The following is a 132,580-nucleotide window of genomic DNA, read 5'->3' on the forward strand; positions in this document are numbered from 1 at the left end:
CTTTAAAAGGGTGGGGGTGGGGAGTAGGTAGCAAAAAACAAAACAAAGCAAAACAAAACACCTAGCTCTTGATGTGCATTCCATCCTAGAATTGTAAAGGAGATTCACCTGTTTTTAAACCAACCTTCCTGCAGGAAGACTACCGGTATATAACAAGATTTACTGAATGCCATTTGCTCATTCATTATTATTTTTTGTCTTTTCTAATTCCCTAGATAACCTGCTTTATCATGGAACCTCACTTGCTCATTGTGTGGATTATATTCTACTAAATTATACTCAGAATAGACCCACTGAAATGAATTAATTCTCTACTCCGAGTATGACTAACAATGGCAATAGCCACATACATTTTTGAAAATGTGGGTCTGCACAGTAGAACAAAAACAAAACAAAAAGCCCTCCTGTTTATCTCCATCATGGAGATAATTGAATCGGAGCCTCTATTCCAAGTTGTGTATCTCTGAACAGCTGTCATTTCCTCCCTCTTGGCTGCACACATGAAAGGATGGCTGATAACTGAGGCAGCATCCCTCTCTTCCAGCACAGCAGCCAAATGTGTGGGATTGTTTGATGCTGTTAATGAGATCCTCACATCCTGAAGGGAACAGACACCAGTAAACATGGAACAATTTCTTATTGTGCCATCCTTTGTCTTGGTATGTTAAAGAACGCCCACTCGGAAGTGCTGAGGTCTATAAACACCCCCTAGTCTTATTTAGTCCAAGGCAGGCAGTGGCTTTTGTATGTGTGTGTTTCACATTCGGCAACAATGTTCTTCCCAGCAGGACTGGTGGTTCACACTATTGTGTGAGGCCTGGTCGGCTGCAGGAAGGAGCAAGATCCTTATCAGCTTGAGGGAGTTTGCTGAGCAAGTGAGATCATGCTGTCCCCATAAAAACACAGAGTTGCCTTTTCCAGCCAAAACTGCTGCCGGCTGCAACAGGATTTGATTCCTTCTCCAGGCTGTGCTGCAGAAATCCCTTATACATCTCTGCTCCAATCTGCCACACACAGGGCTGAGAGGTCATGTCTGTGTGCATACAGGCATTTCTACCCCAAGGAGCTCATCGTCCCGCCACAATTTATCCTCATAGCCATTCTGTGAGGTACATTATTCTGAGAGTGTGTGACTGATCTAAGGTCACCCTACAAGCTTCGTGGTTGTGTGAGGATTAGCAACTTGCAGCACTCTACTGAATTGTGGTGTGGCCCCCTTCTTCTCTCTTCTTTGAGCTTCACAGAGAGGTCAGTTGGAGGTCTGAGAGGTGAGTGGCCTTGGAGTAAAATCTGCAAGGCCCACCTCCTGACCCTGTCCTCCTGCTCCCAATTTTAGTCAAAGCATGGTTTCACCCAACACGTTCTAAGAACAGTGGCCGAGAGAGTCTTGTCGCAAAACGTGAAGGGGAGTCTGGGTCTCTTTTGATCTCCCTGTAATTCAAACACTGACCCTATGCGGCCCAATCGGTTCTCTTCCACCTGTACTGGGGCAGGGAGTATTGTTTAGCAAAAGGGAGAGGAGGATTTCCACCACATGCTGTGGCCCTCACGTATGACCAAAGCTTCCCCCAATATAATTGACTGTAGACTACTGAAACCAAACAGTTTTTCAGGGAGGCTTTGAAACCTACAGAGAGAAGAGACTGCACACACCCTACTATTGCATCTCTATCACAAGAGTGGGCTCATGAATGACTTCAGTATCATCATCCTCGCCACCCCTTCAGGATTCAGTGATGTGCTTAAATGTACAAAGCAAGGATGTTAAGGTCCTCTTAGGTATAAGTAATCTGAGGCACATGTTACTGAATATGCTGAATATTTATCCAGTTAAAACATAAAGATCTAGTCCAGTTTTCTTTGTAAAATAAAATAAAAATTAATAAAATAATAAAATAAAATCCAGCAGGCAGGTGGGTGGCCTACGAGAGATCAAGATCAGGGTTCAGTGGTGGGCTAGTTTTATCCTCTAACCATCCCTGCTCTACCACACTTATCTTGCTAGATGCCAACAGTGGTACCTCTGGTTAAGAACTTAATTCATTCCGGAGGTTCATTCTTAACCTGAAACTGTTCTTAACCTGAAGCACCACTTTAGCTAATGGGGCCCCCTGCTGCTGCTGCGCCGCCGGAGCACGATTTCTGTTCTCATCCTGAAGCAAAGTTCTTAACCCGAGGTACTATTTCTGGGTTAGCGGAGTCTGTAACCTGAAGCGTTTGTAACCTGAGGTACCACTGTAATCTTGTTCAGTGCACTTAATCATGTGTGACTTTCAGGAGCTAGCATTTGAAAAATCTTCCACCTGGAAGAGCCCTTGAAAGTAGAGACTATGAGACCCACAAAATGAGTTGAAATATTGAGTGAGGAAAAGGAAATTGAGAAGAATGATGAAAATCATTCCACCCTCTTGGAATCCATGTCTGAAAGGGTTCCAGCATCTCTTCCTGTCTCCACCAGGTCCCTGTTAAGGAATCTCCTAATGACATTTTTCCGTCTTTGTGGTTTTGCGTAGTGCTAATTGAATATTGAACACAGATTCATTCTAACCGCAACCTGGCTTCTGGCAATTGCCTTCCAACTTACAAAGAAAAAGAAACTGATACTGGAGTGTTTAGTGTGAGAGTAATCCTATCATTCAGTGTAGCCCTCAAGGAACTTGCCTTATATTGACTCAGATCTTTGGTCTATCTAGTGTGACCACCCTGAGATTGGCCATGCAGACTGCCTGCACAATGCCCTCCTCCAGGATGCTTGCTTGGCACCAAATCAAATGCCTTTATGGCACAAGGATCTTGTTATTCACTCAGACCTCTCAGCCAGTTTCTGATACTTAAGCTGATCCTAGCGGCTGGTTTTAAATCCTTGTTACTGCTGCTCTTAATCCTTTGGTGGTTGTTTTATTGGGTATATTAACTGTAATTTATCTCAGTGGGTTTTAAAAATTGACGGAACCCACCCTGGAAATCTATTATCTGACTTCTATTTCAGTGTATCTGAAGAAGTGTGCATGCACACGAAAGCTCATACCAAAATAAAAAAACTTATTAAGGTGCTGCTGGAAGGAATTTTTTTATTTTGTTTCGACTACCGTACGTCAGACCAACACGGCTACCTACCTGTATCTGAAAAGATTGTGCAGCTAATAACACACAGTGGACTAAAAAGAAGTTATTTCTGGCAACCTGGCCCTAAGCCCATTTCCCCGGAAGGAAGTCTCACTAAGTTTAATGGGGCTTACTTTGGGGGAAAGCAAGCTTCAGGATGCGGGTGGCGCTGTGGGTTAAACCACAGAGCCTAGGGCTTACTGATCAGAAGGTCGGCGGTTCGAATCCCTGTGAGACGGGGTGAGCTCCCGTTGCTCAGTCCCTGCTCCTGCCAACCTAGCAGTTCGAAAGCACTGCAAGTGCAAGTAAATAGGAACCGCTCCGGCGGGAATGTAAACGGCATTTCCATGCACTGCTCTAGTTCATCAGAAGTGGCTTAGTCATGCTGGCCACATGACCCAGAAGCTGTACACTGGCTCCATCGGCCAGTAAAGTGAGATGAGCGCCACAACCCCAGTCGTTCACGACTGGACCTAATGGTCAGGGGTCCCTTTCCTTCACCTTTAAGCTTCAGGCAGAAGATCCTAAATGTACTTTGTACCCACTTACACATTCCAGTGAAATCAATAGAATTTGACACCAAATAGGTGCTTAGGATCATGTTGTTAGGTTTCTTGAGAAACTTGGTGCCCTTTAACACTTAGAAGCACTGAGCAATAATTTAGTCTGGTGTGGTAGGATTCAGTACTCTTGTGTGAAGCATCTGAAAGATGGGATTTTATCCTGCTTTGTTCACTGAGGTGAGTGACCGCACACAAGTTTGAGAAGTCAAGGCAAATGGGGAGACCCGAGTTTAGTTCACAAGAAAGGTCTAAATCATGTTCATACACAGGCTGTGAAATCCACTCTCTGCGATCTCCCAGTATTTGTTATTTTACCTCATGTCATGCTCACTTTCCACTTTGTAGGCCTTTTGCAAAAATAAACTCTATGTAATTATACTCCAGCAGATGCAGGAAAGAAGTTCATTGTCTGCCTGTCTTCTCCCTTCACACACCCGGCTTCAAAGACCTGCTGGCACATTAGCTCATGGGACTGTAGCTGGAGAAGGCAAAGATCATAAAGGCTGTCTGCTTTCTGAGAGAGTTTTCTTGACAGAGGATGTATCAGATGTCAAGTATATGCTCTACACACAAGGCTTAAAAACTCCGATCTCCGTCCCCCCCCCAAACACATAATAATAGTATTGCCTATGTCACTTTAGTGCCTTGCGAATCTTTACATGCTTAATAATTTAGCTTTCCATATCCCCTCAATATGCTCCAATCAAAAGATAATTTGCCTTAAATTGCTCTGAGGCAAAAGGGTGGGGGGAATTGTTTTTTTCCTAAAGTCTCACAACAAATCCAAAGTTGTGCAAGACATAGGGTCCCATTCACATTAAAAGTGAGCCAAAATATTATTAAACCATCCACTTGAGTGTGTAATTGTTAGTAACTACAGCAATCATGAATGGACGGATGAATAAATGGACAGATCTCATATGAAGGGGCAATGGAAATTGTTAAATTCTCCAGAACAGTTTGGAAGACAAAATATGAAGCACATATAGTCCAATACACTCTTATTACTAATAATGTCTGAAAAGTAACGCATTATTATCTCTCTCCCTTGACAGCTACCTCACAAGAGTCACAGCAGTAGGAAATCAAATATAAACCCCAAAGCTGGTCTGCAAAAGTTCCAACTTCATACATATTATTAATCCTCAGACACAGGAAAGGTAATTAAAGTGCCAATCCCTGTGCTTGCAGAAAGCAAGATGCATTTGTTAAAGCTATTATCCCCAATCACTTTTCACACCACCGGGTTGTAGTCAACTTTTACCCAGTCGACCCTCGGCCATGGAGAGACAGCTGCCAGTGTTGTTTTGTTTACACCAACCAATATCCCACCCTGCTTTGTATGCACTTAGAACTAGTTTGTTGACATCCCCCCTCCTGTGGCATTCACAGGGTCCGTATGTGTCCTCATTGAACCGCACCTCCTCCTGCGACCAAATGCTGTATTTCCAAAGATGAACCACAGTTACTTCCCTCCATTTAATTAGGATCCCTGCATGCCATTTCCACGCTGCTCTGAATGGGTCATATGGACTGAAAGGACTGTTTGACCCTAATATTTATCCCTAAACCAGGCTTAGAAAACAGACCTTTCCTCCTGTCCTGACACAAAAGATGGGGCTCAAGGAAGTATGAGCTTTGCCTCATGACATGCACAGATACAATGGCATTCCTGGAAGGAACATTTTTCTCTTCCCGTGTCCAAGCTAGGAATACCAACGCCACCCTTTCACCAATAAGTCTTTGCTGCACAGAAAGTTAAGAGACGTCTTTTGAATGGGACTCTGGTGATGCATGAAAACTGTTTTGAACACAGAACAAAGCACACACTCAGTTTGCAATGGGCAGTTAGAGGACACTCGAGGAGTTACTCAATGCCATTCTGTTATCCTATCCTTCATCCCACCATTAATCCTGGGACACGTAAGACACATCAGTGACAATTCCACTGACTTCAGAACCAAACATTATTAAGGGAGGGACTCAACTGCTGCACCATAACAGTACAAGCTGCATTAGGAAATACTTGTATTATGTTCAAGTATACTTACCTTTTCCAGGAAAAAAAAAGGTAAGTATACTTGAACGTAATACAAGTATTTCCTAATGCAGCTTGGAAAAGACCCTGATGTTGGGAAAGATGGAGGGCACTAGGAGAAGGGGACGACAGAGGATGAGATGGCTGGACAGTGTTCTTGAAGCTACGAACATGAGTTTGACCAAACTGTGGGAGGCAGTGGAAGACAGGAGTGCCTGGCGTGCTCTGGTCCATGGGGTCACGAAGAGTCTGACATGACTAAACAACAACAACACTTACCTTTATTTACCTTTATCGCATATATTTTCTCTTTTTTATTCATCAGTAACTGCTCTCTAATCCTTCCTAATAATGCTTCCCATGTCTTATTTGCTACTAGTTGTATTATCAACCCATCTCTTTATCCCTAACTTGACCTATCTGAATTTAACAGGCTTCAATGTGCACAAGGGTATTACAGCTCTGAGTACTTTTAAACTCCAGTCACAAAGGAGAGGTAGAACCTGGGCTTGGTAGACAGAACTTCTTGTTACTCCCTGCCTTGATGGGCATCTTTTGGCATGAAAGGTTGATGCAATTGTTCTACCGGTACCTGCCAAATTCTGATGGATCCCTTTGATGTAAATGACATCTTTTAAAACCAACATGCACTATACCAAATATTCATTTGCTGTACTGGAAACTGATGGAAGTGGATTTCAAACTGAGAATGTGTTTACCATTTTTATTGGTGTTTTGCCATTTTTATTGTTTTTGAGAAGCGTGTGTTTATCCGTTTTGTATGCTGAAACAACATGACATCAGCAAGTCACAAGGAGAGTGTGCCAGTCCCTGAGCTGATCTATCACGAGTCCAGGTGGGCAGAGATGACACAGTAACTCTGAATGTTTGCCCAGAGACCGCTACACAAACCCTGACTTACACCTCTTCAGGGCAAGAGGTGGGCACTGCTTCCTAGGAAAGTTCATCCAGTCCAGTGTTAAACTGCACACTGTCTGGAGACAGCCAGAAAGGCATGTGGTGGTAGGACAGATGACATTGGGTGGTATTCAACTAAGTTTTACTGAATACCCCCCAATGGTCTTTATCTGCCCATTTACTACCAAACTGACTGTGTCAATAGTGCTTTCTCCAGAAACTGGTCATTGAGAGGACATCTTATTTCAGGAGGCGTCTGTGCACTGCTAACCTTTCTAATTTCTTCACAAAACCATAGATAGTTAAGCTTTATTTTCTGGCCCCTCGACACATGCATTGTTCGATAAGTGTTTGGAGAACTTTTGACTGTACAATGAGTGACATTGTAGGAAGAAGTTTCAGCAATAAACTTCAGTCCTGGGCACAGCTTGCTATGAGACCCATTCATTGTGCAGCTGAACACTGAATCACTGAAAACAAAAGAAGAAAGACTTGCCCCCAAGCCTGAGTTTGCTGCATAAGGGTTTAATTTATTTGTTGAACTAACTGGTGGTTTTGATTCAGCTGTTGGCGTTTAATCAGTTTCATCTAGGGGATCAACACAGCCTCAGAGATACAGGAATGAAAGACGGAGAGCACTTAAAGCCAAAGTTCTGACACGGGCTTGAAGAGATGTTGCATGGCCCAGCGAATGCAGCTAAGAATGCTCAAAAGACACAGGCGGGAAAGATATAAGTCTGCTCTGGGTGGTATGAGGCAGCCTGCAAAATTCACATATGTACAACTGAGGGCCAAGCTATATGTTACATGGCTGCAGCCACGTATAATTATTAGCCTGGTGGCTTCTCCTCAGCTCCAACACACCCCTGGAAGGGGACACATAGTGTCAGGAAGGGGGCAGGTGGAAGGATGTGCTTAACTCCTCTCCTGCCACTCACTTCCCGCCCTGAAAGCCAGCCTTGTAACGGAGTAGTAGCAGGCTAATGTTGTAGTGCAGCTGCATCGTAACGTTTTCTTTGGCCTATAAATTCCCGTTGAGCCTCTTTTTGCACTATTAGTGTTAACATCAATACTGTTGCTCAAGCAAAAGAGAGCCACTGGCAAGTCGAATTAGCATTCTGGTCAATGTAGGCTTTGCATTCACAAATGACCACATTAAGCTGCCTCAGTGAAAATGCCCTAAAAGTTTTAGACTGCTTCCTGCCTCCGGGCAGATGAAACCCCTAAGATTGACAAACAGAATTTGCCTCACTACCACCAAAGGATAATTACAACCCATAGCTCATTGATCACATTCCTTCCTTATCGATTTTTGCTGGGGGTAGGTGGGATCCCACTGGAATCGGCATCCGCTCTCTTCAGAGAGGCGTTTTTTGTCACATGTTGCGTGCAGCTGAATGTGCCTGTCACTTGTCACCTGCAGGAGAGACCTGCCTACCTCCATCCTGCCCATTCCCAGCAGGAACTCACCATATTCCCACCCAGACTTCTAAGCAGAGTGCTGTTGGCTTGTCTTCTGGTACTTCTGCTGGTGGTTTTCCTTTGCCACGTGGTTAGATCCTCAACCCTTATGTCTCTGCATTTTGTGGCTCAGTCATATTGAACATCGGGGGCAGCAACTGAATACACACAACAACTGCATGGAGAGAGTAGTGTCTTCAAGCCAACCCACACCTTCCCAGATACCAACCAACCAACCCCCCAAGGTGCAAGTGAAATACATCAAGACAGGATAGGAAGGAAATAGGTCTGGTGTTTGAGTCCTTGTCTCCAATGCAATTGACAGAAGGATGTGCTTCCAGCAAGGAATGTCTCCAGGCTCAGCTGATCAGCAAGGCGGCCCCTTCCAAAAGGACAAGATCCTATCATAAGGACAGTTCCTAGAGGGGCTGATTTTCATTCTCGAGGAGGAAGGTTGGTCCATGCCGACTTTCCTCCTCTCATGTTCTCCTGCTATGTGTTGGCTCCTGTTCCACTTATGTGGCAGCCGCCTGCCTAGGGACCCGGTTCCTCTCTCCGTGCTGCTTGCCCCTCCCCTTTTTGCCACCATCCAGCATGTTCTTGCTCTTGGGGGGCCTGCCTTTGTGCCGCAGCTGGCGGTCTCCGCACCACACACGCTCACAGTACTCCTCTACCCGGTGCAAGTTGGAATAGCCAATGAGGTGCATGATGTCTTTGAACCACATCCTTTGCCCATGCAGCATGCGGGGATCAGGCACCCGGCACAGCGGGCGAGGCGGCTCCTCCTCCTGCTCCCGCTGAAAGACCTGCTCCAGCTGCTCACTCTCAATCACCTCCAACATGATTTTGGTGACGGTCTGAGTGAAGCCATGCTCCTGAGCCTTGCAGTAATAGGTTCCCGCATCCTGGCGGAAAAGCTTCCGGAAGAGCAGTCCTTGCTCTGTCCTCATGATCCTATCATCTGTTTTCACCTGGAGAAAAAGGGTTAAGGGAAAAGAAATTGAGCAGGAGGTTAGATTCTGCGTGGTGGTGCCCTGTAACTTACTAAAGAAGGGGTGCCATCCTGGCAGGACTTCAGGGTCCCCTCAGTAGAATGAGCAGGAGGGCACATTTTGAAGCAATACACAACACTATGGAAAGGAGTCTAAAATTACAGATCTGCACCTCTGTATTCAAGGCATTTCAGGGAATCACGAGAATGGGTTGCCAGTATTTTTTCTGAAGTTCGTAGTGGCACTGCTGTCATCAAGTAGATCCCTGCAGTAATGGGTGCAAAATTACAGCACCCCAAAAATTCCATGATTCACAGAGATGCTGTGGAGACATGTTTGAAATTATATAACCAATGCCTTGTGAAGATTCAGAGGGTGTAAGTGTGTGAGGAATTTCCAGTGGCCAGAAATACATCATGCCTCTTCCTCTTAACTAGAAGAGATGGAATAAATTGTGCTGGGTAGTTGTCTCATTCACATGATTTATTCAGGACAATGAATCCAGGGTTTCTTGATGCAGAATTTTTTTTTTACTGTGTACACACAATCCCTGATACTGATACATTGCTGAAGAATGAGCCAAGGCTTAGTGGCAGTTGGGGGAGTTGGTGTGAAACCCAAAGGAGGAGAGTCAGTAAGATTCTGATGTTTGCTTCCATTGCTCTTTGAGCTAAAGTTCATTTACTTCTGTATTATTATCTCCTGAGACAGCATATCAAGCTGCAAGTCTCCTTTCATATGGAGCAGGCAGGATTGTCCCAGCCTGGAGTCCTGCCTCCTGCTAAAGAATACAAGTCCCAGCTGTTCTCCTGCCATTGTCTCAAGCTTGTACAGCATTGCACTTGTCAGATTCCCTCAACACGGGCTGAGATTGGACGTCCAACCATTTTCTGTAAAGAAACCAACTCTTCTCATCTTATCACTTTCCCCATCCAAACAGCCTCCCTGTCCCTGCCTATCCCTTCTTGGCAATTAAGCTGTGACTGCCTCTGGGGGTCTCATTCCTATGGTATAAGCAACCAACACCCTTTTTAGGGAAGCAGCACTTGCCTGAGCCAATTCCTCCACCCAGGAGGACCACCTAAACTACTACCGGTAGATGGATGAGCTTCATTTGCTTTTTTTAAAAAAAAGTGCATGAAGAATAACATAGCGGGCTCAGTCTTGATGGAACCTTTGTTCTCCTCTGAACACCCTTCACCTGTAAAACCATTCCAGGCTGGTCCTATGACACTAGCCTTGCCTCCGAATGCTGCTGCATTCAAAGTCTACACTGAAAAAATAGGGTGGAGGCACATAAGAATCCATTTAATGTCCCCCCCCTTTACAATGGAATGATTTGTATTTATTTGTCTTACATACAGAACAAGGAACCAAGCAGGAACGACGCATTCCAATGCTCTGTGTGGTCCTTTAACAAAGCTATGCGGTTTGGAGGGAGGCAGGAGAGAGTCTTGACACCACTTTGCTCTCTTTATGACACCAGAACTGTGCTTATTAGCAATTGCCAGTCTTGGACTGGAACTTACCAGCTGTGTTTACTGGCCAGCCCAGCCTTCAACTGCCCCTTTTGCTCCAGAGAATTCCCCTTCAGAAACCTCACACTATTATCACATCTTTCTCAGCCCAGCTTCCTGGGAATTAGACTAGCCTGCTAACTCTGGGAAGAGAGAGGCGAGACCTCACACAGTAGGAGCGTGGGCTTCTCCATTTTCAGTTAAATTCAATAATTCCTAGTGGAGATCCATGCAGCAGGCAAGGCTAAGAAACCAAATGAGGAAAGGTTAAAGAAGTGGGGCAAGGGTCTAGAGAGGGGAAAGCACGTGAGATGACAGGGACCAGATGGAAGTACAAAGAAAAGGCCCTAAAGAATCTGTTGACATCTGAGCAGGAGTTATCTGTATTAACCGGACGTGGCACAAGCCAGCTCCTCCTTGGTGGCACTCCCAATTGAATATCCATGGTCATCTGTATTCTGTGGAACTAACCAGGTGTACTTCCCTTCCGCTCCTCCCAGCCATGAGTTTGACCAAGCTGCAGGAGGCAGTGGAAGACAGGAGTGCCTGGCGTGCTCTGGTCCATGGGGTCACGAAGAGTCGGACATGACTAAGTGACTAAACAACAACAACAGCGCTGGGGTCGGCAAGGTGTACTGGGCATGGGCTGGATCACTCCTATGGAGATTGTCCGTGGGCCAGACTGGCGCAGCACGACACCAGAAATCGCGTCTGCACACACCTGCAGCGCCGGAAATCGCTTCTGCACATGCCCAGATGCTGAAAACCACTCCTGTGCAGAAGCAATTTTCGGCATCTGGACATGTGCAGAGGCAATTTCTGGTATCTGCACGTTCGCAGACGCAATTTTCGGCGCCACCCACAGCGCGTGGGGGACTCGCCGAGCGGGTGGCTCAGTTCGGGGGCAGCTCATGGGCCGGTAAAACGGTCTTCGTGGGCTGCATCTGGCCCATGGGCCGCATGTTGCCGACCCCTGATTTGGCGAAAGAGGTTTATTTTATTTTTAAAATCCTATTGAAAAGGAAGCAAGAGTATTGAGAAAGTGGAGAACGGGACTGGCCTCACCTCATCTCTTAACTCTTCTGGAGACCGGTGTACAAACCATTGCACGGCAGCCTGTGGTGACTTTGGGATGCACTCCAAGAAGGTGCTGTTGTGTTCCGTCCCATAGACCACCTTCTCCTCTGTGCTGTCAAAATCATCCACTATGGAAACAGGAGGGTACCCATATCAGAGACTGCTAGCTGAGCAGAAAGAGCCCATCTCCTTGCAGAGGGCCACAGCTTGCATAACAGGGCAGAATACTGCAGCTGAATGTGGGGAGGGGCTAAGGGCTGGGTTTAAAGCCTTGCTGAGCTAGGGAGTTGCTGTGTGACTCTTTGGGCACAGAGAGGTCTGTCACGTGTCACATCCATAGCTCCAAGCAAAAGCTTGACCTGTACACCTGGGGACACTAAAATAATTATTTTTTTCTATGTGCATGAAGGCTCCTCTGAGGCACATCTGTGATAATGTAATGGAAGCCTCAGCTAATGCTAGCTGCGCAAACTGTTGCCGTTTTCACCACCACCCCGTATTTTCAAGGGCTGTGGATAAGGCTTATGACAATGCCTTAAGAATCCTTGAGACTGGCAAGCCTGGTGTTTTAAAACTTCCCTGTGTCTGGAATAGTAGATATCATATCAGAATGCCCTGCCAGCCATGTCCCACACCAGCACCTTTTTTTCCTGTCTGGCAATAAAATATTCCACCAGACTTCTCACCTATTAGAGGTGACTGTCTTCTGCATTCCCTACCTACAGGAACTCTTACTCATTGGCCCCTCTGGTTTTTAGTTGCAAATAAGAATCACCCAAATGAAACATCATATAACACGACCTGACATAGTTTCTTCTCATAATTTTTTTTTTGCTACAGTTGCAGTTTTAAAAATAAAAATCTTGCCCATAGTCCAGGGGTCTCCAAACTTACCCGGCTTCGGGCCAGCTCCTCCGGTGCCGTTCGCGCAGTGGGCTGGAGGGCGGGGGAACACGCTCCCATACGCGTGCACACTTGCTTTTTCTGGCTTTTGCTAGCTTGTGCGCATGCGTATGGTGGGAGCGTGTTCCCCCACCCTATGGCCCGCACGTGCGCACAAGCTATTTCTGGTGCCGCGCCAACCTGGAGAGCGGGCGGGGGGGGTCATCAGGGGCTGCACAATTGGCTCGCGTGGGCCACATCTGACCCCCGGGCCGTATTTTGGGGACCCCTGCCATAGTGATTCATCATTTGATCATCACAAGAGGCTAGCAACTGCAAACGGTATAGGTTTTGCTACGTTAGTTTCAACAATCTGGTTTAGTGTTTTAATTTTCTGTCCTGGCACATATTTAATGTTTATCCTACTCCCTGCCCCCCGCAAGGGACACGGGTGGCGCTGTGGTCTAAACCACTGAGCCTAGGGCTTGCCGATCAGAAGGTTGCCGGTTCAAATTCCCACGACGGTGTCAGCTCCCCTTGTTCAGTCGCAGCTCCTGCCCACCTAGCAGTTCGAAAGCACATCAAAGTGCAAGTAGATAAATAGGTACCGCTCTGGCGGGAAGGTAAACGGTGTTTCCATGTGCTGCTCTGGTTTCGCCAGAAGCGGCCTAGTCATGCTGGCCACATGACCCGGAAAAACTCTGCGGACAAACATTGGCTCCCTCGACCAGTAAAGCGAGATGTGCGCCGCAACCCCAGAGTCATTTGCGACTGGACTTAACTGTCAGGGGTCCATTACCTTTTACTGGCCCCCACACAGCCCCACCTTTTTACACTTCTCTTGAACAAGCCTCTTAACTGGATTCCTGTGCTGTAGTGCTTTCTTGTAACACTCAAGCAATGCTTGCCTCCGCCCCCACCAGTTTGCTTAGAACACCTGCCTACATTATTAGATTCTAGGCCATGGGAAATTGGGAGGGTGGTGGGGCTGAAGCTACCTGAAGTAGAGGACTGGGAGATTGGCTGGAAGAGAGGCAGTGTTCTATAGTGGTTAGAGTTTTTGACTAACACCTGGGAGACCCCAGGGCTTAAATCCCCACTCAGCCATGAAATTCACTAGGTGACCTTGGGCCAATCACTTGCTCTCAGCCTAACCTACCTCACATGGTTTTTGCGGGGATTAAATGAGGAGAGCTCCCTGGAGAAAAAGGTGGGATATAAATGCAAAAATGCAAAATAAATGAAATGAATAAGTATACCTCCTCCCAAACAAATAGGCCGTAATTTTGTGAGACTCTCATGGCCTCTGATCTAATGAGCATGCTGTGGCAAAAAAAGAGAGCAACACAACAGCAAACACATTGCCACTGGGCTACCCTACTGAGCCTGCACTGCAACAGAGTGTATTACGTATGCAGCTGCCCCATCCTCGGCATAGCTCACAGCTACTGGTCTGGGTATGTACTTCACATGTTTCCTCACCTGTCAAGTTTTGATCCAGGCACTGGTGCATGGGGTTCCCATTCCGGATGTCCTGCCGGCGAAAACGACGCTTGCCTGATGCCTGGTACCTGGTGCAGGTGAGGCCATCCCAGGCACAGTAAGGGTCCCGTGCTAGGCAGCACTCTGCACAGGCTGTCCCATACGTCTCACACTGATGCAGTTTCACTTGGGCAACTCCCACCCGGGAGCCTACATACAACATTTGCTGTTGAAACAAGGAGGCTAGGTGAGTTGGAGTAGTAATAAACTGCAGAGTCCATACTCTCCAACCAACATTTTCAACAGCATTCCTATGAGAGCTAAGGGAGCTAATCCTTGCAGTGTAGCTTTAATGCACTCCTTTCTCTCTAGAAGAAGATTATTATATAATAATAATAATAATAATAATAATAATAATAATAATTCATTATTTCTACCCCACCCATCTGGCTGGGTTTCCCCAGCCACTCTGTGCGGCTTCCAACAAAAGATTAAAAATACATTAAAACATCAGTCATTAAAAACTTCCCAGATGTCTTCTAAAACTCAGATAGTTGTTTATTTCTTTGACATTTGGTGGGAGGGCGTTCCACAGGGCTGGTTCCTTGTAACCTTGCTTCTTGCAGAGAGGGAACCGCCAGAAAGCCCTTGGTGCTGGACCTGTGTCTGGGCTGAACGATGGGGGTGGAGTCTTTAATAGATAGGGTTTTATTTTGATAACAGTGCTGTATTGCCGCCACCAGAGCCTGAGGTAGCCAGTGGCTTGGCCAGCATTTCTAAGGCATTCCTGCACAGTGGCTTCTCCACCACCACACCTGTATTTTAAAGAAGTAATTATTTACTCACTCGCTTGACAGATATTTCCATCTCCGTAATAGGGACTGGTGCCTGAAGGGATTAAAAGAAATGGCCTCTCAGGTAAACATGCCACAAAACTGATCCTTGCCCCAATCCCCCACAAGTGCACATTTCTGTCCTGCTTTTCCTACAGAGATAAAGGGTCATTCAGCTCCCCCCTGTTCTCACACAAAAGCAAAGGCACAAGAACATGCATACAGAGAGAGACAAAGAAATTGTTCAGGATTAGAGCTTTAGTAATGCCATGTCCTATGACATATGGCATAAGATAAAAGGGACAGTCTGTGTGGAAACTGCACTATAACAAATATACTTCTTCTGGGACATGAGCACAAAATTTGACAGGTAATATCTGCTAGTACACAAATATGCATCCATGCTGCAAGAATGTGCAAGAGAGATATATCCAGTGCTATTTTTCTAGCAAAAGAGGTGCCAGAAGTCACCATGAACACCTCTTTTGTTCTCTTAGAATGGCAATAGCGCCCACCTGAGAGGTGCTGAAACTGAGTTTCCCTGAGTTCCCACTAAAAAAACAGCCCTGGATACATCCAATCTACATGTGAGCAAAGAAGAATACTTAGTAATTACATGTCTGTGTAATACAGTCTTGATCTGTTCCTGGATCAGGTTGTACACATGTTGCCTTTTTTTTTTTAACCTCACCTTAAATACTTGAAGCTCCTCCAAAATGACTTCTTCGGCTGCTGCAAAGTTCCCTCTCTGAAGGGCTATAACCTTCAGTACAGAGCCAGCATCTAGGAAGCAGGAAAGGGAGAACCGTGAAACAAAGCCAACTACTGTACCTCTGTGGCCACCAGGCATTCTGTCAGAGGCAAAAGCTGCTCCTCTTTGACAACTGATCTCTACCATGGACAAAAACTTGCAAAGAAAGACAGCTTGTCCTTGGGGACCATGTTATCCCCACAGATAAACACTTATACAGTAAAAGACACAAAGAAAGCTGCTATTGGAAGTTGTGAGAGAGTTGGGATTTGACTCCAATTTACACCACTGACTGCATGTATGTATGATTATGGATGTCTTCTTCACTTCTCCTGTCCTTGAATCCTTTTTGTTTATGAGCTATTTTGGGGGAAGCCTATGCTAGTTTAAGGAAAATTGTTTCTCAGCTGATAGAGGGGTAGCTTCATTGCTCACTGGGAGAAGATGAAAGAGAAGAGCCCCTTCAAAAGTAATTTGCCCTCTTCGTAGAATTGATGTAGGAAGAGAATTATAAGTAATTGTGAAGTTGCAGGTTTGAAAAATAAGTGAAGTTTATTTTGGATAAGGTGTAGTATGGTATAATATGATATAAATTAAGAAGTAGAAGATGCAATTAGGTTAAGGAAATTAGGATATAGAATTTGCCGAAAATGATTTGCAATGAGCCGCTGGAAGGGGGACCCGAGGAATTATTGTATTGTATTTTTTTCTTTTCTTTTTCTTTTTATCCTTTTTGTGATAATCATGTTGGGATAATTATGTTCAGATGTATGGATGTGAATTATTGTAAAATTTAATAAAAAATATTTTTTGGGGGGGGAAAGTAATTTGCCCTCTTCTCCCCCCACCTTGGTCTTTCAAGGAACTTTTCAACTTCCTGCATCTAGTCAAGTAGGTACTTTATCTCACCTAAGAATGGAGTGTATCACAACATGGATACAGAAAGGATGCTTATTTATACAGTGGCCTAGCACAGAACAATAATGGATAAATGCTAAACATAAGTTCCAAAACAGCAATCACCTACAAAGAGTAAATGTGGGTGGAAACTGAGGAAAGAGAGAAGCTGGCAAGCTTCAAGTCATTCTGTAAGACAGCAGGAAACTTTGCTGAGGCCCCCGGGATTTCAGTTCATATACAAAAAGGTTTAATTTGATCCAGGGATCACAAGTACTTAGTTGGCCCCAAACCTGATTTTCCATACCCAAGCTCAGCCTCAGAGAATGCAAAATTTCAAGAGATTGCCTCGAATATTCATTTCCACATTGACAGATGCCCACCCCTAACATCACCAAGCCCTAACGCTCCATGAGATTGCACCTGTGCCAATGAACATGACATCATACTGCCCATCCTCAGCTTCCACACGGTCCACCACTATCTGCCGCAGGCGGTGCTGCAGGTTGGTTTTCACCAGCACAGGCCGGCGATGCAGTGGGTACACAGATCTGCTCATCAGTGGGTGGGCACGGGCAAAGTGCAGGACCTCATCAGGGTAGTCCTTGGTGGAGGAGTACTGCCGGCTTGGCTGATTGGTGGTTTTGCTGGGGCACTGGAATGGAGGGAAAAGAACAGCATTTCAGCCAAATAGGGCTGTGTTCCGGCTGCTTATCCACCTCAGAGCAGGATCACAATGAAAAGCCTCCTATGATTCTTGACTTACAAGAATGATTCTGACTAGGGCAGGGGTGGGGAACCTCAGGACACACCTCTCTATCTGGCCCTTGGCCCAGGCCACACTTCTTCTCCAGCCACACCTTTCACTTGCCTCAAGTGTTTTTGCCTGGCTGGAATGTGTCTTTGAACTCTGAAAACGATTCTAGCTTGCCTGGATGGAAGTTGGGGTGGGGGGTGGGGTTGTAGGAACTAGCTTACTGAATAAAGGTCACTCACTGCTCTGCCCATGTTTGACTCTTGTCCCACTCACCACTGACATGTGGCCCTCAGAAGGTTGCCAAGAAGGAAACATGGCCCTCAGGCTGAGAAAGGTTCTCTACAGAGTTTTTGACTGCTTTAGTGAATACCATCCCTAAAAGTTCATTTAGTTCAGCTCTGCCTCCACATCCAGTACCAGACAGTAGCCCCTGGGAAATTCATTTATAAATCAGCACAGGTCTCAGTTGACCTCATTAGGAAGAGCCCACTGTTTGCTTCTGTCTTAAGTACCGTACTAGAAATATATCTAACACAAGACACAATGGTTCCGATTGGATAAAGCGGATGAAATGCTACACTGACTGGCAGAAGATCTCCAGGGTTTCAGAGACGGGAATTTCCCAGCACTACTGGAGATGCCAGGGACTGAACCTGGGACCTTTTGCACACAAAGCATGTGCTCTAACCACTGGGATACTGGCCCTTGGCTGCTCTCAGAACTTGCTCTACCTGGACTATGTGCTTATCTTCTGTAATGTCCAGGGCCGTCTCAAGCCGGTTGGGCGCCCTGGCGCGGAGATCGCTCCAACTCCCCCGCCCTGGTGGGCGGGCGCAGCGTGCAGCACGGCTTTGCCGTGCAACGCCCTCCTGCCAGCCCAGCGCCCTGGCGCCCCGCGCCACCGAGACTATCCCCTAGATGTTGCAGAGGACACTTCAGTCACTTGTGACAAAGTGTTTGTGCTACCCCTCAGAAATGTCTGCTTCCCAATCAGAACGTCACCCACTTGCAACTTTTCAACTTGGATTAATGCCTTTGCATGAGCCTTAACACTGTTCCACAAAAAGAAATTGATAGTTTTTGGGGTTTGTTTGTTTTTTAAAAAAACCCAACCAAATGCCACATTCAACAGGGGACTTTTCCCGAAAGGTCATTTGTTTTTCTTTTGCATGGAGTTGCCAGTTCACCGTAACATCTCCTACCCCATAAAATACTGCTAGACACAAACCTCAGGTATACAGCCAGGGTCTTAAAGGCACAGCCAGATAATATCTGAAATCAGCATTAGTTATTAAGTAAAAACAAACAAACTATGATTAGGAAGTTCTTTTTCTAAACAAGCTTTTTAAAGATTGTTTTCATAATTCAGGTATGAATTACTTACAACTCCTGGCCTTGGGTAAGGCACCTTGCCCTCGTAAGCTGCCCACTGATGGTCTGGGCCATCTTTATGAGCAAATGGTCCATTAAAAACCTCCCAGATGTCTGCCATACGATATACGCAGATGGCAAAGCCTTGGAAGACATTGCTGCAATGAGAGAGGTTTAGCCATAGTAAGAACCTATTTGGGGAAAGAACATTTTTTCCAAACACTGTCTTAATATTTAGTATTGTGTGTATTCAATGCTTAGGTATATTAGGAAGTGAGGTAAAATACAGCCTTACACTTCCAGTTGTAAATGCTTCAAAATCATCCAAGAGGGTTGTATATTATCAGATATTAGGAATTCCATATCAGAGCACATGGCCTCCATTCTTCAAATTAACAGTATAAGTACTGAAAAACTGGCAAGCTATAACCAGTCTTTCACTAGAGAAACACAAGACGGTTTGTGCTGATGACGATATAGGGGAAGTTATACACAATCCAGGTTTCAACACTGTGTGCACCTGCTTCATTTCTGATCAGTTTAGGGAAGCTTTTAATGTTTAATAGATTATTGTATTTTAATATTCTGTTGGAAGCCGCCCAGAGTGGCTGGGGAAACCCAGCCAGATGGGGGGGGGTATAAATAAATTATCACCATCAGTGCATGTCCTGTAACTTCCTGGTAAAATCCTGTAACGTTTCATACCACAAAAGTTCTGGCATTTTCTTTTTCTGTCCCCCCATAGTACCAGAGTGCCTCTCCAGATGGCAATAATGCAAAGAACACTGGCAAAGCATCAGAGAACAACTAACAATGAGGAATGATATGTACACAGTCCATCATAAATCCACCACTAATGCACTATTATTGCATCAACGACATGTTGGAGAATAGGCTCACAGAAATAACACCAATATGGAGAGGCCCTCAGAGAAGATTTGTATGGTTGAGAGTTGTTCAGTCAAGGTATATAGTGCTAGACATCTCAAGGTTCCCCTCAGAAGCAAAACACAAACAAACAAACAACCAAAGCAAAATAATCTCACCTGATGGTGCTAAAGAGTGCATAGATCTCAGGGCTCTTCCCATCTTTGGTCCTCAGGAGAAAGACATCCTCTGTTTAAGAGATGTTTGATTCACAGCATTTAAAGGGCTCTCCCATGCACCTAACTTTGATCACTGGCCTACCAACATACACATTCCAAGAAACTAAAATCCTGTTTTAGTCAACTGGATTGCTTAGGGTATGCAATGCTAGTAGCTGGGGGCTGATGGATGCTAGTACCAAAGAGACAGCTGAAAATATCGGTGTGTGTATGTGATGATTTGGCACTACCACTGTGATTTCCAAATATTTAACTCAGGTGAACTGTGTGACCTTGACATCCACTTCATCACACACTGCTCTCAACGCCCAACTCCTGAAATCTGGTGGTCCATCCAGAAAGCACTCACACGCTGTAACAGACTAGTAGTCCCCAACATACAATTGACAGGGCCGGCCCTACCACTAGACAGAATGAGGCAGGCAGCTCAAGCAGCAGATTTGGGGCATTACAAAAAGGCAGCCAAGTTCATTTTGTTGTTATATTGTTAGTGCTGGGGAGAAGGAAAAATGCTTGTGGAATATTTTGGCAAGCCTGGCAAGTTTTAGGTACTGGCAAGTTGACTAGTTGGGGGGGGGTGCCATTTGCTGCCCTGCCTCAGGCAACAAAACGTCTTGGGCTAGTCCTGATCTTAGTGATTTCCTAATGCAAAAGTATGTTACCTTCATCGCCTATTCATAGGCTCTCCAGACGTTGTTAGACTCCAACTCTTATTAGCTCCAGACAACATGGCCTATGTCTTGGGAGATGGGGCTTCTGGTGGTCTCCCATCCAAAACAATGCTCACTTTCATATTTCCTTAGCTTGAGCACTGCTGTGGAAGGACGTGTGGATCCAGAATTGGCCTCCACAGTCACTTACGGACCCATTGTTAAAATTGTGTTTATGGAAGACAATCTTACTCGACTACGAGTGATCGCCAAAGAAAGAAGAAGCCATGAGGAGCCCCCTGGGATGGACCCCCTCATTCTCCTCAAATTGCCAAATTAAACCCCACTTTCCAAGGCTTGGCTTCCAGCTGACAAACTGAGGAGCTAATCCTATGAAAGGCAACCAATCCTAAGCTCGTTTCTCTTACCCAGTTCATCAAAGTATGTGTCAATGCCATCTGGCCCTGGGACAGAGCACACCAGCCGGGCCTTGTTGAAGGTGCTCCACTTATGGACTAGCACTCGCTGTCCTCCAGCATCATTCTGAAAAGGAGAAGAGTAAACAAGGATCCTCAGAAGTGGAGGCAGCTGATGCTTCTGATATGAGGTCTCTTTACAAATAAACAAACAAGACATGCTTAAGCTGTGCTTTAGGAATCCTTCCAGAGGCATCAAAAGCAAAACTAAAAACTCAGAACCAAGAGAAGGACAGATATTGGCTTCTATTCAGATTGCTCTCATTTCTGCTCCGTAGATCTGTCATTTTCAAGCATTCTAGCTCAAGGGAAACCCTTTTTCCATACAGACTTGGCCTGGGCCCACACATACATTATTAGCTCAAGATACAGCTGGCCATTCTCTCTCTCAATTCAGATCAAAGGTGGTTTGGGCAAAAACACATCAAAATATAGTATTCCATAAGAAATAGCAGGACAGGTACAGAACGGATATGGATCATGGCTAACGTCGTGTGTACACCGCTTCCCAAACCAGCAGTAAGAGCACACTGAACACAGAGTAAACAGGTACACAGCCTTGGCTTCTGAGAGACAGGACTGGTCCAAGACATTTTGCCCCCTGAAGCAAAGAACCAGATTCTGCCCCTACTTCCCACAAACAGAAACAAATTGGACTTCAACATCAGTGGTGATGGGGCAGCAGGCAGGCTAGCTTAGAGGGCACAGAGCAGACTACATGGGACACCCAGCTCTGTCCTACAGCACCTCAGCATTTACTTCCCTCCAGCAGCTACTGCCTGAAAAGGCTGTGTTACTGCCTGCAGAGGTCATGCAGACCATGAAATTCTTGTGCACTGCAGAGAATTCTGGGGCATATTTTAGGATGTGCTATGAAACCTCTCTTGCATGGCTAAGTGGACTAGGACTAGCAAACAAAAATACTGCTTCTGGGTAAGGGAAAGTCAAACCTACACCTCAGTTCCCTTATTGCAAAACATGCACTGATCAGCAGTTATTTTTTATTCAATATTGCAGTTTTTTGCATGCGCTAAGTTTGGGAGAAGCCCTCTTTCATATATCATGAGCCTGCTGAGATGGGTTCTGCAGGTACACAGCAGAAAGGAGGACTGTTTCAGCAGTAAATCCCCAGTTATGAAATTCCATCTTCAAAGATACACACAGGCAGTCCCGTGTTATCAGCTTTTTGAACAAAATCTGAACTTTTATTCTAGCACACATTTCTATTATTAAATCATATGGTTCATCAACCATGTTTTCTTTTCTTTCTTTTTTAAAGTGCGTGAGGCTTTTCTGCATTTTAATTTTCAGCTTTTGTTTCTGAAACATATATGTCTGGAAGCTGAACAGTTTCCCAAGACATATGTTTTATATCTCTCCCTGCCCCCCAAGAATGTGGGTACCAAACAAGCAGAGAATTGAATGGAAAATTCCCCTCTCTCTCTTCTTTCTGAAGGGGACTGCTAGGACTTGCATTGCACTTGTTGATGAGGCTGATTTTAGGAACTGCACCTCAGGTTGCATTCTAAGACGCCTGGAATAAATTCTGTGACTGCAGCCTCACATCATCAGCTTTTGGTAGCAGCGCTTTAACCATGTTGCAGAAACGCCAGTTCAGTCCATGTAACCATCAATAAACATTTCTGTAGCCCCACTTCCCACAACTACAATTTCAGACACATACCAAAAGAAGCTTTTTTTGGCTTTTACACTCCTGAATCTCATGGTGAAGGATACTGCATTCCCATCTATTTTTGGTGCTCTGTTATTTCACAGTTATCTGCTGTCATTCCAACTCCTATACTTTTCACACAGAATAACTATTTTAGTATGCAGTGTCTTATTGCATTCATTTCAATATGCCCTGCTGCTTGAGCAATCTTTTTATCTCCACTTGCAATCCTTTCTTTACAGTCTTGGAAAGAGCACCAAAATTGCAATTCAACTTCACCTCCCCCCCCCCCCAGTTCTGGGGCTTCTCCCAAGCCAATTCTGGGGGTGCAAGGAGCACAGAAGGGGAGTAGAAAACCTTACATAAGGCTGCTGCTACTGGGACTCATTCAGGGAACCCCACCCAATGCAAACATATTAAAAACAATGCACAATTATCAGTGCAACAACTGTAAAAAAATGCACACACTAAAGCCTTGATTGAATAACTGTAAGATTCATATTATTAAAGCTGCCCACATGCCCAAGAGAATGAAAACTTTTTAATCTGGTGCTGAAATGATAGTAAAGTCAGAGCCAGGTGTGCCTCCTGGGGGAGAGTGTTCCAGGCCCATTCTCAGAACACTACCTACCCTCCCCACTGATTTTGGAATTGTGGTCTCCAGGCAGGTACATATGGGAAGAGGCAGTCCTTTAGGGACTGGGGTTCTGAGCCATATAGAGCGTAAAAGGTTGAGCCTGGAAACTAAGCAGCAGTTAGTGCGGTTGGGCCAGAACTCGCTAATTTTAGGATTATGAGAAAAAATTCTCAGAAAGACATTCATTTTCCTTACCCAAAGCCCCGCAAGCTAAACACAGCTGCTAATTTGAGCCCCGAATCCCATGGGCACAAAGTGTTAATGCTCTTGAGAGATCCAGCAGTGGTGCAGCTTAAGTAGTTTTCATTGTGTGTATTTTGTGACTGCAACAGACACCAAAGAAGATAAGACAAAAAAGTAGTGCATCTCCTTTGACTCATATGGCAATCCGCCAGCTCTGGAAGTCAGACTATATCCACGTTTCTGCGTCTCAAACAAACAAAGAATCCCTCTCTGTGTAGGGATTGATTAATCCAATAAATAACTGCTTCATCACTGTGTCTTACATGTTTATTTCTAGGATTAGGAGGAGAGCAAGGAATTCACAGCCAACAGAACTTTTCTGTTTGCGTGGAAAGCTGCCAGCTCCCCTCTCTATCCTCAGCGTACTGTTTCGTACTTGTTCCAAAGAATTTGAGTTATTACAGGCTGGTGCCTCCACGATAATTTCCATCTGATTATTTTTTTCTCCCCTATGTCTTTGCAGCAGAGGAGAGTTTACTTTTCAGTGGCAGAAGCAGGAACTGAATCCAGCTCTTAGGCCCGTCATTTCATTAGGGTGTGTCAGGAGTGAGCCAGCAGTAAATCACACGTTCATGTGGAGTTAACTCTTTATTAGCAAGAACACAATCTGCACAGACTTGGCAGAGTGTCCGGCCTAATGAGCACAGCAATTCATCCCTAGTACAGTCATACCTCGGTTTAAGTACGCTTCGGTTTGAGTATTTTCAGTTTAAGTACTCCACGGACCTGTCTGGAACGATTAATCCACTTTCCATTACTTTCAATGGGAAAGTTCACTTCAGGTTAAGTACGCATCAGGTTAAGTACAGACTTCTGGAACCAATTGTGTACTTAAACCGAGGTACCACTGTCGATCGTCCTCATGGATCAGTTGCCAAGACTGAAAGTCCCCAACTGGTCCCTCCCACCATTCCTCTGCATCCAACCAGTCCCTGACAGGGTGACTCTCAGGCTTCCCAGAAGCCAAAGGCTCAAGGCTGAAATAGCTGCAATTGAAATAAACGTAACCTTTTGGCATGTGACATCTGGCTAACATATCCATGTGGAGGTCAGGTCTAGGTGGCTTACAATAATGTTTTTACCCATCAGTATTGCAATGGAGAATCGATAGCCATGAGGCCTGATGATGTGGCACAGTGCAGTCGATTTATCTAGATGTTAATCTGGCAGTGTCCTCCCAACAGTGAATGCAGCAGCTGTGGAATCCCACGAGACAAAAGGAGGGGTGAGAGCAAATGAGCATATTGACAGAGTCCTCATCCAAAAGTACTGGAGCAATCCCAACCAAATGGCACTCTGAGAGAAGGCAAGCAAAGCAGGGGGTAGACCTTCTCTGTTCCATATGGTGTAGTTCTCATCAACATTCCTAGGGTATGATGCTGTTATGATGCATATCCAATGCACGATCAGGGACAAGGGGGCCTCTCTCAACAAGCAAGATGCATCCATAACATCCCCACTTTCTATGCATTTCCCCCTCAGTGATTACCTGTTGTTTATTCCAAAAGTTCTTTCCTGCAAGCCAGCTTTTCCCTCTTTTATCTCCACCCCCACTGCCAAAATAGATCCAATTAAGAACACTTCTCCGTAACACGAATGAAATTGGAAAGTATATCTTTCACTTTATATTTTCTCTCAGATTTAAAGAAGAAAAACTTTTCAAGCTGTTCACATTCAGTATAGCAGAATGTGAAACAGCCTTGAGTAAACAGCCTGGGTCAATGGTCAATTACCAATTATCTGGGTCGTGGAGGATAAGGTTAAAATAGGCTACTGGTCATGTTGGCTATTCTGCCTCTAAATAGGAGTTGCTGGGGATCACAAGTAGGAAAAGGCTACTGTGCTCATCTCCTGCCTGTGGCTTCCTGTAAGTCATTGGTTTGGTGCAACAGGGTTCTTTTTCTCTTCTTATCTCATAAAACAACTTTCCCCCTTTCTGCCATGACTCATAGAGACGCATTCTGCTCCTAATTCTATTGCCATGGGAGGTTCCCTCTGTTTCTGGCACCTGCTAAAAATATTCTTGTTTAGACAAGCCTATCCGGAATGAAGCAGGGCCTTCTTGGTTGCAGCATCATGCCTCTGGAGCTAGCTTCTCTAGCGATATCTGACAAATGTGCATCTCATTATTTCATCAGGCGTTTAGGGAGCGATACAAGGCATCAAAATTCTTTAATTTCGCCCTGGCCCTATTTGGTGGATCTCAGGGTTCCTGCAGTTTGGTCTCCCGCAGTTTGGTCAAACTCATGTTCGTAGCTTCGAGAACACTGTCCAACCATCTTGTCCTCTGTCGTCCCCTTCTCCTAGTGCCCTCAATCTTTCCCAATATCAGGGTCTTTTCCAGGGAGTCTTCTCTTCTCATGAGGTGGCCAAAGTATTGGAGCCTCAGCTTCAGGATCTGTACTTCCAGTGAGCACTCGGCGCTGATTTCCTTCAGAATGGATAGGTTTGATCTTCTTGCAGTCCATGGGACTCTCCAGAGTCTCCTCCAGCACCATAATTCAAAAGCATCAATTCTTCGGCGATCAACCTTCTTTATGGTCCAGCTCTCACTTCCATACATCACTACTGGGAAAACCATAGCTTTAACTATACGGACCTTTGTCGGCAAGGTGATGTCTCTGCTTTTTAAGATGCTGTCTAGGTTTGTCATTGCTTTTCTCCCAAGAAGCAGGCGTCTTTTAATTTTGTGACTGCTGTCACCATCTGCAGTGATCAAGGAGCCCAAGAAAGTAAAATCTCTCACTGCCTCCATTTCTTCCCCTTCTATTTGCCAGGAGGTTATGGGACCAGTGGCCATGATCTTGGTTTTTTTGATGTTGAGCTCAGGGTTCTAGTAAAAGACAAAGAAGAGGCATGGAGGCAGTAGTGCTTCTGAATACCAGTTGATGGAGACCATAGGAGGATAGAGTGCTCTTGTGCCCAGGTCCTGTTTGTGGTTTTACCACAGGCATCTGATTGGCCACTGGATGCTGGACTAATAGGCCATTGGCCTGACCCAGCAGGGCTCTTCTTAGCCTAAAGTCTTCCCATCCCTGTTGTGAACTTGGAAGTCCACACAATAAAAAGGCCCAAAACAACCTCAGGAGGCCCAAAACAAACAAACAAAAACAGCCCCTTAAGTGAGCTGCAAGAGAAACAGTCCCAAGCAGGGTTTTTTCCCAGAAAGGATGGTGTGTGTGTGTGTATGTGGGTAAGTCCCTTTGCAAATAGATTATCTCCAAACACATTGGGAACCAGTTCACCTCTACATGTGTTCTGTTTGTTTTTTGAATTGGGAAACTCCCAGTACTGTACAACTCTCCCTCCACGCATGATCTCAATAGGTGGCCTTGAGTCTTTTTCTTTTTCAGTCTTTCTGTTTCGTCTGCCCCACCCTCAATTTTCAATACTGGGATAACAACGCTGGCCTTAAAATGTGGTACATAATAAAGACCTCATGAAAAGCCCTAAGCAATACTAACGGGAGCCTAATGTGATTTGCAGGGTTGTTGCTTGACAACAAAATGAAACAAAACATGCTATTAAACCACATCTTTAACATCTTGCGTAGTTCAGTCCTGCATGGAAATCTGCTGGTGATTCTAGTTTAGCACCTTAAAAACCAAGGCTGCTTTAGCAAGGAGCTGCTACGGAACATAAGGCAATTTTACAGGTTGCAATGTTAAGACAAAAGGAAATGAAATGAAGAGCTCCTTCAAGCCTCTGTCCTTTCTGAAAACATTAAGTTAAATAAAGTTAGCATAATTCAAAATGATACTTATTGTTAAGCACTCCAGTTTCAGCTCAACCAACAAAAATGTCTCTATACCCATTTGGGCAAGATATGACAATTAAAACATTTGCAAAGCAATTATTTCTTTCTTATTAATGACATTTATACGCCAGAGTTCTCTGGGCAGCTTTACAATAGAAGAACTCAAATACAATCCCTCCAAACCATAATAATAAACACAGCACAAAATTAAGCAGCAGGGATAAATCAATAAAACCAGCTGAAGATTTTCAAAGCAGCATAACTCAGTCTTTAAACCCTCAGAGTTCCAGCTCCATAATGGCTCTCAAGTATAAATTATTTAACTTCAAGCCTTTAAAAATGAGGGCAGAGAAAGATACTTTCAGGAAAGGGCACAGGCTCTCTGTTCTGACATGTGCTCAGCAGAAGTCTCTGCTTCACTCTACGAGAAAGTGCCTTTATAGAAATCTCCAAGAAATGAATGCAACAACTGTTCTATAAAACAGATGGCAATGGGCACAGAGAAATTGTTTCTGCTGTTAGCCCATTTCCTTTAAATGCAAGTCTTCAGCTAAATTAAGATACAAACAGGATGGTCCATCAGACCCTTTGATGGAATCCTTTGGAGGAAAAGCAAGTGAGCACAAAGCAGCTGTGGTGCAAAAGATCTAGGAAAAAAGGAAGGTTGGAATTGGAAGTGACATGTACAGAAAATGAGGGAGTTTCCATTTGGATGAAAGGCTGAAGAATTCAAAGGCTTTGAAGGAATCTCCCCACCATGCTTTTTCCTCCATGCCTCCAACCACATTATACAGAATTACCAAAAAGAAAAAATTCCATGTTCCTAACCTTGGCTTGAAAAGAAACATTTGCAGTCACAGGAGATTTATGCAGCCCTCTCAAGCCAGGCACTGTCTTGACTGAAGTGCTTAAAAATGCTGTGCATGCCAAACAGACTTCCTATACTGTAGCTGTTGATCAGGAGCCAAAGGCAATACGGAAGCAGATCTGATTCCAGGGCTCAGCCCAAATGGGCTCAGCCCTGGTTAATAGATTTGAAAACTTGGGCCCAGAGCTTTGCAGGCAGGGAGCTATTATTGTTGTTGCTGCTGCTGCTGCTACTGTTGCTGCAGGGAGCTTCTGCACATAGAAGGCAGTGGAATCCAATCCATTATAAGTACCTTGCAGCTCCAAATGGCTGCACTTCAGTGTCCTTCTTAGTTCAGAGTGGCCCTTCTAGTACTAGGGACATTGTCATGTCACCAAATCTGACTAGTTGATCTGACATTATGATTATCATACAAAAAATGGTGATGAACCTACAATGAGCTGAAGCTGAAAGCATAAATGAATCTGTGTGGGAAATGCTGCTGAGGTGTGTGTGAATCGAGAAAGATGTTGGGTCCCCTGAAAGCCCCCATTTTAGGTACCAAAATATGTCCAAGAAGATCTCTCTCTCTCTCTCTCTCTCTCTCTCTCTCTCTCTCTCTCTCTCTCTCTCTCTCTCTCTCTCTCTCTCTCTCTCTCTCTCTCTCTCTGTATTTAAGCCCATCCAAGGCTTATGCAACCCCTTTCACTGGCTTTGAATTAGCAGTCTATGGCTAGTGCAGTCATAAGCTGTTATTTCCAGGGAGTGTGCTGGTTCTGAAACCACTGAAGCCACTGGGACATATAAAACCTGAGATTCTGAACAGGAGTGTTGAGCCAAAGTCAAATGTAGCCTTATGTTGTGGCAAAAGAATCAGGGAGCTTCTCTGGTGTTACCAGTGTATGGTCACCCTTTCTTCCGATTGTACAATATGGGGGTTGCTCCAGGCTAGTCCACCTAGGAGCAGTAGACTAGCCTTGACCTCTGACATGCAGTACATTTCAAGTGACAATGGTGGGAGGAATTCACATTCAGGCAACACAAGCACACATATATGTAAGCACATATGTCCAACAGAGGAGAGAGGCATATAGGATGAAAACAGTGGTTTGGATTCAGTAATGCACCAAGCTGTTGGTCTCCATACATTCAGTTCCTAGTGCGATGCTCATTACACTCCACAGACAAAATAGACCCCATGAACTCACCACACACACCCTCCCCACACGGCTAAAGATGGCCCGGCCTTTGCTGTCTGACTCTGCTGCTTTCTCAGTGAAGAAAAAGTAGACTTTGTCATTTTCCCGGTCATCATTGTCTGGGATCAGATAAGCAGCAACAAACTTGGGGGCTGTAATAAAAATATTGTATGGGCATGTTAGAAAGAAATCACCAGAAACAGCTCAAAGCATGGCATAGACCTTTATTTTATTTTATTTTTAAACCTTTTCAGGCTTCCTCTTGGCGTGGTTTCTTTATTTGTATTTAACGAGATTTATACTGTATACCACTGAACTGGAAAAACCTGTGAGCAGTTTACATAAAACAATATAAAATATTCCTAATTAAATACTAATAAGCTCACTTTAATAACAAGTAGTTACCAAAAGAAGCAACACACAAGGTGTCCTCTTATTAATGGGCATATATTCCAAAAAGGCTTAGTTATACAGACAACTCCCCGTCCTTATTTTCTAAGTACAAATTTATTGTAGCCTTTGGCCTCCACTCCACCTCTCATCCTGTTCTCCTACCATTAAGCAGCCGCTGATCCATCTCAGTGCGCAGAGGGGAGCGGTGTCCCATAGTTCGGAAGATCACAGAGTCCCTGCCCAAGAAATCTGCTGTTAGTCCTGTATACAAGTCTCCACCTGGGAAAGAAGCCCCACAGAAACAATCAGTCCTTGCATAACAGTCATGCACTAACAAGAAAAACAATATGTGGCATTACAAAGCACACTAGAATATTACCATCCTATATTATAACCATCATATGTACATCAGTATTTGTAGATGGGAGGCAGAGAGAGGCCAGCCTTGCCTAAAATCTCCTAATGAATTAATGGTGAGTGTTGATTTGGGCACTGGTTCTTTCAAAGGTCATAATCTTGGCAAGTCCCTTATACCAATCTTCACAGCACAGGAATTGCTTGGCTGAAAAGTCACATAAACTTGTTTTATACAATTACACCAAAAAAAGAAGATTTTGGCCTGATTCACACATTATAACACTAAGCCATGGTTGAAAAATGAGTTAACTATGAGTTGTTCCCCAAGACAGACAAAGGAACCATGGCTTGTTTCTTCAAAATTTGGTCAGTTTTCCAGCTACTTGTGCCTCGTGTCCTTTTTCTTGGTGAGTGTCTGAGGTGTCCAAACAAACTATGGTATGGTATGGAAGGATGCTGAGTTCACACATAATGCCAAGCCATAGTTAAACAACAGACTTCATATCATTGTTCACTGGCAGTAAACGAACAATAGTGAAACCACTAGTGAAAGTACAAACATAACACCAAACTATGGTTTAATAGACCATAGCTTTGAGTTATGTACAAATCCTAAGGAGGACACATCAGCACAGAGATCTTGAAAGAGTTCAGAAAATGCCTTCACAAGCATGCAAGTACAGTCACTGACAGATTACCCTCCTTTCACATGCCACGTTTCCTAGATGAAATGTTGGTATGTACCACACATGATTGGGGTATGCTGCAAGTTTGTTGGATGAAATATAGTTGAGAAGCAGGCACACTTTTTAGGGGGGGGGCATAGTCTCTATGAAAGGGACCACATCTCAACTGCTGTAACCCACCCTGCCACTTTATGGTGAAGGCAGGTAAGAAACTGAAATAATAATAATTTACAAACCATACACTGAACTGAGGAGAAGTATGGATGCCTCCAATGAACATTCAAAACCCCCCCCCAACCTATCTTTTTTGGTGGGGGTCCTATAAAGGCTTTCCTATAAAGAATTCACTACTGAATTTCATATTAACTTTAGGTTGTAGGTGCAATTTATTGGCCACTTTTAAAACTGGTTTCGACAACCTGAGTTACCTCTAGTTTTCACTTCAGAGAGCAGCTGGCTGCAGTGTGGGTTTATGAAGGTAGCTTGCTTGTAGCCTTTTTTTTCCCTGCCAGAAGCTGACAAGCAGTAAAATCTCATGATCACAGAGGCTTCCCCATCCCAAAATAGTGGTTAAAGACAATGTCCTCAGCTCTTGAGGACATGAAAGAGCCACCCCTCCACCAACTTCCCTGGGTCAACTTAGACCCATGTTCTCTGAGGAAAAGAACAGAAGAGGCAAAGACCAGGCAAGGAGCTCACACTACTAGCGTCTGGGGAAACCACCAAACGCTGAAGGCAAATCTGCTTTTTAATATTTTGTAACCTTGTTTAGTGTTTTAAACTGTAAACTGCTTTGAATGCCTTGGCAGGAGGGCAATATATAAACATAAAAATAAGGACATTAAACCCTGCTGCTAGGATACAAGAGTCACACTGATCTAGTTTAGCACCTACCAATGAAAGCACTTGCAAATGCCCTGTTGGGCTCATGAGGACATCTGCCCCGGCCACTTTCTACACTGGAAGGATCCAAGCTGAACACATGCTGGGGAGAGAAGAGCACAAATGACAAATAAGGCATCAAGGCAGCTTAATAGAACCACAGCTCTCTGAGTGGCTAGTCTGAAATTCAGAGGTGATGTGGGATTGCTCATGTGGAAGGAATGAAGAGAGCTTGGACAGATGCATCAGAAAACATCTTAGGAAGAGCATGGGATGCTAGCGTAGAGTGACCAGGATGAAGTTTTCTTTCTAACCATAAGAAAAATGAATGCTGACATTATTCAGTGAAAATTAGGGCTTTAACTACACATGACTCCAGCTGGTTATTTGCAGTTCCATTGACCCTGTTTTGTTTTTTTAATTAGAGCCCCCATGTGCAGAAAGGAGAAGTTTAATTCTTTCCCTCCCCACTGCAATCTCAACAGCAGCAGCAGCAACAACAACAACAACAACACACACACACACACACACACACACACACACACACACACACACACACACTGGTCAAAAGCCCCCATTGGGCCATTTTCTTTAACACTGGAGGGCGAAGCGATTATTTTTACCTTTCCCATACACCCCAATTTCAATTTAAAAACCAGGGGTGCATCTCTAATTAAATAATTAGATCATGGCAGCATGGTTGTAAGCAATACAATCAACACCACATGTAGTTATGCTCTCAGTGTGAACATGTTAAATTTGTGTATTTCTCAATACTGATAGCCCTTTAATTTGTTTATTATTGAAATCATTTTGGCTCTGGTGTGTTTTTACAATGAGAAATTGTACTTCAGATTTGGTTACTCAGAAAATTATTAACAGAGGCATGAGCACTATTCATCTTTCCTGTCTTCTTCTGATTAAATTTAATCAGTCATAGTTCCAGGAAACTGAGAGGCAAGCCCATGATGTTAACAGCAACAGAGAAAACTGTTAGAACAAGAGGAACCTTTTGAGTCAGTAAGGCTTTCAGAAGAGCTCAGAAGACCATCTCCTCATTTCTACAGTATGCCAGGAAATGATTTTACAATCTAGACTACAGTTATGTAACCCCTGATGGGAGCAGAGGGGCAGGGAGAGAACATTCTTACCCTGGATCCCAAATGAACAAAGAGTTCCTTCTCAAACCAACCCACTGGGTTGTCAAAAAGTTTTTGGTGAAAAGTTTTTGCTCTGTGTCAACTTTCAGATGGCAAGCAGTTATGACACTTTTGATCCAGCACCACAGACCATCTTAAGAATAAATAATTAAAGAATAAATTAAAAAGTGGCATATATGAGACAGTGGGCCTAAGGATGCTGGGAATCTGTATTATTCACCCTCCTGCTTTGCAATGCCTGGAACAGCTTGTGCTATCCTGCTTTCCTGCCAGTTATCCACTTGGCCAGACAAAGCAGCCTCTTCAAGCTGCCTAATTAAATGTCTTCATCATGCAACTGTCCACCCACACCCAAGCATAGGGTTGTTCCCCAGTGTTTGCAGGCCAATATAAGGCCAAGGCTAAGCCTTGTTAAATTTCTGACATGCTGCAGCAGCAGCAACAGCAGCACAGGACTCCGATTGTATTTTGGTACGCCTCTCAATACCATGGCTAAATCAGTGTGAGTGTTTAGCAAGGGGAGAGGCACTGCCGGATATGGTTATGGGGTGAGATGTCAGAGGGACAGTCCGATCATCCCTTTTGCTCACGATGAACAGCTGTGCTGAAAGGGTCCTTTCTCTCATGCACTCAATAAAAGCTTCTGCCGGCCGAATCCTCCCAAGCGAGAGGGGTTACAGGGTGAAGCTGAATGGCCTTCCTGCTAAGGCCAGCTTGATTTATGAGCAACGGCTCAGAGGGAAATCAAAAGCTTGGAGGGGGGGGAGAAAGGCCACCCACATATTATATATAAAATCTCAGCAGGAAGCAGGCACTGTCTAAATCCATAAGGACTGTACAACTTCAGGAATCAGTCCAGAAAATAACCACAGGGATTGAGCTAGTAAAGGAGATCCATGTCTCATGCACAATGGCCTTCCTTGCTTGGAGTCGGAAGTTTAGCAATATGGTTAAGTAGCTCCCAACACCAGACAAATAAAACCGCAGTCCAAAATTGGACTCTCCCAGTTGTGACATCAGCCAGCCATACTTGTAGTTCTCACATGAGGCAGCCAAGCATTGTTGCATAGGGAGAGAAATAGCTGGTGTTCATGTTTGTCTGTCTGCCATCCACCCACCCCAAGAGACAGGTGGTTTAATGCAAATTATTAAGAACATGCTGCTTCTCTTCTGAGCACAGTCGTTGAGATCTCAATTTCACCTGCCTCTTCCCTGGTTCTTGGCTCTGTTCCCCATTTTAAGCTCTCTCTCTCTCTCTCTCTCTCTCTCTCTCTCTCTCTCTCTCTCTCTCTCTCTTTTTACACAGTCATCTTTCTTGTTCCTTCTTCCCTTCAAATAACTAACAGAATGTGCTTGGAGTGAGCGTCCAAAAATTAAAGGGGGCGTGGATTTCTCGTTAAAAAAACAACCAGAAAGGAGAGGTCGTATGAGCTGGGGTTGGATACACAGTAGAGCATCAATCAGCCTGACAGATTAATAGACCCAAAATCCATTTCTTTCCTGGATGCTTACATGGTTGGACAAATTCCACAAGCCCAGCCACATTAACCCATAACGGCAAGAAGACTTAAGTGCATCTGATATTAGAGTCCAGTTTATTGGGCAACAATATTTTTTTTCCTGTTTAAAGAAATACAAGCACTTCAATCAGCCTCTCTGTTTAATAGGGCAATATAAATGTATGGTTGGGAAAAATTATTGAGGAAATGCAGAGCTAGAAAGTTCCTGAGCCTAGAGAACACTTCAGTCATTCAAACCTCATGCATTGAGGGAGAAAGAGAGGATGATCCCATGGCCCTGTCCTCATCCCCCTCCCACCAATTTCATTGCACTGAGCAGTTTCCATTGAGGAACTCCCTAGTGCATTTGGGGCAGGTTGTGTGTGGGTTCCTGTGATCAAAGGGCTGTCAGAAAACCCCTTTGAAGGTATGCTTTCATTGACAGTGCATCTTCAAAGGGGCTCGCTGCAAGCTGCTTTAAAGTCCATTTCCAGGCACAGTTTGGATTCAAGTGTTTTTTCCTCTGCAAAGAAAATAATGGTCATTTTCAGGCATGGTTTGAATCCAAATTCAATGCAATTACATAAACTGGGGCTTGTAGTGAGCCCTTCGAAGTTGTCCTGGCCCAGAGGCAATCAGCTGACCATAGGGGCCTACTTTCAGCGCTAATCAGTGAGTCCCTCTGAAGGTTTCACCTGACGTCATAATGACATTAGGTGACTGTCAAAAGTTTCCCGCAGGGTGGGTGGCTTAGTAAAAATCTCGGCTGTAAAAACTCCCCCCATCCCCCAACTCCTGATTTACCTAGTCCAGCATCTGTTTTACCATAAGCACCTAGTTTGACACTGGGGGGACCAAATGCTGAGCTAGATCCTGATTTCACATAGCTCTTCTTATATTCTTCTGCAGCAGTCTACCTACAGAACAGTTAAGACATCCCACAAGATATGGGCTCAGTAACGGAGCCAATTACCTATAGCACCTCATAAAACGTACACTGTATTACAGACACAAATCTACGTCTGAGTTACAGTAGACCAGGGGTTCTAACACAGAACTCATAGTGGCCAGCACACTGGAACAAAGATATAGTCAAAGGCTAAGAGATAAGCAAATAGCTCAAGGCCGCCTATGGCAGATATTTCACTTAAAACATTTACTTACCATTGTTAAACTATTGAGAGTTGCTTCTGCCCATCTACCAGCAGATCCTGATCTACCTGCCACCTGCCCTGCTCTACGTCTTCGGTGATGGGAACCACATGCCTTTGCATTCCCCTACATGCCAGACCTTCCCACATCATACACAGGGCTAACATTATCACAGGGGGGGGGGAAGGACACCCTTCCTTACCTCTCCTCGGTGTCCCACGTAGATAAGAGCACAGATTGGGTGGAAAGCCCCCGTTCCGCAGGCCAATAAGTGTGTCCGGTTTAAAGGGTAAAGCACTCTGATGTAGTTGGCACATTCTGTCTGGAAAAGAAACAACGATTTGGATTCGTGATGCTTCATGTGCATCACAGAAATTGACTTTTAGCAATGATCAAAGTTGGTTAAAGGTGGGTGGGTGTGATGACAGGATGGACATTGACATCAGAGCTTAATCAGCAGGAGAGGGAAGAGAAGGGATGCAAGGTCTCTCCATCAACACAGTTGAGAGACCATTTGGTTCTTAGAGCAACCCGTATCTAAGAACTTTAACTTGAGCTTGCTTTCTCCCTCGCAATCCACTCCCCCTTTTTTCTCATGTCTTTTTTAGATGGTAAGCCTAAGAGCAGGACTCTGTCTTCCTGCTTGCTAGTTTCCCACAAGCATCTAGTTGGACGCTGTGAAAACTGGACTAGATGGGCTATTGGCCTGATCCAGCAGGCTCTTCTTCTGTTTCTTTTTCTTTTATTTTCTTTTTTTAGTGATTTGTAAGCTGTTCTGGGAGCCTTTTTTGGCTGAAGAGTGGAATTTTAAAAAATGTTTAATTAATTGAATAAAATAATAATGACTATGGCAGAAAAGGAGGCAGTATAACCAAAACAGTACAGAATGAAAGCAGGTGTCATATTGGACTTGCCAGCATTGTCCTCTGGGTCAAAGTCAGCAACAATGCTGAGCCCTGGGATACGTCAGCTCTTTCCCCACCCTACGCCTAGGATCCAAATAGCAGGAAGGGATACATACAGATGTAAACCACCTATAGCGTTTTCCAATCCTCTAAGGACCACAATGGTGTAAAAATTCTGGTTCCACACACAAGTGCACAGAACAATGCTAAATACCTTTACAGTTACACGGTTCATTCCTCTTTCCAATCTCACATGTATTAGTCCAGCTAGGCACCAGGCCTTCCTTGTTATTGTGGAAGTGAGCAGTAAATTCCTGCTTTTAATTTAAAAATACGTTTGGCACGTATCCCACACGGTTCATTCCTCTTTCCAATCTCACATGTATTAGTCCAGCTAGGCACCAGGCCTTCCTTGTTATTGTGGAAGTGGGCAGTAAATTCCTTTTAATTAAAAAAAAAACGTTTGGCACGTATCCCACACTCCCTGCCACTCTACTCTAGCCAATGCAAGCCCTTTCCCTCATCAGACTGCCTGTGTGACCCCTCAGCCTCCATCCCATTGTATGGTCAACTCAGGCCAGGAAATGAGGTCTTCATATTGCCTTGTGCTCTGATTTCCTGTATGAGCCAAGATATATGCTATGTAACAGTGTTGTTAGGTTAGCAGAAAACAGGAAGAAACTGTCACAATAGGGCTAGAAACAGCATCTTTATTTAGAAATTCCAAGAAGTTGGCTTGACAATACTTCAACTTTTTATTAAAACAACAACAACAACCACACAGAACCTCTTTACCCCTACTTCAAACCATGAAATTGTTGAAGAATCGATCTTTAAAAGAAATCCACAAGCCTTCTCCCCCAGTTTGATTCTGAACTCCTTTGCTGTTGATCTGTATCAAAGTCATTTTAATAGCTATTTACGTTTAAGAATGCTATATACGTGATTCATGGATTAAATCATAAAATCATGATTAAAATCCCAAGAGTTGTAATAAAATTGCTGAGAGTCAGATGTCCTCCAAAGGGCAACTTGATGCAAAAGAGTTCCTCGGAAAGGACAGGGAATAATTGCCCTCTGCCTCCAAAGACAGTAACACTAAGAGGCAGTTTAAAGGAAAGCAGATTCCGTATTAATTAATGGGCCCTAGAACAAACAGTTTGGGAATGACAAATACCACTTCAGTGCCACAGGTTGTTGGCATGCACAAACATTGAGACTCCTTCCAATTCCATGAAATGTGGGAGCTTAGATCGTGAGCCAAGGTGCTGGGTTCGTTCCAGGAGACCACTAGCTGCCTCCAGACCATTGATCAGAAACCAAGATGCAGAACAGAACCCCAACTAAGCATTGCCAGTTTACACTCGCTTTGCTAGATAGCTATTTGGCCATGTCCCTGTGTCTGTTATGTGATTTTAAAGTTTGGTATGTAACAATTTTGTGTCAATGAGGATAAAACACAGAATGAAGACTGGCATGAACCATAATTTTAGCTGCAAATTCAGTCATCAGTTTGTACAACAGTCTTGGTCATTCCTCTGCTCCAAAAACTCCATGGGAATGTGGGCCATTGTCCACAACTTAGCATGAAAGGGTTAGCCAGTTTTCTAAAATAAGGGAATGTCTCTTAAATTATAAACTAACATTATATGATATGCCGTTTCACACTCAACACTGAAATGTAACGGCTCTCAATGTCTTTCATCAATCCACCATCAATTGGGCCCTGCTTAGAAGCATCCATAGGCATCTGGCTGGACCCCCTGGGAAACAGAATGCTAGACCAGAACCAGCAAGGCTCTCCTTATGTTCTGTCCCCAAGAAGGAAAGCCAACATCAGCACAGAACCTCAAATTTCTGATAGAGATATAGGGCAAAATGTAATAGTGGTGGTGGGAGGGACAATGGCAGGAAATGAAGGAGACATACAACCTTGATATGGACAAAGTAGTCATTTAAAAAGGAAGTTTAGTTAGTTACACAGCAGGAAGACAAATGACCATTCACAAGTCTGACCTGGATTAATTGCTCCCTTTTCCGGAGCAGCAAGCATTGGAAGATAAGCACAGAGAAGTCAGGGAGACTGCTGAAGGCACCTCCAGATTCCGATGGCCTCTAAAGATCTATCCATCTCACAACACACAGAAGGAACTACATCTATTGCTGCAGAAAAACAGATGCTTAGTCACTCCCACTCCTATCCTGGCCTTCTTACTCTGCATCACCCCATCAAATAGTACATGCTATATCCTATCTCTGATTATCCATCTTAGCTATACCACTTTTTTTGGTAATAAATTACATGCCTCAAGGGAATGAAATAATGGGTTACATAACCCTCTGCTTTTAGTACATGGGTTCAAAGCCAGGCCAAAGTTGGTACCCAGTTAAGACTATACAGGGATTAATAGCAAGTGAAGCACAAGTGTAATTGTGCTTCATGGCAGGGAAGTGTCACACTCACAAAAGTCAGAATCACAATCAAGGAAAAAAGGTTGAGGTCTGAATGTGTTCAAAAGAAATTCATTATTTCTCAAAACAACACCCATTTGGTGTGATGGTTCATGTTTTTAATATTCTTCCTCACATTGTGAAATTTTGCAATGTCAAGATGATCCTTCCCAATGTTTCACAAACTGTGATTTATTAAAAGCTGGCAGGTTTAGCAACATTAAAGTATTTAGATAGTGCACCTTTTGTGCAAAAACAAGTCATAAATTAACCTCTCACATCCTGACTTCTTTCTTGGATTGCCATCTTTTCTAACATATTGGAAAAAATAGGAACAACAATTGAAAATACTGTACTGGAAATGGGGTAGGATAAGAGCCCCCATGTTGTAAATATTAATAACTTGTGACATGAAAGAATAAGTGACTTTAAAAGAGTTCAAATTTTTAAGGTTAAGGTTGGAAACACTAGACTAGACCAATATTCCAATGGAGTCCGAATATACCTTTTGCTATGTTAAGCTAAACCAAAATAGAGGAGTTTAGCATCAAATTACCAAGGTCCTTAGTCCAGATAAACAACCAGAGTTCACGGCTGATAATCTAATTGCTTTCATACACCCATTTCTCCTCCCCTTATAATAAAGTTGGCTCTGAAGTTCTTGTTTCCATTTCATTTAGCATTTACTACTACTGTTTTTCTAGTGGCATGAGGAGTTCTAATGAGTCTATTTAATTCTGTCAACCATGATTAATCTCTGTTTCCATTTAGCTGAATTATGGTGCTTAGAGAAGCCTTCTGACACTCCTAGTCTTACAAGCATACTTCAGGAGCAACTGGTTTTTCTCAGGCAAGAGGGCACCAGAGTTAAATGGGGGAAATCCAAAAGTACAGTGGTACCTCTCCTTACGAATTTAATGCGTTCCGAACACACATTCGTAAGTCAAAAAAATTGTAAGTCGAATCCCATAGGAATGCATTGGGAGAAAAAATTCGTAAGTCGAAGCAACCCTATCTAAAAATTTGTAAGTAGAAAAAATCCTATCTAAACAGCATCCAAGATGGCGGACGGAGCTCCATTCGTAAGTAGAAACATTCGTAAGTAGAGTTATTTGTAAGTAGAGGTACCACTGTAGCACCTGAAAACAAGGAATACTTATTTGCCCTCCTTATCAGTCAACAGGCATGCAAAATGTTATGCCCATGATGCAGCCACTTGTGGTAACTAGCATTCACCCAGTCTGTTGGCTTGATTTCTCTATTCTACAATCCTAGAATCAAAGAATTGTAGAGCTGAAAGGTATCCCAAGGGTCATCTAGTCCAACTCCCTGCAATGCAGGACTCTCAACTAAAGCATCCATGACAGATGACCATCCAACCACTGCTTAAAAACCTCTAAGGAAGGAGAGTCCACCACCTTGTAAGGGAGTCTGCCCACTGCTGAACAGCTCTTAGTGTCAGAAAGGTCTTCCTGGTGTTTAGTCGGAATCTGCTTTCTTGTAACTTGAATCCATTGGTTTGGGTCCTACCCTCCAGAGTAGGAGAAAACAAGCTTGCTCAGCCCTTTTGATATTTGAAGATGACTGTCATATCTCCTCTCACTCTCCTCTTTTCCAGGCTAAACATGTCCAACTCCCTCAACTGTTCCTCATAATGTTTAGTTTCCACATCCTCTCAGTGTTCAATGGAGCACTGAGGAAAAAGAGTTACAATCAGTGGTTATATATGAGGGCATAATGTCTGGGTGTCAGGCACCGGCTCACAGAGGCAATAAATTATGAAAAGAAAAGGAACAGGCAGTGTTGTCAACAAAGTCACAGAGTATTATCGATTAGAAGAATAAAAGAAAGTACAGAAATCTACAGTTTACAAAACTGGGTGGATTGCTTTGTGGAAGCCACTGTCCGTCTGCTTCAATTCCCTCCTAGTAATCTTCACAGTGCAGTGAAGAGGATGAATTATGAAAATCCAGTATAACCAACAGGCAGAATGGCTGGCGGCAATGACGCTTACCTTCTAGTCGGGTGCCTTTGCGGGACGGCGCCAGCAAAGGCATTTCACTTCCGTAAGATAATTGGACCTCTGGTAGTAAATGTATTCCCAAAAGGCATTATAATTCAGGACTACTTCCATTGCTCTGTTCCCTGCAGTGTGGCATGGGTCAAGTTCCCATGTTAAGAGCCCGAATACTATAGTGGCCTTCAGTGTAGCTAAATACTTCATTTCAGAGGATTCCCTGCTTTGTTTCTGCAAAAGTTACCAACTAAAATAGCAAGAAGCCGGAATATTTAAAGGCTACCCCAAAGGCTGCAGCCATTGGTGACAGATTGCAAAATAAACATGTGCAAACCGAAGTGAGTGATGGCCACTCTTGGGAGCAATTACTTTGGGATGGACTGTCAGCAAGGGGTTCAAATCCCCTCTTAGGCCCCTCAAGGTCCCCATTGTCTCAGAGCATGTTTTCTAAGTACGGTAACTACTTGCGTGACTGTGAAGTGATATGTAGGCATAGCTGGAAAGTAAAATGTGCAAGGAACCCTGCGGGAAAAACTCCCATTAATATTTTTCCCGGGCCCTGTCCACATAAGTGGCTGCCTAGACAGACTGAGAGGTCTGGGTGCAAATCCTGAACCACAAGCTCAGTGGATTTTTGTGGGCCGTCCACTGTCTTTCAGTTCCCTCCCAGTAATCCTCACAGACCAGTGGTGAGGGTAAGCTATGCAAGGGAAGGGTGGGGGAGCCTGTGGCTCTCCAGATGCTGCTGGACTACAATGTCCAGCATCCCTCACCTGGACTTGTGTTGGCTGGGGCTGATGGGAGTTGTAATCCAATGACATCTGGAGAACCAAAAGATTTCCCACCCGCAATGTAAGGGGATGGAAAACACTGCAGCTATGAGAAAAGTAATATAAATATACCACATATGTATTTGTTTATGTATAAAACATTTATATTTCATGTTTACTCAAATAAGGTATTTGGGGTGGTTTGCAGTCAAAATATCTTAAAACAAAAGAAACACAATCCAGCAGTAAGAAAATAAACAAAAAAAGCAAGAACAATGAACAGTACCACAATATATGGTTTTTTAAAGCACACACACACACACACACACACACCTTCAAGTGGAGCTGTTTAACCTGGCACCTGAATGTTCCCAATGAGGGCAGAAGGAGATGTCCTGGCATCCCCTGATGACTATAATATGTGGGCATCTTCATGCAGGAAATGATGATCTTTCAGGTAGTGTAGTCACCATACACACCACACCTTTAAAGCACATTCAAAGCAGATTCTTTCCCTCAAAGGATTCTGGGTCTCTGTCCCCCTCTCCTCCCCCCATGAACCCCCTTTAATCCCTGGAGCTGGGTTGTGGGGTGGGAGAACACCCAGAACAAGGCATGGGGGAGGACAGGGGAGATTGTTCCATCTGGAAAGCTTATGCCGACAGAACAATCAACCTAGAGCGATGCTGAAGTAAGATGCTGGACCAGGTGAACATTCAGTCTGATTCTGCACAGATTTCCTTATGTAATCATATCTCCCTTGTAATGTCTCTTGAGGGGGAAGCAAACTTAGCCCAATAACACATTGGTCATTTTTACCCAAGTTCATATACATCTGGTACATCTATATGAACTCCCATCCCCCAAGGATTTTGGCAGCCTGTTTAACCCATCATTCTGGTAATGATGATATCAGCAGGTGGACGTTTTCTTTCTTCTGCTTTTAATAAGAACGGTTATTCCAACGAGCCTTTCCTGTAGTTTGTTAACTTTGGAGATGGGAAACTTGTCATATTATGTTTGAGTGAGATATCCTTTTGTAATATGCAACAGTGACAAAATCTGTGATATGGGGTTACACTAGACATGCTGTACAACTATTGTGTTCTCTGAATATTCTAATGCACTTGTATTTTTCTTGATATGATTATGTTTATTGCTTGAAAATTTGATAATATTTCAAAAAATGTCAGTCTCTTTCACCTTGGATAGTTCAGTGTGTGATACCCTTTGGTGCATCTCAGGTGACCCCACTTATAAGTGATACCCCAGAACTGCAGGAAGTTTACTGCTGCTTGTTTAAGATTCTTCTTTTCCTAAGAAGTCTTCCACTTCCCCCTGCCTGCGAAAACAATTGTGTCTAAAATGTAAGCTAACTGATGCATCTAGCAGTGAGCGGATATGTGAACTTGGCTTTAGCTGGGGATACTAGGATATCTAGGGGATACTATGATACTAGGAAATATATTTATTTCCTAGCATCATAAAAAAATCCCCCCCCTTTTGACTTGATAGATGAATATTGAAGTGTAGGTGGGGACCAGTTTCCAGATATATGGTATTAAGATGGGACTGGGGGCGGAGAGAGATGCTTGGGCAGTTATTCTCAAATTAGAATTGCACTTTCACACACACACACAAGATTTCAGTTCACAAAACAATGTAACAAAGAGCCTTGAAGCAAGTTCATTCCGTTATACATGTAGTCAATCGCCTTTCTATAACTCCACCCCATATATTTGAAAGCAATTTACAAGCTGCATGGATGACTCATTCCAACAAAACATATTCATGTGCACTTATCAATGGGAATGCTTCCAAAATCCAACTGGTGGGAGCTAAACATTGAACTGTCCCTCAAGCTACCCACCTTCCCATGTGATAGCTTTCTTTTCTAACAGCCAGAACAAGTAAAATCTGTAAAGATGTGATGCTTATGTATGGACACATCAAGAACATGATGCCTGAAGGACTAGTTCCCAATCTATATTCATTAAAACTGGCAAGTTTTCTTACAATTAAAATGTGATAAAGCCTTCCTAAAATGTCACATACTTAGTGAGCTTAAAACAACCTAATTCTTAACTTTTCTTTCAAGGTTATGAATACTAATCACCAGCGTCCCATTCTATTACAGTCATGAATATGTATTATGCCTCTAGTCTTCTGTTCTCCAAACTTTTATTAGTGTTATATAATAATTGCCAAGGTGACTTACTAAGAATCTTGGGAACTGACATTTGATGGGGTATTAAGAAATCTTAGTCAGCTATCCCTAGACTGACTCAGCAGAATTGCAATTCCCTGGACCCCTTGAGAAGAGTGGATTATCATCAAACCTGTTTCTAGCATGAACAAGCTAGAAGAGGGATAGAGGAGTTGCCCCAAATGGAAGCAGGATTAGCTGATTAAGATGATGTCAGCAAGGGATGCAGCCTGCCTTTCTCCAGAAGTTGCAGGTTCATTTCAAATATGTCATCAGAGTAGTGCCGAAACTCTCAGGAAATTAATCAGGATACTTTACAGGGTGACTTACCACTGGGTCTTTTCCTTTTCGAAAGCATTCTTCTTTCTGTCCAGGGAGTGGTGGCCAGTAGATCTGCAACATAAGGCAAAAACGTAAGTACAAGACATTCTGAGGACATGGCACTGGGGAGTGAGCTTCCTCAGGCCGAGAAGAAAATCCTTGGTGCAGGGTCTTCTTCCTTCCTGCTAGTTGACAAACAACTAAATTCCTTGTTATGCTTTTACTTTTTGCCAGGAATAAAATTGTCCTGTACATAGACTTTCCCTGAAGAAATGTTAACCTCTGAGAACCACTGTGGCATAGTGGTTAGAATGTTAGACTAGGAACCAGGAGACCAGAGTTCAAATCCCCCTCGGCCATGAAGCTCATTCAGTCTGTCACTTAGGGCTCGTCAACACTTCTGCTTGTCCCATGCCCAGAAAGCTCGGCTCCGATCAGTTTTCTGCTTATCCCATGCTTTCTAGGCACAGGTCCAAGTGGTTTTCTGTTTGGCCTGGTCCTTTCCCCCAGAAAACCCTCTCTTTAGTGCTCAATCAGAACAAACATCAATTGGGAGAAAACCCAATTGAGGTTTGCTCTGAATCAGTGGTAAATATCGGGTTTTCCTGGGCAAAAGTGGTGCGGCAAGCAGAATGAGCCCTTACTCTCAGCCTAACGTACCTCACAGAATTGTTGTTAGGATAAAAGTGAGATGCAAATGTAAATAGTAATAATAATCATCATCATCAACAATTCATTTTTCAAAAAGCTTTGATTATCACAGATATGTGGAACCAATACAAGTCATCACCACAGGCAGGCAGCTGCAGTGCTCATTTTCACCTCTGTTGTATTCAACAAATACTCCCCAGTATCAAGCAGTTTAAATAAGCTTCCTTTGCAGGAGACAGAGCAAACAAACGAAAACCTAAAATGAATCAGTTCACTTCCAGACCGTGGCTATTTTCAGGTGAGATTCAATCACATACTGGCAAATGCAAGTTGCACAGTTGGAAGAAGGCATCGTGCAACAAACCTGCTCCCCAAAAATATCAAAACTTTTGTGATAAGGGAAATGGCAGAGAAATGCATTGGAAAATGTGGGATAGTGCTTGCTTTGACTCCACTTCATCTAACCTCCCTGGCAAGCAAATCAGAATGAATGCTCCTTAAACAGCCATTGTTGCCCAATCTCCCTACAAACCAATCAGGATGAATGTGATTCGAAAGTGCCTTAAGATCACATGGTATTATTATTATTATTTAATTATCTCTACAATATTATTTATGACATGCCATGGCTATGTATGCTCAGATGCACAAGGCTAGGAGTAAAGATGGTAAATGAAGAAAGAATGTAGACCAGAGTAACAAGTTTGAAGCAATGATATAAAAAGTTGGGGGGGGGGGTGTAAACTGCAGAATCAGGACAAGAACAAGACAGAATGGGGGCTTAGAGAAGAGCAACATGAGAAGACAAGAAATCTATATTTACTGGTTCATACTCATGAAAAGAAAATGTCCTAACAAGAGAAGGGGTGAAATGTTAAAATCACCCAAGATAATAACTAGAGGAAGACATAAAAGAAAGAAACAAAATAAAGTGCTTTCTTAGAGAAGGAAGCTAAATCTTATTCTTTTGCCTGTAATGGATGCTTCACTCCATTTAATATGGTAATAAAGAATATAAGATGCCAGATTAATATTTCAAAAATAAAGGAGCCTCTGGAGCCTTTTATCTCAAGCAAAAGGCATCCATTATCCTACAAAGAGTTGCAGTATCATGAATTAGGAGAGAATTTAGAGAGATCTTTTCAAATAAAGGACATCAGGTTAACCCTAACCTGGCCTTACAACTTGGCTCTTTAACCATAAGCCTAGCAACTGTTTATGCAAGCCATGTACTGATTTATAAAGTTTGTTTTACAGACTAATGTGCTGGCAGAGAATTCTGGAGAGACATTCATTTTCTGCAAGATGTAGAGGAGAAGGGTCTCCTTTGACCTTCCATTTCCCTTTTGTGTGGTCTCACACCCTCAAGGACACAGCAACACACAAACAAAAGTTTGATCTTCTTGCACTTTCTAAGTAAAAGCTAAAACTTGCAGCTGGCCAATATGTCAGCTGAACACAGTGGTACTTAAAATCTTATTTCCAAAATGGCATCAAGAAGCCAAACTGTGTGATTTATTATAATAAATGCACTCTTATCCCATGGAACGTTTCATGGGCCTGCCCCCCCCATGTTTTACCAACTAGAGACTAGAATGGGTGGGGTATTACAGAGCAGGAGGATTAGTGAAACAAAAGTCTACAAAACATCTAAGAAAAAAACCAAAGTTTTGTCTTCCAGCTGCCATATTTAAAAAGTACAATGCTCAGCATTCTTTTAAAAAAAATTATAAAAAGTTAACTCTATTTAGGCACTCAAACGAAAGTCAAACTCTCCTCCTTAGGACAGTCCTCTGATTGAGTAAGTCTTCTATTTGAAGGACTGTCTGGTCAAAGCCCAGTTCCAGTTCCAGTAAGTAGGAGCAACAGGACCTTTGAAGTTGTCCATCAACAGTTAGCATATGGACAGCAGACTGAGCAGGGAAACAGGTCATGCGGATACAGTCTTCCCCACTACGATGAAAAGCAGTGTATTTCTATTTACATTACAGTAATTTTTTCTAATATTGCATATACACTTGACATATCAAAAGTAATGCAAATCTGTTTTATTTGGGGAGATGGGTCCTCGTTGTTGACAATGCATGAAGTAGATTGGTAGAGTACATATAGCCCTGCTGTGGCAGTAATGTAAGGGTAGCCAGTGCCCTTTGGATGTTGTTAGATCATAACATCAACTCCATCCTCCATGGCCAATAGTTAGAGATGACAGGCAGAGTCTTGTTTAGTTACCCCTGAGTGGTGCCAAGAAGACAGAATGCTTTGTGAAAACCAAATGTTCATAAAAGTGCCTTCACAGATAGGCTCAATGGGAAGTTCTGCCATATTACACCATCTTCTTTCAAGTGGCATTTGAGCCTATCCTATCAGTATTGGTACATAATGTAGTGAAAAAGATTGTGCTAAGGAGGAGGAGGGAAGAGAGCCGGAGGATGGCAGGGAGCAGTGGCTTGGCTTGGCTTAATCAACATCATGATCTTATGCTGATTAGCAGGAGGTACAGCCACTAGTCAGCTAAAAATCTATCAGGCCATGTGAAAAGTCTCTAGAGCCATTTAGCTCAATGGGAGTTGAAGTAATAAAGTAGCTGGTATTTTTTTAAAATTAAATGTTAGAATAAATATGTATCATGTTTTCCAATGACAAACACCAACACTTCCTAAAGAACTGTGTGTGTGTGTGTGTGTGTGTGTGTGTGTGTGTGTGTGTGTCAATCAGTTCCTCCCTGACCTTGGAGAGGAGGAAATGAGAATCAATTATATACACCTCCCAGTAGCAATTTCCTTGACGCTCCCTTACTGGAAAAAGTTGAGAAGGAGGAAAATCACTAGCAATAGGGCAGCATAGCCTGTAGCTGCTCTAGTATGGTAATGCCAATCTCAGTTTTCCAAAATTAAAGGTGGGAGGGATCAGGCATGCTATCTGCACATACAATCAGCAACACTCAGCTACAAAATCCTGGGTCTGCCACTTCATTGCTTCAGCTCAACCCACCCAAACTGGCAGTACAAAAAGGGAAACAACTGTTGGAGCTCGCTCAAGTTAAGTTCAGAACAAGTAACTGGATGTAACATCATTGGTGGAGAGATACTTTAATGACAAAAAAGAGGGGGGAAACTATGTTTAATATATTTTGGCACTGGTGATAGTAGTGCCAATGATGTTTGGGGCCTGCTTTTGAATATAAGAGCATAAAAGGGGCCCTGTGGGGTCAATCCCAAAGGCTCATCTAGTTCTGCCTCATGTTCTCACAGCAGCCAACCCAAATGCCCCATGGAACCCCACAAGCCGGACAGGAGTACCACTGCACTCTTCCCACTTGTCTTCCCCAGCAGCATGTTGCCATTGACAATGGAGGCGGTACAGGGCCATCATGGCTAGTAGCCAATGAAAACTGTTATTTGAGGGAGATAATAATGACATAACCACCTGCTCCCTGAATGTACTGTTTTTTTTAAATAAGTGGCTGCACGCCTCTCAACTGCACAAAAATGGAAAACTTTATCTGACCTCTAAGTTTCTTCTTGATTGTTTAATGTTTGGAACGTTTCTCTCTCTCTCTCTCTCTCTCTCTCTCTCTCTCTCTCTCTCTCTCTCTCTCTCTCTCTCTGTTATAGTCTTAGGCAGGGTTCAGGAAGGTTTAGCGGACGATGGGCCAGTCCACACTCCATCTGTTGGAGGATGGGCCGGAGCAGGTGTGCACGTGCACTCTTCTGGGTCAGAGGAGCGCCCATGCACATGCACACAGGCACCATCAACCCGGAAGTAGGTCCCCACACCGCACAGGTAAGAGTTGGTGTCGGCAGAGGTCGCCATGGGCCGTTTAGACGAGCCCCATGGGCCACTACCAGCCCACGGGCCTTAGGTTGCCAACCCCTGGTCTTAGGACTCAGCTAGACCGGTAAAGAAAAAGCAATTTATGTGCGTTGTATGTGCAATATAACATTGTGCCACCAGATGGCGATGTCGAGTCCCGTTTTTCTCTACCTGTTTTCCTTGCTTAAATTTACAACACTTTAAACTGAAACGCTCCCAGCCCTAGTTCTGAACCTGTAAAATGATGGTATTAAAGTGACCTGCTTCACAGAATTATTGGGAGGAGGAATAGAATGATTCCCATATAGCAATTTGCACACACAAAAAGGTACTAGAGACATCCATCATGTCAAGTATCTCATTTCCTGGCACAGTTTTGCTGGGTTTTGACTCAGCAGTTAATTTAATCATTTACCATATATAAAAAAATTCCTTCAGTAGCACCTTAAAGACCAACTAAGTTTTTATTTTGGTATGAGCTTTCGTGTGCATGCACACTTCTTCAGATACAGTGTGCATGCACACGAAAGCTCATACCAAAATAAAAACTTAGTTGGTCTTTAAGGTGCTACTGAAGGAATTTTTTTATTTTACTTCGATCCAGACCAACACGGCTACCTACCTGTAACCATTTACCATATATGACAGTCAGATCCTTCTGCAGACTTATATTAATTGCTCATAACCTGATCATATGTCTAGACTTCCCACACTTCCAATTACATATAATTGCAATATGATCTCTTTTGGACTGGAACATTCCTTACACAGGCTCCCATCCACCCCCAACCTTTGGGCTGGTGTCACATTTCTGGCTTCTATTTAATGAAGTTCTCTGCCCTGGGCAATAAGTCTGCTTAAGGCCTGGGCTTTACTGAATGCCTTCTGTTCGTCTTGAGTTTCAGCTTCTATGGAAAAACGGCTCCTCTGAGGGATGCTTTAAGTATCCTTACGGAGGCCACTGGAAAGTGCTTACCCACGAAGGCGCTCCACTTGATGGAAAGAACATTTTAAAGCCATTTAACTGCACCTCTGCATAGGTATGCAGAATCTACTCCCCCTGCACAACTGCTGGGGATATACAATGTGAGACTTCTGTGGTGTTTAAACTGACTCCAAGGTGGAAATGTACAACTAATGGTTCTAAACAGAAGCTTAGGCAGGTGGGCAAAGTTCTGGGACCACAAGAAAACACAGCAAAATCAGTTAGTCAGTACTTGTTTGCTGTCAATTATACCATTTCTGGATTGTATACAGTGCAGCCAAATCATAGGTAGAATCGTAGAATTGTAGAGTTGGAAGGGAGGGACCATGAGGGTCAAACCCCCTGCAATGCAGGGGTCTTTTGCCCAACATGGGGCTTGAACCCATGACTCTAAGATTAAGAGTCTCATATGCTCTACCAACTGAGCTATCGCAGGTAGTGCCAGCAACAGCCAGCCAATATCAATGGGCGGAGTCAACTAACCAGTCCTACCAGCAGAAGCCTATGCAAGGAATTCTTGGGGGGGGGGCTCCTGCCCCCCCTCCAATTGGCAGGAGAACCCACGGAGCAGCACACTGGGAGAGGAGAGGGCAGATTGTTCCATCAGCCAAGCAGCTCTGCTGAATTCCTCCCTCCCTAAAGCTTGTGAATGATGATAATAATGATGATGATGAATTAAATTTGTATACCACCCTTCATCAGCTATCCCAACCTTATTCAAAGAGCATAATCCCCATTTGAATCTATTCACTTACTTACTTCCCAAGGCTTGCTTCCCACCATTCAGGTTCTTGGAGTACTAGCATCCCCTACTAAGAAGAGCCTCCTATCTCGTGCATAACAAACATGTACCTAACATACTGTAAAGTAGCACAGTGCATGAGCTGGTGGCCTTCCACTACACCCTGAACTTGCTCAGGAAGCTTCAGATAAGGTATGGTAGCTCTCATCCCATAGGGATAAGAATGCCCAGCTACCTTCAGTACAGTGGTACCTTGGTTTACGAACTTAATCCGTTCTGGAAGTCTGTTCTTAAACCAAAGCGTTCTTAAACCAAGGCATGATTTCCCATAGTAGCGGGAGACTCAATTTACAAATGGAACACACTCAACAGGAAGCAGAACATGTTCTGCTTCCAAGGCAAAGTTCACAAACCAAAACACCTACTTCCGGGTTTGCAGCATTCTTAATCCAAGTTGTTCATAAACTAAGCTGTTCTTAAACCAAGGTACCACCGTATTGTAAAGATAAAAGGTAAAGGGGCCCCTGACCATCAGGTCCAGTCGTGTTTGACTCTGGGGCTGTGGCGCTCATCTCGCTCTATAGGCCGAGGGAGCCAGCGTTTGTCCGCAGACAGCTTCTGGGTCATGGGGCCAGCATGACAAAGCTGCTTCTGGCGAACCAGAGCAGCACACGGAAATGCCGTTTACCTTCCCCCGGAGCGGTCCCTATTTATCTACTTGCACTTTGATGTGCTTTCGAACTGCTAGGTGGGCAGGAGCTGGGACCGAGCAACAGGAGCTCACCCCGTTGCAGGGATTCGAACCGCCGACCTTCTGATCAGCAAGCTCTAGAGTCTGTGGTTTTAAATCACAGCGCCACCTGGGTCTTTGAGTGCTTTGGGAAAGTGCCATATAAACTTTGATTTAACATGCATGATGGTAATAAACATTAGATTTGCATTATATATCGAGAACATTACCTCCTTAGCATCCATGTTGGTTTGATCCAGCCGAAGAGAATAAAGTGTGTCTTTTCCTCCAATGAACAGGCGGTCACGGTATTCATCGAGGTACAAGGAGCGGAAGTCTAAAATTCCTCGGTGCCCAAGGAACAGGACTGAGCGGTTAGTGGCCAAAAGATCTAAAACAACATCAAACCTGTGGTTACGTAAAATACACTCAACAAACACACAAGACGTAACCGGCTGTGCTCTTACATAAATAAAATATATTATTCACTATAGCATATCAAATAACTTATAGAGTTCAACGGAGTAAACAGAAGACCCAGTAGATCAGTTCATTCACCGATCAGTTCATTCACTAGGTCCATACATGTATTAGTGTCTATTCCACCTGTTTCTTTGTATGTTCATACAGTCCAAACAATCCACATGGGAGCTTGTTACAGTTCCACAGAATCCTTTTACAGAGTCTAGACAAGGCTTTCCGGAATATTGGCCTTGTTTCGCCGTCCTGGGCTTCATCAGTTGTACAAGTTCTAAGTAATACAAATAAATATAAATATATCAAATCATCTATATACCGGCCATAAAACAAAATGTATTCACTGTTTGGGTTATTATGAACAATGTGCTCTAAATCAAAATTTCTCATAAAGATATTAGCCACACTGGGAGCACATTTGGAGCCCATGGCTACACCTTGTTTTTGAATAAAGTACTTTGAACCAAACTTGAAGAAATTGTTAGATAGAACTAGAATTAACAGGCTATTCTGTTTGCCTCAAAGTCTACCACCCTCACCAGGGCCAGCTCAAGACATTTTGGCACCTGAGGCAAACCACAAAAGGGCACCTGCCCGCTCCTTCCCACCCCCAACAGGGAAGAAAGGGTGAGTGAATAAATCAGGAAAGGGGTGGGGGATAAAAATCTACTTTGAAAATAGGGTGGAAGATCAGCAGTGCCTCCAATTCAATGGGACTTACTTCTGAGTAAACCTGCTTAGGAATGCAGCAAATGACCAGCACATTAGTTGCACCAAGATGCAAATGCCATAACTAATGTCCATTTCAGTTCCATGAACTCCCCAAACCATGAGCCAATGAAGAGGGGTTCTGAGCAAAGATATATCTAAATTCCTCTCTCATTACCAGCATAGTTTCTGCTGCTGTTGACCTACACTGGGTTCTTCTAGAGTTGAATTTCTTTGTTTTCCTTATTTAAAAAGAGAGGTCCATGAAATTGGATGCAGGAGAAACAGATTTGAACCTCAGCTCAAATTGCTGCCTTACCCTGAATCACAGCAATGTAATTTGGCTTGGGGCAGGGGAGCTCTTAAGACAAAGGCAACCTTTAGGCACACAGACCAAGCTTTTTGTGGCACTGAGGCACTGGTGGTCTGCGTATGAATCCTCTGGACTATTGGAAATTAATCTCATCAGTCTGTGAGGGCCATTTCTTTTTTTTATACCCGGACATGGAGTCCCAGGTCACCAAACAATTTCTGCAGCTAGGAACACCGGATGCTCCATCCAAAACGCTGAAGGAGGCTGTCATTAGCTGGGAGTGAAGACAGGAGGTCTCTTTACTGCTGATAAAAGGCTAAAAGATAAATGCCTTATAAAACAGTCCATCAGTGTGACAGGGATAACACCCTGACAGTTGCAGAATGGAGTTTTTATCAGTGGCTGCTGAAAGCTGGGGTGGATTTGAGGTCTCAATGCAAGAAACACTGTGGGGGAAAGGTAAGGAAAGCCATGCAATGGGGGAATAGAAGGGGAAGAGATGACTTGGGGTCTTGTGGGAAGAGGAAATGTAGAGACCAATTGCCCAGTTTAAATAATAAGCTTAAACAATTGCTTATAGAACTCTGTTTCTGCAGCTCCCATATTCTAGGATTTTTATGCTATCTAAATGCCATAATGTATGTAATGAGTTTCAGGGAAACACATAATACTGGCAGTTTAGGGAAGTTGCAGAACTTAAAATCACATACAGGTTGTGTACACATGACATTTTATTTTGGAACCAATGGAGCCTGAGTGCTTGCTTTTTCTACAAAGTCCACACACATTCTGAAACAACTACAGTACACATTTTTTTGCCCTGAAAAACACTTCTTAAGAAACTGGTTTCATTCCAAAAATTAAAGCTCATTGTAGATAGATGCAGAATCAATTTGAAAACAGATGAAAAGAGACAAAGGCAGTCCCAGTGATGGAAGGGTGCATCCACACCCATCCAATGAAGTTGTGGGTGGGCATATACAAAGACTTGAAATCACCACTTCCTTCTTCATTCACCTGGGATATGTGCAGGGAGGGTCCAAACTAGCCCATGTCATTTTGTTGCCTGGTCAGCAAATGAATCCCACCCACACATCCAGGTCAAGATATGCATCCTAAGGCCAGCTGAGTTATTATGATATCACAAGCACCTTTCATGACTAGCAATAAATAAACCACAATGAAAGTTAACTAACAAACTGCTTTCCTTTCATTACACCCAACAACAATTGTCAGAAGCGACAACCTCAGTCTGCCTAAGGATAGCACCAACAACGCAGGCAAGATTTGGCCAAGCAAAGTTCATCTGCTGAGCTTTTTTAATGTAAACAGATTATGTTTTTTGTTTCTTTTTTCTCACTGATTTTTTTTCTTTCCTTGTTAAATATGCTATTTTTAAAAACCAATTAAAGGAAAAAAAATTTTGTACTAGAACCAAAACTGGAGAGGTAAAAAAAACTTGAATGAGAATTCAGCCCCAATTATTAATTGCTCCCTGGGTTCATTGCTAGTGGTTTAAGCGCTGTGTTTTCTAAACCTGACCTATAACAAAACAATAGTGACCTCACTGCATTAGCACTCCCTCATGCTCTTGCCTGTTGTAACAGCGGAAGAAATTATTTGGGGTGGTTTTTTTAAATGAGGAATAGACACACCCTTAAGTGGGAAGAGGCCAGTGTGTGGGGGAGGAAGGTTCAGAAAACCACATGGTCATGCACAGACAGGAGGCCCCCCAGCAGGTCAGATGGTCTGTGTCATTCCTGTAACTTATTTGTTCCGCGGTACAACATGATAAAATATGAACCTTGGGAAGGTAAATTCCCAGAGAGATTGGCTGCCTGGCACACGTGCAGGAGTCTATCTTTCACCCGTAAAGATAGCAAAACTCCCAAATACAAGGGTAGCGCCAGGTGGTAGCAATTTTGAATCATTCCCCAGATGTTAACATACATGTCAATACAGAAAGGATCCTTGGTGATTCTGCATTCCAATTTGCTCTCAAGACTTCCACCCAGTTTCTTTGTCGTTCTGGCTAGGCTGAAGCTATAAGAAGGAGCAGCAGCCTATATTTCTAACTTCACATGAAGCAAAACCAGATGCATGAATACCTCTGACATGTCAAATTAGCACTGATGGACAGGATCTGTGCATGAAAGTGTTAGAATGTTACCTATGATATTAGGCATTGCTTGTTCAAGCTGCCATTTTTCTGTGTCCATTGGATTTCCCAGACACAACAAAATACTTTTCATTAGTCTGCATTTGCTAGGGCACACCTGTTTTGCATACACAGCTGCTTTCTCTAATTTGGTAAGTAGCTGTTCTTTGCTATCTCTATCCATCTTCTAAGACTAATATTTTTCAGCGAAAAATTTAAAAAATGCGCTTTTACTGCAAGGCTTCTGAACGAAGCAGAAATATAAATCAGAGCAGCAGAGAAAGGGAGGGAATGGGAATAGCATGTGGGAGATGCTGCTGAACAATTATATGCTGGATGGCCAGTAAAAAAAAAGTTTTTTAAAAAAACACCAATAAATCCTGACCTGACTATATTCCCCACATTCCAGAATCATTTGTGGATGAGTTAATTTCTCTCTCATCATCTTGGCTCAGCTCTTAGTAATTCTGCACACCTCCTTGTCCAGTCAGAAATTTCAGCAAAGGCAAAGTAGCAACTAATCAAATCTAAAGCCAAGTATGAAGAGTTAATACTTCCCAGAGTATGAAGAGTTAATGACCAAGGTGACTCATCATTCATAGGCAACATTTCAGGAGTGATTTGCACCCCACTGGTGAAGAATGTAAGGCCAAAAAGGAACCTCTGGGTATTTGGGGGAGGAACAAGGGAGATAAAATGCATAAATGACCCAAGGTGACTTGCAGTGTGGTTTGAAATGGTTCATTATCAAGAAGCCTTTCCACAACCATTCAATGGGCACTTGTAAGGTGACATGATGCCATGAGAAGGAAAAACGCCACATATATCGGAAAGCATGGACGATTTGGATCATTTACTTCAGAGAAAGGAAGGGGCTATTTATTGACACAAATGGATTTAAAAGAGATTAGATGATGATTAGCAAATATTTCTATGATGCTTGTAGTATATAGAAATCATGTACAGTCCTTAGCACATCCAACACTTGAAAACCTCTTCAATATAATCCTATTTCACTAGTCCATGACTAGCATATGATTTAAACTTAAGTTTAAATAGCCCACTATCTTGGTCCAGGCTGAACATTCTGTCTACTAGTAAACCACACTGGCCCTAATGATTATAATGTTTGGCACCATGCAAGGAGTACCGTACTTTACCATTCTTACAACAGTCCGTCACTCATTTCCACACACCGCTCATGCATTTGATCAAAAGGTCTGTCAATAAAAGTACCTGTGCATCCTCATGGGTTTAATATCTGAGAGCCTCCACTACTACATCAGATGTCTAAATTTGAGGCTGGCCATTTATTTAGCCATTAAAGTTTATGGGCCAGCAACTGGGTCTGAATTCTATAGCCGCTTCAACGGGAGGATATGCACTCACTAGCTAAAAACCCTGCTTTACACAGAGAGGGAGTTCCTATAAAGCATGCCAGATACTAGACCCTTCTCTGCTTAGCTGCAGCTGTAAACAATAAAACAAACACTTTGGGTGTTTCTCCCTGGCTGTAATCCCCATCGTAATGTGAAGGCATGCAGATAGTGGGCTCAGAACGGAAGCCATTTGCGGAGCTGAAATTGTGAACACCATCTGTAGTGGCGACCACTTGCTTTCCCACATTCAAATGGGACTTTCAACTGAGCGGAAGAAGAAATGGAGATGTCATTCCATAGATTGGCTGGAACACAGCCGTTCTGTACTGGTCTCCATAGATGCCAAGGGAGAACCTACAACTGCAACAGCTGCTCCTGCTTCTCGGTTTGGCTTCCTTCCTGCATAGGTTGTGTTTTTACTGAACATGATTGTTCAAACTAGGGCAGCAAGCAAGAATGGGCCATTCTGCTCCTCCCCATCCTCCAATCCACTGGAATTTCCCCCCTCACTAACGTGCCTGTATGTGGGCCCCTCTCCCTAAACTCCCAGTTGTGTAGTCTCCTCACAATAAACAGCCCCTCTTTGCCACACATCTGGAATGGGTTTGATAGTCTCCACATTATAATTTCCAATAAAAGGGAAGTTATTTCATGCTTCACTGCCAAGACTTGTAAGACACACTGCTCCCATCCTCTCCATGTCTGTCAAACTAAGATTAGGATATAACAGGGGAGCAGGCTATTAAAGCAGCAAAAGAAAAAGTGGATGGGTCACAACTCAGTGGGGGTCTCTGCAAACCTGACTATTAAAACCCAAATAATCATTGCCCCCTGCCAAAAAACCACAACATACTATTGCGGATTAGATAGTGGTAGGTGTGTTGCATGTGGAAATCTCCTTCACACATTATATTAATATTTGCTGGCATCTTGGGAGAAGGTGGAGGAATGCGCCTTAAGGGCGTGAAGTCAAACCGTTGGAGAGTTACAGCGCCTGCTGTGGCTGTAGAGGTCGATACAGGAGAGAAATGCTTTGTTGCTGCTGGGGCAGATGATGGTGTCTGGTTGTGCTGCTGCAGATGCACCATGATGTTTTTGTCTGCACTCCTCCTAGCATTTATTCCTCCATTATCACTGCTGTGGATACACAACCTGTCTCCAGGTGCTGCAAGGGATTCCCACATGATTCCCACATGGCGGGGCTGATGTTGCCAGCTTTCATGTCCCACATGTAAACATCTTTGTAATGTAGAGTTGGTCTGCCAACAGGCCTGATGCTCCCTGTAAAGCACGTCCTTGGGGATTCTGCCATCTTCCATTCTGTGGACATAACCAAGATAGCGCAGACATTGTTGAGACAGGAATTATAGAATTGTAGAGCTGGAGGGGACCACAAGGGTTATCTAGTCCAACACCCCGCAATATAGGAATTGTTTGCCCAACATGGAGCTCAAAGCCATGATCCTGAATGTGAACATGCTGGAATATGGGCTTGGTAAAGCACATCCATGTTTGAGACTCTGTCTTGCCATGTGATGTCCAAAATCTTCCTGATGCAGTGCTTGCAGAAGCCATTGAGCATCGTTCCTGATGCTTGTTAAGTTGCCTACAACTCACTTCCATAAAGCAGTGTGCTCAACATGCAAGCCTGGTAGACCTTCATCTTGTCATTACTGTATTAATATTGACAACTGCATTTATATCCCACCTTTCCTTCCCAGAGCTCCAGGTGGTTCTTCCCCTCCCAGTTTTATGCTCACAACAACATTGTGAGTTAAGTCAGCAATAGGCTGAACCCCCAACATTAGCAGCTTCTTTCTACTGCTCCATCCGTTTTCTTAGCTCTCAGAGTCCTTAATCCCCTCCCAAATACTTCCCTTAAAATCCCTCTCCTTTGCTTTTGATGGAGTTTATTTTAAAAGCCCAACATCCCCCCCACCCCACCCCACCCCACATCCCAGTTTTGTTTTCTTTAGCTGTGTCATTTATTTCCAGTTGACTCTTTGCTTATTTGCATTAGGCTCTGTAATTATTTCTCAAGAGAATCTGGCTGGGCTCTGACAGGGCCGAAGTCACCTGATCCTGTGAGAGACCAGAGACACAGAAAACCATTTATAACCCAGTTGGGGATCACAACAAGTATCCTGTCAACAGAAAGGGATTGCAAGTGGGGAGGGGAAACACAAACAAGTGACGTGTGAAGGAGAAGCAAAAGCAGCGAAAACAACAATTCCCAGGAATGGGATGATGAGAGAGGACTCTTAATGGGTTATAAATAAAGTAAAGTGTGTGTTGACATCAAGGAAGAAAAGAAGTAAATGTGGCACAGATTGCTTGAAGTGAAAATCTGCCCACTTCCTCAGTCTTAAAATGAGTCAACAGCTCCCGCATGCAAAAATGGGTAGCTACAGTTGCAATGTGGTGTATTTTACTTCTGTAGCACCACCTGAGCTACAGGAACTGGGCAATTTACAAATGTACAGAAGGAAATGTGGGAAAGGAAACAATAGAAGCATAACATCATTAGACTTCACCATATCAACTGAGGGGGAAGACTATCCCCCTTTGTGGAAGAATATAACAACATCAGTAAGCCTCATCCCAATGGTCATGGGACTGTTGTAACCCTAAGCAGATGGGGGCTCATTTATTTTTCCTTACAGGGAGAAAAGCAGCTGGAAGAGAGTTAATTCTGAGAGGGAGTGTTGTGTATTAATTCAAATATTCTGTAATCTGGCGGGAGTACTGTCCATTTGTCTGTTTAAAGGGGACAAACACAATCCTCAGCATGATTGGGTCCCGCCGGAAAGTTAGTGTGTTATTGGTTCCTGCCTAAATGTATCCTTCTTCACCCAAGCCTTGTTCCTATAAATACAGCTTCCCTTTACCCCAATCCCTAGTCCTGTTTTGCACTGAATAAAGAACTGTTCTCTTGAAGATGCGTATCTGGACTTCTTAAGCCACGACACAACAGGGAGAATGGCCAATGAGACCAGTATTAAAAAACACCTGTCTCCTCCCACCATTACTCTTCTCCTGATTGCAGCCCTTTAGATCTTAGGTTGTTTTTTAAAAAAACAACAACTCAGAAATGGAAAAGTGACAGAGAACACCATGCAACACTCTCAGGATGGTGTGCAAAGAGCCTCCATACAGACAAAGGAGTGCTCCTCACAAAGAAATGGCACTCCATACATGCTGAGAAGCATGTGGCTTGGGGGAGGATAGATCCCTCTCATCCTCTCACCCATAGCTGTGCCCTTGGCTTTGGAGTCATGTTCGAAATCTGGCATTTCTTACCCATTTCATTACCTACAGACAGGCGCTGGACTCCTGCATTACACTTCTTGCCTGACTTCTGGCCTCCAGGGAGAGCATTTGGGAATGCTGCCCCTATTTTTACAACACCGTTTTATGGTATTTGGTTAGCAGGCCCTGGGGGTGGACATCAGCAAATTTAAATGCATGGCAATTGTTCTTATTTCCAGATGTGGCATAGCTGGAAGCTCACTGGGCAGAACAGTCTGTCCTTTGCCGTCATGGCCACTGCCTTTCTGTCTCAGGAGAACTTTATAGTACTGAAATGAATTTCATTGCCAGAATATTCCTTTCAAGTGGTTTATAACATGGTCTTGTGCTCTTTGGTATATTATTTAGTTCTGCCTCGCTCCCAAAGGCTCAAAATGGCTCTGCTCGTTATTTATCATAAGAGATTGCCTCTGCACCAGCTTTCGCCAACCTGGTGCCCTCAGATGTTTTGGACTACAACTCCCACCATCCCTAATCACTAGCCCCTCCTACCATAACTTGTAAAGCCGGTCATTACCTTGCAGTCTTACACCACATGGAACCTCCCCATGTCAGAACACAGAGGGCTGGAATTGAGAAGCTCAGCACTAAACGGGAAAAAACTAAAACTGAGATGACAGAGGTAGAAGGGGTTAACCATCAGAAAGAGGCCATGTGAAACATTTGTAGCAGCATGATAAAATGCAGTGTGTGTATGGCAAAGAGCAAATATTCTTAAATTGGCTATATTTTTGAGAGCAACAAGCATCAAACACCTAATCAGAATAAAGAAATCACTTCAGGCAGAAAGATCACATTATACACACACACCTAGGCTTACGTACTACTTCCCCAAATCCACAGAATAAAACAAAAGCAAAATAATACAAACAGCATACTAAGGCACCCACCAGACACTTAAGCACAGCTAGAGAATCAATAAATGTCCTCTGCACAGAAGAGAGCAAAAGCCCTGTTCATTTGGGCACTACCTTTAACATGAAATTAAGCAAATTAGCCAGTCATGCCCTACAAACAAGCAGCCTATCCCCCTCTCTGAAAATTTCAGTTCCCACTGGCAGGAACAGGAGCTAGGAAGACAAGTGTAAACCTTCTTAATACGCTAGGGACTGATTCCAGTCATTCCCAGCAAAACTTCTTAGATAGCAGCTGCCAGCAGCTTGGCAAGGCCCCTTTCTCCTGCTGTGCATATGGCATCCAGTCTCAGTGTTTGGAGGGTTATTACTAGCACTGTGTGTTTGTGTGTGTGAATGTGTGTGTGCACACACAGAGAGAGAGAGAAAGAAAGACATCTTACAGCTGTTTTCCAAAGTGTGGAAGACTCTTCCCTTCTTCCTCAATCCCATGGATTAACACAGAACACACACATGCACAAATGAAGGGCAAAAAATAAGAAACATAAACCAGCCTGGGACCTGGATTTCTTAGCAATCTATCCAATGCAACCCAAACCCTTATGAATATAATTATCTAATTGATCCAAGAACTGTGGTTTTTTAAAAAAGTGCACAGCACTGTGATGGATGTTAAAGCTACTAAAGCTTGCTCTTGTTTTGTTCTTTTCTTCTACTTCTACTTCTTCTTTGGCAATCACTCATAGCCAAGTAAGATTGTCTTCCATAAGCACGGTTTTAACAATGAGTCCGTAAGTGACTGTGGAGGCCAATTCTGGATCCACACGTCCTTTCACAGTGGGGACATAGGTTTCTGGGCAGGAGTTGATCACGGTGTGGATTTGCCAAGTGTGTCTTCCTCCTAGCATGTTTCTCCTTTGCGTCCTGAGTTTGAGTGTCTTCAAAGCCCATGACACCTTTGGTGAAGGCTGTTCTCCAACTGGAGCACTCGCAGACCAGTGTTTCCCAGTTGTCAGTGTTTATACTACATTTTTTTAGATTTGCCTTGAGACAGTCTTTAAACCTCTTTTGTTGACCACCAGCATTACGCTTTCCATTTTTAAGTTTGGTATAGAGTAGTTGCTTTGGAAGACGATCATCAGGCATCCGCACATGACCAGTCCAACGAAGTTGATGTTAAAGAATCATTGCTTTAACACTGGTGATCTTTGCTTCTTCCGGTACACTCATATTAGTTCACCTGTCTTCCCAAGTGATGTGTAAAATTTTTCGGAGACACCATTGATGGAATCTTTCGAGGAGTTGGAGATGGCGTTTATAAGTGGTCCATGTTTCACAAGTGTATAGTAAGGTTAGTAGTACAATAGCTTTGTAAACAAGCATTTTGGTTTCCCTGTGAATGTCCCGGTCCTCAAACACTCTGCACTTCAATCGGGAGGAAGCCACACTCACAGAGCTCAGGCGATGCTGGGTTTCGGCATCAGTGTTGGCCCTTGTGAAAAGATAACTGCCTAGGTAAGAGAAGTGATTGACATTTTCCAATGTTACACCATTGAGTTGGATTTGTGGCGCTGCAGAGGGGTTATTTTGTACTTGTTGGTGCAGCACTTTGGTTTTTTGGATGTTGAGTGATAGGCCAAGCTTTTCATAAGCTTCTGCAAAGATATTTAGGATGGTTTGAAGGTCATCCTCTGAGCGTGCGCACACTACGTTGTCATCAGTATACTGAAGCTCTATGATGGAAGTTACAGTAACCTTACTCTTTGCTTTCAGCCTGCTCAGATTGAAAAACTTTCCATCTGTTCGATATATGATTTCTACTCTGGTGGGGAGTTTCCATTTGACAAAGTGTAGGATCATGGCAATGAAAATAAAAAGAGAAACCTGAACATAAGAAAATCCTGCTGGATCAGGCCAAAGGCCAATCTAGCCCAGCATCCTGTTCTCACAGTGGCCAACCCTGTTGCCTATTGGGGGGGGGCACATAAGCAGGACCTGAGTGCAAAAGCACACACTCCCCAGCAACTGACATTCAGAGGTATTCTACCTCCAACAGTGAAGGTAGACTATGACCATTTTGGCTAGCAGCCATTGACCCCCACACTCCATAAATTTGTCTAAACCTCTTTTATGTTAGTGGCCATCACTGTCTCCCGTGGGAGCAAGTTCTGATACCTGAATGTCATTACCTGGGACTCAGGTGAATGTCATGATCCACTGGGGTCAACCCAGCAGGCAGGCATTTCTGAGCATACATTTCTCTCATACACTGCTTTCACAGGTCTAATATTTCTGCTTTGAATCCGTTTCTACTGAACAATAGCTTACAATCCGCTATCAGCAGCTAGCAGGACACCAAGGAGAGGTTGTGCCGATTAGGAACACAGGAGATCTGCCAAGTCCCTTCAGGCTAGCTGGAAAGTGAAGTACAGAGTACCCCTATACTGACATGCTCTCACCCTCTGTCACAGAACATGCTTCTGGTACACTACTGACCTCAGCCTGCTAAGTGCTGAGCCTGCGTAAACATGTTATCAATCACAACCACAATATATCTGTGCCATTGTCCTGCATAAAGATATACCTAGCTAAGCAGAGATTTTTCATGCAACTCAACCTGTCTTTTTGCTAACAAGCAGGACCTCGCTTATCAGCTTCACATACCAGAAAGGTAAAGTAGCCTTGAAAAGACTAGAAGCTCCAAACTGACCGCTTCATGTAACAAACTACAAAAAATGCAACATTTTGCATGAGACAGAAAATAGTGAATTCATAAACTTTGTCCAGAACTATTTGTTGCCATGGTACAGCTAGTAGAGCGCACTTTAGAAGTGAACAAGCGGAGTCCACAAGCTGTCCACGCATTCTATTATCCAAACATGTTGCTGAAAGGGATCGTTCACGAGCTAACCATGCAAAGAGAATGTTATAAAAGCATACTGAATTTTGAATTCGGGGTCCAGAATTTCAAGCATTCCTCTGGATCATTTATTCTTACTGCAGTCTGCAATAAATCTGAACTCTTTCCACAATGCTGCTGTCTTTATTTGGCTAAAGAGGACCGGTGTATTTCCAGACCCCCTTTGCAAGGTAACAGTTCCACGGTTTAAGAAATACTTCATCTGTCCTGAATCTTCCAGCATTCAGCTTCATCAGATAGATGCCCACAAGTTGTAGTGTTATGAGAGAGGGAAATTATGCATGCCATGTATAATTTTATAAACTTCTATGATGTCACCTTTCATTCACCTTTTATCTAAACTAGCAAACCCCAAGTGCTACAACCTTTCCCCATAAGGGAGTTGTGTTCTAGCCCCATGATCATTTTGGTTGCCCTTTTCTGGACCTTTTCCAACTCTTCAGTATCTTTTTTTAGGTGAAGCAACCAGAACTGTATACAGTATTTCATATGCAGTTCCAACACAGATTTGTATAACGGCATTAGACAAGGGAGAATGATATCTGTATTGAATCCACATCATATGTATCCATTGTCTGGGAAGGCCCTTAGATGTACAAGATTAGGGCTAAAATACAAGAGTTGGGCAAATGCATGTGCCTTGTCTGCTCTCCACTGTGCAGTTGGCTGTCATTCTACTCCTATAGACTAATAGGACTCTCAGCAATAATAAGCACCAGAAGAGGCCACTTCAAAAGAAGACATATATTTTTCTATTATTAAACAGAAATAATACTTTCCTGTCTCAGAATAGCACTGGCACAGGCTCTCATGCTTTTGTTGTTTCAGAAAACTTCCTCTCCTTGAATAGGGAGGTTTGTGTTAATCTGGCAAGACTTTCCTCCTGCTCAAGTGTTTTCATATAGAGATTAATGCAGTAGAAGAATGGGTGAGGGTCAACTGCAACAGTGAGGTTCAGGGATTATGCCCAATACCTCTCCAGAGTGCAATAACACTCAAAAATTCATTCTCTCGGGGAAAAGAATGATGGCATCATGGAGCGCTATAACACATCTACCACATAATCTTCTGAGAAAAGGTATATTTATAACCAAAGACTTCATTGCAGCCACCATACACCAGAATTTTGAGTCTGGAGAGCTTCTTGAACTTGATTACCTATGTTACATTTGGAAAGGGTTTGTTGTGCAAATTACTTACTGCTAATTCCTACAGCTTCTGGAGCAGTATGGTTGGTCTACCAAGAACAGGGGTAGGCAACCTAAGGCCCGGGGGCCAGATGCAGCCCAATCACCTTCTCAATCCGGCCCACAGATGGTCCAGGAATCAGCGTGTTTTTACATAAGAAGAATGTGTCCTTTTATTTAAATGCATCTCTGGGTTATTTGTGGGGCATAGGAATTTGTTCATTATTTTTTTCAAAATATAGTCTGGCCCACCACATGGTCTGAGGGACAGTGGACCGGCCCACGGCTGAAAAAGGTTGCTGACCCCTGACCAAGAATATAGGAAGAGCCTGAATGGAGCAGGCTTAAAGGCTCATCTGATCCAGCATCCTGCCCAAACATTTTAGTGCATAGATTCATCTATCAGTGGCTTTAATATCTGCTGTTCATTAGAACAGTTACATTTTTCTACCAATATGGATGAATCCTTTTGTGGGAATTCAAGTTCAGGGTGCATCAAGCACAATCTGGTTGTGCCACATTAACTAAGGACAAAAGGAGATACAAGAGGGACCTGTAACAAAATGTTGCAGTGTGGACTGCTTCTGTTTAATGCCCTACTCAGCCAGCCATGTCTGGTTTCAGGATACAGGGATACAGTTGTGCCTTGCTTGTCAAATGGAATCTGTTCTGGAAGTCCGTTCAACTTCCAAAAACTTTCAACAACCAAGGTGCGGCTTCCAATTGGCTGCAGGAGCTTCCCGCACTCAATCGGAAGCCTCGGAAGCTGCGTTGGATGTTTGGCTTCCAAAGAATGTTTGCATACCAGTGTTCAGGAGCCAAAATGTTCAACTCACAAGGCATTCAGGATCCAAGGTTCAACTGTATTCTATTATCTCACGCCAGTTTTCCACCCTGTCCTCTCCCATCACTCAACATTATAACCACTGACCATGATAAGTCTTCATTGGGTTGGGCTTCCCCACTGAATATTGCTGGTACTTCAGCAAACCTTGGGACTCCCCCAAGCCTGCTGCAGTCTCCCTCTTGGACATGAGTTGTGCTGTTTCAGGTGACATGAAGTCTGCACGCAGAGAATGAGTTTACTATTAGTATATAATATTATGAGGATGTACATCAAGGCCCAGGCACATTTCATTCACTATGGCCATGGCCACATCTAGTAAAACATTACCCTTACTAGAAGTGCTAAGCAGTTGGGGGAAAGTTATATTGATTGGGTGATTGTAAAGATGTTGTTGCAGGGCAGCTGTTGTGATTGCGTTCCTCCGATTGGCAAAAACATGCATGTTTGAAAGGGTATGCATGCCTGAGCACTGATTTTTAGTACCAGCTCTACTGGAATTCCGAGATATCAGTGGTACTGTAGTTCTGTTTTTTCTTTTAAAAAATTGGATTGTTTTATTGTATTCATTTTCTCTTGTAATCTGCATTGCTATTTTACAATGAAAGGTAGTCTATAAATGATTTTAAAAATAAATAAAAGACTGTGAAGCAATTATCACTTGTGTTTCCTTGCTGGTTATGAACGGGGTCTTGTCTGGGTTCTGGGTGACTTGCTGAACCAAAGGCAACATCAAAGATGTTTACAGGCTGGACTATAAAGCAGTGTTTGATGGCTGAGCTATAAGAGGCCCACAACTCTTTTGCTTCAGCGTGGAGCCTGAAGTTTCAACACTGTTCTACAAATAATGGAACCACAGAGGGGATAGAGGGAAGTCAGGGGATTGGAGAAATCCCATAGTTCGGTACTGTATTAAATGTACAAACATTATGCAAAATGATACAGTTGTTCAAATTTTTATTTTTTATTTCTTACTGTTTATTGTTATGTTTGTTATAATGAAAAACAATAAAAATATTATTTTAAAAAATCAACACTGTTCTACAACAATCAAAAGAATGGTCTCTCTCTTCATCACTCCATTTACCAGTAAGTAAGGAAAGCCTGGGCTTTCTGCCCAGAGTTCCTCCACATATAGGCAGCGCAGACTCACACTCGCATTTATCCAGGCCTGTTGCTACCAGGTCTCAACAGACCTGAGCAACTATGCAAAGAGCCACTACTTCTAGTTTCATGGTGCTGCTGACATATCCCTTCTGCAAAATCTCTTCTTAGCTTTTGAGAAGGTTTCATGCTACCTGCTTCTCCCTGCTGCATTATTGTGTCACCATGGCACTTTGGGAAAAGACAAGAACCTGGCTCTGATTAAAGAGCCTCCCTTTTCACCTAATAACATGAACATATAGCCTGATCTGCTACTGGCATGGCAGACGGGTGATTGCCAAGGGCCTCACATAGTCTGGGAAACCATAGCCCAAGCATGAAAACTCATGGGAATCGGTAACTCTAATCAAATGCATTGGGCCACTGCTGCTTATCTAGAAGGCAGGGGCAAGGCACTGGGAGCTCAGTGCAGTGTTGGCTTACAGTGGAGCCAATCCACTGCTTCCAATACTGTACCCAAACTGTACCTACACTGCCTTGCCTTTTGGTAAGAGGCAGGCTGGAGAGCAACAGAGCCCCACCTGCCAATTCTGTTTCATCTTCCACTACACTATCGCTACAGTCCATCCACTGAAGATTGTTCCTTGCCTTTGAGAAGCTCCATGAAGTGCACAGATGAAGCTGCATTGTGAACAGGTGGGAATTCTAGAGAGATTAGGATCAGAAGAACAAAAGGAAACTGTGTATCATTAGTCAGCAATATTTATGTGTGTAGTTCACTCAAGTTAGGATTACTGCAGGGCATTTGGGATACAAGAAATTAATCCACCTACCTCCTATTGCATTCATCATAAGACTTTAGGAAAGAGCTGCGGGCTTGGTAGCAGAGCATCTGCTTTGCATGCAGAAGGTCCTCAGTTCAATCTCTGGCATCCAGAGGTAGGACTTGGATAGAAGAACCCTGTTTAAACCCCTAGCCTAGAGATCTGATGCCAGTAAGCTTAGTCCAACAGATGGACCAAGGGTCTGACTCAGCAGACTGGGAGCTTCCTGGGTTTCTATCTTGTTGTACTATAGCCGCTGAAGAGTGGTACAGGAATCTTTTAAATAGATTATAAAATGCTGTTTTTACACAGTTTTACACAGTTGTGCCTCTTAGGGAAATGAGAGCATCATCCTTGGTGGCACAAAATTAAAACCAACAACCAGAAAAGCAAAGTACTTGCAGCCCTTGAAGTTCTGAGACAAGTTGTTGAATGTGATGTGCAGGTGCTGCTATTAACCCATGATGTACACTGTCACGTCCCATCAAACAAAGAGAGCATTTGGGGTATGCCGTGCTTGCCCTGTTCTTTTCTGCTGAGTCTACAGAAAGAGCACCCTGAGTCAAAACTTCCAAGTGCAAACTACACGGCACTTTTTCCAGTGAAAGAGCTTTAAAATGTATAAATCCAACCACTAATACAAAAACATGGGGTCCAATAAAATATTGGCATCCAAGAGAAAGGAACTTGTGGCTCTGGAGGCACATAAAATGGCTGAATCATTAATAGCCCTTAACCAGATATTTTATTAGGCAGGAAATTGAAATTCAAAGCTTTTGGCTAATGTGCTATGGAAGAAACAGGACAAGCACACAAAAAATAAATAAATCTGTACACAACAGGGGGGAAGTAGCCTTACCTATGACCAGGAGCAACTAATTATACCTTTTTTACATATTATTCTAAATTAAATGAATTCCCCAAAGCCAACAAATAGTGGATGAATTTGGAAGTAACCATGCTGGGTGGGAAGATAATCTGGGTCCAACGCTTCTTTAGATTCATAGTTTTCTCAATAAAACACATGCAGAACCCTTTTACTAGATGTGCCTTCCAAGTGTGGTGGGGTTGGCAGAAATCCTCCTCTCTGGTGCGTTCACTGCTGCTCCCATTGATATATCACCCTGTAGTGAAATGTGAGAACCTAAAAAAGGGTATAGTATTGTGGAAAGCTAACGGCTATTTTTGGCTTGAAAAGGCTTTTTCAAGAATCAAAAAACGGGACCAGAAGAACAACTTATAATAGACAAAGAGACCTGGGATGTGAATGGGTACAAGTTCACCAGTTTTGCCATTTGCTACTAAATTCCCAACATAAAACTGCATTCCTGCAGGATGCTTATGTAGTTTGAAAAGCTAATATTATCATCTATTCCTATCTGTAAAAGTAAAAAATGTATAATGGGTTAGTTGGCAAATTGATAGGTACTCTGTGTGGACTGAAATGAGTTTGGGAACCAGATTTGGGGCAAAATATTGATGAATTGCAATGGAAGAAGATTGGGTCAACTAAACAAGCCAAATTCATACCTCCCTACTGTAGGGGCGCGGGTGGCGCTGTGGGTTAAACCACAGAGCCTAGGGCTTGCCGATCAGAAGATCGGCGGTTCAAATCCCTGCGATGGGGTGAGCTCCCGTTGCTCAATCCCAGCTCCTGCCAACCTAGCAGTTCAAAAGCACGTCGAGTGCAAGTAGATAAATAGGTACCGCTCCGGCGGGAAGGTAAACTGTGTTTCCGTGTGCTGCTCCGGTTCACCAGAAGCGGCTTTGTCATGCTGGCCACTTGACCTGGAAGCTGTACGCTGGCTCCCTCGGCCAATAACGCGAGGTGAGTGCCACAACCCCAGAGTTGGTCACGACTGGACTTAACGGTCAGGGGTCCCTTTACCATTACCATATATTAGGGGAAATACAATTAAAGTTATACACAGCTGGTATAGGACACTGGTTCAGCTTTCCCATATGACATCTGGGATTGCTCCATTATGTTGGAAGGGATGTGGACACAGAGAGACAGATCACCATCTTTTGTGGGGCTGCCCAGATATCCAGATATTCTGGGGAGTAGTACATTAGGGAATACCTAAAATAATGCATGAATCAATGGATTTCACACCTCACTTGGAGTCCTTCTCAATGAAAGAAGTAAATGAAAAATTTTAAGTGAAAGATTTTTTTGACACCCATGCTGGTGGCAGCAAGGCTATCAATTGCTCAAACGTGGAAGTCCCTGCAAGGTCTAAACTTGGACTTGTAATGTAAAAAACATTTGTCTATTAGCCTTTGCAGAGAACTCATGAAACAGAAACACTGAGAGGAACTTATAAACCAGTGACATTTTTTTAATTTTTTTGTTTTTTGCAGTATGGTGGCAATTTATTCCTAAATTGGTTGCATGGTGCTTTCAAATTGCTCTGCTTTCTTTTGAACCACATCAGCAAGGCTAAGAGGGGAGTCTTGTCGTCTGGGCAGCCCAGAACCTCCATACATACAATCCAGGCTTGTGCACCAGGGGAAGCCACTTTGGTGCTGCTAACACTGCAATTTGACTTCACACTTGCAGGCGCACTCCACTCTTGAGACAGACACATACCAGCAGCAACAACAACAATGAAAGAAACTGGACTTGAAGACAAGTTGGCAGCAGCTTCTCATGTCATGAATATAAGGGCTTGGCTGCTTGACTCCTGCGTGGTCCAGAGTTAACTCAGCGTTTCTCAACCGCTGTTCCGCGGCACACTGGCTGGTGTGCTGTGATGTGCGGCGACGAGAAGGGCGATTTTGCAGCTGCAAACTCCACCTCCCTGGGCGTCCTATTTCTTCGCCCCTTCTAGTTTCCACAGACCAGGGGTCGGCAACCCGCGGCTCCGGAGCCGCATGTAGCTCTTTTGCACCTTTGCCGCGGCTCCGGGCAACTGGCCATGGGCCAACAAGGCTCCGCCCCTTGTCCACCGGGTGCGCTCCGGCTTCTCTCGAGCACGCGGCTAACTGCCGTTCTGCGTGAGAAAGCGTGCGCACGCACTGTCGCCAGTTGACCTCCACTGCCGCGCGCCGTCAACGGCATTTTGAAGAGGCGCGCGCGCTTTACCCAGCCGGCGTTCTAACGGCACAGAGCGAGCGAGTGAGAGCCGAGAGAAAGCCCATCGTGCTTTCCGAGGTTCCCTGGCACTGACGTGGCCGCCGGGAGCGGCGGGAAAGAGAAGGGAGGGAAAAGGGAGGAAGAAAGAAGGAAGGCGGGGAGGAGGGGGGAAGAAAAAGAGGAAAAAAAGAGAGGAGAAAAACGCAGGGAAGGAGCAGTAGCGGTTTCAAAGCAGCGAGGCAGACCGAGACGCCACCCGGTATGCAGCGCTACCCTCAACACTTTGCCCCGCTTTGCTTTTTTAGGCTGAGGGCGGGCGGGGAAGCGACGAGAGGCCGGGCCGGGCGGGCGGTGCTTACGGGACGGCGGGGTCGGGTGGGGTGGATCAGAAACCCGGATCTTTTGAACTCGGCAGCGCTGACCCACCAGAAAGCAATATTTGGCAAGTGTTTCTTACAGTCATAATTATAATATAGGGTGGCACAGAGTTAATTTTTTTAATTTTTTAATGGTGGTGTTCCTCGTGATTTTTTTCACGGAACAAGTGTGCCGTGGCCCAAAAAAGGTTGAGAAACACTGAGTTAACTAATAGAATTGATTACAGGTAGGTAGCTGTGTTGTTTCTGACGTAGTTGAAACAAAAAATAAAAAATATCCTTCCAGTAGCACCTTAGAGACCAACTAAGTTTGTCATAGGTATGAGCTTTCGTGTGCATGCACACTTCTTCACTTCTTCTAATAGAATTGAGTTAGCTAATAGACTGTCACCTGTTTAAAATATCAATAAAAACCATTTAAAATGAATAAATCCTACATAGAGAAGAAAAATTGTTACTTCAAGAGTCTGGGTGAAATTTTCAAAATCCCCCCCTTTAAAAAAATTTTTCCATGTCTGGCAAAAGCAAATGAATATCCTATTCACCTCTCCTTTTCCACTCCAAAAGCAGTGCCTGCCCCAAACAGCTGTTTCCCTGCACACCAGATAAGTGTCAATGGGCCTTAAGATTCTTTATGAGAAGACCATTCACAACCAGCGTGAAGCATATTTCAGTCCCCAGTGGGGGGGGGGAGAGATAGACATTTCGATTGCCTTGCCCACACTGGAAGGATTGCACCAGCCTGCACTCCGCCCCCCGCCCCCCCCCAAGGAAATTCTTGCAGGGTAAAAGTTCAAGAAAAGAATACTGTAGTGTGGAATTGTAGGCACTCGAAGCATAATCCTAGCTTGCCCTCATTAAATGCTTAAAATGTTGCAAAGCCTGGAATCTGCATGGCCTGGGAACTTTTCAAACAAGAGAAGATTGGCTCTGGACAGCAACTGGCAGCGAGTGGCTTTACAGAACAGAACCCAAGAGCAACTTTCTCCATCCTGCTGGCCTCCAGATGCTTTAACTACGGCTCCAAATTGCATTGGCCACGCTGTCAGGGGCTGTTGTGAGTTGCAGTTCAAATAACTGGAAGGCACAAAGTTGGGGAAGGCTGTCCTAAAACGGTCAGTGAAGAAAGGAAGGTCTATCTCAGCACCTCCTAAGCACTCAGCATGTCCTTAGTGAGTAATTTAGCAATGGATGCTCTGGCATCAATTTTAAATGTGAAATAAATAAATAAAAATGCCTCTGGGAAAACTGCACAAGGAAAGCAGTGACTGAAGTGATAGCTGAACAGGAGGTGCTACACACAGGTGCAAATCACATCACCTGGGGTAACTTAGTCAAATGTGCATCTTAGCTCCTTGGCATAAGGGCAAAATAAGCATGTAATAATATGTGTATTTTATTATCAGAGTACCATTCTAGCAATTATGAGATACGTAGCAGCACTTTCTCTTTGGTGGCTCCCTAAGGTCCAGATCCAACTTGTGAAATTTGCTTTTGAAAAGACTCAACCTTCTATTGCATATACTGTACAGTAAGGAGACTGCTTAGCTGGTTTTCGCTTAAAGCAGGAACCCCTTCAAATGGCAGAGTTTTCCCAAACAAGCATGTAGCTCTGGTGTCTCTCATGTGCAAAACAAACATCAAGGGTTCTCACCCCGCAAAGGTAACTGTTCTTATCAGAGTGTGCTTACTACTTCCTTGTGTGTACCTACACACTGTGAAGGAAACTATGTGATGCAGCTGGTCTCAGGAAGTGGAAAATAACATCCAGAAATACTCACAAAAACTCCAAAGGGCGGGGCAGGATTCTGCCTCCTTCCAGTTAATCCTGGCTGTTGACACACTTGCCTCACTTGGCACCTCTCTGGATTGTCACACAGCCAGCTCTTGCTCTTTGAGGATTTTATTATCCCTCCTTACACCATCCAAGCTCAGCCTTCCAATACAGAACTTCTTAGCCAATTCTCTGCTTTCTGCCGCTTCTCTTACTCTCAGGCTGCCTCCTGCATTGCAGCTGGTGGCTCTCTTGCATTATTCCCAAGGCACACACCTGATTCTCTCCCTCTATCACTGCTGCGTGATCACAACTTTTGTTGTGACAAAAGACAAGAGTAAAATGTAAACATGGAATTATATTTTGCAGTAGGGATGGGCCACCTCAAATGTGTGACGAAAATGAGTCAGCTCCTTAGATGAAACAATCTATCTGCAAACCGTAAGTATTTAAAAAGAAATCATTTGTTCAACTTTCTCTGTGTTCTCTGTGCCCTTTCCCAAAGAACACATCACATTTTACTTCACAGTAGACCAACCTCAGATAGTGAAAGAAACTTTCAAGCCACACAATCAGAATAGAGGAAAGGTTATTTCTAAAGCTATCTCAAGAACATATATGTTGCTATGGAGAAGGCTCATGTTGCTTAGCTAAAAGAAATCTGGACACTGATTACATTTGCAAACCCTGGACACTCTTCTGCAAGATCTGCTGTGTCACTTTCAGGCGAATTAGGGCTGGGAGTGAGCTGCAAGTCTGACCGTGAGAGTCTTTTACTCAACAAATAAACTACAGCATGAAAGGACGACCTGTTTAAAAATAAACTACAAGGGAAAGGAAACTGAGAGGGTGTGGGGTGAGCAAGACACTTCACTGTGTCAAGGGAGGATGGCGAGGATGTTTTGGTCCTGCTCCTTTGCAGCAAGGAAAAATGGAAAGGTCTTCCTGAATGTGAGATGCGATAAACAGTGGTCCATGCAGCACCAGCTCCAAACACAGCTACTCCTGCTCAGTGTGGGGTCTGGCACAGGCCTTCCCACAGCATAGCACTGGAGAGATTCAAGACTGTACTCAGTGCTGCTGTTTCACTTGTGCAACAAATGTCTGCATTGGAACTTTCCATTCCTCCCCTTTCCCCAGCAGTCTCCTGTGCACCCTCAAAATCTGCTCCAGGGGGTTGGGGTATATGACAGGGGAGATTTTGAGTATGCATGAGGGACAGAAAGAAGGAAGTCGTCGCTGCTTATGTGGTGCTGGAGACAATGCTGAGCACTCAGGTGAAATTGTGCTAGAAGCCTAACAGCCTCCAATTCATGCACAGCTTGACTGGATATTCTTGATGTTTATGGTTCCATGAAATATTAGACTTACTTCCAGAAACCAGAGGGCCACCCAGCAATCGGTCAATGAGTGTGTGATAAAAGAAATAAGCTACACAGGTTTCTCTTTTAATACACAGACATGCTTATTTTATTTTTATTTTTATTTTTTTTTATTAAAGGTTTTCTCAGTTTACAAAGACATGGGCAGTGTCTCTCATAGCATTTTTACAGATCAGTTTCAATTGTTGAGACATTGGGGAGGAAAAGGGGGAGAGCGGTAGATAAGGGAAGGGGGTGGGGGTAGTGTGACAATGTTTCTAGTTTACTTAAAGTGTGCTGGGGGGGGTTGTCAGCATTGGTTGTGCAGGTTCTTTGTTGTGCATTTGTTTTCCTTTGATGGTGAGAGTTGTTGGGGTTGGCCTAGGATATAGTTGTTTTTTTTTTTTTGTGGTTGGCTGTGGTGGTCTGTTTTATGTGAGTAGGGTGGGCGGGTCAGGTTAGCCATATTGATTTGTATGCTGTTGGTGGATTTCTGTCGTTGTCGTGTTGCGCTGTGTATGTGATAAAGGGGAACCATACTGGGGTGAAGCCGTCTTCTTCTATTTGACCCCGTGTCAATTTCAACTTATTGGTTAATTTTTCTAATAGGGCTATTTCCCATACCGTCTGGTACCATTGGTCCATGTTTACTCCTGCCAGGTCTTTCCAGTGTCTGGTTATGGTGTTTCTGGTAGCTGAGAGTAAGTGGGTTATGAGTTCTTTGTGATGTAGGTGGGCATTATTGTCCTGGAAGATGTTTAGCAAGGCCAGTTCTGGGGTAAGTTCTAATGTTTGTTGGGTTATTTTACCTACTTCTCTTACGGTTGTTCTCCAGAATTGTTGGGCTTTGGGGCATTCCCACCACATGTGGAAATATGTGCCTGTTGATGTGCATCCTCTCCAGCATTTTGATGAGGTTCCTGGGCGTATTAGTGCTAGTTTTCGTGGTGTTAGGTACCACCTGTAGATGGTTTTCAGAGTGAGTTCTTTCCTTTTTGCTGATATGGATTTAAATGGGGGTTTAGACCACATTCTGGTCCATTGAGTGGGGTTGATTTCATAGCCTATATCTTCTTCCCATTGTTTTTTTATTGCGTCTGAGTTTGTGGAATTTTGGTGCAGTATTTTATATATTGCAGATACCATACCTTTGCCGTGACCCTTTGTCGTTAGAAGGAGGTTTTCAAAAGGTGTCAGGGGTCTTGTTGCTGCTGATTTTATTACTGGCTTGTTTAAGAGATACACAGACATGCTTTATCAAAACTTTAGAAGATAGTAGCCTTTGCAATGAAACAGATATACATGTAACCCTTGCAGAGGACTGATCTAAAATCTGTTGTGGTTCCAGAGAGATTTGTGCATGCACCATTTTAACCTTGCTCAACACCAGTCCCGCACTTGAAATGGGGAAAAAAATGACCCAGAGACCTCTGGGATATGCTTCCCACTGTGTACATCTTGCCCCCTCCACATGTCCCTCTCTCCATGGTGAATTACCATGGCTTCAGAATTCCCATCTCAGCCTTGGGTCTAACGCAAGTTGGTAGCTGTTATATTTGAAATTAAGCATGTATGTTTGCACCTCAAAAAGATCAGAAGTGTTCAGATACATTTCAAGAAGATGCCTCCAAAACCCAGAGCTTTAACATGTCCTTCACATACAGGTTTGCTTCTTATTCATGTGACACCATCCACCACTACCACCAGTAAGCAGCACTTTCACCTATGCTCATAGCTTGCATTTCTTTGCCTCTTCACCTCCTATCACCTTTGATCATTGTCCATGCTGGCTGGGGCTGATGGGCATTGTAGTCCAAAATATCTGTAGAGCACCACACTCCATGAGCCCGGCCTCCTCCAGTTTAAATGCGGGTGGTGGTGGTTGGAGGGGTGTTATCTACTTTTCTCTGTGTTCTACTTTCTTTGGTGGGGACATCAGTGTTTTGGTTTGGGGGGGGGCACTGTTGAGCATCACCAGTTTTTATTTTGCAAAATGGGAATTCTGAGGTGCCCACAACAGTTCCTTAGATTTTTTTCCCCTAAGCCCAAAATGTTTGGCGACCCTTGAATCAGGGTGGATAAAAATCAATGATTTTTTTAAAAAAATAAAAAAATCGGATTTTTTTATTTAAATCAGATTTTTTTTATTTAAATCGATTTTTTTTATTTAAATTGGATTTTTTTTAAAATAAAATGCTTTTTGAGGAAAATATATTACCACCCAAAGGTTATTCCATCATGAAATAAAGATTAGTTTTTTAATTATGTAGAATAAGGTTGTATATGTTTAATTTTGGGGGTAAATAAATTCCATTAATCCATTCACATTTGTCATGCTCTTCCAGAGGTTTTTGTAAGATTATTGGGCAGTTTCTCTGCCTACAAGATATTATCACAGGTGCTTGGTTTACTTTTGCAGTTCTCAAAACTGAATTTGACTCAACAGAGATCACATGCCTCTTCTTCCCAGCAAAAATGTTATAACATGAACAGAGTTGAGAAAAAGACCTTAATCCTATTGTTCTACAAACCTATGAATACAGAAACAACCCCTTCAGTGCTAAGTTTCAAGAAGTTCAGTGAATAGAATAGAAACAATATTTTTCTGATTGTTTGGAGTGGACAGTATTTAAGTTTTTCATGTGTAGGCTGGGCTGACAGTCTAAGTTTCTTAAAATATATATATATATATTGTTTTTGTTTAGCCAAATTAGTTAACAAACATGGATGTTTGTTTAAGCAAATAACATGCTGTAATGTTATTGTTTCAGTTGAATAAATCTATTAAAATTGTTATTATTAAGGTAATGATTATTTTTCTCCTTCCTAAGTACAGCAGTAAAGTTGTCCAAATATGAATGATTAACCTATTAAACTGGGGATAAAAAACTAATATGAAAAGTTGTTATTCTAAAAATCTTCATCTACTTGCATATTAAAGTTATACCAGCAAGAATTAGTCTTTATGTAGAAAACTATGATTTAAATCAAGCCTTACTGACTAGTGATTTAAATCACGATTTAAATCAGTTTGATTTAAATCAAATCCACCCTGCCTTGAATTGTGGCGGACACACCTTGGGTCTTCATCCTAGAGACCTAGAAGCCAATCAGGGCTGGGTGGAATGTCAATCAAACAGGAAGGGGTAGAGAGTTAAATGATAGAACCTGGGCAAGTCTTGGAAGGTGTTTGGGCTAGGGAATTACCTTGGTGGATGGGGTCTTGCTGGGCAAGACAAACCAAATGATTTCCCTCAAGGGTAGGAAAAGATTCTAGAAGGGGCTGGGGGCATTTGACCACCTTCGTAGATCAAATGGTTATTCTAGGAGGCACAAGTTTAAAGTAGGCATTTTAAGTAAGGTTCTTAATTTCTTCTGTAAAGTGATTTGACTGAAACAAAGTGCTGTGCCTTAGATGAGTAACCACAAAGCTTTAACCCTCATTGAGTGTGCATAAATAAAATTCCAGTTTTGTTTACAACGTGTCTCAGCCTTACTTTGATCCTCTGGTTAAATTGGTGAAAGCTTTTCCTTTCACATTATTAAGAAACCTTGCTGCTGGATATTAGAAAACACTACAACATAGAAGCGAATCACTGGCCTCTTAAGTGTTACTGACAGGGAGCATCTAAGTTTTAAAGCACCAGGTCACATTACCTCGCTCCCATTGTTGTAAGCCAAAAATGGCATATCTCCAGAGTTTGCCACAGTGATTATTGTCAACAATCAGTGAAAGTGCTGAATAGTTACACAGGCATATGTAAGATATAAGATAAGATATCTTTATTGTCATTGTCCCCTTGCGGGAACAACGAAATTACTCGGTTGCTACATCCACTCAGATAAAGCATTCCGCATAATCCAAAATTACAAAAAGCTAATTAAAAACAGTAAATATACTACAAAATAACAAGTAAAATAAGATGACTTCAAAGTCCGGGCTTTCCATTTAAGGCCAAAATTGCTCTAGAGAAGAAACTGTTCCTGAGACGGCTCGTTCTTGCCTGCATTGTTCTATATCTCCGTCCTGATGGCAGGAGCTGAAAGAAATGGTGACCGGGGTGCGTTGGATCTCTTGATATGTCTAGTGCTTTTCTATGGCACCTGGTGGTGTAAATATGTTAATATGTTTTGGTCCTTTAGTGAGCCAAGCCTTGCATTTTAGAGAAAAGCAGTTGGTTAGAACAGGCCACATGCTATTCTATAAAATATGTCTAATGGTTATTACTGTTCCTCTCCCTGAAACAGAAGACTGAATATAGAGGGAAATCATGCTAGATGTCAACATGAAAATATTTTGGTTTGGGCTCCATGAATTATGGTAACTTTTGAATCTACTGTAGCCACACAGAAAGATCCACAATGGCAGCTGCCAACTATACCACTGAAGTCATGTTTGAATTAGTCTTTAGTTGAATACTTGGCTTGAAAAAACAAAAAACAAACGTAGGATATTTTGAAGCACTGGAACAATTTTGCTTTCTCCAAAGTGGTACATTTCCTTTTTAAAGATTGCACAGATCTAGATATCAGATGGGCACAATGCCATTTGGACATGGGGTCCACAGTGGAATGAAGGGGGGGAGCAGGATTCTCCCTATGCCATTCCTGCATTCTGATGTGTATCTTGCGGCTGCCTCCTCTGTTTCCTATTCCAGAAGCTAAGGGAGGTGCAGACATGGCCTATTCATACACTAAAGAGCAACGCTTTAAATTTTATCCAGTTTTCAACAAATGCAGGCCAAGAATCAAGACCAGGATATTTGTGGGTTCTGTTATTTGCTGGGGAATCTCCCCTCCTTGGAATTCTCACAGGCCCTAACAGCCCAGTTTTTGGGTACAAGCCTGCAGTTGTGTTGCTTACCCATTAATAAGCTTGGTGGTACCTTAAACAAAAGACTTGTGTGTGTGTGATGTGTGTTTGCTGTTAACAGGTAAACATGGCTGCCCCTCTGGAATTCTGTGCCCATTGTTATCTTGAGCTACTCATTCACATTTTTAGGCATTGATCCAAGTGCCTTGATTATCGCTGAAATCATTTGTGGTCCAGATTTCAGTAATAGCACCTATTATTGTTTCTGCGAGCATTCATAAGCTGCAATATAAATTATAGGTATTCAGCTATAACAACTGTTGGAGAGGTGTTGAAAGAGGAGCTATTTTTAAACATCAAATTTAGGTTGGTTTATTTTTTCAAAAAGTTCAAGATGCGGACTGTTCTCAAACAATCTCTCCTAGCTTGGAGCTGCTTGAACACTTTCAGATTTATATTTTCCTTGTTTTACAACACCCCCTATGGTAGATGGATGCTGTCTGTCAAGGGAGTTTAGAAAACCAAAAACTGTCGGAAATTGAATGCTTGCATTATTTTTTAGCATGATTCATTTTACTTCCCTTCTATGATAAGGCAAATGTCCATGACTACAAAGTACTTAGAGAATAGAATCATAGAATCATAGAATCATAGAATCATAGAGTTGGAAGAGACCACAAGGGCCATCCAGTCCAACCCCCTGCCAAGCAGGAAACACCATCAAAGCATTCCTCAAGAATAACTCAACTGAGGATTCAAAGTCTTTACCATTTCCAGTCCTGAGGCTCTCAGATCATTAGATACATCAGTCTGGGCTTCAGCCAGTACCGCATCTGCCTCTGGTGAAAATCTGCATGAGTATTCAATCTAAGGCAGCACAAGCCCAACTCTTCTGTTTTGTGTTTCCTGCATTCCCTTAGACTTTCCTCCATTCCTTTAGCCTATTTGAGGCTAAGGAGACTTTGCTTGCTGACCACAGTCTCTCATATTGCATGCAGTTGGATCTTGAAGCAATGAATATCCAGTCAGAAAGAGAAAGTATGTGCAGCTGACATTTTATCAATACCTCAATGAGATGCTATAGTCCAAAACTACCCACAAGCATGGGTCTCTATGCATATTCCAATGAGAATTAAATGTGAATTTGAGCCAGCCAACAAAATAAATGCAGAAAGGAACAAACCTTCTGGCTAAGACGCAAGTCCAAATGTATGTCTCTGATTCTTGCATTTTGTACTTTCTTCCTACCCATCTTCTTACACAAAGGTATCCATTCTCAAGAGAGACTCATTTGGTTCCCAACCATAACATTGACACTGAGTGACTAGTGATATGGGCTGTCCAAACTACAGTTTTCAAGCCTTTGGGTTTTCCTCTTTCTTGTGAAAACATTGCTAAGCTTCTGGTGTCAGGAAACAATAGGAATTCCTGTCCAGGAGCTGCAAAATTAGCAGACGTCTGTCTTGGGAGGTGATGGAGGAATGCATCTTTGGAGGTGAAATCAAACTGTTGGAAGGTTACAGCACCTACTGTGGCTGTAGAGACTGGTATGTGAGAGACATGTTTTGTTGTAGCTGGGGCAGATTAAGGCGTCTTTTTGTGTTGCTGCACACGCACCATGGTGCTCCTTCTCTCTGCGTTCCTCCCAGCAGTCATTCCTCCTCTGGCCACTGCTATGGATACACAACCTGCCTTCAGGCACTGTGTTCTTCTGAAAGGGATTCCCACACAGCAGCAGTAACATTGCCAGCCTTCCTGTCAAATTTGTACACACCTTTGTAATGCAACAAAACACATCAGCAGGGCTTCAATACAATTGTTTACAAATTAAAGACATTTAAAACATCTGAGAACAATCACATATCCTCCCAGTTAATAATCTCAGGGTCTCCAGGAACGGTGTATTTCAGCCATCAAATGCCTCAGTAAGCAAGTAGGTTTCTTGTTAGTAAAGATGCAGACAGGTGCACTCATTGGGGAGGGAAACGCATTCCACAAATGAGTAACCACTAAAGAGAAGGCCTTGACATAGATTGATTGCCAACTGAGAGGCATCCAGCGGTGGCAGCACCTACAGGGCATCCCACATTGGTTGTAGTGTGCAAGATGGCTGACACAGGATGGGACACTATTTTAGGTACTTTTTATGGCTGTGTGTGCTTACACTTGAATTGGATCCAGTAGTTCACTGTGGTTCTGACAGTAACCAAGCTTTTGGGGGATTAGAGATGGCAAGTGAATGGCTAGGTGAGGAGTGTATTTCTAATATGCAATCGACCCTAGTCCGTATAGCATTACAGCGTTGCACTGCTGAGGAAACAGAATTGACATTTGCAGAGCAGGCATTCCAAATATGTATGTGCTTTAGTCATTCCTAAGCTTACTACTGGTAGTTCAAGCTCTGCAGACCTCACAGATTCAACCGGAATCGCCCCAGTCCATGAGAGTGAGAGCAACAGGAAACAACTCAATGTGTACCTTGGAAGTGCTAGCCCTGGTTGAGACAGTTCGGGCAACTTTACAAGCACATGGAACACCTGGAGCATCTTCCCTTGCTATCATTCATGCTACCTGCACTGAGATATGATCATCCTGCCCCGAAGCTGGCTAAAGAAAACATAGCCTTGACAGCTGAAACAAAGCAGGCCATGGTTGTTACAACTTTCTCCTGGGAACACAGAAAGGGTGGGTGGTGGGGGCTCATAGCTCAGCAGCAGAGTGCATGTTTTGCATAAAAAAGGGACCCTGGCATCTCCTGTTCAGAAGGCTCTCAGAGAGCAGGGCTGTTTCCTGGCTGAGACCTTGAAGAGGCACTGCAAGTCAGTGCAGGCATTGGCTAGATGGAGTAACAGAACCATCAGCCTGTATCCAGCAGAGCTATCCCATTAGCACAGGGTAAGAAACCTTAGGCACATGGGCCAACCTTGGCCCATAGCTGCCAAATTTTCCCTTTTCTCGCGAGGAAGCCTATTCAGCATAAGGGAAAATCCCTTTTAAAAAGGGATAACTTGGCAGCTATGCCTTGGCCACCAAGGGATCCAGTTTGGCCCACCTGTCAAAGCAGCCTGCATTATAATGACATCATGTGATTGACGGGAGGGTTGTCCCATTCCCTGTCAAAGTTGGCCCATAGGTTCCCCACTGCTGCATAAGCAAAAAGAATTCTGCCTGAACAATAGGACTTCTTCTCATTCTCATCTTCCTGCTCCCCACTCCAAATATGCTTGGGGGGATTGAGGGAACCCCCAGAACAGGATTTGGGGGAGGCAAAAGAGGGAGGAGAGAGAGAGAGACAGAGACAGAGAGAGAGAGAGAGAGAGAGAGAGTCCTGCTGTGCAAACAGAAGACATTGCACTAACAGAACAACTTAGCTGGCTACAACGCATAGTTTTTAACCTGCTGTGAGTTGCATCTAATGTTTTGTAAGAGTGGTAGGTTGCTACTTGGGGGGACCATGTATTATTATTTTCATCTCATTTCATTTTAAAAAAAAATTATACCCAATCTTTTAGGAGAGCTCCCTTTAAGGTGGCTTACAAACCACCTTAGCAAAACATCTCAATCAGTAAAAGCAATAAAACAACATAAACATAAAACAACACATCTAAAAAGTTCTTTTAAAAATCACACAGAAGAAAAAAGAACACAAAATGAATGGGAGAGAGAGAAAAGCAAGCCACACAATGACATCAGAAAATGTTGCAAACTTCTAATAAATACACCAATACATGGTCAACTGCCTAATGTGCTTTGGAAAAGTGAACGTAAGAAAAGCCCTGCTGGATCAGACTAAAGCCCCATCTCAGCCAGCATTCTGCTCCCACAGTGGCCTACTATCTGGCTATTATGGGAACCCGACAAGCTGGACATGAGCACAGCAGCACTCTCTGCTCCTGCAATTCGTATTCAGCATATTGCCTCCAATACTGGAAGTGATTATACCCTTTGATAGCGAAAAGGGGCAGAGAGGCCAAATAAAAATCAACAGCAAATTTTACACCTAGGCTTGCTCAGGTGAATTGAGTGGAGTTTCCAATTGTTTAACTGATCCCTGCAGCTGTGCTTTAGCAATAACTACTTTATGCAGTTATTATCAAGCGATAATGTTCATCTTCATGCTGTAAAAAGCTTCACCTGTTGATTTCTGCACAACAAGCTGCTGCTAAGGGCGCAAGACCAAAGCTGGCTGGTATTTCCTTCCTATTCAGTTGGCAGTTCTGCTGGATTTTCATGTACGGTACATTTGGCATGCATTATATGTGCTGCATTTCATAAATGAGTGTTCCTGGAAATGATCTGTTCAAATGTGTGCTACATACATAGCAAGAGAGAGCACACAGAGGAGAAAATACGGATGTTGACATGTGTGCAACTTTGCCCCCATTTCTCCACAACCACCTATATTACTTCATTCTCACAACCTTCCTGTTCTTGATCCCTAGGACACTTCACACTTCGACAACCCAGCCAGGCATTGCTTCAAACCCAATGCCAAGATCCCTCGGACCTGCCATCCCTGTTCTTACACCTTCTCTTACTCAACTCAGGAAATAAGTCATGATCAAAGCTCTTCAATGGATTCTATCATCCACCACCTCCCTGAAGAACGTGGAACTCGGTCCCAAGAATCTCCATGTGGCAACTGGGAGCCAATAAGAGACCCAGCAAACAAAAAAGTACACATGGGACCATCCCAGCCTGAACTACTGAGACACACAGAGAGAGCTGTTAGCATGTTCTACAGGATAAAATGTTGGATTGGTGTGATGTATGAAAACAAAGAAGTACAGTACAGTACTTCTAAGCCTCTCCTGTACTTATTGTGGTACAGGTGAAGGACCAACTCACAGCAGAAAGATACTGGCCAAGGTAGTGTGTTCACATTCTCATTGTTAACCAACTTAAATAAACTGGAAACACGTATGCACACATACACACAGCGCTTCCAGACTGCCATTATTTTCAGGTATGGTGGTAGTAGTAATAATAATAATAATAATAATAATAATAATAATATTTTATTTATACCCCGCTCTCCCCAGCCAAGGCTGGGCTCAGAGCGGCTAACACCAAATATAAAACAACTAGTTAAAATACAATTCAACAACAAGACTAAATACATTAAAATTAAAACTAAAAATTAAAAATGGTACAACATCTTCAAACCTCCCCACAAACATTTCAGAATGAATGCTCCTTAAAATCGCCAATGTTGCCTAATTCCCCTGCAAACAAATCACTATGAATGAAACATTTCTTCTGAAAGCGCCCATACACACAGAAGCTTCAGGTGTGGAGGCAGACTTGGCTTTCTTTGGAAAACCAGGGTTCAAAACCTAACTGTTCCCTCGACTGCCTGGCCCATGTATGCAACTCGCTCGAGCCGCACTTTCTCAGCCTCCATTGCTCATCTGTAAAATGGGAACATGAAAGTCCCACCTCCAAAGATTATTTGGAGGCTAAATAAGAAAAGGCGGGCATTAAATATGTTTTTTTAAGGGGGGTGGGAATGCTTACTACTGAGTGAGGTGATAATCATAAGCTTACCTTTCGATGAGAGGCGAAGTCGAGGCACGCTGCCCTTCGTGGCACCGCAGCTGGTAAAGGGGTTCCAAATGAGGCACCACCAAGTCGCCAGGGCAGCCAAAATGTATCCACCTTTCATGGTCCCTCTCTTTGCCTCTCGCAGGGAGGCAGCCGCTTCTTCCCGTCAGCTCAGAGGGGCTGTCTTGTCACCCTGACCCCGCTTCTCCCGTCCGTGACAGGGACGCCCCTCAGTGCGCCGCTGCTGGCGGCCTGCTAGAAGTGGCGGCTCCCGCAGCGCGCGCTTTCTCTCTCCACACTAAACGAGCGCGACGCGCCCTCAGGAGTTCGAGCCGGCCGTGCGTCTCCAGCAAAAGTTTTATACAAGGCAGGGCTCCACCCAGCTTCTCAGCAAGGCGATCGCCAGAGACCCAGAGAGCTGAGGCGGGGAAAGGACGCGGGAGGGAGGCGCGGCCCGCCTTCAAGGACTTCCCGCCAGCCGCACGCGCCTGAGGCGACTAAGCTGCCCCACCGAGCGCGAGCCACCCCCCAGGGTGTGGGTGTGTTTGTGCATGTGTTACATTTCTCCTACCAGTGCTGCCCACTCTCTCCTTCCGCTGAGACGGGAAAGCAACCGCCAAGTTAAATGACTCCCTGCTGTAACTCCAAGCTGACTGACTCCCGTCCATTCTCACGAAAGGGGGATGGAGTTGATCCTTGGAATTGGGTTTGGGGATCTAATCTCCTGTAATATTTCCCTACTACACCCCCCTCTCCATGCCTACAACAGTTTTTCCATCACAAAGAATGCAAGAATGCATTCCCCACACCCAGCCCCATTTCCCCATCTGAAAAATAAATTTATATTGATTCCCCACTCTAGCCAAATGGACACAGTCCAGCAGTGTCTCTCAGGTTCTCCTTACTGCCAGATGTGTCCATTTGGGCTGCCCCCGTTACCTGCTCCTTTTTGTTTCTCGCACTGATCTCATTTTACCCACATTCTGAGCTGGTGCCTGTTCCAGATAAAACAGAGCAAAGAAATGGAATGCCTAAGAGTGGCTTGCTCTTTAAAATATCGATACCCATTTTTGAGCCTGATCAGCCTGGTCACCACAACAAAGTGAAGCAACAGAATGGAAGAACATGGAGCCACTGCCAGGGCTGCCTGACTCATACATTGACCACAAGTTGGCCTTATTTCCAAGTAAATATGCATTGGCCAATGAAGGCTGGTCCATTTGAGCAGATGGGGCACTGCCCCACCATTTCAGACGGGCCCCACCTGCCTGCAGTTTACATGTGTGTGACAACAGGGAGGAGGATGGGGGCAAAACTGCCTTCTTCCCTATCAGCCCCAATGGGCACCAGTCGCCACTTTGCATAGGATGAAACTGCATGATGTAAACTACAGTGGTACCTCAGGTTACAAACACCTCAGGTTACAGACTCCGCTAACCCGGAAGTAGTACCTCGGGTTAAGAACTTTACCTCAGGATGAGAACAGAAATCATGTGGTGGCAGCAGGGCGGCAGCAGGAGGCCCCATTAGCTAAAGTGGTACCTCAGGTTAAGAACGGTTCCAGGTTAAGAACAGACCTCCAGAATGAATCAAGTTCGTAACCAGAGGTACCACTGTACCTTGAACACTTTTTTAAAAAAAAAAATGGATATGACTCTAGAGAAATGATGAACAGCAGGTCCAGTGGCCCGTGCAGACTATCATCCTCTTTCTGACATTGGCCAAGCCCAGACGCTTAAAGATTTCGTAACAGCATATGGGTTTCAGACAGGAGACTCCATTCCAGCATCTTCTTCATTATTTCCTTCAGCCTCTAAAAGCATTAGATCATGGAAAGCAACAACACAGACACCCTGAGCTTCTTACCTGCTAGCCACAGATACTACATTTGTTTCATCTATTGAATTGGTATCCCACCCTTTCTCCCAAAGGAACCCAAGTCTATTGAAATCGTTTTAGTTATACCAAAGATCAGGAAAGGTATCACAAAAGCCAAGAGGATGCCAGTGTGGTTAACAAGCAGTGCCAAGGAAATAAATAATAATAATAATAATAATAATTTATTATTTGTACCCCATCCGGCTGGGTTTCCCCAGCCACTCTGGGCGGCTTCCAACAAAGATTAAAATACATTGAAATGTCACACATCAAAAACTTCCCTAAACAGGGCTGCCTTCAGATGTTTTCTAAATGTCAGGTAGTTGTTTATCTCTTTGACATCTGATGGGAGGGCATTCCACAGGGCGGGCACCACTACCAAGAAGCCCTCTGCCTGGGTCCCTATAGCTTTGCTTCTCACAGTGAGGGAACCGCCAGAAGGCCCTCGGCATTACAGGCAAGAAGGCTTCCTTCAGGAAACTGAAGCCTTGCCCGTAAATGGTCTGGACTTACCTGTAAGTGTTGGGCTGTGAGGTGGCCAGGTTTGCTGATGTCACCATAAAGTTCAGGGTGGTAAGAACAAAAAGGAACTGTGAGGTGCTCAAAAAGGATTACTCCAAACCAGGCTAATGAGCATTAGAATGGCAAATGCAACTCAGTAGAAACAAGCATGAAGTGATGCACATTTGAGCAAAATAAATAAGTAAATCCCTAATTTCACATGTATGTTTATGCAGTCAAAAATATACTTGCATACAGTATTAGTGATGACTGTTCAGGAAAGACGTCTTGAAGCCATGATGGACAATGAAAATGTCAGCCCAGTGTGTGGCAGCTATGAAAAAATGTGAATTCCCTGTTAGGAATACATAGGAAAGGGTTTGAGAATGAAAGTGACAGTATCATCATGCCATTGGACAGATCTACATGCAACCACATTTGGTATACTGTATACCAGAGCTTTTCCAAACTTTTCATGTTGGTGACACACTTTGTAGACATGCATCATTTCACGACACAGTAATAGCAAACGGGAGGTTAAGCTAACCCCTTTCCCGCCCTGTAGGAGTGCCAGGAGTGTTTGTGCAACACACCTACACACTGCAGCTGACACACTAACGTGCCGCGACACACAGTTTGGAAAGATCTGCTGTATACAGTTCTGGCTGCCTCCCCTTGAAAAAGATACTGTAGACAGGGGCGTCTTAGCCATAGGGGCTACTGGCACAAGGCACCATGGCAGCAAGTTCTGGAGGGCGCCTCCGCCATGCCGCCATGCCGCGCCCAGAGCCTCTTCCCTGCTGGAGGAGCCGCCTCCAGCCCCGCTGGCAGCGCCGCCCTCACCCGCCTCTTTTCGGGCTGCGGGCGCCGTTGCGGGGAAGCCGGCCACGAGGCTCCCATCGGCGCGGCAGCCAGGGCTCCCTGGACGGCAGCGCTGTGCAGCCGCTTGTGCCGAGCAGGCGGAGGCGGAGCACAGCTGGCAGCGTCCCCGCCCATCAGGCCGCCCCCTCCGGCTGCCTGCCACGCCTGGCCCTGCCCAGTGGAGTGTGAGTCCGGTGTCACCATCGTTGGTCCTGCCCGTGGCGGGCAAGAAGCAGAAAGCGCACACCATGGTGGCGTGGGGGGGGGAGCGAGGTGGGCTGCAGAGGGGCCCGAGGGAGAGGTGCTGCCCGCCCGGAGGGAAATGTGGGGGGCGCCTGAGGGATCCCTGCACCATGGCACCAGATAACCTTGACTGTAGAGCTGGGAAAGGTTCAGAAAAGGACAATCAAAATGGTAAAGGGGCTGGAACAATTCCACCCCAAGTAAAGCCTGAAACATTTTGGCAGGGCCGTCTTAAGCATATCTGGTGCCCTGGCGCCGTGGTGTGAAGATCTCTACGGCGGCGCCCCCCCCCCGCCACCCCGTTTCCCAGCACGGCTGTCTGGCAGCCTGGCGCATTGCGCCACCCAGCCTTGCCTTAGGGCCGGCCCTGCATTTTGGACTTTCTTTTTAGTTTGAAAAAAATGACAAGTAACTGGAAAATGATACTGGTAGATGTGTATAAAATTGTTCATGGTGGCAGAGAAAGTGAACAGAGACACTCCCCACCCTGCTTTCATAATGACAGAACCTGGCGTCATCCAGTGAAGCTGAATGTTGGAAGAGTCAGGACAGACAAAAGGAAGCACTTATTCACACAGCGCATATTTAAACTATGGAAATCACTAACACAAGATGTGCCAATGGCCACCGACTTGGATGGCTTTGAAAGCAGTTTAAATAAGTTCATGGATGATGAGTCTGTCAATGGCTACTAACTTACGGACTTCTCATAGACAGCTGTTTGGCTGTTATGAGAACAGGATACTGGACCGAGATGGGCTCTTCTTATGGTCTTCTTGAGTCACCTTGGTTCTGTGAGCACAGGGAGTTATACAAAATGTTTTTTTAGCCACAATGCATCTTTGAAATTATTCATCTACCGTAGTTATAACAAAGAGCATTTTCAACTCCGTGGCTTTAAGAAAGTTTGATTGAATATGCTTCTAATATTTTTGCTGGCATTAAACTTTAATTGGCCAGAATGCCCACTCAAATTAAAGCATTCTCTGTTCTGCATTACCAGTACAGTACTCACACATTCACATTAATAGTAAGGAAAGTTCGGGGGGGGGGGGATTGTTCACTTGTGCAAATTGTCTAAGGATTCTTGCATTGTACTTTTTAGTTTCCTGTATATTCATCATACAGCTTGAGGGATATCTGCAACTGCCTGGGTTAATAAAGAATAGGTCTGTTGTGCTGTTAGCAATGGTGTGTGTGTGTGTGTGTGTGTGTTTCCTTTTAGAAAGAAGAATTTTGGAAGGTATGTGCCTTAATGCTGCAATGATGTAATAAACTACACCCCCAGAAATTGTCCTTGTCGCATAACTGCTATAGCAAAATAATAATAATCTTGACCCCCTATTGAATCTGGTGACCCCAGAACAAAACTCCCTGCCCACCCGGATCTTTTATTCCATCTGTCAGAGAACATGGTTGCAATCCTATGCACACTTTCCTAGGAGCAAACCCTGTTTAATACAATGGGACTTACTTCTGAGTAAACATGCCAATCCGATATAGCAGTGGGACTGGTTAATTTATTGCAATCTACAAAGCCCTTTGCTGCCATTTGGGGGAGGGAGAAAAGAGACAATACTTACCATTGTTTCAAGTTACTATAAATATCATTAGACACCATGTGGTACTAAGATAAAATTTGGACTTGGGCCCCATGTTAACATTCACGGGTCCAACATCTGCACTGCCAGGCTCCAAATAAGAATGAAATTAGGGCTAGACCAGAACAATGTTGAGAAACAGGCCAGCCAGTTTTAAAGTTGCCTGAGGAAATCCATTGCACTTTCTATTCTGGTGGGACAGGGGGGATGGACAAGGGAAGATAAGTTTTAAATAAGACTTTGGAACTGTTGGAAAAGTTCAGGTCATCTCTTTTTAATTGTGGAATATATTAAAAACCTTTTTTGCCAAGACATATTTTCTCTTTGACCCTAGTTCAGTTTCAGCAAGAATACGGAGAACCAGTGTGATGTGGTGGTTAAGAATATTAGTAAGGCTGGGGAGATCCAGGTCCATAACCCCACTCAAGTCTAGAGCTCACTGGGTTTCCTGAAGCAGTCATTTGCTCTCAGCTAACTTACCATATGGCAGGAGTGGGGAGCTACTGACCCTCCAGCAGGGGTGCTAACTTGAATAAAATATTAAGCAGGGAGCAGGTAAGCCCCGCCCAACATAATCATATGGCATGTCACACACACACCATTTGAATGGCAATGCCCATCAACTTGGGGGGGCAGCCCCCTCAAATATTTATTGGGGGCAAAGGGACCTCGGCCCCTAGGAGTTGGCTCCTATGCCCTCCAGCCTGATCCAGTATACCTGAAGTAGCTCAGTATACCTGAAGGAGCATCTCCACCCCCATCATTCAGCCTGGACACTGAGGTCCAGCTCCGAGGGCCTTCTGGCAGTTCCCTCACTGCGAGAAGTGAGGTTACAGGGAACCAGGCAGAGGGCTTTCTCAGCAAGAGACGCCCGCCTTGTGGAATGCCTCCCATTAGATGTCAAGGAAATAAACAACTATCTGACTTTTAGAAGACATCTGAAAGCAGCCCTGTTTAGTGAAGTTTGTAATGTTTGATATTTTATCGGTTTTTAACATTCTGTTGGGAGCCGCCCAGAGTGGCTGGAGAAACCCAGCCAGATGGGTGGGGTATAAATAATAAATTATTTTTGTATGTTTGCTTGCTTGCTTCTTATCATCGTCATCGTCATCCAGCCCATTAAGTCTTCCCTGGTAGCTCACTAGTCCACCAACACAATTTAGTGCCCTACCTAATAAAAAGAAAGTATGTAGAGAACCTTCAGATCCCATTAAACCTGTGATGAGTGGGGGAAAGGCAAGGCTCATCTTGTGGTACTAGGCTGGGCAGAGAGGCTGAAATCTCGTCACATAACCCTCCACCAGGGTGGGAATATGGACTGCCCTTGCCCCTGATCATCTCATTAATCATCTGATGAGCAGTGGGATGGACAATGCTTGCTCTGTCTTTGAGTGTGTGTGTGTGTGCGCGCACACACAAACACATTGGAACATTGGTCTCTCTGTCCCACTTTGGCCACACCCACTTTTCTCTTGGCCCCACCCTCTGATAGCTTGCACCTCCTGAGGGATTGGCCAAGAGCAAATATGGCCCATAGGCTGAAAGGGGTTAGCCACCTTACAGAATACCTGTGAGAATACATCAGGCATCCTCAAACTTCGGCCCTCCAGATGTTTTGGACTACAATTCCCACCATCCCTGACCACTGGTCCTGTTAGCTAGGGATCATGGGAGTTGTAGGCCAAAACATCTGGAGGGCCACAGTTTGGGGATGCCTGACCTGCATCCAGGGGCGTAGCCAGGATCAAAACTAGGGGGGGGGAGCCATGGTCGTTCAGGGGCGGGACCAAGGCACGGGAGGGGAGGGGCCACAAAGTGGGAATGTGGGCGGGGCTACAGGGCCAGCGGGCTCGATGACATCATGGCGGCAGCGGCCACCTTGTGCTTCTGGGGCTGGGAGCGTTGGCGGCTACCCTGCTTGGCTGGAGAGGACGGGAGGGTCGGGCAGGTGAGAGGGGGTGGCAGGGCGGGCGAGGGCGAGGCAAGGCCGCAGCCACGGCGGCTCCAAGGCGTTGCTGCATATCAGCATAATATTTCAACCATGTCGTGGGTTCAAGCCCCACCATAGGAAAAAATTCCTGCATTGCAGGGGGTTGGACTAAATGACCCTTGTGGTCCCTTCCGACTACAATTCTATGATTCTATTGATATATTACCATAGCATATGCATCATTCTGCTTTCTTGAATTGTCCTACTCCTAGGCATAGCAGCCAACTCCTAGAGGCCTAGGTGCCTCTCCCCCCCCAATTACTGGTAAATACCGTATTTGAAAGAGTCATCCCCCCCATGTTGATGGGCTTTCTATGTGGGGCTTATCTGCCCTCCCCCCGTATTTTATTAAGGATGGAAGAGGGAGGGAGGGAAGGAAGAAATAGAGAGAGGGATAACTCATATTTGTGGGTGCCTCTGCGTGAAGCTGTGATGCTGGAACTCTGCAGCAAGAGGAAGATACCGGTACGCCTGTACAGGAGCCTTGTAAGCAGCTTTCTCTCTGCTTGATTTACAGCAGGCACGTCCAACAGGTAGATTGTGATTTACCAGTAGATCACTGGATGTCTGTGGTAGATCACTGGTAGGTCACTGGCACCCCTAAAAAAAGCTCACCCAAAAATTTCCTCCTCCCTAAAAAAAGTTGAACTATGACATGAAGCCCTAAACAAAAATGGGCCTCCCTCTCTCCTAAAAGAAGCTCAACAAGTTTGACCTAAACCCCCCAAAACAGGGCTTCCCTCCCTTAAAAAAACTCAACAGCTTTGACCTGAACCCCCCAAAAGGGGGTAGATCACTCCCAGTTTTTAACTCTGTGAGTAGATCAGAGTCTCTTGGGAGGTGGCCACCCCTGATTTACAGTATACAGATGCAGGAGGAGGGGCAGACTGGAACACCACTGCTTTTTATAAACATCACTGTGTCTGTCAAAGCTACAGCCCCCCTTTCTTATTCACTTCCTTTTAGCCTTGCAGAGCCACCTTAGTCAAATTGAATCCTCTGCACCCTCATTAAATCGCCAATAGAACTCTTAATGCGATTTCTGAATGCTCATTAACAACTCCCACTGAAGAACAATAGGTTGAAATGGTCAGCTATCGAATCTTGCCTGGGGATATCTGCTCCATTGTCTCAACTGCTTAACTACTGGTAGCCACTTTGCTTTATTTATTTGATGTGTTTTTGTTACAGCTGTGTCCCCCCCCCCAGCAAGCAGAGACTTAGCTGCTCTTGCTAAAGCAAAGCCTTTTCCACTTCAGTTTTTGGAGGGGAAAAGTGCTGGTTATGGTTTGTAAACATTATTTTTTTTGCTTCTAGGGGGGCAGCTGCCCCCTCCTGCCCCCTGCCTACGCCCATGCCTGCATCAACCTGAACTCCCGGCGAGAAGGGTCAGATTTTAACTACAATAAATATATACATATAATTTTTTAAATAAAAGAAGGATTGGCCTGTGTCTCAAATGCTAACTTGAGATGTTCATACAAGCACTAGGAGCCAAGCATGAATTCTCTGTTCTGCATTACATAGAAGTTAGGAGACATAGGTGCTTTAAAGGAAGGAAAAGGCTTTAAACAGATGTCAGGACCAGGCGAGGGAATACTGGAGGTCCAGCATGCAATCAATTACAGCATGTCATAGAGGAGGGAGTGCTAATTGAATTCAATTAGTTCGGGGCTTGCCCCAGGATCCCCAAGGAAGAGTTTAGGAAGGAGAGAGAGGTAAAGGATTTGTATTCCAGACAGGAGGAGCAATAGAGAGGCATCAAAGCTTGTGGGAGGGGGGAGACCTTAGCCATGTTAACAACTGCACAACTTCAGTGTGTGCCAGTAGCCCTTGGCCTTTTAGAAAAGGAGCAAGCTGTATGCTTTTGTAGTGAACAGTCCGATAATTAACGTATTTATACTTGTCAAATAAACACAAACAGGCTGTCCTGGAGTAAGTGTATGAAAATGAGTCGAAAGAGGAAACTTCCTGTCTGCCAATATAGCTCGTAAATGTTCCCAGTAAAGGCTCTGGCAGATAACTTTTACTTTATATTCCCTGGCCAAGATTAAACAGTAAGTGAATGAGGAAAACAACTGTGTGATCTTGCTGGTACTTAACCAAGATCTGGTGGGATGAATCTTGATGTTTAATTTTATACATCTACAACATCTGTATGCTGCTTTTCTACTGTTCAATGGCCCTCATGGCTGCATACAGCCAATAAAATATAAGCTATTGTTGTCTTTGTCGTTGTTGTTGTTGTTGTTGTTGTTGTTGGGGGGCAGCTGTGTTAGTCTCCTGCTGCAAAAGCAACAAAGAATCTTGTGGCACCTTAATAGCCAACACATCTACTATAGCATAAAGTTTCAACTTCCTTAAGATAGATGAAGTGTTGTTCTAAGACTTAGGACCTGAGTTGACAGGTATATATCCATAGGGTTGTAATGGGTTGGGGGCAAATTGTAAGCAGCGAGGTCAGCTTACCAAAGCCAGAATGTTTGCATTACCTCCAACACTGCTTTGTGAATAGTCCACTGTAACAATTCTGCATACATTTAAACTTTAGCATAACTATCCAGGTCTCTAATTTTGGCATTTCATTTCCCTCTGACCTCGCTGCTTGCAGACTCCCCAACCACACACATACATACCGTACCTGTCAGCTTAGGATAACACATCATGCATCTGATGAAGTGAACCCTAGTTCACAAAAGCTTGTGCTGTGTGACTCTGATGTTTATCCTTAATTCTGTTCCTTCTGTCTCTGCCTCAAGCACATTTACTCAGTGGTAAGTTCTACTCAGGTCACTGGTTTAGGGAGGGTGGTTTTCAGAGGAGAGGGGAATCAAAAACACCTCTATGGTTGTGGCAGCTCTCAGGTTGGTGCAAAAGGTAGCAACAGCCAAATGGAAATAATGCACTACTGGGAACTTCCTTGGGGCAAGAGAAACTATTTATGTGTGTCTCAAATGCACATAAAGATGCAGTGGCATCGATGTCGATACTTCTCAGAGAAGAATACTCTTTTTTAAAAAAATCTTATGAACTGGCCTGAGCTCTTTGGATGAAGGGTGGTATATAAATTTAATAAACAACAACAACAATAAAAGATCAGGCTCACAAAATAAATAAAAAACAAAGACTCTAAAATCTAAAAGAATTTTCACAGTCCAAAGGGATGCCCAAGTACTTCTTTTTTTAAAAAAAGAATGTTGTTTTTAACACCGGTTGCCTTTGTTCAAGTCAATACCAATTTACATGGCTAAGGGGCAGTGTGTTGCAGCAGATGTTATGTGCAAATGACATAAAGGGCCAACTCCTTTGAATCTGACCCCTCAGAATCACATGGAACTGTGGAGCCCAAACTTTTTCCTCTACCATAGACCCCCTTGAAAAGTGCTTTATTATTATTATTTTTCTTCCTGCTGTAGCAACTGTAATTTGCTGTGCTATATGTCGTACAATTTTTAATTCTGTTTTGATTGCTTCTTTTATTTCTTATATACTATATTGTATTAAAATACCATATAAAGAATAAAAGAAGCAATACAATTACAATTCAAATCAATGGAATGGGTGTCCCGTCTCCTCTCTTCAACCACAAATCTATGGTCATTTTGCAGGCCACCAGAACAAAGCTTGCTGAATGAAGTTTGGGAACCTCTGACATGGAACATTTTGTAACAGGCTCTTCCTGCTTTTGGACTAGATGTCAAACAAGACCACCTCCAACAATATGATCCTAGGCCATTAAAATCTCTGCTGTAGCAAGAAGTGTCACGTCTGCACCCCAAGCTGCTAAGTCCCCTGCTGATTGACAGATGCTACAGACATACCCTATGTCTGGAACACACCCCACCCCCTCACCCCTTCACTCCCAGGCACTTGACTATCCTTTCCAATTACTTTCTCTATCTCACAGTGTTTGGTTCCTTTGTCCACCACAGTCTTGCCTTTTTTCTGTATTTTGTGCTACCTGGTGATATTGATCCAAACCTAAACCAGTACAGTGGTACCTTGGTTTAAGAACAGCTTAGTTTATGAACAACTTGGATTAAGAACGCTGAAAACCTGGAAGTATGTGTTTTGGTTTGTGAATTTTGCCTTGGAAGCAGAACATGTTCCACTTCCTGTTGAGTGTGTGTTCCATTTGTAAATTGAGTCCCCCGCTGTTATGGGAAAGCACACCTTGGTTTAAGAATGCTTTGGTTTAAGAACGGACTTTCAGAACAGATTAAGTTCGTAAACCAAGGTACCACTGTATTATCACTGTATTATCAAACACCATCCTCTTCTGCCTCCATTTTTCTTTTGTGTTAAGCTATTTCCATGTTTCCGTGCGCTCTGGTTTCCATCACGGTGTTCCGTTGCGCCAGAAGCAGTTTAGTCACACTGGCCACATGACCCGGAAAGCTGTCTGTGGACAAACGCCGGCTCCCTCGGCCTGAAGCAAGATGAGCACCACAACCCCAGAGTCGCCTTTGACTGGACTTAACTGCCCAGGGGTCCTTTACCTTATAGGGTGCATGCCACTATAGGTCACTCCAGTCTGGTGTTCTGTTGCCGGTGTCTTCTGCAACATGTTCTTGACACAATAATAGCACATTAGGGGTGGATTTGTTCAGCTTTGGTTTGCTCTGCAGTGCTTTCTAATGCTACTAGATTACGGCTGTCCGGAGAGAACAATACAAAAATAAACCGAAACATCTGTGATATAAGCAATTACAGGCTATTAGCAGGGAATTACGGGATATGAACCAATTGGAAATGAAGTGGTGTGACCACCCCAGAACTTTGGGAAGTGCAAGCGGTATTGAAAGTGGGATCGTGTTTGGCAACTCCGGTAGCACCATGTGCAGAAATCATCATGGATGTGCAATAAAAATTACGACTGAAGGGGCCCCAAGTTTTGTGTAGTAAATGGATGTTAATGCATAGTGAGAATTTTAGGGTCACAAATTTAAGACGTTTTGCATACTAAAAAATGATCCTCATCCAGTACTCCCCTATCCGCCTTAAATTAATCTAAACAATGCTGTCCCCTCACCTCAAGTTTCTTCCTCGCATTCTTCATTTCATGCCATCCTGTGGGACTCTGATGATCACAGAACTGGCCACCGACAAGCCTAAAGAGATCAGTCTCCCCTTTAATCAATCACATAGTATCACTAACACAGAGACAGCCCTGATATCCAGGCTCCCATTACACTCTCATCTGGGTCTTCTTGCATCCTGCCGTTCACCTCCTTTTTTTCACACTTTTTTTTCTAACTTGGGCTCTCCATCAATTGTTTATTTTCCATTCTAGCTTATGTGCATATTCTTGGCCAAGCTCTTAACCCTCATCCCACAAATCCTTTTAATAAAGGCAGCATTAGTTAGCAATAACCAGCTGAATCTGAATCCCTGCCAAGCTCTGCGAATCCCATATAATCCTCCTCCCTCCCTACATTTGCTTTGAGCACCGAACTCCGCTGCTCACATACAGCTAGATATGACCTCATCCAGGTTGCCCAGACCCATGTCACAACAACATCACCAAGGAGGATCATATTTCTCCTGGGATATAGAAAATATATGACCTTTATCCCTCTCCCCTTTGGGGCATTTGACGGGTTCCCTTAATTAACCAGGCTCCTGTCATCAGCACCCTGTGCCATCATTCTTTCAAACTAATTTTCTCTTCTAAAGCATTTCTGGGACAGAAGGGGGGATAGGAGTTGCTCAAGCAACCGAGCTCCTCTTCACAGATGCAAAGAAAGGAAAATTGAATGTGTGAGTGTGGCATTGGGAGAGATCTCAAGCCAATTCATTCTAGGCAAAAATCAGTCTGATGGTGCTGCAACAAATGATGAGCAGAAACTCAAAACCCGCCTGCCCCCTTTATGCTGGTGGGGCAGGAATATGTATCCCTCTCCAGCAGGATCCCCCCAAAAAAAACCTTCACAAAGAGAGCACAATCCAGCAATATCTATTCACCACCAAGTCCCATGGAGAAAATCAGTCAAGCTTCAGTTATCTGTGTGAAGGGCTACAATCCTGTGCTCATTTATGTAGGAGAAAATCCAGCTGAACATGATGGAATTTAGGGCTTCTGCAGATGGCCTGTTTATTCAGTGTTCATTCTGATTTGCTTGCACGTTGTTAGACTTCAGCTGTGCACACACTATACCTTCAATATAGATTTGAAGCACAATCTTTCCCTTAAATAATTCTGGGTGCCATAGTTTGTTTGGGGTTGCTGGGAATTGTAACTCTGTGAAGGGTAAACTGCAGTGCTCCAAATTATTTGATGGAAAATGTGCTTCGCTTTAGAGGCATAGTGTATTATTGAGCATTCATTCTGATTTGGGTAGGGGGTGGTTTTATGACAATGAGTATTCATCCTGATTTGCTTGCAGGGTGTGCATTTGCCCATCACTTTTCCACCTTTTTTAAAGTGGACATGTGCTAGGGCCACAGAGCACTTTAATCTGCTTTAATAGCAAACCTAAAGTTCAGGTATACACTTGGACCCCTCCCACAAAATAGTGGCAGTCTAGAGCGGTCTTCTCAACCTTGGGTCCCCAGATGTTGTTGGACTACAACACCCATCAACCCTAGCTAGCAGAACCAGTGGATGATGGGTGCTGTAGTCCAACAACATCTGAGGACACAAGGTTGAGAAAGGCTGGTCTGGAGGTACACTTACTTCCAAGTAAGAATGCATAGTTTGTTGAATTATGGCCAGAATGTCAGTGTCAGTCTTTCCATGGACTAAAACCATCCACTTAAGTTTCTTGCCTTCACAGGAGGGTAAAATTTTTCCCTCCAAGCTCATTTGTCAGTTACTGTATGGAATGGATGAGTTTCTTGGAAAGCACAAGCACTGATAATGCGATCCTGGTCTGGGGAAGTCATTCTGAACAAGTTCTCTGGAGTGCAGATAGTAAAATATTTGTCAGGAGTCGTCTGGTGTGCTCTGAATTTGCTGAATGTTGGGGCCTGCATCCAACCATTCCTTTTCAGTCTGCACAATGTGCATAAGCAGATTTCCTCAAGTATGTTGTAAGCCTTCCCTGCTCTTTCCTCCCAAGGAAACTGGCCTTGGAAAGGTCTAAATTCTAAGAGCTTGAGGAAGTGGGAGAGGAAAACACTAGTAATTAACCAAAGTGCTCTAGCAGGAATGCAATATCGTGCTTGGAATGTCTCTTTAAAAAGCTGGTGTGCCTGCCAAAATCTGGTTACTCTCACTACCAAATAACCACAGACTGCTTCCCTGGTCTTTAATTCAAGACATTTGAATTTCCAGCTCAGAGGGTCAACTTTGCCTGCATCCTATTATTCTACTCTACAAAAAATTGTGCTGAATGCTGCAGGACAGCAGTAGCTCCGAGGAAACCGTAGATACAGGAAAAAAAATGATGGTGGCAGAAGGGATATAAAATGTTTTCTGTTCCACTCTGCATTTGTTACATGCAGCAATGTGTCTTCACCTTGAATGATGGTCAGAGGTGCTGCGGGCAACACTGGCCTCTGTCCCTCTTTCCTTCCCTCCCTCCTCTGATGCCCTCTTGCATTTCTGCCTCCCAAAGGCTTGCACGGCTGTTTGTTGCAGCAGCCCTTGCTACAAGCTCCCCAGGCGAATGGTGCCTCTGCCGCTGGCCAGCGGGTGCTTCTCAGACCCCTGTGGGACAGTGTGAGGAGGCACCTCTCTTTGGGGCAGGGGGGGCAGCTCAGAGACCAGGGGTGCCAGCTGCGGCTGCCCAGAGGACTCCCAAAGAGAGGGGAACACTCTGGAAAGGAGGGTTTTTGAAAAAGCTCTGCAGTCAAGGGGTGGCATAACTTGGCTCCTGAGCCCCACGGGAGTGCCATAGAAAGAATGTAATTTGTCAAGGGTGCCGTGGACTCAAAAAGGTTGAAAACGTCTGGTGTTATGTATTCAATGGTCTGTGTCTGCCTGAGCTTGAGTCCGGATTAAGGATTCTGAGCCCCTGTGTTCTGATTCAATACATGATATCCAATCACAGAACATTTCAGGATTTGGGCCTCTGTCATTGGCCCTTAAAAAACTGAATCATGATTTGCATCTTGGGAGTTTGGACAGCCAATCATGCTGGCAGGCTCCAATGAAGGAGGAGGAGGAAAAAGAAGAAACAGAGGGGGAATCTGAATTGTAGGAACCTGGAGGTGCCAGGAGTGGGGATCTCCCCTTTCCACCTGACTTCAGCCACTTTAGAAGGGGGTTAGGGATGCTGGCTCTCCTCTTCAACCTTCCTGCAGAACAGAGCACCTCAGGGGATAACAGGGAGGGCTTTGTTCAGTTGAATGGGAAGGTTGAAGAGGAGTCAGCAGCACCAGAAGGGGACAGCCTTGTCACCGAGAAACAGGCAATGCCTTTGGAGATGGGAGGAGACCCACGTGCCCCGGAATGCATGCTTGCAATTTCGACAGATGTGGTGCACTATTAAACCATATCTCAGTGTTAAGGAACCTATGCTTAGCCATGGTGTTTGTCCAAAGCAAAATCACACAGTAGGAATATAAATCACTCTCCACTTAAGACACTCTATTAGGACCAGCTCTTAAGTTACAGGAGTACCATGGCTGCCATTTTCGAGTGGCTCCATTCTACGCTGCTGTCTGGTAACAGAGAAATCACGTGAGAAAGGCAGATTGTGCACGAAGAACCATGTCAACATCCGAAGCCAGTAGTGGTTCTTCCCAGTTGGGTCTCCCCCTTCTGTGTAGCAGCTGTAGCTTCTGCATCCCCACATTCCTGTGCTGACAATAGAATGGGAAGAGAAGACTTGGCCAAGTGCCCCAGTTGAGTGTGTGTTGTGTGAACCTCTTCAAATGCAGAAGCCCTGGAAAGGGATTTTACCAAATCCAATACTCCATGAATTAAAAAGCACTTAATTTGCCAGACTTTGACCTCAAGGGCACTGTAAGTCAGAGGTCATCCATACAGTTCCATACAGACCAGTGACTAGAACAGATTTTACTATGACTGATCTCCTGACGAGAGGCAATCCCTTCTAATCCCTGTCTTTTTGCCTTGTCTCTTCAAAGGAGGCCTGGTTCACAAACTGCTTTCTTTTTCATTTTTCATGCATCCATTTAAGGTGATATGCCAAACAAAGGTCCTTTCTCAGCCCCTTATCCACCCCCTCCTCCAACTTTTATAATATAGCTATGATTGGTCCAGTAAAGCAGTGTTTCCCAACCTTTTTCTGACCATGGCCCCCTTCCGACCTTGTTTCCTTCCTGTGCCCCCCCCATCCCTCCCCATCCTACCGGAAGAAAGGTAGCTATTTAAATGTTTTGCTTGTGAATAGAACATGTTTGTAAATAAAACAATTTTTATAATTTATGCAAAATACAATTACATAAAATGATAGGAGCATAATAAAATATTGTTGAAGCAGAAAAACATAGAACCATAGAGCTGGAAGGGACCCCCAGGGTCATCTAGTCCAACCCCCTGCAATGCAGGAATCTCAGCTAAAGCATCCATGACAGATGACCATCCAACCTCTGCTTAGAAACTTCCAAGGAAGGAGAGTCCAGAACCTCCCGAGGGAGATCCATCTCCCATGTATTATAAAAAATAAACAACACATACTTGACCCCAGTTACCGGTATTTTGCTCATTCAGGGAAAAGCTGGAAGGGAATATTTGGAGAACACAACTGGTAGGCAGGGGAAAGGTTAAGCTTCCTCTTCTACTCTAAACCTGTCCCATTTTTCAAACCATCCCTTTCTCAAACTGCTTTCCAGGAGTGGATGGAAGACGGCTGTTGGGAGTAAATAATACGCATTTGCATGTAATGTCTAGTTCAGCTTTCGTCCTGTGAGTGATTCATTGGAAGATGGTGCTGGTTCAGCATAAAATAGGAAAGATGATGCCTTTTATTAGACCAGCTTCGGCGGAATAAAGCTGGCAAAATCTAATCAAACCATGTCAGTCTAGTAAAAGAGATCACTTTACCTGCATTAAACTATCATGAAAGCGTGAAGTCCAAACCTGATGAATTTGGTTTTAAATAACAATTCCACCCCCACCCCAAGTGCATGTTTTCACTGATTGCCATCCTCTCTCAAGTTTCTGGAGGCTGGTACTGAAATAATAATTTTGAAAATGATGAGTGCTGCAAGGTTAAACAATGGTGGTGGTTGCCAATAATAATAATAGTAAGGACCAGCAATTCAAGCTTTCCTGCCCCCACTGTGGGAACAGAAACTGACATTGACATTGTTGAACTCCAATTCATTAAAGCTGTCATCTGAGCAAGCGCAACAGCTTCTTGAAACATACACACCTCAGCTTAACCATGGCTTCAGTTTCCTAATCAGGTGGAAGTGGCTGAGGGAAAACCACATCAGACAGAAGTATTTCTCAGTCTATGGGTTGTGGCTAATATAATGTGTACTAAAATAAAAAAATTCCTTCAGTAGCACCTTAAAGACCAACTAAGTTTTTATTTTGGTATGAGCTTTCGTGTGCTCATACCAAAATAAAAACTTAGTTGGTCTTTAAGGTGCTACTGAAGGAATTTTTTTATTTTACTTCGATCCAGACCAACACGGCTACCTACCTGTAACCATAATGTGTACTAGGCTTCGAACACCAGCAGGGGAAGCACAATCGAACTGGAGTAAGTGGGAATATGCACACAGCCTTACTTGTGAAGAAACACCATAAGAAGACCTTAGGCATGGGAGGGCACTCTATTTTAATTCCACTTCCAGTTAAATGCATCAGCTGCACTATAGTGTAGAGCAGTTGTGGGGAAGCTTTGGCTCTTCAGATGTTGCTGAACTTCAGATGTTGCTGAACTGCAACTCCCATCAGCCCCAGGAAGCAGAGCCAATAGCCAGAGGTGATGGGAGTTGTAGTTCAGCGATACCTGGAAGGCAAAGGTTCTCCACACCTGGGTGCAGAAGCAGCAGGAGGAGGAAGTGGCTGCTAGTCATAGGTAAAGTAAAGGGGCCCCTGACCATCAGGTCCAGTCGTGTCCGACTCTGGGGTTGCGGCGCTCATCTCGCTCTATAGGCCGAGGGAGCCGGCGTTTGTCCGCAGACAGCTTCCGGGTCATGTGGCCAGCATGACAAAGCTGCTTCTGGCAAACCAGAGCAGCGCACGGAAATGCCGTTTACCTTCCCGCCGGAGCGGTCATAAGCATGAGCAAATTCTTACAAATTCTTCTTCTTCCTCCTCCTCTTCTTCTTCTTCAATCACTCGTAGCTGAGTAAGATTGTCTTCCATAAACACGGTTTTAACAATGTGTCCGTAAGTGACTGTGGAGGCCAATTCTGGAGCCACACGTCCTTCCACAGTGGGGACATTGGTTTCCAGGCGGGAAACAAATTACTGTATGCAAACAGCCCAAATCAGTATCTTTTATGGTGATTTTTCGCTGGTCATGTGGCTAATGAAACATTTTTTTAAAAGGGCAAAACTGGTTCAAAACTAAACCAATGGCAATCTAAAAGCTACAGGCAGGCAGTAGGACAAGAAAGTACAGAATCTGATGCCACCTTCAAGGGGAGCTGTTATGTACTGAGCTGAATCCTAGAACAATAGGATTCAGAATCAGCGGGAGCTACCCAATCCAACTCCAGGTGGAAGTGAATCCGCAACCTGATTGGCCTGCTGGAGCAGCCAATCAGGTGGCTGGCAGAAGTGAATCTGCTACCTGATTGGCCTGTAGGAGCAGCCAATCAGGCTGCAGGCAGAAGTCAATCCACAATATAATTGGCCCACAGGTGTAGCCCTGAAGTAGCCAATCACGCAAGGCCCATTGTGTAAATAATGTATATAAGCAGATGGTTTTGGGAAAAGAGCCATTCGTCTTCTCTTCTCCTCCTTGATGACTATGAGCTGAATAAAGAGCATGAAATTCACTCTCGACTCCGAGTATATTTCACTGGCGACGAAGGTGGGATCCTGCTGAGCTGACCGCCACCACGCACTGCACCGCAGCACCGCCACCTGCTGCACCGCTGCATCGCACCGTGCATCCAGGCTTCAGCTCCAGGACCCAAGGAACCCAGAATGGCAACCGACAGCAGCTTCTTGCCATTCAAACCAGCATCAGGAGACTGGGAAGGGTACGCCGCCCGTTTCAACTTCCTCCTGCAAGCGAAAGAAGTCACCAACGATGCCATGAAGAGGGCGACATTCTTCAGCGTCTGTGGAGAGGAGACGTTTGAAATCGCCCGGGCTCTCCTTGCACCTAGAGATGTCGCTACCGTCTCTTACAAAACAATAATGGAACGGCTGAAGGAGCACTTCTCACCACAGCCCTCGGTGGTAGCTTGCCGAAATGCCTTCTACGCAAAGCGGCAAGCCCCGGGGGAAACCATAACTGGGTTTGTGACCTCCCTCCGCCAAGCCGCCCGGTTATGCAACTTCTCAGAATTGGAGAACATGCTTCGTGACCGCCTCGTCGGTGGCCTGAGGGACGAGATGTTGCAACGACGCCTCTACGCCAAAAAAGACCTCACGTTCCAGATTGCTCTGGAGGAAGCCCTGGCAACCGAAGCCGCCGAGAGGTCAACGCAAGAGGCACGACCGGCCCCGCCATCCCAACCGAGGGTCTACCACGAAGACCTCACCGACGAATCCGAATCTGACAGGGAGGAAGTACACAGAGTACAGCGGCGCACTCAAGCAGCACACACACCACAGCAGCCTCGACGAGAAGGAGGGAACTGTGCAAGCTGCGGGGAGAACCACGAGAGGAGGACCTGTCGTTTCCGCAACGCAGAGTGCAGACAGTGCAGAAAATTAGGACACATCGCCCGGGTGTGTCGGGCTCGACTCACACGTCGACAAGCATCAGATGACCGACCCAGGAGCCCCAGGTCACACGGCACCATGCACCAAGGCAACTCGACGGAGATCACGGACTACCAGGTATTCCAGTTGCCCCATCCCAGCACAGAGAAAATTTATATAGAGGTACAGATAGAGGGAGCCCCATGCCGCATGGAGCTGGACACGGGTTCAACTCTATCCATAATCTCGGCCCGAACATTAAGGGAACTGTGCCCTAATGGGGGTCCCAAACTAAGGCCGGCCCCATTCACCCTCCGGGACTTCCAGAAACGTAAGGTCCCTACTATGGGGGTGGGGACCTTCAGGGTGCAATATCGAGGGCGAAAGCAACAATTGGACTTGCTGGTAGTTAAGGGCCCCTACGTTAGCTTACTGGGACTGGCATGGTTTGGACCTCTGGGGCTAGCCGTTACCGGGGTGAACCGCACTAGCTTACAAGTGGACGTGGACGCCATATGCAAAGAGTTTCCAGGGGTTTTCGATGGGGCATTGGGACGATATACAGGACCCCCCATTGCCCTACAGCTAGACCCCGCTGTACGACCCATCAGGCACAAGGCCCGCCGGGTCCCGTTCGCCCTGAAACCCCGCATAGACGAGGAATTGGACCGGCTCGTGGAGCAAGGAGTGCTGGAGCCGGTGCCCAACGCCCCCTGGGAAACTCCAATTGTCACACCCGTCAAGCCTAACGGTTCGGTCCGCATCTGTGCAGACTACAAATGCACCATAAACAAGGCTCTCACGGCCCATGCATACCCAGTGCCAGTGGTCAGCCATGTCCTCGCCACCCTGGCTGGGTCAAAAATCTTTGGCAAACTGGACTTGGCCCAAGCGTATCAACAGTTGCCTGTGGACGAAGCCACAGCAGAGGCTCAGACGATTGTGACGCACAGAGGTGCATTCAGAGTAAAGCGGCTGCAATTTGGCGTTAGCGTGGCACCAGGCATATTCCAGAATCTAATGGACTCTCTCCTTAAAGGGATTCCTGGCGTCACCCCCTTCTTCGATGATGTACTGATCGCCGGGCCCACACCAGAGGAATTTGAGGACCGCCTCCACTCCGTCCTGCACCGTTTCCAGACGGCGGGCCTCAAGGTGAAGCGGGAAAAGTGTTTACTGGGAGTGCCGCAGGTGGACTTTCTGGGATTTAAGGTGGACGCAGAAGGGGTCCATCCAACCGGTGACAAGGTACGGGCCATTTGTGAGGCCCCAGCGCCCAAGAGCAAGCCCGAACTTCAGTCGTTCTTGGGACTATTGAACTTTTACCATGCCTTCCTTCCCCATAAGGCAGCGGTAGCGGAGCCCCTACACAGACTCCTAGATAAAAGGGCCCCTTGGGTGTGGGGCCAGCGACAAAGGGCCGCATTCCAGGCAGTCAAGGACTTGCTCGTCTCGAACTCGGTCTTAGCACACTTTGACGAGAGGCTGCCAGTGGTGCTGGCATGCGACGCCTCTCCCTATGGCATCGGCGCTGTCCTGGGACACCAACTCCCGGATGGAAGAGAGGTGCCGGTGGCATACTTCTCCCAGACGCTTGCTGCAGCCGAACGAAACTACTCACAGATTGACAAGGAGGGTCTGGCAATCGTGAAGGGCGTAAAAAAATTCCATGATTTCTTGTACGGGCGGCCCTTTACCATAGTGACTGACCACAAGCCGTTGCTTGGCCTGTTTGCCCCTGAGAAGCAGACCCCCCAAGTGTTGTCTCCACGTGTCCTCAGGTGGTCAATTTTCCTTGCCGGCTACCAGTATGCACTAATCCACCGCCCTGGGAAGGCGATGGGCCACGCAGACGCCCTCAGCAGGCTACCACTACCAGAAACAGGCCCCAACCCAGCGCCTGCGCAAGAGGTTATGACCCTGGAGCTGCTTCCCGACCGACCCATTCAGGCACAAGAAGTTGCGCACCATTCCACAAAAGATAGGGTCATCTCCCGGGTCCTGGACTGGGTGTGGCGAGGATGGCCCAGCAGCAGCCCCGGGCCAGAATTCGCTGGCTACACAAACCGCAAACATGAACTGTCGGCCCACAAGGGGTGCCTGTTATGGGGAAGCAGGGTTGTTGTTCCCCAGCCCCTCCGCAAAAGGGTCCTCACAGCCCTACACGAGACACACCCAGGGGTAGTGAGGATGAAGGCCCTTGCCAGGAGTTATGTGTGGTGGCCGGGGATTGACAGAGAGATAGAGGCCTGGGTCCAACACTGCCAGACCTGCCAAGAATCCCGCCCGGATCCCCCAAGGGCCCCAGTCCAGCCCTGGGAGTCCGCCCGACATCCATGGTCACGCTTGCACGTGGACTTCGCTGGCCCCTTCCAGGGAAAAACATTCTTCATAGTGGTGGATTCCTACACCAAATGGCTGGAGGTCGCACTGGTACCATCCACTTCTACGGCGGCAGCCATCCGGGTACTACGTAAGCTGTTTGCGACCCATGGGCTCCCTGACACCCTCGTCTCGGACAATGGAACCGCATTCACGTCAGAGGAGTTCCAGACCTTCACAGCGCAGAACGCCATCCGCCACATCCGCTCAGCACCATTCCACCCTGCCACCAATGGCCAAGCGGAGCGCATGGTGCGGACCACCAAGGACAGCCTCCGCCGCATGACACAAGGGGACTGGGAATACCGCCTTGCCGCATTTCTTCTAGCACAGCACAGCACCCCAAGCACAACGACGGGCCGGAGCCCAGCTGAATTACTAATGGGCCGGCGCCTTGCAACTAGACTGGACCGACTTCACCCCGACAGAGCTCAGGATGAGGTAGTGGTGGGGAAAGGCAGGAACCCCCGGACATTTGTGGCCCAGGACCCAGTGTATGCAAAGAATTTTGGGGCAGGCCCAGCATGGATACCCGCCACAGTCACCAAGGTGACCGGTCCCGTGTCGTACGAGGTACTAACGGAAGGGGGGCAATGTTGGCGCCGCCACTGCGACCAGCTACGGCGACGATTCCCAGGAGGAACCCGGGAGGAGAGCGGGACAGAGGGGTCCCAAGGGGACAGCAGGGCAGTGAGGCCTGTAGAGCGAGAGGGGTGGGCAGGGGAAGCAGAAGCAGTAGGCACAGAGGGGCGCCCCGAGGCTGGAAGGACACCGGAACCAGAGCTACAACCTAGTGGTTCAGTGGCGCCAGACCAGACAGCCCCGGCACAGCCAGCAGCCTCGGAACACGAGCCAGAACCAGAACCCCTGACCAAGGAACACCCCAGGCCACAACGCACACGGAGGCGGCCAGCAGACCTTGGGGACTACGAATGCAACTTCCCGGGCAGGACTGGAACTTAGAGGGGAGGGGTGTTATGTACTGAGCTGAATCCTAGAACAATAGGATTCAGAATCAGCGGGAGCTACCCAATCCAACTCCAGGTGGAAGTGAATCCGCAACCTGATTGGCCTGCTGGAGCAGCCAATCAGGTGGCTGGCAGAAGTGAATCTGCTACCTGATTGGCCTGTAGGAGCAGCCAATCAGGCTGCAGGCAGAAGTCAATCCACAATATAATTGGCCCACAGGTGTAGCCCTGAAGTAGCCAATCACGCAAGGCCCATTGTGTAAATAATGTATATAAGCAGATGGTTTTGGGAAAAGAGCCATTCGTCTTCTCTTCTCCTCCTTGATGACTATGAGCTGAATAAAGAGCATGAAATTCACTCTCGACTCCGAGTATATTTCAGGAGCCCACTTTCTTTCTTTACTCCATTCATTTCCTATACTGTATGTGCCATGAAGAGCACACAAAGCATCCACCTAAAATGCATGGAAACCTTTGAAGAGACTAAAGGGTGGACTAAAGGGTCCAGTGCCAAGTGATGTACAGGCATACTATTTTGTACTTGCATTTGCCACTGATTCTTGGTTGTGTGCTCTCCTTCAGGATCAGTTGGCAAGCAGCATGCATTGGGTATGTTTATATGTTAGGCTTCGAAATGAATTAAAAACAGTTTGAATGCATTGGTCATCTCCATCTTGGGAAGTGAGGGGTGACGGAAGCTGGGTAGGAGAGACTAATATTAGCAGTGACTGAGCAAGAAGCTATATCAAGTAACCTCACCCCTCTCTTTTGTGTTTCTATGGGCCAGGCAACTCTTTCAAACCAAGTCCCATCTCCACCGATTTAATGTCTCAGTAACTTGAACTAAGGAGGCACTGTCAGAATGTATGAGGCCTGTCTTTATTGCTTCCGACAAGAGCAGAGGTGGCTTCCTGTAACAACTCTCTCCTCAGACATTGTGTTGACAGGTTAATTATCACTAAACACCCCCCTTATAAGTATACTTAATAGTCCCCTCCATGAATGGCTAGGCCAGACTTTGTCAACCTGGTGCCCTCTAGACGTTTTGGACAACAGCTTTCATCAGCCCCAGCCGGCACAACCATGCAAGGGGAGGCTGATGGAAGCTGTAGTCCAAAATATCTAGAGAGCACCAGGCTGGCAAAGCCTGGACTACTAGAACAGGCAAAAACAGCATCTTGAGTGGAAATTCTGCAATGAGAAAACTCTACAGGGCATTTGCTACAGTAATACCACACAGGAGGCAGAGAAATGGCCCATATGCTTCCACTTCATATCCCTAATCCAGTAGAATCCTATTCCAGAGCATGGGGGTTGCATTTTTCTCCTCCTCTCATGGCAGAGTTCCTGGGCTTTTAATTGCTTTGTGACTACTAGAAATCCAGCACTGGAAACATTCCCTATCACTTCACCGTTCTGGTGGCAAGATCTTTCACACACTGGATTCTTTTTTCTTTTTCTGAAAGAATTGTTATTTTAAAATATAACAAAAAGATAGATAGGAAGACAGAAGAAGAAGAGGAAGAAGAAGAGGAGTTTGGATTTGATATCCCGCTTTATCACTACCCTAAGGAGTCTCAAAGCGGCTAACAATCTCCTTTTCCCTTCCTCCCCCATAACAAACACTTTGTGAGGTGAGTGAGGCTGAGAGACTTCAGAGAAGTGTGACTAGCCCAAGGTCACCCAGCAGCTGCATGTGGAGGAGCAGGGAATCAAACCCAGTTCACCAGATTACAAATCCACTGCTCTTAACTACACCACACTGGAAAAGAAAAAAACTCGCCGGTTGACATTAACATTTAAAAAAACCAGATTTAAACAAATAGATTCATATAGGCAGCCCATACGTCCAAGGAGGAATCTAGTTGAGGTTGGCAATTACAAGCCATGTACTCATAGGTAGAAAGGGTGGTGAGCTCTCCAGACTGCTGAGGAGTGGATGGCGGGTGTTTGTCCTTCCAACCTTGCAGGATAACTCTCACTCAAACCCAAACACACACACAGGCAGACTGAGTGGCCACCTCAGGCAGCTGATTTGGAGTTTCAGGAAAGGGCAGCAAATTTTGGAATGTTTCTCTCCCAGGAGGGAGAGAAGTGTTTATGTGGTCCTCTGCTCAGGTGTAAAAATAAAATTTAAATGTAGCTAGCCTTAGGTATTATGCACCTTTTTCCTGCAGAGGAGGCACAATTTGCTGCTGTGGCTCTGGCAGAAAAAAATATATCTTATGCCAACCCTGACATCACCTTGTGAGGAAATAACACTGGCGGCCCTCGTGAACTTGCTTTCTTTAAACGAAGGCATGCTTCATTGGGCTTCTTGAATGAAACAGTGGCGTGTTTTGCTTCATTTGCTTCACTTCAGCAGCCTGCGTGTCATCACAGTGAGAGCTTGAAAGAACACACGCAAAAGTCATGGCAACGAAGAAGACCTACCTCGTCCTCTTCTTTACCAAGATGGAGACCATCCTCTCTTCCCCTCCCCCACCCACCCAAAGTTGTCCAGATCCATCCATGACAATGAATGGTGAGAATCCAAAATGCCAGTGTAAGCCTTTTATCCCCTGTTGCTTACAGGGCCGTAGTCTAAATAAATAACATTTAAGAGGAAGAGAGGGGGGGGAAGGTCTTAACCTATGCAGCTGTTTCAAAAACAAAAGTATTAGTTTCTCTGGCTGAAAGGATTCTGAGAAGAATGGAAATGTGTTTATAAAAAGTTAATAGCCATAGAATGATGCAGAAAATTAGAAATAAAACATATTTGCAAAACGCAGAGCTAACCAGAAAGCTGACCTCGACCAGAGACTGCAGGAAAGAGTCGAGATAAAACCAAGATAGTTAAACAATCCCAACATCTTTCATTCCTTCTCTCCGGACATTAGTTAAATCTACCCTGAGTTCACAAGGAGGCTGCTCAGTGCTTACACAGAAAGGCTAGGCAGTTCCCAACAACTTGCTTCCTTCAAAGTGCTGGACTGCATGCAATTTCAAGTTCTGATAAAATATAATTGCACATTTTGCCTCCCACCAGGATTCATAGCCCACTCGGGCAGCATGCTTTAGTGTGCTGTCTTGGAAACAGAACCCGGAAAAAACCCCAGAACATTTCAGCGTCTATAACAGCAGCTCAGGCTGATTTGGCTGGGATGTCCACGGGGAAATCATTTGATAAGAGCGTGAGAAGCATTGAGGGCTGATCACTTTCATTGCTCAGTTTAGCACATGGGTAGGCAAACTAAGGCCCGGGGGCCGGATCCAGCCCAATCACCTTCTAAATCCTGCCCGCGGACGGTCCAGGAATCAGCATGTTTTTACATGAACAGAATGTGGGCTTTTATTTAAAATGCATTTCTGGGTTATTTGTGGGGCATTGGAATTTGTTAATTTCCCCCCAAAAAATATAGTCCGGCCCCCCACAGGGTCTGAGGGACAGTGGCCTGGCCCCTTGCTGAAAAAGTTTGCTGACCCCTGGGGTTTAGCAGTTGCCAACTGACAAGGACAGGGACCCAGGTGGCACTGTGGGTTAAACCACAGAGCCTAGGGCTTGCTGATCAGAAGGTCAGTGGTTCGAATCCCTGTGATGGGGTGAGCTCCTGTTGCTTGGTCCCAGCTCCTGCCAACCTAGCAGTTCGAAAGCACGTCAAAGTGCAAGTAGATAAATAGGTACCGCTACAGCGGGAAGGTAAACGGTGTTTCCGTGTGCTGCTCTGGTTCGCCAGAAGCAGCTTTGTCATGCTGTACGCCGGCTCCCTCGGCCAATAACGCGAGATGAGCACCGCAACCCCAGAGTCAGTCACGACTGGACCTAATGGTCAGGGGTCCCTTTAACTGACAAGGAAAGCCAGATCCTGAGCTTTTATCAGCATAGAGATTAGCAACACCTGCTAATACTTGCAGATCACACTGCGCCCAAAGACACAGGACAAAAAAAGAAAGAAAGTTGCATTTCATTACAATCTCTGGAATAAACAAAGAACTGTGTAAACACCATACTTTTAAAGCACTCCTCCCCCAAGAATCATGAGAACCGTAGTTTCTTAAGGGTTCGGGTAATTGTAGCACTGTGAGTAAAGCGCAGTTCACAGGATTCTTGGGGTGGGGGTGGGGAATGTGCATTAGATGTGCTTTAAATGTATGGTGTGTTTGCAGCCAAGGTCCTCTGCATTGTGTATATAGTGGAACCTCAGTTTATGAACACCTCGGTTTACGAATTTTCGGTTTATGAATGCCACGGACCCATCTGGAATGGATTAATTCACTTTCCATTACTTTCAATGGGAAAGTTCGCTTCAGTTTATGAACGCTTCAGTTTAAGTACTCCGCGGACCGTCTGGAACAGATTAATCCACTTTCCATTACTTTCAATGGGAAAGTTCGCTTCAGTTTATGAACGCTTCAGTTTATGAACAGACTTCTGGAACCAATTGTGTTCATAAACCAAGGTACCACTGTACTGTACTATGCACAATTTGGGCTATGGGGGAATGCAATGAGGCATTCTCAATGGAGATTCCACAGTAGTGGAATGTGCTTCTTCTACTAGTGCTATCATCCTTTCTTACGGGAAACCTGCCTTTCAGTGCTATATAATCAGCAGAAAGGACATTCCAACATGAAGATGGAGTGAGTGGGGGGAATCTGCAGCCTTCCTTACAGCTGTTAAAGGCACAGATAACTTGAGCAGCAGCGGCAACAGCAACAGCAACAACAATAACAACAAAAAGCTGGATATCTGCTTGCCACACAGGTATTCTTCAAGAAAGAAAGAAAAAAGACAATCCCAATAACATATAAAAGAAATTGCAAGCAGGTCACTTCTCCCATATCCTCCTCTCTCTTGCTGACATAGAAATCAAGAAAGCAAGTGAGCAAGCCCCACTTGTAGGCAGGGACGTAGCTAGAGGGTGGTGAGGTGGGCCCCTGCTAGGGCCCCCCGCTATGGGGGGGCGCAAAATCAGCTAAAAATATGTCCATAAATATAAATATTATTTCCTCATAAGAAATGGTTTTTAATGGAGGGTGAATTGAATGGGGGAAGAGGTGGAAAGAAGAGCTAATTTGTCCATGGCTAGGGGGCGCAATCTGGATGGTTCTGCCAGGGGCACAAGGTCACCTAACTACGGCTCTGCTTGTAGGGCATTGCTGAAGAGCTGGTGTTCCTGCTTATTTTTCTTTCTGGGCTGGGGATCTGCTTCCACAGCTCTCTCTAAGCTGAATCCACTTTTGTGGTTTCTGTCAAAGTACTAAGAGCATGATGGCCCACTCATCAGCTGAAGTCATTCTTGGGGCTCACGAGAGTCTGGTAACTCCCTCCAGCTGAAAACTTATCACACAAGAATGCCTTTTAGTCTGGAATGGATCACTTTGGAATATCACTAATTCACCGTAGAAAGAGAAAGTGGAAGAGGGCCATTTTCAGATCAAACACACGTTGCAATTAATATAAAACTTTTCATTGGAATACCACCACCGACAGGCAGGAAAATGTTAAAGCACCTTATTAAATGTAAAAAACAACCTTTGAAGGTGAATTATTTGGTAACCATAATGTATCAGACATAGATCTGGTGAATAATTTTATACACACAAAAGACCTAGTTTCAAAGCTAGACTACTGTAACACACTCTACGTTGGGATTGCTCTTGGTGACTGTTTGAATTCAGAAACTGAAGCTGGTGTAGAACACTGATCTAATCTGTTCTTGTACAGGGCTACAGGCTACCACCCTGTAACTTTACAAACAAATGGCAAGGTACCAGTGTTAACCTGTACCAAACAAAATATTAGGACAGCCAAGTCACAACCCAGAGATGCTGCATATACTTTTAAAAGGTCTGGAAAATTGAGCAAACAATATAGGCATAGCTTCAGCTGTACCATTCCTCGCCTTTTCTTTCTTTTTCCTGCTTTCCCACCTGCTGAAGCAAGGGGTCTGTCCTGCTGCTGGCAGGGGACAAAAAAGAAACTGAGAGGGGATTGGGGTAGGAGAAGCCACAGGCAGCTCACCTCCACCTGTATTACCAGGTCACACCCTAGCAACCAACCCTTGAAAGCTCAGCCCTGAAATATATAAAGCAGCAATAAATGTCTGCTTGACTTGTATCTTGATTGTATTGTGTTCTGATTAATCCGGGTTTGAGAGCTTTTCTCGTTCTTCTGCAGCTGTGCCTTGCAAAAAAACTTATCTTACCCACTGAATCAGAAGATCAGAAAGCAAAATCTCTCTCCGGATTTTCTGCTCACCTGATAAGTATCTGATTCAGTGAGTAAGATCAGCTTTTCGCAAGGCACAGCCGCAGGAAAGCTCTCCGACTCAAGGGAATTCATCAGCACACAGTACCATCAAAACTATGGGTCAGGTGAAAGTGTGGATGAGGCCTATTTCTCATTGAATCATAGAACTGTAGAGCTGACAGGGTCCCGGAGGGTCATCTAGTGCAACCCCCTGCAATGCAGGAATATACAACTGATCCATGCGGGGATTGAATCCATGACTTTGGCATCATCAGCACCACAGTCTGACGAACTGAGCCACCTGCACAAAGTACAGTTCCCTACAATATGTTTCCAGATAAGCAGATGTGATCTTTGGGAAGGATTGGACCCTGGCAATACTATTTAAAAAATGAAAGACCCCTTTTTCTCCACTGTCCCTGCAATAAAACAAAACAAAGCACCACCCTTCAGGATCAGCCGAGAGTGTCCCCTTGACGATTCTATTCATGCACCAACTCAAAATACCAGGACATGTAGGGACATATTTATGGTTGCTCTCATAGCTGTGGAATTCCTGTCCTCTGGAGACTGAGAATTTTCACCAGCCCTTTAAGACTGCCTTGCTTGGCTGTTTTTCAATGGTTAGATTACAGCAGTATGGAATCATTTTCATTTTAAATGATGCTACCTGCCCAAGCCTTAATTTTTATTTTTATTTTAAAAAAACCTTTTCCCAAAAGTTATAAATCTAAATAAATAAATAGTGTGGGAAATTCTGTTTATTAGTCCCCCCAGCCATGTGTCATACTCCATTACCAATGTCTTCTCATGGGCCTATACTCTAGAAGCTGTTGGCAGAGAGAAGGAGTCAGTGAAGGTTTTTTTACTGCCTTGGCCAAACCCAAGAGCAACGCTCCAAGAGAATGGGTTGCCAAATGGTGGGAATCAAGTGAAGTCACTGATGTTGACATCTTTATCCCCAATACAGCTATAGCTCTGGAGCTTAACCTTCCAATGGGCTGGATTAACTTTTCCACGCATGGCTGGTGATGACACAGTGAGTTATCTGGCAACAAGGCCCAGAAGAGCAGAAAACAGAATGCATGGGTTCTGTAAACGAAGGGAAAAAAATAGAATACCAATAAAGTTTCTCCGTGCCTTTTTATATTAGCAGATTTCATCACAATTCCTGCAGCAAACTTGTTTAAAAGTACCTCGATCTCACCGTCGTGGCAACATCATGAACAACCTCAAAACTAAAATACAAGTGGAGTTTAGTCATACCATCAAGACCTTTGCCTGCGCACACACAGTCCTGGCTAGTCTCCTAGCTTGACCTGTTCTAAGGGCAATCTAATAAAGAGCTAAACAAAATTTGCTTATGGTTGTACAAATGGGTGTTTGGACAAGAGAAGGCTAACAGACCCGGAAGTTTGTCTGGAGGTTCCCTAATAGTCAGTGTTGAAATTGCTGGCACACCTTTCATTCGGAAAACTACAGGTCAATGACCCAAGAGGACTAGGAGATATTTGGAGATGATGATTCATCCCTTGCCAGCTGGTGGGGTTGGGTGGCAGGTTGGTTGTGAGAGGAAAGCAATAGAAACAACTGCATAAGCTGGACCACCAACTTACCAAAATGATCTGGAATGTCCAAATGAGTACTATAGTGCCATCAATAGCATTGCTCAATCCCCTGATGTGTCACCTATTATTTAGCAACGTAGGAAAACAAAACTTGTGCAGAAAACGGGCAGAAAAGGGATTAGACCTTTTCTGTGTTAAATTATGAGCCAAAAACAGAATGGGCAATTTAGGGATAAGGTTTAAGGAATTAAGGTCACACATGACATCAGTAGTATGATATATCAGCTACATAAATTTATAACAAATTAGAATATAACAAGTGGGGAGTACAAGACAACCAACACAGTTTGAACAACAAACCTTTGAAGAAATAGAAATGCTTGATTTCGAAGATATACAGAATGCTATTAAAGACAGGCACAGGAAACAGTGATACTTTGGGAAATGTATTGGTAAAGAGGGGAGAATGGGACCCACTGGTCCCAATTTTTACATGCCTAGGACTTGCCCACATTTGGGCATTATTTAGCTGTTAATCCATTCCCGTCTTCTGCATTTGTATAAGTGTGCATGCACACGAAAGCTCATACCAAAATATAAACTTAGTTGGTCTTTAAGGTGCTACTGAAGGAATTTTTTTATTTTGCTTCTGCATTTGACTTAGACTGGAACTGTTCACACCTGCATGTATTTGAATTTGTATACAAGGAGTACCACTGGCCTTTCCCATTCATACCAGTTAGCATTCTCTTTTGTGTTTGTTCCTGCCTTCCAATGTGTTGATTTTATTATGTACCAATAAGGCATGTGTGTTTAAAAAAAAATAGTTTTCCCCACCCAAGAAATGTGCAAAAAAAAACCCAGAGTCAGGCAGCTGTATATTTACTTGCGCAGGTTTTTGGGTTTGCGCATATCTGAGGGATTAAAGGGCAAAAATATATAAGGCTCCAGTCCTTCCTATAGGAGCATGCTGGAAATAGTTACAAGCAGAGCCAGAAAAGAAAGGAAAGCAATGGTAAATTCTCACTACACATTTTTCAGATTGCTGCAAATGTAGAAATTTTCGATGTGGTTTGCTTGTACAGTTTTCTGATTTTGTGCAAATCTGATGCATCAAAAGAAATGTGTTTGCTTGTATGTTTGTGTGTATTTCAGGAGCACACTGGAGATAGTTATGAGCACTGGGGGGGGGGTTAAATCATTGAGAAAGTAGTGGACAGACATGGAAATGGGAGTAGCAAAAAGTGACAACTGAGCTACTCACTCAAAAATACTAGAACAAATATGCAACCCTGAGTGGAACAGTTTGGAGCCTGGTTTCCCCCCCCCCCAATTTATCAAAGGGTAAACTCTGGGTACTTAGCCATATGGGTAAGTAAACTCAAATATTACAAAACGCAATAAAAATCCAGTGACATCCTTCCAAAGGAAACTAAACCTAGTAAGTAAGCACTGTGTCCCTGGAACTTCACACCACTGGTTTAAATAGGGTGAATGTAGCAATTGCTATACTGTGTTTGTTGCAGGGAGACCTCTGACTGAACTGATGCATTATCCACAGAATGTTTGCAAACTTTTCAGTCACTCAGGGAGTGATGCTGTCTGCAGCAAAATGTTTGCAGTGATACTGCTGTGAGCCAGTTTCACCTTTTGCAAGGTTCAGCTAACATCAAAACCCGTTTAGCGAGGGTTGCCATAGGTCCGGAGGAAATTTCAAAAAACCGGCACAATGTCTGGGTTTTTGAAGCTCAACAACTCTTTAGTGTCCCCATTTTTTTCTTCTTGAAATATGGCAACCCTAGTTTAACCAGAGGCAATGGCAGGACAAAACCATGATTGTGGTTCTCCAGCCCCACCAAATCTCTCTGTCAAGCTACCAGCTGCACGCGGCATTGGATTTTCTTTCTCCCAGATGCTGTGCTCAACCATCAGGCAGCAGTGCCGTTATCGTAGGTGACCAGCGTTGCTTGCCTGACAAGCTAGGTGTCTAACTGGCTGAGCCCCAGGAGGGGAAACAGAGACATAATTAAAAGCTTCCAGTCTGCAAGGTCAAAGGGAAAAACAAAAGGCTTCCCTTTCCCTAAAACACTCAAAGCTTCTCTGACCTTTCCCTCTCTCCGGGGGCAAGTTCTCCAGGCCACTGACTTCATGAAAGGCTCATTAATACTAGGACTAGAGGGTCCCCTTCCAAGCTCCAAGCTCTAGGGTTTCAAGACTCCTAATTAAAATAGAAGCCAAAAGCATGAGGCTCACGTCTGGCTTGTGAGATCTTGGATGGACACTGAGTGATGGTGTGTCAGCCTCCCAAGCAGGAAGCAATGCCCCAGTAGAGTCGTCCTTCCAAGAGGCTGCTTTCTCCACACCTAACGCCACCACCTTCCTCTCAAATTTCCTAATATTGCCTTTGTAATCCATCCTGCTCTTGCAGCTGCACAAAGCAAGCGAAAACTGCCTCTGGATCCTGCTGGCTGGCTGGATGTTTCAAGAGAGACAGGGGACTGTGATTTGAAGAGAACTTAAAAGAGAGAAATGGTTGGGGATGAGGGATGTGTGTGTGATTTCTTGTTAGCAGTTGGTTTTCCATTCCTGTTTAGGTTGTCGAATGCTTCAAATGCATTTGTTCAGCATCAACCCCAGATCAAGCACGTATCTAGATTATAGAGTTTGTCTCTTCCTGGTGCTGGTTACTCTTTCAGAAACATAAAAACGATCAGAGCCCTGATTTGGCTACACTTTTATAATTTTTCCAGAGTGCATTAAATTTTCCATAGCTTTCAATATATTTAATTTAGGGGTTTAATGGCTTAAGGATGGCCAAAAAAAGAAGTATGTTTTAAGTCAACTTGATGAGGTATTTTTCTCCAAGCTGGTTTTGTTCATGCTATAATTCCACATAACTATTAAATGTAAATAGGAGTGGCACCCTCATTCTGACACACAGGTTATATATAAAAGGAGACATGACATTTTAGAGCCAAGTGCTATTCTCTAGGCTTATCTACAGTACAAATGTAGACCAGGTTAACAACCATTTAAATGTAAAGAACTGGATTAAGAAATAAAAATAAATTCACCCCAGGTTAATTTCTTCTAACAAAAAATTATAAGCACTAAAATAAGAATTTCTTAGCATTGCTTGTTGTGTATGTTTGTTGCATTTATATAAAGGTAAAGGGACCCCTGACCATTAGGTCCAGTCGTGACCGACTCTGGGGTTGCGCGCTCATCTCGCATTATTGGCCGAGGGAGCCGGCGTATAGCTTCCAGGTCATGTGGCCAGCATGACAAAGCCGCTTCTGGCAAACCAGAGCTGCACATGGAAACGCCGTTTACCTTCCCGCTGTAGCGGTTCCTATTTATCTACTTGCATTTTGACGTGCTTTCGAACTGCTAGGTTGGCAGGAGCTGGGACCAAGCAACGGGAGCTCACCCCGTCACAGGGATTCGAACCGCCGACCTTCTGATCAGCAAGCCCTAGGCTCAGTGATTTAACCACAGCGCCACCTGGGTCCCTCTGCATTTATATACCCCTCCCCAATTTTTTTCTAAGGAGTTCAAGGAGGCAAATCGGGTCCTCAGAGGGCACGTGTTGTGGTGGAACCTGGCAATCATACCCTGTGTTGTGGGTGGGAACATTGGAGCAGCCACAACACCCTATTGGTGGTCCCTCGATCTTGGGAGCAACTGGGCTAGAGGGACGCCAGTCAAAGCTATCGAGGGACCACTATTTAACCTGCTGCACCTGCCCCTGAGATTATCTTTTGGACTCAGTGCATCGGAAGACCTGCCCACCTCTCCCTATATTTAGGGCTTGCGCTTGACCTTGCTATGCCGTCGTGTGTCGCCTGTCATTGGGACAGAGGCACGGCAGGAATTTTCCCCATTTGGCTGATTGGCTGGTGCCATTTGGGTTTCGCCTTCTGCATAGCAAACCGTCACAACTTTGTAAGGTTGTGGATAGGCTCTGATTCAGGTTGATAGGGGTGGCAGGATGCCTAGCCATCCCTATGCATTGGGTATTCCTTTAAGATGGAATCCACGGACTCATGGTTTGTCTTCCCCGTGCGGCGTTGTGCCCTGAGCCTGAGTCCAGTGCTCATCTGGGTGGAGGCTGAGCAGACCTCCCCCCCCTCCATGTTCGCCACTGTCCCAGGTGTTCACCCAAGGCTAGCTTATGCTTGGTGTCCAGAGCCAGCGCTGCCCAGCAGGGTTGCAGGCTATGCAACCACTCACTTGATTGTAAGTGGCCTAAATTCTGCCAAAAACCAAACCACAGTTTGAGTCTATCTGAATTTATTTCTTGGGGATGGTTAAAAGGTCTCCACACGCAAACATAGTTCTTCCCCTCCTAATTTAATCCCCGCAACAACCCTGTGAAGTAGGTTAGACTGAGAGACCGTGGGTTGGCCCAAGGTCACCCAGTGAGCTTCATGGCTGAGTGGGGATTTGAACCCTTGTCTCTCAGGTACTAGCCTAACCATTGGCACCACACTGCCTTCTGCAACCTGGTGCCCTCCAGATGTTGTTTGGTAGCTAGGCTAGCTGGGACTGACAGGATGTACGTAGTCCTATTTTGGTTGGCCTTGTTACACACTGCTCCAAGTCAGAAGCTTGTCAAAAGGTCAACCCATTCTCACTGCATCAGGTATAGGGACCAGTAGGATGGGTAACAAGAGGCCTTTGAGCCAGCTCCTGGGTGCCCATCTGAACACTGGAGCAAGCTGCCGGAGGGGGGGGGGAGTCCACAATTTTCCTCCTAAGCTTTTCCACTCCATAGCTCAGCTGGGAGGTGCACAAGCTTTTCATCTGCATCTTGGCGTAAGGTCGAAGAGAGGGGGAACTTTCTTGGCTGTCATCCTCCAGGCATAGAACAAATTGCAGCAGTCCAAGAAATGAGTCCATTGCTCCTAGGCTCCTTCCCTCGAGCCTATCAGTGCAAACATATGCAGAATTCCTCTAAGCGCAGCAGCTTCCCCAGCGATACACTGAACTCCATCTAGGTGCTCAAAGGCAGGTCAGTGAAGAGAATGGAGCCCCATAAATCACACACTAACAGAGTTATCTCTGGATAGTGTTTCTTAGGCTTGAACTCCAGCTGGAAATGAATCACAGCGAGAGAGAAAAGGGCCTCTTCATTCAGAGCAACATTCACACACTGCCAATGCTGCGCAGACGGTACCAGCCAGGCCCCAGAGACAAAATGCCTCCCTGCTCTCCCCACTTCCAGCAAGAATGTGACCCTCCTACCCATCCACTTCGGCTCTGCCCACTAGTGCTCGGTCCCATCCAACCTGTGCAGCTAAGACTCACTTTGAACATGATTCCAGCCATGTGCCAAAAGCTTGCCCCTGTAGCATCATCCCATGCACCTGTGCCACATCTAGTCTGACCTGCAACTGTGCAAGGATTTCTGGCTCAGCGAAGTCCGACCTTGAGCTGGCATGCTCAAACTGCACATGCAAGAACCAGTGACCCAATTTAGATGTGATGCTAGGTGCTTGATACTGTACACTAACTTCTTGCAGTCCAGGGGCTGCAAATCCCCCTGTGGGAAAGTTTCGGTGCAGCTGTGTGCAATATATGAGGTCATCTGGCAGTCGTAAAGTAAGTGCAGTTACAATCAATGTCATTAGTCAGCACTTGTGATATTAGAGGTATACAAGATCTGCCGAAGAAAGCAAAGTGTTATCTGTTATTCTCTCTGCTCCTTCCCATACCCTCCAACATTTCTCCAATGAACATAGGGACATCCTAAGGAACACTGGGACATTCCAGGGTCAGACCAGAAACTGGGATGGCTTCTCTAAATCAGGGACGCCCCTGGAAAATAGGGGCACTTGGAGGGTCTGCCTTCATACACAGCACCCACAACAGAACATTACGGTTGGCGCAATCTGGGCAGGCAAAGTCAGATGTTTCCACACACAAACACACCTCTTTTCCTCTTCAGGCAAGCAAGAGACCATGGCAAACTTCTTGTACCCTGTCAGCGCACAGAAAGGAGTGGCCTAGCACACTTTTTCCAGGTAAACCCTTTGGAATCAAAGTGCTGTCGTCATCACCACAACCATTCTTAGCTTGGCAGAATTCTCCATTTTGTGCTGCCCTTAACAGGTACAAGAACTTGATCAAGTTCTGAAACTAACAACTTTAATGAGCAGGACTAGGATAGCTGTAGACCAAGGGTGCCCACTGCGGTGCCCCTGGGCACCAGTGAGCAACAGTGTGGCGCCCATGAATGCTCCCATTAAATAACTTATCAAAAATCCACAATGTGTGAGAGACTGTTTGCTGCTCCTGCTCACATCTTGTTTGCACTGGCTTGGCTTCTACACTGAACATGCACCATTAAACATGCTCACATTTCATTGGCTGTCACAACTGGACACCCACAAACATTTCATGCTGAACAAAAGAGAGGTGCAAAGAGCTTCTCTCTGTGAGTGAGTGCAATGATGGCGGACGCAGGTACCTTTTCCCCCATTGATGGGGTGGGGCTGATAGGGAGCTTAATGGTGTGGGGGAGGGAGGTATGGCTTCACTATTTTATAGCCCCATCTCTTTCTCTACTGTTTTAGATATGGTAGCCATTTTTTGTTATGCTACACCTGCACAGCAGACATTTTGTGTTATATGCCCCCATGGCAGCCATTTTGTAGCAGGCACCTACAAAACTTTCTCAAAATTCAAAACAGGGCCCCAAAAGATTGATAACCTCTGCTCTAGACAGTAAATTATAGTGAGGAGTTGTTATGAGGTTAACACCAGGCATCCCCAAACTGCGGCCCTCCAGATGTTTTGGCCTACAACTCCCATGATCCCTAGCTAACAGGACCAGTGGTCGGGGAAGATGGGAATTGTAGTCCAAAACATCTGGAGGGCCGAAGTTTGGGGATGCCTGTTTAACACCCTTCACATTGCCCCTGGGGGGGGGAGTTCTCCACAGCTATGATGACCTTTCATAAGTCATAACTCCTTATTTCTCAGGTATTGCAGCAAAAAACAGCACTGAAGGAGTTAATGTTGCAGGTTTTTTTGCTTTCTTTTATTGGTTATCATAGCAAAAGAAATTTCACTAGTTATGGTCCCCTTTGTATGTAATAATGAAATTGGGAACAAACAAGATAATTGTAACAAGATTACATTTTTCCTGATCTAATTTGCATCCATAAACGTTTCAAGGTTGAATCAATTTAAACTTTCTGTTCCTTGCCTTTCTAGCATATGTGAGCTTTGGGTTTTTTCCTTCTTCATAAATATGGGTAATTTAAGAGCCAAGATTTTAAAAGCTAAAAGTAGAGACAGATTTGATATTTCAGACCTGCTGCAATCCTTGAGTGAGTTCCGTTGAACTCCATAGCCTTCACTTTTGAGTAAGCATGCATAGGATCAGGTGGGTCAATTTTCTTGGGAGAAATTTGAACCCTCAAGTTCAAATAAAGCCAAGATACTGTACTTTAAAACAAAAAAGAAAACAGTGGTACATGTGTTGCATTTGATCCCACGCTGATAATTGCCAAAAGGTTTCTGAGCACAGTGCCACTGAAATGGTGTGTTAAAGAAATTCTAACACACGCTGCTACAGTTTATGGATGACTCATACTTTACGGGTTGAGGAAGGGTTGTGAAGTTCTAGACAAAAGCAAACAGGTTGTCAAACATTCAGTTCAGCAGACTGATGCAATGTTAATACAACCCCTCTTTGTATTTTAACACAGAATGGACATTTCCCCGCTCTTTAAATTCCAAAATTGTTTGGTTTTTTAAATAAATAAATAAAAACAGCTAGTCTGGCGTTTTATAAAACATGTTTACAATTATGCAAAAAAAAAAAAAAAACCAAAGGTTTGCAAAGGTTCAATATTCTACCACCCAATGACCTATACAATTTTGTCAACTGGTTGTGTTTGCTCAACTGTGAGAAAAAGCCACACAGTAAAAGCCGAGGGGCTTTCTCTTTCTTCCTGTTGCTTCACATGCTCCAAACCAAACTGTAGTGAAATTCAAGGCATAAGCTTACATTATGGGGAATGAGGTTTTATGAGATCCAGTGGAGTTGTATCCAATGTAACACCAAGTGAATGTTCCATCAGTGCAAGAATTTCTGCTTCTCCATCTCTCATTCCTCTGTCCATCCTAAATCTGCTTTATCCCATCAAACCTCTGGAGCAGATTTGGAGAGGGCACAGGACACACAGTGGGAGAGTCCTGTTGTACAAGCGGAAATCCTTGCACTGACAGAATGCGGTAGTTGAATACTGCCCACAGCCTTTATTATCCCCCAAAGACATAGGACTCAGTTATACAGCTGCAAATAAAACATTTTAAGTATGTTTTAAGTGCAATATACAATAGGACACTAGATGGCGATGGTGAGCCTTATGGAAAATTCAATGTATTTTTTAAAACGCTTTAAAAACCTTTTCAGAACGTTTTTATATGTATGTAGATTCCACCATGTGTATGTATGTAGTTGATTTTGAATTATGGTGCTGGAGGAGACTCTTGAGAGTCCCATGGACTGCAAGAAGATCAAACCTATCCATTCTTAAGGAAATCAGCCCTGAGTGCTCACTGGAAGGACAGATCGTGAAGCTGAGGCTCCAATACTTTGGCCACCTCATGAGAAGAGAAGAATCCTTGGAAAAGACCCTGATGTTGGGAAAGATTGAGGGCACTAGGAGAAGGGGACGACAGAGGACGAGATGGTTGGACAGTGTTCTCGAAGCTAGGAACATGAGTTTGACCAAACTGAGGGAGGCAGTGGAAGACAGGAGTGCCTGGCATGCTCTGGTCCATGGGGTCACGAAGAGTCGGACACGACTAAACGACTAAACAACAACAACAAAGATTCCACCATAGTATATGACATGCTACTGCATGTGTGTCTGTGCACGCACACACAAATATATATATATATATATGTATGTATGTATGTATATGTATGTATGTATGTATATATATATATATATATATATATATATATATATATATATATATAAATAAATAAACAAAGAATACTTTTGTTTCCATCTTGTTCCTCTTCCATACTAAATATGAATATTTTGAAAAATAATACTGTTATTTCTGCCTTTTTGGTACTTGTTACATTTCCCAAACCTTAAAATAAGAGGGGGGAGCAGTCTTAATTCTGCTCCCGCAAAAGGGCAAAATGTCACTGAAATCCAGAAGTCTTTGCAAAAAAACAAAACATTCTATTCCAAAAATGAGGGTAAATTAGTGACCCTGAAATTCTTAATCAGAAAATTCAAGTCTGAGGTAGTTGGGCTGGAAGGGTTCAAAGGAGGGAAACTGTTGCCCCTGACTTTTTCTGGGGCTTTTAAAGGAGCCTGCATCCCATTAAGAGAACCACGGAACTAGAAAATCAAAAATATTTCAGAGATTTACTGATACCTTAGGAATGGAGTTGTATGCTTGGCTAATAGCCATGAATGAAGCTATCCTCTACATATTTATTCAATAATTTGGAGAATTTGGTTAACCTAACAGGCATAACATAACTCTTTGAAGTTTCTCAGATCTGTTGGATGATGTATGAAAAAACACCTCCCCTGTTGCAAACCTGTTTCCCGTTAATTCCATTACATGTCCCTTACCTTGTTTATAACAAGGACACGTGATTGATCCTTATTCATTTCGTCCACAACACTCCTGACATCATCTATTTCCATCAAACTATCCTGCAGGCAGCAGCAATACCTGAAATATCTCTGTAAATTTGTAGGGAGAAAATGGACCAGATTCCTAACCAACAGTGGTATAACCTTTGATGGAGAAACTTAGCCCAGGGCTCGTTGCCTGGGGCGCCAAATGGGAAACTCTGAACAGAGACAGGCTTAAATCAGGGCATCCCATTGGGGGGGGGGCCTGTGCTCTCTGCTTCGTCCCACATTCTCCCACCACCTGCCTCACTCTGTCTAATGGTAGGACAGCCCCACTAGTGACATCATAAACAGGTAGGAAAAGGCACTGCAGGATAAGCTAAGGTGACTTGGCTTCTAAGTCTGCTGTTGCCTATGCGCTCTGCGGAACAGACACAAAGTACAGCACAATCCTATGCGTGTTAGTTTGGACAGACAGCCATGTTCACTCTGTTAGGTCTGGACCTGCTGCCATTTTGGCTTTTCCTCTTGCAGAAGTGTCTCCTCATCTGGACGCTATAAGTTCAATTATCAAGCTTTAAGGCTGCACACCTATTTTGCCTTCATTCCCCTTCGCTCCCCATTCCCTTTTCATTTTACATTATGCATGTTCAATTGCATGCCAGCAAGTGGGATTATCTGTACAGTTCTTAGAAAAAATTGGGTGTTTTATGAATGAATAAGAAAAATCCCATTGATGCCAATGACGCCTGCTCCCAAAGTAACCGTGCATAGGGTTGAAGCCTAAATGTTGCATAGGGCTAAATTTATCCCATGCAATGACCCTGACTGGGATGTCACATTGGGATGCAGGAAGAGTGCGAATGAAGACATTACCCCTCCTAATGAGAACATTTCTGATGATTAAATAAGAGGGAGACCTCTAGCTTCAGAAAACTAATATTTTGACAGAGATTAATGGGTCTGGAAGCAATTGGATTTGCTGGTAACCTAAGAGAAAACATGTGTTCTGATTTATGTGGGGATAGCATGGGGGAAACAGACAAGAGGCTAGGAAGGAGGATTCCTAGGTGGTTGCCTAACTCTAGTTTGCAATACAACAAGATCCACTCCTTAGCAACACAAAACCTGGAGCATCTCCTAATTGCAAGTTAAGAAGCTCAAACCTGTTGCAGCCAGTCCCTCTATAATATTGTGCAAGATGGTGACACAGCCCATCTACCTTCTTTTACAAAGGCAGTCCTTTTTTGATCCTAGTTGTCTAGCATCCTCTACAGGATATTGTTTTCTCCTCCATTTGAGAGTAAGAAGAGGGTTCAAAGGTTATCACAGTAATAGCAAGTACTGCCTGGAAATCCTGATGTTACCTGATATCAGATATCTGAAGAAGTGTGCATGCGCACAAAAGCTCATACCAATGACAAACTTAGTTGGTCTCTAAGGTGCTACTGGAAGGAATTTTATTTTATTTTATACTCAGGTACTACATACTTTTATACTCAAGTACTACATAACAGATGGTGTTGTTAAGGTGCTACACTCACTATGCCAGCAAGTTTGGAAAATTCAGCAATGGCCAGAGGATTGGAGAAGATCAGTTTACATCCCAATCCCAAAGAAGGGCAGCGCCAAAGAATGCTCCAACTACCGCACAATTGCACTCATTTCACACGCTAGCAAGGTTATGCTCAAAATTCTACAAGGCAGGCTTCAGCAGTATGTGGACCAAGAAATCCCAGAAGTGCAAGCTGGATTTCGAAGGGGTAGAGGAACCAGAAACCAAATAGCAAACATGTGCTGGATTATGGAGAAAGCTAGAGAGTTCCAGAAAAACATCTACTTCTGCTTCATTGACTATGCAAAAGCCTTTGACTGTGTCAACCACAGCAAACTATGGCAAGTTCTTAAAGAAATGGGAGTGCCTGATCACCTCATCTGTCTACTGAGAAATCTCTATGTGGGACAAGAAGCTACAGTTAGAACTGGATATGGAACAACTGACTGGTTCAAAATTGGTAAAGGAGTATGACAAGGTTGTATATTGGCTCCCTGCTTATTTAACTTATATGCAGAATTCATCATGTGAAAGGCTGGACTAGATGAATCCCAAACCGGAATTAAGATTGCCGGAAGAAATATCAACAACCTCAGATATGCAGATGACACAACCTTGATGGCAGAAAGTGAGGAGGAATTAAAGAACCTTTTAATGAGGGTGAAAGAGGAGAGCGCAAAATATGGTCTGAAGCTCAACATCAAAAAAACCAAGATCATGGCCACTGGTCCCATCACCTCCTGGCAAATAGAAGGGGAAGAAATGGAGGCAGTGAGAGATTTTACTTTCCTGGGCTCCTTGATCACTGCAGATGGTGACAGCAGTCACGAAATTAAAAGACGCCTGCTTCTTGGGAGAAAAGCAATGACAAACCTAGACAAAATCTTAAAAAGCAGAGACATCACCTTGCCTACAAAGGTCCGTATAGTTCAAGCTATGGTTTTCCCAGTAGTGATGTATGGAAGTGAGAGCTGGACCATAAGGAAGGCTGATCGCCAAAGAATTGATGCTTTTGAATTATGGTGCTGGAGGAGACTCTTGAGAGTCCCATGGACTGCAAGAAGATCAAACCTATCGATTCTGAAGGAAATCAGCCCCAAGTGCTCACTGGAAGGACAGATCGTGAAGCTGAGGCTCCAATACTTTGGCCACCTCATGAGAAGAGAAGACTCCCTGGAAAAGACCCTGATGTTGGGAAAGATGGAGGGCACAAGGAGAAGGGGATGTCAGAGGACAAGATGGTTGGACAGTGTTCTCGAAGCTACGAACATGAGTTTGACCAAACTGCGGGAGGCAGTGCAAGACAGGAGTGCCTGGCGTGCTATGGTCCATGGGGTCACGAAGAGTCGGACACAACTAAACGACTAAACAACAACAACTACAACATACTCTGGGACGCAGGTGGCGCTGTGGGTAAAACCACAGAGCCTAGGCCTTGCCGATCAGAAGGTCGGCGGTTCGAATCCCTGCAACGGGATGAGCTCCCATTGATTGGTCCCAGCTCCTGCCAACCTAGCAGTTCAAAAGCACGTCAAAGTGCAAGTAGATAAATAGGTACCGCTCCGGCGGGAAGGTAAACGGCGTTTCCGTGCACTGCTCTGGTTCGCCAGAAGCAGCTTAGTCATGCTGGCCACATGACCCAGAAGCTGTACGCCAACTCCCCTGGCCAGTAAAGCGAGATGAGTGCCGCAACCCCAGAGTCATTCATGAGTGGACTTAATGGTCAGGGGTCCCTTTACCTTTACTACATACTCTGTAGTCTAAGAATTTGCTTTTAAAGCCAGACATTGAAAGGTTAAGAAATCTTTTGGAGAAACACATCTCTTCTATGCCAACCACATAACCCCCATGCCTTTTTTTGGGGGGGGGGAGTAGTGGCATGTGTCAGTCCAGTGCTGTGCCAGACATGGATGAAGCTAGCACATACTTGGATTATTTGAGGCAGCAGTTGCAGTCCAAGAAAAATATCCTAATTTTGCTTATCCCTGGGGTTGTCAATGTGGTGCATCCCATAAGTTGTTAGATTCCAACTGCTATCATCCCTGACCATGCTGGTTGAGGACAATGGGAGTTGGAGTTCAACAATATCTGGAAAGTACCACATTGGCTAGCCTAGACCCTACAATTCAGAACATCTACCATGTCAGCTTCGTCTGTAGGACAAACAACACGTTAATTTATAATAAAATGGGTTATTACAATGAAAGTTCTTGGTTCATTTAATTTCATGGGGTTGTTTTAAATAAGCAAAAAATGCCTTTTCAGGGGCAAATCTGAAAAGTTATTGGCAACAGCTGATAATACATTTTCAATTATCGAATGCTTTTGGAAGGGAGGAGGCCATCTCAGAAAAGTGCAAGTGAGATGCCCTTTGACCATCTAGTGCAGTGTTTCTCAACCAGTGTGCCTCCAGATGTTTTGGGACTACAACTCCCACCATCCCTAGCTAGCAAGACCAGTGGTCAGGAATGATGGGAGTTGTAGTCCCAAAACATCTGGAGGCACACTGGTTGAGAAACACTGCACTAGAAGGTGGTCACGCAGGCCAAATGCTTTGTGAGATTAGCACTTAGCAGTTGGCACTTCTTATGACCTTGGGCATGGGGAAAAGGTAAAAGAGCCAGATGTGCCTAGCGCATCAGGAACAACTGCAGTTCATAATCTCCCTGCAGCAGCAGCAGAAAGTCCCAAATCTGATGAGACTTTGAAGTGGGGTTCTTAGCAAGCCCTTTGGTCTTTGCCCTGGTTTGTATCCCTTTCAGCTGGGATCACAGGAGCCTACCAAAAGATAAGCACACAGGAGGAAACCATCAAGTGCAGCAGGTCTTGCTTTTGGAGATATGGTTCCCCTCGAGGTATTTATGAAGAGTGCGATAAGACGCTATAAGTGCACCGGGGGCAGAAGACTATAGTAGGGTGTAAAATGTCTGGACATGACCCAGAGCCAGGCCTTCTGAGTGCTGATATAGATAAGCAAAGCATGACTATCTCAACGTATAGCCTGAAATGATTCATTTTTTTAGACTTGAGATTGGGCAACAGTTTGCCTAGCAACAGACCAATCCCAAGGGGACAAGTGGATGAGGCCTGGAGGAAGAATAATCAGTACAGGTGACCCCACACCAGCAAGGAAACAACAATGATTTAATTTCCTACTTCTTAAATAATGGGTAGCCAAAGTGGTTCCCTCCAGATGTTTTGGGATACAGCTCCCAATGTCTTTGTTGGCCATGCTAAGGGGAACTGATGAGGTTATCATATAAAACATCTGGAGGGCACCTGTTAAGTTCTTATTTAAGGCAAGATTACTGTACTCACTTTGTAGTAGTAGATAACAATAGGCATAGGGAAATAAAGCAACTAAAAGGATCAGCTATGATGTAGAATCTTAGCTCTCACCCATAATAAATGGAGACAGATTTTATCATTTGCTATACTACAGCTCCACTTTGGTTACCTGTCTTAGATCTCAGAAAGACAGTTACTGCAGCAGAGCAGTACTAGCTAGAAGGCATTCTAGCAACAACAAAAACCCACAGCAAACATTACATGAATAGTACATGTTGGGCTCTACCATTAGGCAGAAGGAGGCAGCTGCCTTAGGCAGCTGATTTGCTGTGTCAGGAAAATGCAGCAAACTGCTAGTTATTTAATTCATTATGATTTCTTGTTTACAGCCCACAGTCAAGATGCTTATGAAATTTTCTGCCTCAGGTGCCAAAATAACTTGGGTCCAAAGCTCCTTTGACTTGGGGAGGAGCACCATTTGATGCTCTGCCTCAGGCAGCAAAATATCATGAAAGGCAAAGAGAAGATGAGCTGGTGATTTGTACTTAATCTTTGTGCTTCTAATGTAACATCTGAGTTACATTCATACATTTATGTAGTTTATATTATGAGGCATTATATTGGGTTGTACTCAACGTTACCACTAAGTAGCACTTTGCTGAGGTCATGCTCAGGGGAAGGAGAGTGGAGAAAGACCCACAGTGCAAAATTAAGTCACTCCACTCGCACTTTTTTTTTTTTTAGCCCCATGTTGGAAGAAAGTGAGGCACCAATTAAAGCCAGGACAGTCTTGGCCTGCCTTCTGCTTTTGTGCACACAGAGTACACAGTGTTAACTGATCATGAGCACATTACCAGGCATGAAGATAAGTGTTGTGAGTCTATATGTAGCATGAAACAAACCAGACTTTCACATTTCTTTGTTTTAGAAGTTGAACTTCAAATGTGCATGCCTTATCCTTTTCCTGTGCAAAACTCATACACCAGCCGCCCATACTTTTCCAAGACTCTTGTCCCCAGCTCCTAAGGATGGGCATCGTGTGGGCTCCATCACCTACCTTGGGACTTATTCCCAGAGACCCTACAGAGTGGCAATGCATCTTGGGAGATGACTTCATTAAGTCCTTCTGGGGATAACTGTAGCCAACTCATTGCCGGCTAATTAAACACACATTATAGTCAGATAAAAGGCTGCTGGAGCTTGCAAGGAGCCATGCCAGCTTCACTCTCACTTCCTCAATTAAGCAGAAATGCAAATCCAAGGGAGCTGTAATTGGAGTCAGATGCTTTCATTAAGCAGCACACATTGGCTCTATTGTCTGAGTGCATATCTCCTCTGCGGGAGCGCCATGGTCCCTACTGTTAGATTTAATGGGATGCGCTCTGCAGGGGCAAGGAGTCAGTCAAACAGCAGAGATGCTGTTTGTTACAGCCCAGACCAAGGATGCTGTCACCCAGGACCCTAAAGATGGATGCCACTGTGCCAGGGCCATGCTGTGCAAAAGTATGGCGGCAGCTTCCAACCCCCTGCTGAAAAAATAACATAAAACGGAAGGGTTGTTGTCACTCCCTAGTGATGCTTGACTGATGCTTTGGCATAGAAGAGGTCCGTTCATTCTCATGGCTTTTAGAGGTAGTGAAAACTGTGCACTCTTCTTACACCCACGGGTAGAAGAGCAATATTGTTGTATAACCGGCTGCCAAATAAAGTGTTGTGGAACTCTGACCAGCTTCTGTGCAACCAAATCCACCATGTACCTTGTTGCTGGGAGACCATGCACAGTGATGCTTAGGTTCCGCCAGTATCATCTTCCTTATGCTGCTGCTTGGCTGTTCTCCAGGAGATTCTCTTCAGCAGTGTCTGCATGATTCTATTTCTGGTAGGTCTTTGAGGTGCAGATTATTCCCAAGAGCACAATGCCTGCATATTCACTAAGCGCTGTGAACAATGTCCCACTTAATGCGTTGTTAGAAAGTACAACTGTTATCTCTCAGGGTGCAAAATGAAATTTTAAACTCCGACTAGTCTCGCTCACTTTAAAAATGTCCTAATATCCGTCAGGAACCTGAGCCTCAAGTTCATACCTATAGCCCTAGGTGGCATCTACGAATCCTACAAGACTGAATAGGAAAAATCTCACCACCTTAAAATGGCCAAGGAATTATGAGCTTATACATACCAGCCACATCTATTGACAGAGCATGTTACTTGAGGCAGATAAAGGGCAGCTTTGCACCTGCATGGATGTCCCTTGTTATTTCGTGACTTGTGACTTCTTGCAACTGAACATGTGACCTGCCTTAGTTGAGAAGTGTTGGGCTTGGATTCAGGTCGCCCAAGTGACACGAGAGCTCTGTCTGTGGCATTTTAAAGTGTGATCTCTGCTTCACAAATCCAAGTCTTGACGCCTTGTGGGAGGAATAAAGTGGGTAATATGTATATGTGTAAATTTCCAGGATGTGCAAAACCCTCAGGATATATATGTAAACTCTTGGGATCCACATGTGTTAACAAATCTGTCATCATCCCACAAACTATTAAGAAAAGAGCGAGATGGGCAAGAGCCAGTTACACAGCAAGGAAGGTCACATCCTGAAGGCACTACAGATTGGCCAAGCCAGCAGATGACAGAGCAGGGGCAGCAGCTGCTGATCATAACTGAAAGGCATCAGAAAAGTTGTGAAGATTAGAAAGGAGGGAGGGAGGGGATTGCAGTTTTAAGTCTGTTCTGTGTTGGCAGAATAGTGTGGCAAGCAGTCACACCTCAGCACTGAACTGGGGGAGAAAGGGAGGTCACAGCTATGAAAGCAAAGCTTTGTTTGTCAAGGGGGTGCCTCGTTTCCTCTCACTGTCTGAAGGCATAAGCAGAGAAAGGGTCAGTTTCTGGTTACAATGAGAGAGCTTCAGCTCCTTCGAGGAGGGAAGGCGACTGACCATGTGCAGAGGCTCCCGCCCTTTCCATTAACATTCCTCACCCACCAACGAAGCCTAAAATTGCCAGTCAGTGATCCAGAGACACCCCCCCCCAATCCAAGCAATACTACCAATGGCCTTATTGTTCCAGGCACGTTGAGCTTGCCCAAAATGCCTTTGCCGCCACACACGCCTCAGGTCAGATCTCCCTCACCCACATCCACTTGCTCCCCATTCAGTGGCTTCCTCG

The 132,580-nt window shown here is 44.5% G+C and overlaps 1 protein-coding gene across 1 annotated transcript; it reads right to left on the bottom strand.

Moving 5' to 3' along the window:
* Positions 1-3,097: 3,097 nt before the first annotated feature.
* SEMA3G (semaphorin 3G) lies at positions 3,098-84,490 on the bottom strand. Its single transcript, XM_035106093.2, has 16 exons — positions 83,983-84,490; positions 51,185-51,345; positions 44,040-44,102; positions 35,563-35,682; positions 31,562-31,652; positions 29,787-29,903; positions 29,241-29,383; positions 20,829-20,943; positions 19,691-19,760; positions 18,658-18,802; positions 16,940-17,171; positions 15,560-15,651; positions 14,882-14,923; positions 14,036-14,261; positions 11,660-11,799; positions 3,098-9,056 (listed from the first exon to the last, which is right to left on the bottom strand). The coding sequence occupies exons 1-16, from the start codon at positions 84,098-84,100 to the stop codon at positions 8,601-8,603; spliced, it is 2,331 nt and encodes a 776-aa protein (XP_034961984.1). The 5' UTR covers positions 84,101-84,490; the 3' UTR covers positions 3,098-8,600.
* Positions 84,491-132,580: the final 48,090 nt, after the last annotated feature.

This window comes from Zootoca vivipara, chromosome 2 (assembly GCF_963506605.1).
Source record: "Zootoca vivipara chromosome 2, rZooViv1.1, whole genome shotgun sequence".
NCBI lineage: Eukaryota > Metazoa > Chordata > Lepidosauria > Squamata > Lacertidae > Zootoca > Zootoca vivipara.

Excerpts from the sequence above, each read along its gene's own strand:
- SEMA3G (XM_035106093.2), bottom strand. The coding sequence starts at position 84,100 with ATGAAAGGTGGATACATTTTGGCTGCCCTGGCGACTTGGTGGTGCCTC. Across the intron at positions 17,172-18,657 it reads CTTACCCAAGGCCAGGAGTT|TGCCCCAGCAAAACCACCAA; the intron begins GTAAGTAATTCA and ends CCTCCATTCCAG. Across the intron at positions 15,652-16,939 it reads TGTCATGTTCATTGGCACAG|ATGCTGGCTCTGTACTGAAG; the intron begins GTGCAATCTCAT and ends CCTGCTTCCTAG.